The sequence below is a fragment of the Fundulus heteroclitus genome, unplaced genomic scaffold (assembly GCF_011125445.2).
Source record: "Fundulus heteroclitus isolate FHET01 unplaced genomic scaffold, MU-UCD_Fhet_4.1 scaffold_53, whole genome shotgun sequence".
NCBI classification, from domain to species: domain Eukaryota; kingdom Metazoa; phylum Chordata; class Actinopteri; order Cyprinodontiformes; family Fundulidae; genus Fundulus; species Fundulus heteroclitus.
In genome coordinates, this window is record NW_023396956.1 from 1468952 (window position 1) to 1595513 (window position 126562).

The 126562-nt window shown below is 42.8% G+C and overlaps 5 protein-coding genes across 8 annotated transcripts; 1 reads left to right on the top strand and 4 right to left on the bottom strand.

The window, feature by feature from the left end:
- Positions 1 to 814: 814 nt before the first annotated feature.
- hibch (3-hydroxyisobutyryl-CoA hydrolase) lies at positions 815 to 23013 on the bottom strand. 4 transcript variants are annotated; one of them, XM_036132610.1, is made up of 15 exons: positions 22878 to 23013; positions 22423 to 22465; positions 20475 to 20606; positions 19678 to 19762; positions 19512 to 19592; positions 19345 to 19397; positions 15690 to 15768; positions 7056 to 7201; positions 6042 to 6128; positions 5470 to 5528; positions 5235 to 5316; positions 3936 to 4055; positions 2809 to 2842; positions 1289 to 1389; positions 815 to 1234 (listed from the first exon to the last, which is right to left on the bottom strand). In XM_036132610.1, exons 1-15 carry the CDS (start codon positions 22907 to 22909, stop codon positions 1220 to 1222), a joined length of 1149 nt encoding a protein of 382 aa, XP_035988503.1. In that variant the 5' UTR covers positions 22910 to 23013; the 3' UTR covers positions 815 to 1219. The 4 variants fall into 4 exon arrangements, with proteins under 4 accessions (XP_035988503.1, XP_035988502.1, XP_035988500.1 ...); XM_036132609.1 differs by having other exon boundaries at positions 815 to 1252; XM_036132607.1 differs by having other exon boundaries at positions 815 to 1229; positions 1283 to 1389.
- Positions 23014 to 25288: 2275 nt separating this feature from the next.
- On the bottom strand, positions 25289 to 26560 carry LOC105916508 (proline-rich protein 13). The gene is made up of 4 exons (XM_012851045.3): positions 26316 to 26560; positions 26193 to 26239; positions 25799 to 26109; positions 25289 to 25623 (listed from the first exon to the last, which is right to left on the bottom strand). Exons 2-4 carry the CDS (start codon positions 26209 to 26211, stop codon positions 25573 to 25575), a joined length of 381 nt encoding a protein of 126 aa, XP_012706499.2. The 5' UTR covers positions 26212 to 26239; positions 26316 to 26560; the 3' UTR covers positions 25289 to 25572.
- A 10053-nt stretch (positions 26561 to 36613) lies between these two features.
- Positions 36614 to 57403, top strand: LOC105916509 (lanosterol synthase). The gene is made up of 22 exons (XM_036132716.1): positions 36614 to 36865; positions 38161 to 38329; positions 40873 to 41011; positions 41108 to 41216; positions 42450 to 42571; positions 42651 to 42747; positions 42960 to 43095; positions 44700 to 44808; positions 44930 to 45048; positions 45135 to 45232; positions 45353 to 45380; positions 46733 to 46789; positions 46864 to 46935; positions 47037 to 47087; positions 47167 to 47316; positions 48792 to 48888; positions 49010 to 49115; positions 55969 to 56034; positions 56111 to 56191; positions 56268 to 56438; positions 56525 to 56603; positions 56678 to 57403. Exons 1-22 carry the CDS (start codon positions 36852 to 36854, stop codon positions 56813 to 56815), a joined length of 2208 nt encoding a protein of 735 aa, XP_035988609.1. The 5' UTR covers positions 36614 to 36851; the 3' UTR covers positions 56816 to 57403.
- A 1328-nt stretch (positions 57404 to 58731) lies between these two features.
- Positions 58732 to 87036, bottom strand: LOC105916498 (lanosterol synthase). The gene is made up of 22 exons (XM_036132715.1): positions 86786 to 87036; positions 85755 to 85923; positions 84725 to 84863; positions 84461 to 84569; positions 83480 to 83601; positions 81983 to 82079; positions 80527 to 80662; positions 80084 to 80192; positions 74354 to 74472; positions 74097 to 74194; positions 73051 to 73078; positions 72831 to 72887; positions 72684 to 72755; positions 72553 to 72603; positions 70344 to 70493; positions 69211 to 69307; positions 67479 to 67584; positions 67151 to 67216; positions 63646 to 63726; positions 63399 to 63569; positions 63235 to 63313; positions 58732 to 59117 (listed from the first exon to the last, which is right to left on the bottom strand). The coding sequence occupies exons 1-22, from the start codon at positions 86797 to 86799 to the stop codon at positions 58968 to 58970; spliced, it is 2220 nt and encodes a 739-aa protein (XP_035988608.1). The 5' UTR covers positions 86800 to 87036; the 3' UTR covers positions 58732 to 58967.
- A 22968-nt stretch (positions 87037 to 110004) lies between these two features.
- Positions 110005 to 113881, bottom strand: LOC105921768 (sterile alpha motif domain-containing protein 9). The gene is given in 3 exon segments (XM_021313576.2): positions 110005 to 110293; positions 110296 to 113589; positions 113799 to 113881. Coding segments are annotated over 3 exon segments (3507 nt in total). The 5' UTR covers positions 113823 to 113881; the 3' UTR covers positions 110005 to 110104.
- Positions 113882 to 126562: the final 12681 nt, after the last annotated feature.

Below are 126562 nucleotides of genomic sequence, written 5' to 3' on the forward strand. Positions count from 1 at the left end.
ACTCTGCTGCCAATAAACATGAATTATGCCTTCAGCGTGTGAAGCGTGTTTGTTTTACGGCAGCCTGAGTGGGTCAAAGGTTTGGGCTGCAGGCGGGATAAACAGGACCCGCTAATGGCTGCAGGCGAGCTGTTAGAGGAGCGAGGAGACGACGCCTGGGTCTGACTTTATGGCAAACCAGGCCGTTAAACGTCAGCTTAAAGTTTAACCTGAAATAAAACGCAGATAAGCTTCACCTGCGCTCATAAACTCTGAGGCTATCAGCGTTTTCCAAGAACACCAAGAACGGCTCAGATGAAACCGCCGGCGGTACAAAGTAAGAACGTCTTCCCTGAAAACGCGGCTTCATGCCAGGAAGACCAGCATGGCGGCAGCGCTCAGTAAAAAGGTCCTGGGTTAAAATCCCAGCCTTCTGTGCATGGGGTGTGGATGTTCTCCCTGTGGATGAAGGGGTTCTCTCTGGGTACTCCAGCTTCCTCGTTGGGTTAATTGGTCTCTGTTGCCCCCCCACAGATAAGCAGCTACAGACGATGGATGGTTGATAAGTTTTTTGGCCAATCAGGTAATTTTTTGACCAGGTTTTAGGATCTGGAGACGATGATTATTATTATGAGAGGTGCGTCTTCTTTTAATGGCAGCCTGCTCACAGAAATCCTGTTTTTCCGGCGATGAAATGCTGCTTATGTAATAATCTCGGGTTTTATTGCCGTCTGCTCCTGACTCATAAATAATGCAGACCTCACGTTTTCACTCCACCAGAACAAATTAGTTCATTACTGGAAAAAGTAAACAAGAAAACACAGATTTCAATTTAATGACACTATATTTAACTTTTTTTTTTTTTTTTTACAATCACTAATAACTGGTGTTGCTGTGTTGTTAATACGTGTTTTTATTCACGTCACATTTAGGAAGAGCAGCAGAGGAGGCTGATGCGCTCAGACGGAAACAGAAAAACAGACGAAACTGATCACATCAACAAACACCCACAGGGAATATGATGAAGCACTCAGCGCTGACATCACCCCCCCCCCCCCCCCCCCCTCCTCCTGGTAATGCGGGTACTTGAGTTTGCTGCAAAACACTCGACTCACAGCAAACATTTAGAAAAGCTCGTCTGTTAGTCTTCACTCCTGATTTCTGGCTTTAAACCACGACTTTGATTCTGTTGCTTTTTATCGGCTGTTAAACATTTCCAGAGGAGCAGCAGACGGTCAGATCACAGAGACAGGTCAGATCACAGAGACAGGTCAGATCACAGAGACAGGTCAGATCACAGAGACAGGTCCTTCTCTCCCAGCGAGCTGAAGCACTCGTCCACCATCTCCTGGGAGACTTCCTCCAGGGTGGACGGACTCCAGCGGGGACTCTGGTCCTTGTCGATCAGCACTGCGGACGCACAGAATGGCCACGTTTAAACTTAGCAGAGACGAGCGGAGATTAAACAGCAGGAGGTCATTCTGAGATAATAATATATATAATATAATAATAATAATATATATAAACATATTAGACACGTCCGCTGCTGATGCAGGAGGAGGAACATGAGGATCTGCAGCCGATGATGAAACTCCTCTCATCCTGTCACAGACGCTGTTTCTACACAAACTGCAAATTTTTATTCCTCAAACTGGTCTAAAATCTGCTAAAATTTAACAATACAGACGCAGAAACATAATCTGGGTGATAACGACTAAATTAGATTTGATTTGGACGAGACGGGTTCAGATTTAATATCTGGAAACTGAATCGTTATTTAATAGTAGAAACCGATCAGAACTGGATCAAACCGGCTTTAACTGACGGCATTTTAGCTGCACTGAACAGAAATAAGGCAGAAATTTAAAATGATTCTCAAAGCGATCGGGAACTTTTAATTAGAATCTGATGAGCGTATTGAATCAGGCCACAGAACTGAGTCGTTTTGGATTTTATTAATCAGGGATGTGCGATATATCGGAATTAAAATCGGTATCAGACGTTTGCATTTTTTAACTGAATTGAAAGGGAAAGTGAGTATGTCTAATTAAATATCGGTTATCGGCTTAAACTAATCATATCAGTGCATCCCTAATCATCTTAGTTTAATTGTTTTTAAGAGTTAAATGTACAAGCGTATCCTTCTTTGCTGCTGCTAACTGTTCTCAGATGAATTTGTACAAATAAACACTAATTTACTGTGGTTCCTTTAAAAAAAAAAACAAACTAATTAACCCCCCCCCCCCCAGTGTTTTAAAGGCCACAGATTTATTAATTTATGTGAAATTACTGATCCCATTGTCAAAGACAACATTCTGCTGTAGAGTCAATTTAAACAATTAGCAGTTGCTCTCTAGTTAACTATAAAATCATTATCGGCTATAACGGCGATATTAATCATGCATATTGATCTGGTCTGAATTTTCCGATATGTGGATGCCTAATCTCAGCCCTACCCGTCCTCAACTCAGTTATATAACTAGATTAAAATGAGATCCACTGAATTGTGTTCAGATTTGAATCTGGTTTTAAACGGGAATTTAATTTGGAAACACGTTACGGTGTTAAATCGCCCTGAACCGGACTGTGTGAATCAGTCGGTACTAAAATCAGACGCTGAATGGATATGAACTGGAAATGAATTAAATATAAAAGAGGATCTGAATCTTATTTTACTGAATTAAAATAGAATAAACTTAAATCTGAGCCCCTTTTTGAATTAGATAGAATTATCCTGTAGTGAATTTTGCTGAGGAAGCAGTAAAAGCAGTAAAGGTCAGCGTAGCATGACTTGCTCTGTTATAGTAAACAGCAGCAGCGTAAACTCACCGGCCCGCACGCCCTCGTAGAAGTCATGGCCTCGCTGGAAGAAGAGAAACCAACCAATCAGACGACCGTTTCAACGTTTTAACGACCGACACTAACAACCAAAGGTCACCTCCAGAGAAGACATGCTGTCCTCATTTATCTAAAGATGTTTAAAGCAGAATTAAAATGAAATGTTTTTATGCTTAAAGCAGAATTAAAATGAAATGTTTTTTGGTCAGACATTAAAATTCTCAAATAATTCGTCTCAAACATGTTTTGGTTATGAAACTATAATTCCTAAACACACAGATATGCCAATGAGTCACAGAAACAGACTTTAACAAATCATTATTATTATTATTTAAACATTTTTACATCATATTATGTGTTGTTGAGGTTTTTATCAGCTCAAAGCGTTACGGCTGGACGATATAGGAAAAAAAACACATAAATAAAATAGTAATCATAATGATGGATATCAATAATTAACAAATTCAAAATAAAATATGTTTATACACCATTTTATGCTGTTGCTTAGCAACCTATTTTTTTTTTTTAGATAAAGTCACAAACACTGAATTCAAAGTCAACCCTTTATTCAACCAACTCTTTACCAAAACTGCAAGTTTTAAAAAACATAAAATAACGTGTGCTCTTTGAACTCTTTGAAGGGGCGGAGCTTGGTTCCTGTGTCTGTGTTGTGATTGGCTGGGAGGATGTAATGATGTAATATTAACCTACATGATAGAATGCAAAAGGAAGGAAAACTGTAATTCTATTGAACTTTTTATTTTACCCTTTTTTCTAACATCGATATATGCCGTCACTGAATTATCGTCCAGCCCCACAAAGGCTGTTGTTTTGTAGAACAGCTGTATTGTGCATGGAATTACTCTTAATATTATTATATTATATTGTATTGTGCATGGAATTACTATTATTAATATTATATTATATTGTATTGTGCATGGAATTACTATTATTATTATTATATGGTATTGTGCATGGAATTACTAATATTCTTATTATTATATGGTATTGTGCATGGAATTACTAATATTAATATTATTATATTATATTGTGCATGGAATTACTAATATTATTATATTATTATTGTGCGTGCACGGCTCGGGCCGTTGGCTCCTCACCATGCAGGCCTGGCTCAGCCGGTACTCCATCACCAACACGTCCTGCAGGCTCAGGGCGGCGCCCGCCTGCAGCTGCCTGAAGGTGATCTTCAGGGACGTGGGAGACATCCTGGACAACGTCTAAAAGAAGCACAACCAGGAAATCACCAACATGGTTATGATTCAGGCTCGGTTCTGAAAAGACACTTTGATCCAGTAAAGACAGCATGCAGATAACGAGTAAATAAAACGTCTGTGCAGCAACAACTCTTAATTATCTTAAATAACAGCTTTAACTTTTAATATTGACATGATAATATAATAATAATTCTATAGTTATTCATGAGAGATTCTGATTAGGTTAAAGATCCAATATTTATCTCCTGGGTTCACATCAGGAAATGAAGTCAACATGATTTATATGTCGGTGCATTAATTTAAGGTTGCTGTTGGGAAATCACACTTTTCCATCCCTATGAACGAATGGATGGATGGATGGATGGACATACACTGTCTATAACGACCTTCACTGACCCTTAATGGCCTTAACGACCTTCACTGACCCTTAATGGCCTTTAACGACCTTCACTGACCAAGCCTGGACCGACCTTAATGGTGTTAAAGTCTCTGGCAGCAGGTTTCTGGTGATATTTTTGCACGGTTCCTTTCCTTAGAGCAGGGGTGTCCAAACTTTTTGTCATGTAGGCCACAATTGTTAAGTCAAAAGTTTTCACGGGCCAAAAAAAAAATTATTCACCCTAAATATATATTGTTTTGTTTTACCTGCTCCACAACATATTTAAAAAAGTGTTTCTTCTGCCTAATTTTGTTGTATTTTTATCTTTAGATTACCAGAATTTGCACATTATCTTTCCGTCTGTCTGATTGCATCATTGTTAAATTAATATTTAAAAATCATCAGCTGTTATGATTAGTTACTCAGTACTTGAGTAGCCTTCTTACTGAATACTTTTTCACTCGTACTTGAGTAATTTCTTGGTTAGGTACTTTTTACTTTTACTTGAGTAAAAAAATATGCTGAAGTAGTGCTACTCTTACTTTAGTACCACTGTGGCTGCTCTACCACTTCTAGTTGTGCCTAAAATGTTCAACTGCAAGAAGATTGTAATTTGTCAGATATTTTTGCTCTCATTTAAAATAAAAATGATCCTTCTGTATCACTGCCCCTGCTGGTGGGCCAAATATTTCTTGAATTGCAGTTCTGGGCCACAAACGGCCCCTGGCCCCTGTGGACAGCCCTGCCTTGGAGCAGCACACCAGTGACAGTGATGGTGGGTCTGCAGCAGATTAAGTTCAGACCTCAGCTTGTTTCTTTGCAAACTCTGAGCCGTCAGCCTTCAGGTTCTGCACGATTCCCTCCACACTGCTGGAGCTGAAGAGCCTGGAGGGAGAAATCAACGGGTTTGTGCTCAGAGTCCAGTTGGGCCGACCGACACCAGCGTAGAAACCAATTCTAGGAGTTTCTACTCCAACGAAGCTTCTTTAATGTCAGTTTATTATAATGCTTTTATTAAACGGGACTAAAACGGCTCACCTGTCAATATCAGAGACATGTTTGTCCAGGACGAACGGTTTGTCAGAGTCCAGATCGCTCTGCAGACAGAATACAGGAAACATGTGTGATAAACAGGCAGCGACTCCCTGCCAGTAAAATAAATGTTACAGAAGGATTATGAGCTGTATGGTTGACTTTATTGAGCTGATCTGGGTTCAGTTCCCAGCCTGGGCCTTTCTGCAGGGAGTCTGCATGTTCTCCCTGTGGCTGCGTGGTTCTCTCTGGGTACTCCACAAACATGATGATGGGTTAGTTGGTCTCTCTAAACTGCCATTAGGTGTTAGTGTGCCTGGTTGCTGGTTCTGTGTTGCCCTGTGATGGACTGGTGACCCGTCCAGGGTCGACATGCAGACTCCACGCAGAAAGAGCCCAGGCCGGGATTCAAACCCAGGACCTTCTGGCTGCAATGAGGACGTCTATCTGTCTCATGTGACCATTGAACGTTTCTCCAGAGGACATCTGGTGACGCTGTTAGTTGCCTTTTCTGTGCTGTTGTCTGCTGAAGGTTTAGATTTTACTGGACAGATTTTGGTCCAGCGTTGCTTTCTGACCTGCTTCTGGAAGGACTCCAGCAATCTGGAGACATCCGTATCAGATGGAGACTTCAGGTCCACAAGCTCCTTCTCCAGGTCTGGGATCTACACAAGGAAACATTCTTCAGAACCAAACAGCGTTTTTATCAGATTTTAATGTGAGCTGGTGTTTCACTCATGGTGCAACAACTGAAACCAGATATTTAAAGCAGACCTTAAGCTTTAGCTTTCTTAGAATTGTTAGTGATGAATCTCGCTCCAGTGAAACTTTATCCTGAATAGAAACAATTGGTTTAGAAATGTCTGATCAGAGACCTTAAGTTGTAGCTTTATGAATATAAACAAGTAAGCTATGAATTTTTAGTGATGAAGCTTGTTCCAGTGAAACAATTAAACAAAAGTTATTGTAGTTGTAGCTTTAGATAAGTTGGACAAAATTACTTTAAATCAGAAATCCCCAAGGACTTATTTCTTATTAATAGAAACAATTAAGTATTTCTGTATGTTTGTTTATGTATGAAATTTAATCAGCTTATTCCTTTGTTAGTGTTTGTTTTTTCTTGTGTAATATTTAATATTTGTTCATGTTCAGCCCTCTGAATTGTCTTGTTACTGAAAAGCGCTTCATAAATAAACTCTAAATAGAATAACTTCTTTCATTCTTGGGGTAAATTTGTGAAAGTGATCAATGAAGGACTGGAGAGTCCAGCAGTCGGTAGTTTTATCACGCTGCTGCTGTTTTTATGACTGTTTTGGTTCTGATGCACTGCTCCTGCAGAAATCCTCCAGCGGACAGCACGTCGGTAGAAATTCAAGGTTACAGTCGGGAACAAACTCTGCTGCCCGCTGCTCTGACTGTGGGCCAACAGGCCGGGCCTCTGGGCCCGTCACAAAGTGTTGGCAGGACTAAAATGAAAAGCCTGATTCACCCACTGACTCAACATCTGGCCCAGGCTGCGCCCTCCATTCGTCCCTGCAGCAGCGATCTGACTTTTCCATCGTCAGCCTCTCCACCAGCTGAAGCTGCTTCACCTTCTTAGACTCTACGAAGTGAGTGGCGACGCCGGCTCTCTGAACGTCACGTCCCTTCAGCCGGAAGCCCGTCAAGGCGAGGAACAGACCCAACTTCCCCCGGAGCCTGGGCAGGAAGTGGCCACCTCCCACGTCGGGGAAAAGCCCTGCCAGAATAAAACAACCTTTAAAGGAGCTATAAGTAACATATTTACTGTAGAATCAACCTAAATCATTCTCTTTTCTCCGCGAGGATGTTAGAAACATTCCCTATAAACAAAACTCTCCATCAACAACGTCTTAGTCACGTTTCTCTCCTTTCAAACCCAGACGTACGGTCCAGAACTGCTTTGGTTCAGAGTGTAGCCTGTGTTTACTTCCTGGTTCCTCAGCCAATCAGATGTGAGATCAGAACCTTTATCAATATCAACCCAGGGCTGGACGATAATTCATAACGATAAATATCGATCGATAGACGTATATCAATGTCAATAAAAAGTTTAATAGAATAACAAATTTCCTTCCTTATGCATTCTATCATGTAGGTTAATATTTCATCATTACATCCTCCCAACCAATCACAACGCAGACCCAGGAACCAAGCTCCGCCCCCTTGAAAGAGTTTAGACTTCACGTGTTCTTTTAAATTTTTTAAGAACTGCTTTGGTTCAGAGTGTAGCCCGTGTTTACTTCCTGGTTCCTCAGCCAATCAGATGAGAGATCCCAGAGTTCCCAAACCATAGCGCAGCATTTGGTATTTTATCTCAGCCGGTAAGAGGAGCGGACCAGAACCAGAGCAGAACCCAGCATAGACCCGTTCTGTGGAGGTTCAGTGAGGTTTCACAGCAGCAACGGACCGCTGAGGAGGAAGCAGGCCGTTGTGTCTGTTGTTCCGATTTGATCCACTAGAGGTCATCATTACTAACTGTTCCTTTAAGGGGATTTTACTTTGAAGTTCCTGGGATTAGTTCATCAAATTCTTCATGGGTTCCATCAGAATACGTCTATTGGGTCAGAACTCTTCAGCCAGAGCAGAAGTCCATCAGTGGTCGCTGGATGCCAGCATTCAGGAAGCTGAATGCTTCCTCTCATGGCTAGTTTAACCTAGGAACCTCACAACGTCCCTTACTGGCGCTAAGGAGCCTTTAGATATCCCACAATCCTTTGCATGACATGATGTATCAGCAGAGCTCACAGAGATCAACTAAAACGTGCGTAGAGTAGAGAGCGTCTCTTTGTAGCTCATGTGCTGAAGACTGTAGGATCTGACTCCATCCTCCATGTTTCCGTCACTAATGACGTCAGAGTTAAAGGCATACTATGCAACATTTTTCAGTTAATTAATGTGTTCCATACCGTTTTGGTTGATTAAATGAGTCATTTCAGGTCGAACAAAGGTTTCTCGGCCGCCCTGGTGGTCTGTGGGGGAAATACCGTACTTGCAATGCGGTACCGCCCACGTGACGTCACCGTCTCAAGAGCAACGCCCCTTTTGCCGCTTAGGTAGGGCACACAGGAGAGAACGCACGGATAACCCAGCTATTACAAGCGGAACAGAACCAGCGATATGACCAACTTTGCAGCCGTTAAACTTTCCCAAGACGATGTCCCAGGCACACGGTTTACTGGTCGCACTGTCGAAGAACACACCAACCTTCAGCTCAAACGATGGCTTGAGGTTCGAGGGCTTAAAAAGACTGGAAAACTGGCCGAGTTGATGAACGGTAAGCTTTGGTTTTTTTTCCTGCGCGGCGATCATGGCAGCGTCGGCCGTTTTTTTGTTGTTGTTTGCAATCACCGTCCAGGAATGGGTATATGTTTAATGTTTGTCTCATTTGAAATGTTTTTGAGTAAGCTATCCTGGTAGCAGGCTATCATGTTAGCGCCTGCTACCATGATAGCCTATATGCTGTCATGGTAGCAGGCGCTTCATTATTAACATGTCGGCCACCAAAATACTCTTCCCTTGACTTGATGTCGCTGGAATTGGGTCAGGATGTTCTTCGGTTGGGCCCTTTCCTCCGACAAAATGCTTGCTACATATGTACTTGAATTTGGTAACTTTTTCCGGGTTGAACTGTTGTGTAGGCCGACAGCACCGGTGTACCCAGCGCACACATTTCTCCTTGGCAGTCTTGAAGAAAACATCCTTCATATGCGGCCGATCAGCGTAACTCGAGTCGCTGTTGCACGTTCCATAGCAACAATGTTTATAAACCATGGTCTTAGATTTGGAAAAAGCAGTCGTTTACCGAGTAAAACCTAGGCTAACGCACGTCTCTTTTACAGCAAAACAGCGACGGGTTTCCGGAGTTTGCCCCACTGCGTACCACGTGATGTGGCGTCATCGTGACGTTGTGTTTCTAAAAATAGCTCGCGCGCGGTACCGCATTGCAGGAGCCCTCGGCCCGCACACACAGGCTCAGAAGTCTGGTGCAAGACCGCGAGAGTCGGTCTTGCTTTACGGAGAGAACTCCATGTGTTTTTGCCCTGCCATTCACTATATGCACGCGCGAAAGCAACAACAAAGAACCGCGTGTTAACATCAAATAAACATGCAAGCATGTTGAGTTTTTTTTTAATGTTGTTGAGGTGGTAGCGTGAGTTTGGAGAGGCGGCCGCCTCGCCAAGATAGCGCTGCGGGAAACTTGATGTTCGTACTTTCACTGTTTGCCGTTTTTTTTACTTTTCGTTGCGTTCGCCTGTCTGCTAAGCTCAAAACAATCGCGCCTGGCTTGATGGAGAAACCAGAACAGCTGAGCATCTTTACGACAGTGCACTTTTACTTTCACCCTCTGGGGGGAGCCTCGCTGGAAAATCAACCCCGGTTGCATAGTATACCTTTAAATTCTGGAATCAGCTCAGCAGCTGAAGCTCCTTTCCTCCCTGATGGAGTTCTGCTGACCCAGGAAAGGTCAGGGAGCTAGGAGGTAGGAGATAGGAGGTAGGAGATAGGAAGTAGTAGGTAGGAGGTGTAACTAAGGGTATTCAGATGGAGCCCTGGTCTTTATCAGGGAGTCCAGAACCTAACGGGTTCTTTTTTCACGCTCAGCTGTGTTCTTCAGTGTCGGCCATTTAGGTGTGTTGGTGTGTAATAATGTGGAGTCCTGGACTTTGAACTGAGGCGGAGACCAGAAGCAGATCAGGGCGCCTGAATGAGTCTCCTCTGTTGGTGTGGCTGATTGTGTTGTTTGGTGGTTGAAAGTGTCGGTTCTTTGTTTTAATGGCTGGTTGTGTTTTTGTTGATTGTTTTAGGTTGGAGTGAATATATAAATCACTATATAAACGTCAGCTGCTGCTGTGATGGTCGACGCAGCAGCTTAAAAAGAGCTGAACATACAGCGTGTCGTCGTTTATGATCCATATTCACCGACTTCCTCCATCTGAACACTAAAAATATAATATTTAAATAATCTTTTTCACTGGCGGTCATTTCTCCTGACAGGGGCTGAGATTCCTGCGGTCACACTTGGTTCTTCCTGCCTTCAGCATTCAGACGGATGTGAAGGGAAGTGACGGGGATTAGATGGGTTGACCCGATTTATGGCTGGAAACGTAATATTATAAATGTGTCAGATTATAGCTTTTGTTCAGGAGGCTGAAGGGGGTCAGGATAAATCTGTTAATCCGGTTATAGGAGGAGTTCATGTTTACACCAGAGGCCAACTGTTGGCAGCATAAACGCGTGTAAATAAAGAGGTGAACAGAGACGTTTGGTCTGAAAAGGTTCGATTCATTTAACTCTGAGGAGAGAAAAGTTAGCAACGGTCTTTTCATCAATTACTGAGGCTATCATGATGACTTTTAGACTAATTAGGGAACACCTGCCTGCATGAACTGATTAACAGCCTCCGCCATATGGACCAATGGAGCAAAACACCAACAACTTTAACTGAGATCATATTTAAGATCATTTTAAAATCCAAACCTGCTCTTTAAAGCAACAGATAATCACATTTCAGGGGTAAAAACACATTATTTCACAGTGGAAATAATTTTAAAATCTCTGTTAAAAAACACCTTTTCTCTCTGGGTTCTTGGTTCTACCGGTGCTGTCTAGATTTAGCTTTTATCTGTTGGTGCTTTATAAATAAAGTTAGACTGGAATGTCATAAAGTTTCCACATTATCAGAAAAAAGGGGGTTCTGGATGGTATTGGTACCAGAACATGTGCACTGATCATTTCACCCAAACCAGCTCTAACGTAACCAAACAGCTTCTGATCCAGAACCCAATCCAGGTCTAGCTCAGCTTCTAGTGCCTCCAGATCAGATCCTTTATCAATATCAACCCAGGGCTGGACGATAATTCAATAACAATAAATATCGATCGATAGACGTATATCAATGTCAATAAAAAGTTCAATAAAATAACAATTTTCCTTCCTTTAGCATTCTATCATGTAGGTTAATATTTCATCATTACATCCTCCCAACCAATCACAACGCAGACCCAGGAACCAAGCTCCGCCCCCTTGAAAGAGTTTAGACTTCATGTGTTCTTTTAAATTTTTTAAAAACTTGCAGTTTTGGTAAAAAGTTGGTTGAATAAAGGGTTTAGTTTGAATTCAGTGTTTCTTTGTGTTCTGTATCTAAAAATAAGTCGACAACATCATAAAATGTCTGCACTCAAAATATATATCTTGAATTTGTTGATAATTATCGACATCGATCGATATGATTTCTATTATAGGGATGTTTTGACTATATGGTCCAGCCCTAATCATCCCCATCATTCTGCTACCTGAACAGGAAGTAGGGGTAATGGACCCGGTACCAGCTCCACCCGGTACCAGCTCCACCCGGTACCAGCTCCACCCGCTCCACTGGCAGGCGGCACAGATCCATCACCGCCTCATTTCCTCCCACTCCTCCTCGTGGCCTTTGAGAAAATCCCTCACAGGATGAGGTCTCCCCCCTCCATCGCCGCCGCGCTCATTTCCTGTCCGCTGACAGCTTAATCTTCCCTCTTATCTCGCCTCTGACATTCACGACTCAATCCGTGGCCCCCGGGGGATTGCTTCGTGTTCAGGGCTCAACGAGCCTTCAGCCCGACTCAGCAGAGAGTCGCTTTGGCAGCTGGAACGACCACAAAGCAGAGCAGCTCTGAATGTTCACCTCGTCCCCAGCAGCAGAGCCGGCCTGTCGGCGGCGTTCCCTCTGGACACCTCGTCTTCATCGCCAGGCGAGGCCTCGTCTTCATCGCCAGGCTCTCTGAAGAGGCTTTTATTTTGACTTTGGCTCCTTTTGGGTCCAGTTTCAGAGCATCTTCTGGGGAAAGCCGCCTCCCTTTGAGCCATGAAGGCATGAAAAGGCAGCTGAGCTCAATGGATGAACCGCAGGGCTGGACCATAATACAATAACAATATATGTCGATCTATAGATCTATAGAAAAAAGGGTGAATAAAAAGTTCAATAGAATAACAGTTTTCCTTTTTTTTTTTTGCATTCTAGCCATGTAGGTTAATATTACATCATTACATCCTCCCAACCAATCACAACGCAGACAAAGGAACCAAGCTCCGCCCACTTCAAAGAGTTCAGAGAGCACGCGTTATTTTTTCTTTTTTAAAAACTTGTAGTTTTGGTAAAAAGTTGGTTGAATAAAGGGTTGAGTTTGAATTCAGTGTTTGATTTATGATTCTCTCCCTTTTCTCCTTTTTTTTCTCTTCTACCTTCTTGTTTTAGTGTCCATATAACATGAAATTGTCCCTGCGTAAATTATAATAAAGCTTCTTGCATATATAAATTAAGCGGAGCTCTTTGGCGAAAGTGGTAAGGCTCTGCTTGTGAAAGTAAAATCTGTTGGGCTCTTGTTGGCATTAAGACAACAATTATTAACAGGACACTATAAAAAATAAATAAATAAATTCAGTGTTTGTGTGTTCTGTATCTAAAAATAAGCAGCAGCAGCATAAAATAGCCAGGGCTGCACTTAAAATCTATGTTTTGAATTTGTTGATAATCATCGATACTGATCGATATGATTTCTATTTAATTGAGATGCTAATCTTCTACATCATCCAGGCCTAGATGCACCAGGAATGCAGAGGAAGACTGAGGAGGAAACGTCTGCAGGAACGCGGTGATCATCAGAGCGTCTGCAGACGGCACAAAGTTCTCCACGATGGGTCAGAACCTGGATCAGAACCTGAGGGGATTGAAGCAATCTAAAAAAAAAGCTGGTGACTCCTCGGATTAAAAGGCCACTTTATTAGGTACAGCTGGCCAATAACAGGCTGGACCTCCTCCGCTGTCAGAACCGCCTTAGCGTCACACGGCGCCGGACTTCCTGGTCCGCCGCACCCCAAAGATGTTCTGTTGGACTCAGATTGTGAGGAGACCAGCTGGTCCGAGCTTTGTGACGTGGAGGACGGTCCTGCTGGGTCCACTGTGGTCATACGGGGACGGAGACGGTCAGCGGCGGTACTCAGGGAGGCCGCTGGGTTTAAATCATGGTCACCTGGTACGGTGGAGCGACACAGCATGAGCCCGTTGGTTCCAACAGGTTCTGACCCGACCATCTTCTTTTCTCCAGGTCGGGGTTTAGTGGCCTAACAAACAGAACCTGAAGGAAACTGCTGGAATAAAACCTGGACAGCGTCTTCAGAAGATCAATATGACGTCTGGTTTGGTAATTAACCGTCTGGGAGGTCCAGAGAAGATTAGCCGTCTGGCTGCATCTTAACTCCTGACAGGAAGTGACGATAAATCTGGATAATTAGGTTTCTGCAGAAAGACGGAGAGAACGACACGCTGCAGTCGCTCAGATCTGTTACTGATCTTCTCAGCACCTCAGCACAAAGCCGTCTGCTGCTGCCTGCTGCCCAGGAAGACCAGAACCAGAACCAGAACCAGAACCAGGCTCCTGCTGCCACACTTTGACGTCCGGACCCAGAATTTCATCAAGACAATAAAGACGAAGCCGACTGAAGGAGCAAAGTTCAGGTGTTTGCTGCATCAGCGCTTCATCTACAGCCATTGCCGCTCCGGTCAGAGGAGGACGAGCAGAACCGACCGGACTTCATGCCGGGCCTCAGAGATCCGATGAGGAGGAGCATCATCTGGAGGGAGCTTTGGAGGGAGCCACTGCTCCTCAGCACCTAGAGGAGCGAGCTGAGGTGGTTCTGGCATTTCATTATTTCACCGCCTGGTTCTGTTGGAGCGAGCCGCTGGGAGGACATTCTGGGTCAGAACCAAAACTTAATGAATGGACCATGCATCCTGAGAAGGAGCCAGAGAAGAAAGACGCCTGGTTCCTCCCCTGAGATAGGTACCTCCTCAAGGAAGGAAGGAAGGAAGGAAAGAAGGGATGAAGAGAAGGAAGGAGAGGGGATAGAAAAATGGAAGTGAGAGAGGGAGGAAAGGAAGGAAGGAGGAAAGGAAAGAAGGGATGGAGGGAGGAAGGAAGGAAGGTAGGAAGGATAGAAAAAAGGAAGTGAGAGAGGGAGGAAAGGAAGGAACGAAGCAGGAAAGGAAGGGAGGGAGGGAGGAAGGAATGAAGTGAGAGAGGGAGGAAAGGAAGGAAGGAAGGAGGAAAGGAAGGAAGGATAGAAAGAAAGAAAGAAAGAAAGAAAGGAAGGAAGGGAGGATTAGTGGATGACATGTTGCCGCGGTGTTGATGTGTTTTTTTTGCGTTTTTACTTCCCATCTTTGCAGCTTATGAGAACCAAACCAGAAAATCTGCTTAGACGTCAGTTTCCTGACCAGGACGACTGAAATATAATTACATTTATTCTTAGTTTTTGTCACCGATCTCGTTAAATCGTCACGGTTTCAAAGTGTAGACGTGTCCGCGGACATAAAAGTGTATTCAGCAGCAGGAACTTTGCTTTAGATCTGCTTCAGTCATCAACTCCAGCAGTAGAACCAGGGATGGACCAGGTTCTGCTGGTCCATCCCTGGTTCTGCTCTAATCGTCAGCTTTAGTATGGCTGCACCAGAACCTGCATTAAATCCCACCGGACTGTTGACAGCAGCTTAGCTAGCTCGGCTAAGCCTTCCGTCAAACACAACAACGTCAACGTGACCTTTGACCTCAACATCCTCTCCAGGTGATCCAGGTCTGGGACTCTTTCACTCCAAACACCCGGCTTCACTTTTTATAAAGCAGTTTAAAACAACCAAGACTGCAGCAAAGTGCTGCACAAATAAAAGACGAAACTTTTAGAACATAAAACTGTAAGAACAGAAAGTTAAAAACAACAATAGAATAAATAAAACAAAGCATCGAGCAGAAGCGTAAGAGTGGAGCAGCTCAGAGGTCTAAACTCAAACACCCTGTTGGATTTGTAAAGTGTCCTTGTGGACTCTGAAAGGCCCTTTCAAGATAAAATGCATTATTATTATTATAATTATTAGCCACGTTAGCCTCCAATAGCTTTACAGTTAGAGTAAAGGAGGGGAGAGAACCCCAGAATATCCTCAACACCAGACTGTGACCATGATGATGATGATGATGATGAAGTCTTCATGAGCTGAACCATGAAATGCTGTGAATTCTGTCTTTAAATGAGGAAAAAGTAGAAAATAAGCTAAAAAAAACTCAGGTTTGGATCCAGGAATGTACCGTTTCATTACCTCAGGGAGTCCAGGCTGGACTTTTAGGTTTTTTAAGATGATGGATTCAGCCAATCGTGCAGCGCGGCGGTCTTACCGATGGCGGTTTCCGGCATGGCGAACAACGTCTTCTCAGTGGCGACTCGAAAGCGTCCATGAACCGACAGGCCGACGCCCTGCAGGAGCGCAAACACAGACAGAAACCCGACAAGTATCAGAACCAGAAGCTCTGGCTGGCCAGACACAACAGCCTCACAGTTAAAACACGAACTTTGAAAGAAATGACAGAAACGGGTTTGTAATCGAGGTCGACCGATATTTTTGTGACCGATATTTGCGTCTTTTCCTGTATCGGTATCGGCTGATCCGCGCATGCGTTGCCGATCCGTTGTTTGCACATTTACAAGCCGTGCCATGAGATCACATGAAGCGCATGCATTGCTGCGAGAGTGATGCTGTAAGACGGTCCTGACAAGGTACCGTATTTTTTGGACTAAAAGTCGCTCCGGAATATAAATCGCATCAATCAAAAAATTTAAAGAGGAAAAAAAACATAAAAGTCACACCGGACTATAAGTAGCATTTATTTAGACATTTCTTTTTTACAATCCAAGAATAAAAATTGACATTTAATCTGGTAAACTGACTAGCTGCATCCACAACCAGCTGAATAATATAGAACAGACCTGGGAGGTTGAATGGAGTAAATTAGCTTAACAAGCTACCAACTCTAACCCGGAAAGTTGTCGTTAGCGCTTTTCACCGTAACGGCCCGTTACGCAGAAAGTTGTTTACGTTGAAGTTAGCCCGTGAGCGTAACGTGCTATATGCTAAGCTAACAGTACGACACAGATGATTCAGAGCAACATAAAGCTAACGTTCATCAGCGAAGTTGTAAACCGCCTGGATAACAGAGCTGTAAGCTAGCGCTAGCTGCTATTAGCTTCGCAGACAGCCCAATAACAGGGTTCAGTCAAGTAGTTTTAACGGTCTAATTCAGCTGTATCTGTACCGTCTGTCTGTCTCACTAACAGCAGGAGGGAACAGCGGTTTGTTCCCATGAAGAATAAAAACAATTACCAATCACTACACGTTCAGCAGCTAACTTTACATAAAAATGTCCGCACTGCAGTGGTGGTCAATGATTTTTCTCCTTTTTCTCCCCACTGAACTAAAGAAGCTCTTTTTCTCGCTGTGACGCGTTCATCAAGTCCTGCGTACCTTTTAAACTGATGGTTAACATTAGCTGGTTTAAACGCAAACACATTTGTTATAGCTGTGTCATTTTTATCATGTAAATGGAGGAAGAAAAAAAAAAGTATCGGCCTCAAGAAACAAATAATAATCGGCGGCGCATATTGGGTATCGGTCGATCTCTAGTTTTAGGCTCATCTATGAGAACCCATTAAGCTCCAGTACATAATGTTTGTTCCCTCAGATTTCCTTCATCTGCTGGTTAGATCATTTTAGGTCTTCTTCTTTTTGGTCGTTGAATTAATTTGTCATCAATACGTCAACATGAACAAGAACTGAACAGAGAATAAATGAAAAAACACCCAAAAACTCTCAGAAACCTGGAGAAGCGGTAATGAAGAGCAACTATGAGTCTGGAGATCCAAAATGAGAAGCTGTTGGTTAGCGGCCAACAAGACCAGCAGCGAGCGAAGGCCCGGTTCTGTTAGACAAACCAGCAGAGAGTTAAAAATAACCGCAGCGTAAACATCTTTTAACCGGTCGTTGACCTCCAGGAGACTCTGGACCATCAACTCTGAGCCGGTCCAGAGGACAGAACCAGAGTCAGAACCAGAGTCAGAACCAGAGTCAGAACCAGAGTCAGAACCGCCGCCACCAGCAGAGAAAGCAGAAGGAGGCGGTTCTGACCCGGTCAGGTAGAAAAACCCAGATTATTACCCTGGGTTCACAGCCGGCCCTAGGCATAATCAAACCCTTACATTTTCACACATAATACTGTAGATATTAAAAAACTTCTTTGCAAAGATTCAATGTTTTATTTATTTTAGACTATTTCTGGGAATTTAATTAAAAACATTTAGACTTGTTTTAAATTATAAATTGAAACTTAAGACTTAAAATATCCAACAAATGTACTAATTGTGAGCATATAGAGAATAATCATCTTTAAAGATGCACAATATGTCGCCGTTCGGTATCGATCCGGTAAGTATGACTGGGCCCATATTAACAACCAATGTTGGGTTTTTATTGAATGATGTGAAGTTTATGATCAGATCCAAAAGGAAAACACAAGTTTACCATAAAAGCAGCTTTCTGGGTCCCTGAGCCGCCCAATGACGGACCCCCGAGGGACGGGTTAGATGCAGGGGACACATTTCATCGGAACCGCAAATAAGGATTATTATTATTATCAAGTGGATGAAAACTTCTGACAACATTTGTGCCAAATAAACAAATATTGCCAGAGAAACGGGTTCAACTGATACCAAAATACACGGAATCCATGTTGACAAGCTGCAGTTCAGCATCATTTATCCATCTTCATCTAAATGGTTGGATTTATGAGTTAGATCTCCTCCTGACCAAACTGGTTTAAGTTTTATGAGATAAAAATGGAAACAAATAAAAACTAATTCTGGATTTTGGCCAGAAGTTGTCGGGTTTCTGGAAGGAATGAATCTGTGGGATAAATACCAGAGCAGCGTTTATTTAAAGGGGCCCAGAGAGCAGGGAGATGTTCAGGCACCATATAAGGACACGTCTGGTCCTCCTCACGTCTCCGCTTTAATTTACAACCTGCTGAGGGAAGAACTGGAGCCAGACCAGAACCAGAGTTCTGGAGGGTTCTGTGTGATGTGGACACGGACTCCAGGAATGAGTGACTTCTGTTTGAAAACGGAGCGTTTCCTTTCAGCACCAGCGCTGCTCAGACTCTGGAGGACGAACGCAGCGTCAGACGTCGGACCTCAGGCTCAGTTTTGGCTCGTCGTCGTTCGTCGTGTCATCAGGATGTGTTGAAATCCGAAGGTTACCCAGAGGTCAGAGTTTACAGCCGCACAGTTCTGCACAAACACCCATCAAACATGCAGCTGCAGCTTTGTGACCTCATCAGAGGGAGGAGGTCCGGCTGGAGCTGGGCCGTGTCCGCGTGTCTCTGACCCGCTGACGTCTCACAGAGGCCTTCGCTCTCTGGCAGCTTGTCTGAGGCGTCGCTCTCTGTGAGCCAGGAACAGATCTGGGAACAGGGACTCTGGTGCCTGGTGGGCCTTTCCATTTTAAGAACCTGTTTCTGTCAAACAGCAGCAGAGGTGACCCTGACAGCTCCGTTTACCGGCTCAGAACCGCACAATAAGAACTGATGATCAGGCTCTGGGTGTTTCCTGATGGGAGGAGGCTCAGCGCACGCCTCACATTCACAAACGTCCTCCCAGCTGCTTTGTTCCTCCACTGTTCCTGAGCAACAGACACCTCCTGCAGGTTCTGACAGACGGCCGACTCTCACAGCCAGAAACCTGCCTGCTTCGGGTCAGTGGTTCCGGTTTAATGTTCAAACCAAACCTCTCTGCCGGAGGAAAAATCCAGCAGCAGCAACAACTGTTTAGTCACCTCTGGTTTCCTCCAATCAGAGGCCACCTTCCCCCAGGCTGCAGGTGAGCCTGTACTGACCCCTGCTGGCCTGTTTAATCATTGCAGCTCCTTCTGTAGGACATCTACTTATGAAGCTTGATATTAGACCGATCGGGATGAATAAAAATGAAATAGAGAGTTAAACTCACCCCTCCCATTGTTATCCCATCTATAATGGCGACATACGGCTTCCTGTACGACCCTAATAAGAGGAAATAAGACAGAAAACATCTATTATAACAACAGTTATAATACCATCAGATTTAATCACACAGTCTGTGATATACGCAGCTGAATGTGAAATGCTGGAGCAGACCTATAGCGTTGTTCAGGATGTATTCCTCACGGAAGAAGTCCTGCGCCAGAGAATCCCCGACCTTCCCTGCTTCTGTGACCGCTGGGAATGAGAACAACCAGAGAAAGGCGGCAGAATAAAGTAGAAATCCTGTGAAACCGACGCGGCCCTGAAGGCGACTTCTCACCTCTGATGTCTCCTCCGGCACAGAAAGCTTTTCCTCCTGCGGCTCTGATGATCACTAGGTCCGTCTCAGGGTCAGTTTCCCACTTCTGGAAGCAAAGTAAGCAATAAAAACACAAAAGTTCAGCTTCAAATGATGATAATATAGCATGGTGCTATATTATCGTTATAGAAGGACTGAAGGAGATTTGTGTGGTACAGCAGGTTTGCAGCTGACTAACAAATCCCTGCAGGACAGATGATGGAGGCAGGTTAGGGAGAGGCAAGTCTCTCCGCTCAGAAAATCTCCTTTTCAAGCAGCTGAACCTCCCTGGAATCCATTTGGTCTTGATTAACATCTACTCACATGTTCCTGGGACTTTGGCTGCTTTTACAATCAGTCCCTCACCAACCTGTGAATCCTAAACTCAAATTATGAAACAGTGGAGCGACTCATAATCAACAGTTACCTGCAGTCTGCTCCTTTTCTTTAACTGAATCAATAAAAAAATCCCAAACACGACGCGGTTCAACAGACAGAGAACTTAAGTGATCCCCAAATAACTTTTAGTTCACAATATTAGACTGAAACTGTGTGAAATGCAGCCAAAGTCCAGAGAAACAGTTTAACAAATCCTCAGAAAGCCTGGAGAGCAGTGACAGAAAATCTAACCAGATGATCTGTGTGCAGAACTGTAACAACATGGATGGAAAACGGTCCGGAGGGAATTTCTGTTTGCTTTTAAATGAAACCGCCAGGATCTTTAACCATGACAGGGACTGGTGTCTGTGTGCGGCTGGAGTCAGAACCGAGGGTTCTACCTTCAGCTGAGGGTAGATCTGGCGGATCATGCTCAGGTTGAGGGCGTTGAGGACTTTGGGTCGGTTCATGGTGATCACGGCGGCTCTGCCCGCTTTTTCCAGGAGAACCTCCGGCTCCACGTGACTCGACATCTGGTGGGAAACAGAAATCTCTGACGTTGACGCCCCACCAGGAAACTTCTCTTTAATACTCTGAGCTCAGCCTGAACTGACAGACTGGAAATGATGCATTTATTACAGCTAATTACAGCTTATTACTAAGATCCAGCAGCTGCATAACTTCAGGCTGAAAACAAGACTTTTCTGTTGTCTTATAGATGCAAAAAGAGTTTTTCTACTTTTATTTTAAGTAACAAATAGTTAAACCTACCACAGAGATGCCAGTAGACTTATTAATATCTAAATATAGATATTAATTATTAGTAGATAATTAATATTTTATTAGTTAGAAGCTGATTTATAGGACATGTTTCTCATGTAAAATGGCTGGAGATTACGTTTGTTGCTGCATAAACAAATGGAACTGAATTTAAATTTGAAATCAATGTGGAAATACTGAACCCTTAGATAGAAATTAAAATTTCAGCAATATTTTGCCTGTTTATACTAGAGATGCACTGATCAATCAGCCAATTTTTCCTATATTGGCCCTGAATGTTGATCAGCAGGTCAGATACTGAAAAAGTGTAAACTCCTGTTCATTAAATTCTTCAAAAATTAACCCTCACGCTTTAAACACATTAACAAACATGCTGGTGAAGATTCTCAGTCATCCAGGTCATGGTCATTCCAAAAAAAGGTAAAAAACAAAGCAACTGGACTTGTTTTCCGTAGTTGAAGACGTTTCGCTTCCTCTCCCGGAAGCTTTCTCAATTCAAAAAGTCTGGAGTAATGATGAGTAACAAGCTTTATACCATTCCAAACAAAGGCCTGTAATGGCTTAGATAACATGCAAATTCAACCGAAACAGGACCACCCCTTAGTAATGGGCGGTCGTTAAAACCATTAAGCCAGCGGAATGGACCGAAACTGGTCCACTCCTCTGTAACGAGGAGTCGTTAGAGTCGTTATTGGCTTGGCTTAAAGGAACAATGTTTTAATCACCTGAATGAGGGTGAGAGTTAAGTTGACGATTGGCTGGAATTAATCCTATAGCTGTGTTGTAAGTTTTTGAGAGTTGGAACCTAAGCCCTCCTCCTCTGTTTAAGGTTGGTCTTTCTCTCTTGACGTAGATGGCTTCCTTCACACCCCTTTCAAACCATCTGTCTTCTTTGTCCAAAATGTGAACATTTTGGTCCTCAAAAGAGTGTCCTTTGTCCTTTTACACCTAAAGGACAAAGGACACTCTTTTGAGGACCAAGTTGCTTTGTTTTTTACCTTTTTTTGGAATTAACAAACATGTTATCGGAGGCACTTTTAATACAAATACAAAAAAATAAAATAAAATAAATTAATACAAATCTGACACATCGGAGCGTTGGAAACAGATGCAATGTTAAATAATATTGTAATTCCTTTTTTGTATTAGATTCAAAACCTATCAAAGACCTTGGAGCACATTTGTGTGGTTATTTTACACCTAAATATGGAAATAAAGCAAAGTTGAACACAAATTAAACTGTTATTGACTCTTAACTATTGGATCACTCCATCAGATAATTTAACAGTAATAGTTTGTGTTTCCTGATGACGCAGAATGAAAGAGATGAAGATGCATCAAGAGAAAGGGCTTTTCAAACATGCTCCATCGGATAGATTAGTGAGGTGCTGATCTGCTGGGTTTGGTTTTCTCCAAATAGAATGCTGTGCTTATATAATGATTTTCCACCTAAATGTTGAAATAAAGCAAAGTTTGCACAAACAGGCTTGTATGCAGTAAAGTCTAAGTTCTCTGGGTATCGGTACCGGTCAGTGAAGCCGGGTCGGTGCATCTTCAGCTGATACTCACCATGTGAGCCTGGATTCTCTGCAGTCTGCAAAGAGGCTTCAGTCTGAAGAAAACAGCGAAGACAACAATAACTGAACACATAATAATAAAACATATTTACATAATCTATTTATCTTATCGCACCAGAAAAGATGCATTACCAGCCAAACTCTTCCACTTTATTAAACTGATCAGGCAGAACATTATGACCTCCAGTAATCTTCCTGGTGGCGTCATTAGGGGGAAATGATCAAGGAGTTAAATAAAGGTAATAAAAGCAGAGAGCTTCAGGAGCTGATGAAGGAACCTGCTGGTCATAATGTTTTGCTGCTTAGTGCAGCAGCTCCACTTTGACTCTAACATGATCCACAAACACCAAAACTACTACTTCTGGCCTTCAAAGTAAACATTGATTCGGGTTAAAGGGTTGTTGCACTTCCTGTGCACCAACCACAGCTTCCGCTGACGTCACGTACCTGCAGGCAGAAGTCAGAACCATCAGAGGCATTTTGATGAAGATGATCTGTGTGAGCGGCCAGAAGCTGCGCTTTCACAGACCTTCCTGCTTCAATGTTTACTACTTCTTCTTCTTCTTCTTCTTCTTCTTCTTCTTCTTCTCGGGTTTATTGGCGGTCGGCAAACATCTGTTCGGTGCGCATTACCGCCACCATCTGGTGAGGAGTGTGGATCTGACTGGCAATGTGTATTTCAAAATATGCTTATATATACATATCATTATATATGTAAAATATCAATTAAAAATACTGAATCTTCCTAATTAGTTCTGCTATTATTAGATATTTTAATAAATGTTGATAAGACTCTTTTTTTTTTTATTATTCTGCAGAATGTTAGCCAGGTCAAATTGAACTTCCCTTTAAGGTTTCTAGCCTTCTTTGTTGTGCAGCAGGAGATCAGAATATTTGCTGTGAAATTCATCTAGTAATGCACAGAACTGACGGTGGTTTAATGCAATTATCTTGTTCACCATCTCGATGACAGGGTTCATCGCCTCCATACACTCCGGTGGGAATGTTTGTGCACACAGTGCTTCTTGGTGCAAAATGCAATGAAATGCTAGATTTCACTCCAACGCTTTCTGTAGTAAAGTCACAAACCCCTTTTCTAATCCTCTCATACTGGGTGTGCCGTCTGTAGCCACTGAAATCAGGTGGTTCGTCTTTATTCCTTTGTCATTTAAACACGTCAGAACAGCCTCACATATGTCCTTCCCTCGTGTTTGGCCTTTCAGTCGTATTAAATCAATCAATTCTTCTTCTTCTAATTTCTCCAGCAGTAATGTAATTGCACTTTTTCTCTCACTCCCAGCTGGGTACTCGGCTGCTAATGCAGCATACCTTCCCTGGAAATGTCTTTCCACATTACTCTTTTTGTTGTTTGACAACTTCTCATTACAAAGCAAACATGTAGGCAACCCTTCCGCATTGGCAATGAAAGCAAATAATTTGGTCCAAGAACTGTTGAATCGTCTGTTCTCCTCAGCTATCTTTCTCTTTTTCCCTTATGATCCATGGCTCATCTCACACCCACCGGTTTGTTTACAACAGCGACCCGATTGGCGCTACGCCGAACTGCAAGAAACATTTGTCGCAGCTTATGACGCAAATCTCTCCTGACAGATATGATGAAATTTAATATATATTCTACACATTTTATAGCATTGGAAAACGTTGAGGATGTTTGTCTCGGGTTTTTTCACTGCTACAGAAACCACACTAAAATAGAAAATATATTTTCCCTCATCGTTTTCCTTTTTCATAAATCTTTCTGGCTGCATCTTATTAATGCCTATATGGAAACAATAATGGTGCACGGTTAAACTTTATGTTTCAGAGGATTGAGCCTTGACTTCCATTACTTAAAGGAAATGTTTTTGAAATGTATCCACAGAAATATGTAAGATATAACCCTTTACAGTGTGAACTGACTCAGTAATTTTCTCTTTAAAGACCTGATTAAAGCGTTGAAACTTTACTCTCTGAAGTCTTGACTTGGTTTGTGAGTCAGAAGTAAAGCCTCCACAGCCTTAAATATTCATATGAATCCTTCGAAAGATTTGAACTTTGCCCCTTAAAGCATGACTGCAAGCACATTTCATCAGATAATGAGGCAATACCAGCTTGTTTCCTGATAACGCTGAATTAACAAGGGAAAGGGCTTGTCAGACGTGCTCAATCAAGTAGAACGTGTGAGAATGATGACATGCTGGGTTTGGTTTTCTCCAGATAGGCTGCTGTCGCCTCTACATCTCATCTCTGCAAGCCTGGCAGCAAGAAGGTCCTGGGTTTGAATCCGGGTCTTTCTGCATGGAGTTTGCATGTTCTGCCTGTGCATGCAAGGGTTCTCGCTGGGTACTCCAGTAAAACACAAGCCTGTCATTTAATTGGCCTTTCTGAATCGCCTTTAGATTCATGTTTGTGTCTCTGTGTTGCCCTGTGCACGCGTACCCCGCCTCTGATATATCTCTGACCAAACTGGTCCAAAAAGAAGTTGTACTTAGTTTTTACAATGACTTCAGAGCAGTGAACCACTAATACTTCAGTTTTCTGAACTCCTACAAATGCAGGAGCTTGGGAGAATAATCACAATGCAGCTCGATGAGTTTAAACCAGTTTTTCTGACGCAACATTGACCTCTAACGTGAACTTGTGTAAACGGGCGTTCCTCGTTGTTAACAACTGACTGATTACTGATTACTGAGGTTAACAAAACAAGATAAAAGTACAGTAGAAACAGGGTGTGATGCTCTACTTTAACCTAGTTGGGTTCTGCAAGTCTCACCTGTACAAACTAGGAAGATGAGGTGGAGAAGCAATATATAACAAATACTTTTATTGCCCCACAATGAGGAAATTCAGGCGTGACAGTGGGTGGCAGTAAAATAAATTTATTGACATTCATCATGCACTGAAATTACTTTTTTCCAGCTCAGAAAGCCACAGCAAACACATCCAGGATCAGGTTTTTCTTAGAGAAAAGTGCCTTTCTCACAACGGTTCAGTAGTTTTTTTCAGACAGGAATCAGATCAGGTGCCTCTAATAGGTTTAACTGACAACATCTCTATGCTAGAAAACAACAAAACCAGAAGATGTAGAAGGAAGCAGGACCCCGAGAACTGATGGTTCTTTCAGATCCAAGAATGTTTCCATTTAATCCGAGTCGCTGCTGCTGCTGCTGCTGCTGCAGGAGCTGCTGGAGGACTGAGAGAGACACAGAAAACATTGTTAGATCTGTTTCACGTAGAGCTAGACCTAACAGTCTGTCGCTGATCATCTCTTGGCGTTTAGGTTGCAACTTTGTGCGAAAACTTTAAATTAACAGTGAAATGATTTATTTTGGAGCAAATAAGCGGCATTGAAAGGAAAACCTTCTTACCCCGTGGCTGTCCTTTCCCTTCTTGTGGCAGTGGCTGTGTTTGTGGCCATGCTTGTCCTTGTGCTTGTGCTTCCCCTTGTCCTTGTGCTTGTGTTTTTTCTTATCTTTGTGTCCATCTCCGTGACACTGACCCTTGCACTGGCTCTGGCACTTTAGGGGGCATTGCCCGGGACCGGGACCGTGTCCAGGTCCGTGTGCGTGTCCCGGATGTCCAGCTACAGGAGGGCAGTTCGACATCGGCGGAGGGAACGCAGGGTTACCTCCTGGCATCTGCTGAGGATGGTTGGGGTACCCACCTGGGTACTGGTTCCCTAGACCCCCAGAAAGGACCAGAGTGGGTCGTTGCACATAACAAAAATGAATGATAAATAGTTTTTATCCGAACTGGGCTTACCCTGATTCTGGCCGTACATTCTGAGAAATCCACTGAGTCTACAGGTTCTGAAAGAGAGAAAACAGGTGTTTAAATCAGGTGTGCCACATTAAAGGAACGAGCCAAACAGAGAAAGTTTCAGACCTGGTTCAGAACCAGCGGTTCCAGAGGATCTCCTGATTCAGCTGAAACCTGCAGCCTCTTTTATGCCCGGCTGCACCTCATCAGGGCAGGTCTTTACTGCCTACATGACCTACATGAGACGCTGTATAATAATTAACTTTAACCGTCTCCTTGGTGGAAACCCTCCTTCATTTTTATTTAATGTCAGTTTTAATCTTTTTAATGCGTTTAAAAACGTTATTTTCAGGGTAAACAAGAACCGTGGAGGAGAGAGTTTGGATTTACACTCTCCTCCACGCTGAAATACGAACAAAGCCTTCAATATTTGCTTAAACGTTCCTCTGGAAGTTTCTCTGCGACCACAGAAACTCCAGGCGTCGGTCTGGTAGACATGTGACCACACTTTTCCTTCTTATTATTCTACCAGTGATAACAGAACAGCCCACAGCATGATTCCCCCCCTCCCCCCACCATGTTTGACAGTTGGTGGTCTAAGGTCTGAACAGCTTTGGGGACATAGAGGACAAACAGCTCTGGACTGTAGGAGGAAACGGGAGTACCTGGGGGGAACCCATCCATGTACGAGGAGAACATGCAACTCCATGCAGACAGATTCCGGTTTGGGATTTGAACCCAGAACATTCTTTCTGCAAGGCAACGGTGCAACCAGCAATACAACCATGCAGCCTCTCTTCCACACAAAGTCCTCATGGTTGTGTCCAAACATCTCCATCTTTGACTCCTGAAACTCTACCTTCGCCTTTAAATTTAAACCAAGCAGCTTGAATGAACTCTACAAATTCTGCCAAGCAGAGCAGTCCATTATCTGCCAGAAAGCTGCTGATGGATTAGACATTGAACCAGAACTTCTGGGTGTATTAATGTATTTGAACCTGTATGTATAATTCTGACCTCTTGTGATTTAGAGAAAATCTACAATTAATTCAAACTTAAAAACCCAAACCTTGTTATGGTTCTGACAATAAATCAATAAAAGGTCCAAATTAACATGAACTCAACCCAACTGGAGCTGCACTTTTACAACAAAGATTTCTGCTTAGCTGTTTAATTTGTCTGGTCCATTAAAAGTAGATGCTACATGCTTCATGCATACTTTCATTGTTGGGGAGGGAGACAGATGTGTGCACCCTGCATTAATGCTTAGTTCAACAGTTTCATGTTTCCAGCCTAAAACGGGACAAACGGCGGACCGACCAGAACCGATTCTGCTGCAGAGAAAAGCTCTGAGAAAACAACCAAAGTGCAAGATTTCTAAATGCGTCTCTGCAACAGCTGCTCGTTATTATTCGCTGAAGAAAGACGTAACTAATAGAAGATATGAAGGCGATAAAAGCTGGGGCTGTACAGGTGAACTGGGTGTGGTAGTGTTGGTGAATAAAGGTCTCTGATTTAACCGTCCACAGAAACCAAAACGCGATAAAAACCTTCAGATAAAGCAGAGAAACGGGAAGAAGGAGTAAAGAGGGAATATTTCAGGGGTTACTTCTCAGATACCGAGGCCTGCAAAGAGTAAACTGTATGCTGTGCAGAGCGCTGCAGAAGTCTTCACACCCCTGGAAACTTTTCTCATTGGTCAACTTCTAGCAACAAACGTCCAGGTGCTTTACTGAGATCTTAGAAGATGGACCAAAATTTTAATGCTGTTTATTTGCAAATAAAACTTCGATCTTCAAATTCACAATTCTGCAGTCACATTAGAACCAGACAAAATCCTCTGAGGTTTATGGTTGTATAACGCAACAAGATATGGGAAACTTTATGGGTGTGAGAACTTTTATGAGACACAATAATTCATTCTGATGACAGGAAAAGTTCTGGACCCAGGCTGGATGATGAGTTTTAGGTTTATATGGTCCAGAACAAACACCAGAGCGGACCGTAACAAGTGAAGGTCTGCAGGTCTCCAGGATGCCGTGCAGACACGTGACCAGAACCAGAACCAGATGATGAGGTTACATGAGAACCGTCTGGCTCAGTTATGCAGCTTTGGACCAGCATGGGTTGCAAAGAGGCCCGGTGTCAGAACCAGAACCTTTTTAATGCAAAACGAGAAAAATGCGACTCCACTGGTTCAAGTTGAACTTTTTCATGCCGTTTAGTCCTACAGATGGAAACGGGTCTCATGGCTCACCATAAATACCCTGAGTCATCAGAATTCCCATTTAAACCCTGATCCAGTAAAGAACGGACCGCTGAGCGTATCGTCTCACAACCCGTCGTATCAAACCACCCGGTCGTGTTACTTGGATGTCAGTCATGGCTCTATAGTCTCTGATGTTGGTCCTGATCATCCTGGGGGGTGAAGAATTAGCAGGAGGGCTCGGCAGATTTGGACCGTCATTTATTTCCCTCTGGTGCCTGGTTGTGTTTACTCGCTGCTTTTCATTGAGTCAAGTCTTACATGACCTGCACATTAAATCTGAATTATCCCTTAAAAAGGTTTGATTTACACCCAAAGATCAGTACAGCAGCTACAAGCTGCAGGAAAAGGCAGCCCAATCCCACATGAAACCCTCAGAAGAACCTTCAGAATTATGGATCAGAATCAGTTAGAAAAAATGGAATGAAAGTTTGACTGCTTGGAGGAAAAAGCTGGAAAAAACAACAACATCTGGATCTGAGAATTTAGGCTAAAGTAGAACTGATGTCAGCAAAGCTTCTCACACTCTGGGCATTCAAGTATCAGAAAAAAAAACAATGCATAGAAATAGAAAGCATTAAAACTGACAGCGATAATTTGTTTGAATTTTATAGATTTTATTAGAAATCACTGCAATGCAAGATATCCAACAATCTCTCATTCTGCCTTTGGATAAAATGATAATAATTTGCATTCCCAGAACCTCGGAGGCCTTTGTGTAAAAAGCTTTATTTTCATTGTGATTCATTGAATAAACTGATTACTGCAGATGTTGGTGACGTCTCCATCTAATCCGAGTCGCTGCTGCAGGAGCTGCTGGAGGACTGCAGAGGAGGTGGAAACAGAAGCAGTCGTTATGTCTCTTTCTGACACCTTAATTTGACGTCACTGCAATGTTTACTCAGAAAACATCGTGCAGATGGGAAAACATCTACTTTTTAGCACATCAAGCAAAGAACTCAATCTCACCCTGTCACATTCCTTCCCCTTCTTGTGGCATTTGGTGTGTTTGTGACCACGCTTGCGTCTGCACCTCCGCTTTTCTCCATGTCCATGTCCATGTCCATGGTCCTTCCCTCCACAACCACCATGTCCATGTCCATGTCCATGGTCTTTGCCACCACAACCACCATGTCCATGTCCATGGTCCTTCCCACCACAACCACCATGTCCATGTCCATGTCCATGGTCCTTCCCACCACAACCACCATGTCCATGTCCATGGTCTTTGCCACCACAGCCGCCATGTCCGTGGCCATGTCCCCCTGAGGAAATTGTTTAAAGATGGTTTTAGGTTCAAGCAAATAACATGAAAAATAATCTAATCTGTTGCACATTTTCTTATATTTTCTGCCCAAACAGGCAGACAAATGGTCCTAATCAACATTTTTCAGGTTTTCTGAAGGTCTTTTAAGGTTTCTCTTCGGACTTTGGCTAATTTTCAGTAGCTGACTATTATCAAAGGAATTTGAGTCTAACCTTTGAATCACTTTATCCTAAAAAGTTTCCATTTCTTGTGTTTAGTTTGTTGTTTTTAATTGACAAACATACCTCCACATTCGTACATTTTTAAAATAATTCTAATCAGCTTCAGTGTAAGTTATGCTATTAACTGTAAAGTATTTTTTTCCTGGTGTCATGGGTTTTGATTATATTTTGCTTTGTGTGAATTTGCATGATTCCATCTTACACCTGGATTTCCTTACTGATTTTACTGGTGCAATAAAGGGTGTTTCGATTCCTCTAATCTAAAGATAAGCCATTTTGTTTAAAATATCGAAATAAAATCCAGCTCTTTAGGAAGTAAAAATCAGAGGGAGAGCAACGATTTAGCTCAGAGATAGGTTTCTTACCGTGTCCGTGTCGATCCATCTCACAGCTTCAGCCTCTGGCAGTTACAACGTGCAGAAAATTCTGTCTCTAAAAGCAGAGATGGTGATGATTGTCAAACTTTAGAGGAAACAAAACAGAAACACTAAACTACCCTCCCGCTCTGATAGGCCTCTGTCTTACCTCAGAAAACCGCAGATGAAGGACCCTCAGTAGAGTTCTGTCCAGGTGAGCCGACCCACTGGCTTCTCTGGTACCTGGTGCTGTTTTTATGGGATCGATGCCACACCTCTGAGCCCAACCTCTCTGCTTCTCCTGAACTCCGTGATCTCATCCTGTTTGCCGTAAAGAATGTGGTCATCAGCGTTTCTTGACATCTATCAATGTCAAGTTAAATTTGATCAACTGTTGCTTCATGTTGTTTTCTTTTCAAGTCACAAGATGAATGTTGGACTCGGCCTACGTATTAAACACACCTAAGCTTGAGAACTGCCTCTTTGTTTTCCCCTTTCTGCAGAGCATGATGCATGGGTCCAGTGTGCTGATGTGTGCACAGTTGGGACGATCTTATCGAACAAAGAAACCAGTATTTCAACATTTTCTGCTGTTAAAGAGTTGCAGTGATGCTTCAAGCACCAACGGTTATGAAACTGCAAGGTGTTATTTTACAACGCCAAAAACAACAAAGCTTTCACTGACAAATCAAGTTCAATGCCAAGAGCTTTGAGGAAAGTTTCCAGTGTTTGGGCAACTATTCCAACTACAGAGGCAACTACTGAGAAGCCTCCAAACACCAAACCTTTCAAATATCACGTCTCACTTTTCACAAGATTTTTTTCCAAGGTGTCCCTCGCTGTTGGGTAATGTTACTGTAAAAAAAAAACTGTTCACAAAGGTAATTTCATTATTGTCATTAGGAGTCCATCACTCTGCAGATAAAATTATTATTCCCAAGGGGGAACAATTATGGAATCAGCTGCTTGGAGTTTGGGACAATGTTCTCTGGACAATCAAAACCAAAGTAGAGATGCTTGACCATAAAGCAGAGCTCCATGTTTGGAGAAAACCAAAGACCATGAGGAAAAATCTAACTAATTTGTAAGCCACAAAGAAATTTGCGACTCTTAGAGGCAACAAGGAACTGCCACCAAACCCCTTTAAAATTAGCGCCAAATGTCTGCTAGCATAGCGCTATTCCCGGGTAACATCAGTGCTACCACCGAGTCAACGCAACTACGGTTCGTTTTAAACATAATCAAGTGAGAATGCTATACAGCATTCTCACTTATTAAGTTCCTTCAGGTCTTGATTATTATTCCGTAGGTTTTTCGGCATCTAACTACTCCTGCATACTTCAACCGATTTAAACAATTTTCGTATCAAAACGTTCAGCTCGTTCAAGACATTGCTGCTATGTCTTTTGGTAACTATAACTTTTATAATATTTAAAATATTTAACTTTTTGTGAGTTTTTTGCTCTCATTGAAATTAAATGGAGAATCCTTCAAATTCTTCAAAATGTTCAGCTTTTTGACAACTTACTGCTTCAGCCTACTTTCAGCTAGAAACGCCATTCAACTTTTAAAATGTTCAAATAACCTTCAGCTATCTTCAGCTACTTCAGCTTTTTCATATCTTTCACCATTTTCATATAGTACCTCCTTAAAATAATTTTGCATTTTCATGAAATTCAGAAAAATGAATGCGTCGCTATGGTTGCTAGGGAGTTAATTTAGAGTGGCCACTCTACCGTTCCTATAGATTTTCCTTCTCTGAACAACTTTTTCTCACTCGCTCAATTTTTACTATATTCACATAAATTATACATCAAAACGTAGGAATTTTTTTCTGGATTCTGGAAATGTAACCTTCATTGGTGTGGGATTTATAGATTTTTCGCAAATCACCCCAGAGCACCACAAAACCTAAAAGCTCTCCATTGATTTTCTATGGAGGTGTGGTGAGAAATCACACCTGACATTCCCAAGTGACACATGTTTCACATCGTCGCTACTCCTAAACCGTTTTATGTACAGACATGAGACTTTCACACATTCATGTCCAGACCCTTCTGGCACTCACAAAAAAGGAATTTTGTTGATAACTGTTACGGTTTTGCCGCAGGAACAATTTGTTCGGGAGTAGCGAATGTGCAAAATTCTGAAAACGCTTTGGATCTGCTTCTTTCTAAATTATGCACTTTTTTACATCGTTGCCATGCCTACACCGATTTTTGTACAAACATAAAAATGAGCACCACAGTCCTCAAAAGCCTGCTGATACTCACGCTGAAAGAATTATTTTGATATCTCTCATACTTTTTCAGCTAGAGCGATTTGTTCGGGACCGATTTTAGAGGATTTTTGAATTTTTGTCAATATTCCCCTTTATTTCATGATTTTTTGCGCCTACATTAAAATATTCCAATAAAAAAACAATAGTTTGTCTTGTTCCCTAATCCGTTCCGAAATAAACGCAGAAAAAATTACGTCTCTAGCCCAAACAGCTGACGAAAAATCCAGAGTTGTTCGAGCCAAAGTGATGCCATTTTTTTCCAGTTAGAGCTCGCCTGACCATAAGTCACTGCCTGCAGTAGACGGACACCTGCAGGCGTGAGTGAGTTTCCATGACAACAGAACTCAGCTGGCCAGAGGTTACTGCAGGTCAGGGACAGGCTGCCTTTGCTTAGAATTATTCCGTCGGCGTCTAACTACTCCCGCATACTTCAACCGATTTCAACAATTTTGGTGTCAAAACGTTCGGCTCGTTCCCGGCATGCCTGCTATGACTCATGGTTATGCCAACTTTTACACTTTTTAAAATATTTCACTTTTTGTGCGATTTTTTTTGGCTGTTCCCATTGAAATCAATGCAAATTGCTTCAAATTCCTTCACATTCCTTCAAATTCTTCACATTCCTTCAAATTCTTCACATTCTTCCTATACTTCCAATTCTTCTAATTGTTCTTAATCTTCAAATTCTTCAAATTTTTGAAATTTTTGAAATTTTTCAAATTCCTTCAATTTTTTTCAAATTCTCCAAATTTCTTCAAAATTCTCAAATTGTTAATTTTTTTTAAATTCATTCAAATTTTTCAAATTAATTCAAATCTTTTGAAAAATGTTCAAATTTTCAAATTTTTCAAATTTTTTCAAATTCTCAAAATTTCTTCAAATTTTTTAAATTCTTCAAATTTCTTCAAATATTTCAAATTCTTCAAATTTCTTCAAATTCTTCTATTTCTTCCAATTCTTCCAATTTTTCAAATTCTTCAAATCCCTTCAAATTCTTCTAATCCCTTCAAATTCTTTTTTTTTTTTCAAATTCTTCAAATCTGATTTCAATGTTTTCTGCATCTTCTGCTCAATCATTCAGCAGATTAGCATTCTCACTCGCTGTTACGCAGGAACAGCTTTTTCTAGTTCTAGTTTATATTTCGCTCTACCATCGTTCGATAATGCTATGAGCGTTATTACCGCATTAATATGGAACATTAATGTCGATTTAATGGTGTTTTGTATAACTTTAGGATTAACCCATATAGCGAGAGATTGACACAGCGCCCCTAGCGTCCCGGTTGAATAATTGCAGTAATAAAACGGCACGAATTTTACTGAGCAAATTATTCTTTAAAATGTTATTTTATCAAATAATGATTTGTTTAACTCATGATTTCCATTGTGAATAGGTTGAAACACATACAAAATGTTGTTCTAAGTTAAGCTAATTTACCCTCATTCCACATTCTTTAAGATGAACTTTAGTTCTCTAACTTAAATCTGCAGTGAACCAGGATTCATTCAATCATTCTGATGATGGTTTTCAACCATTTTATTTGTCTTTTTGTTTCTTTAGTGTGTAAATAGTTCGTTAGCTTCCTTCTTATCTTCATTTTGCTTAGTAGTTTTAGTTCAGCTTCACTAGCCTAGTAGAGAGGATTTGTTGATTGAAATAAGGGTCAGATAAACAGCATATAGTGTATATGTATATAGTGGTGTTCTGTGGATGTTCATTTTATTTCTGTTAATAAATTCTTGAACTTCAAGAGAAGTTGTCACTCATTTATTCTATGTGTGTGCAGAGTTTGCTGTTAAAAGATCGCTAGTGCTCGAATGATTCCTTTCAACTATTGCTCTGATATCAGCTCTAGACAATATGGACTATACCTAACAGACAGACTGTTATTTATTAAACATTAAATTACTTAAAACAGTGTGTTAATAGCACAACACGGCAGATGTTCTAGACAATATGGACAATATGTCCATATTGTTCTAGACAATATGGACAGCTCTAGACAATATGGACTATACCTAACAGACAGACTGTTATTTATTAAACATTAAATTACTTAAAACAGTGTGTTAATAGCACAACACGGCAGATCAGCTCAAACAGCTCCTAACAACAAGCAAAGTGGTGGAGGGATGGTGATGTGGGCTTGTTTTAGGACCATGGTACCTTGTAGTCACTAGTTGGACCATGAAGTCCTCTGTAGTATTTGAGAGTCACAGGTGAGTCCATCTGTCCAACAACTGGAGCTTGGTCCAAACCGGGTCATTGTCCCAAACTCAGCCACACATCTACAACAGACAACACAGAGACAGAAAAGGATCAAGATGCTATAATGGCCTAGTCAAAGTCCAGAGCTCACCCTGATTGAAAAGCTTTGTGACATTCAGAAAGGTGAGCAGAAGCAAAGGTCGTTCACAACGATGTAAGAAACAAGCAGAGAGACGGCTTCAAGTTGTCTCTACTGGTGTTTCTCCAAGCTGCTGGATCATCTATGGTTGTGGGATTGACTGATTCTGCATTTCTCTACATTTTTAACAGCAAATCCACTGATTAGTTATGTTATGGCTATTTCTTTAATTATGTTTGGTAGAAAGAGGTTTTTAGTCTTACAATGACCGCATCTTACACCGTTGTTTAGTTTTATTGACGTTTTATTCTACTTTTTGGTAATATTCTATTGCCTGTAATATTCAATATAGAAAGTACCCCATCCTTCACCTTCACCTGGCGATAAAATAGGCCTGTCATAGTGTTGGCCGTTTTTTTTTCATTGTTTCCCTCCTAAAGCTGAATGTCTTCTGTCTAACGGCCAGTAGATGGCCATGTGACAGAATGCTGTGAACTTTATAAAATACTTGTAAAAGTTAAGAGTCAACATTAAGTTGACTGTTTTTTCCATGACTGATGAAGGTCTGATGTGAGTTCATTATCTACCCATCAGTACCCATGGTTCGCCTCGATGCAGTTCTTATTTATTGCTTTAAGCAAAGAATCAAACCAGGATTGGTAGTATTGGCATCAAATTCATAATGATATCATTATTTTTATACATGCATCTCAATGAAATGTGTTTTCTTCATTTAATTTTCTCCTTAGGGAGCAGTGGGCTGCCACTGGGCTGCCCCCGGGGTGTATACGTCACCACTAATATATGTATTTACAACATAGAAATACCTGACATAAATATTAATTAATACAATAATAAATATAAATAAATTATCATTAAATAATAAAAAGACCAACAGCCATGCACACTCATACCTAAACACAATTCAGAGACCAATTACCCATATTTTTGGACCATGGGAGGAACCCGCAGTACCTGGATAGAGAACGCAGGTGGGAGGAAAATGCAAACTCCATACAGGACCAGGACTTTCTTGCTCAAAGGCAACAGGGACTAACTGCGACACTACATGGCCATTTATTATTATTATTATTATTATTATTATTATTATTATTATTATTATGACATTTTATTTTCCAATTTTAATTGATTGAAATTGTATTTTTAAATTTCATCATGGATTCCTATGAAGCTCATTAGTTAAAATAACATTCCTCTTGAAAATAAAATCTAAGCAGGTATTAAACATATTTTCATCAGCTCACTTTTCTGTTTTAAAAATGTTTTTATTTGATCTGATGTAATATTCTAATCTTAAATGTTGTGTTTTATTAGCTGTGGAAAATCATCATAATCAATAGAAATAAAAGCTTAAAAGCATCAGTTTGTGTGTAATTAATTTATATCATATTTCATTTTAGTGAAATGAGTTAAATAAACTTTTCAATAATACTTTAACTGTACTTTGTTACTTCGTTGGGTCCACTATGAGCACATGTGTTGTGTTTACCTCCAGAGGATTCTGATTGGACCAACCCGACATAGACCCGCCCTTTGCTCCGCCCACTCCACTTGTGATTGGCCAGCTGAGTCTCTGCTCATGTCTCTCCACATCCAGCAAGTGATGCCGCTTCTCGCAAGTGTTCATGGGAAATGTTGTTTTATTTGTGTCCAGCGAGCCCATGAACCGCTCTGTGAGAACTACAGCTCCCATGAGCCACAGGGAAGGCGGAGTCTGACCCACAGGTGAAGAAGAGCTTCATTCACCAGCTGAGCTGCTCCTGGAGCTTCAGAGGGAGAGATTGAAGAAAATAGAGATAAAAAAGTTCATTTTAGATGATATGTTGGGTTGTAGTAGCAGAGCACAGGTAAAGGTGTTAGTGTCCTAAGAAGTGAGAAGAACAACTCAATTTATCAGCAGTGATGTCAGGAGGAACGTGAGTATTTATTAGTTTTTTTTAATAAAGTTAGTACATCAAATGAAATCAAACTTGTATCAGTTATACTGTATAAAACGTTTTTAATGTTGCAACAAAACATTATTTATTTCAGCTGTGTTTACTTCAGAAGGTGTTAAAGAGTTAAACATGTGAGCTGGTAGACTGGGGGGCATCAGCGTGGCGTGGAGCAGCTTTCTGGTCCAGAACCAAGAAGAACCTGTGAAATGTGGGTCTGACGTGGTTTCCACGTGTCTTCAGTAAAATGCTGATGCCTAAATGAAACGTGGGTTATGTGAGAGATTTAGTAGTTTTTTACTGTTTGGGTGAAACAGAACGCCTGCTGGTCCAAGAAAATAAAAGCTTGTATTGACCTCAGGGACAAATGGATTCAGATATGCATGTTTCATTAATTCCTTATTCAGATTCTATTTGTGGAGCCCACAGAGTCCTAATCTGGGCCTTAAATTTGAGCCACGATTGTTTCTGTTTCTCCGTCTCCTTCCATGGACAACATGAAATCCTCCCAGAGTAACTGTCTGCCTGTGTGGAGCTGATCTGCTGTTTTTTCCCAGCTCTTATCAGTATCCAAGGCTGGACCTCAATTAGACACAATATTTAAAAAAACGCACTGGAGAAAATTACCACTTGTGCAAATTCTGGCTCTCTGTGATGACTTTAAGTTTGAAATTTAAAGTTTAAAGTTTGCATGAAACCTTTGTTCAGGAACATTGAATTGATGTAACTCTGATCATATCCTGTCCAGATGCAGCTGCTCATCCTTTCTGTGTGAAGGAAGCTCTCATGCTTCTCGTGAATTATTGCATTTTCTTTAACCAAGGACTCAGAGAGGAGTTGTGTTAGATAAGAACCAGTGCCTGCGCTCCTGTTTTCACTTCCTACATTAACCCAGAATTAAATAAGTGTGTTGTGCCCTTTTCCTCTCGCTCTCTAAGACATTTAAACGCTCCATGCCTTTTGAATTAAATTTGCAAAGACAAAGATGATGAAGGAATCTGATTGATGCTGAAATTATTGGGGAGAATTGCAGTGACCGTATCGTAAATTTAGCCGCATCGACTGCGCCAGTCTGGGTCCGACGAGTCCATCTTTCCAATGATCTGAACGTCGTTTAGGAATGCAAAGGGTGAACCGATGACACTAAGGAGATTACACACGTTGATGTTGACGGTGCATAAGCAAAATGTGGTGCAGAACTATGGCTATTTTCTGCAGAGCCTCCAGTTTTTGAACAAAAAGCCGATCTGCAGCTGGTTTCTCCCTCCCTGTTGCAGGCAGCTGAGGAGGAGAGGTGGACCTTATAAAACGGACCCGGCCACAGACCTGAGCCGCTGGAGGCTGACTAACGTGGAGGGCAGGCAGACCTGGAGCTACCTGGAAGAGGACGAGCGAGCCGACAGAGAGCAGACCATGCTGGAGGCTCATTCTCTGGGCCTGGACACCGTAGGTCTTCAGTCTTTATCTCTTTGTCCACATTTAACTCCCACAGACCAAAACAGTAAAACTCTGGATCTATGCTATAATTCAATTCAATTTTATTTATATAGCGCCAAATCATGAAACATGTCATCTCAAGGCACTTTACAAAGTCAAGTTCAATCATATTATACAGATTGGGTCAGATTATACAGATTGGTCAAAAATGTCCTATATAAGGAAACCAGTTGATTGCATCAAAGTCCCGACAAGCAGCATTCACTCCTGGGGAACCGTAGAGCCACAGGGAGAGTCGTCTGCATTGTACATGGCTTTGCTGCAATCCCTCATACTGAGCAAGCATGAAGCGACAGTGGGAAGAAAAACCACCCATTAACGGGAAAAAAAACCTCCGGCAGAACCGGGCTCAGTATGAACGGCCATCTGCCTCGACCGACTGGGGTTACAGAAGACAGAGCAGAGACACAACAAGAGAAACAAAAAAGCACAGAAGCACACATTGATCTAGTAATCTGTTCTACATTAGATGGTAGTAGCGGGTGAGCCGTCTTCTCTGGATGATGTCAAAGTTAACAGAACGCCAGACCAGGTGTACCTACTATGAAGAGAAAAGAGAGAGAACAGAAAGTTAAAGCAGAAATGACAACACATAATGCATAATTGAAGAACAGTAGAACTCAATATAGTGAGAAAATTAGATCCTGATATACTCCAGTAGCCTAAGCCTATAGCAGTAAAACTATAAAGATAGCTGAAAGTAACATGAGCCACTAGTTATAATTTTTGTCAAAAAGAAAAGTTTTAAGCCTAGTCTTAAAAGTAGACAGGGTGTCTGCCTCACGGACCAAAACTGGGAGTTGGTTCCACAGGAGAGGAGCCTGATAGCTAAAGGATCTGCCTCCCATTCTACTTTTAGAGACTCTAGGAACCACCAGCAGACCTGCAGTCTGAGAGCGAAGTGCTCTGTTAGGACATACGGGGTAATCAGAGCTCTGATATATGATGGAGTTTGATTATTAAGGGCTTTATACGTTAGAAGGAGAATTTTAAATTCTATTCTTGATTTAACAGGAAGCCAATGAAGGGAAGCTAAAATTGGAGAAATATGATCCCTCTTGTTGATTTTCATCAGAACTCTTGCTGCAGCATTTTGAATCAGCTGAAGTATTTGAGCTGCATTTTGTGGACTTCCTGATAGTAAAGAATTACAATAGTCCAGCCTTGAAGTAACAAATGCATGGACCAGTTTTTCAGCATCACCCCTGGACAGAATGTTTCTAATTTTGGCGATATTCCTGAGGTGAAAAAAGGAAACTCTGGAAACCTGTTTAATATGGGATTTAAATGACATGTCTTGGTCAAAAATAACACCAAGATTTTTTACTTTATTACCAGAGGCCAAGTTAATGCCATCCAGATTAAGTGATTGGTTAAGAAGTTTATTTTTTGAGGACTCTGGCCCAAAGATTACAACTTCTGTCTTGTCAGAATTTAGATGCAGGAAATTTAAAGTCATCCAGCTTTTGATGTCATCAAGACATGACTGCAGTCGAAGTAACTGATTGGATTCATCAGGATTTATGGATAAATATAGCTGAGTGTCATCAGCATAACAGTGGAAATTAATCCCATGCTGTCTGATAATTTTGCCAATCGGAAGCATATATATAGTAAAGAGAATTGGTCCAAGGACTGAACCCTGTGGTACTCCACAGGTGACCCTAGAGTTTGAGGAAGATTTATTATTAACATGAACAAATTGGAATCTGTCTGACAGATAAGATTTAAACCAGCCTAATGCTTTCCCCTTAATCCCTACAGTATGCTCAAGTCTTTGTAGGAGAATATTGTGATCAACTGTATCAAATGCAGCACTGAGATCTAACAGGACAAGTATAGACACAAGTCCATTATCTGAGGCCATGAGAATATCATTAGTGACCTTCACCAGAGCTGTTTCAGTGCTATGATGAGCTCTGAAGCCTGATTGGAACTCCTCAAGTAGGTCATTACTTTGTAAATGTTCACTAAGTTGATTAGCAACTACTTTCTCAAGAATTTTAGATAAGAAAAGAAGATTAGATATAGGTCTGTAATTTACTAACTCATCTTGATCAAGAGAAGGTTTCTTAAGTAAAGGTTTAATAACAGCTACTTTAAAAACCTGTGGTACATATCCATTTACTAAGGACAGATTAATCATGTCTAAAATAGGACCACTGATCAAAGGGAATATGTCCTTAAACAACTTGGTTGGGATTGGGTCTAACATGCAGGTAGAAGGTTCAACTGTTACCATCATAGTTTAAGGAACCAATCTTGTTTTGTTTTTTTGAAAGTGGTTTCTATGTTTAGTTCTCTGGCTCCCTGAGAGTCCTGCTCAGTTTTATGTGGACACTGGCTGCTTTTTAACTGAGCGAAGGTAAACTGGACAGTAAAGGAACATAAAAGCAACCAGAATCCTAATAAAACCCCTGGAAAGTGGTAAAAGTCTGCCGGCTGTGAGGTGTGGTGTAACTGAACGCTCCGCTCCTGGTTCCTGTCCACAGAGCAGGTTTCTGCCCGACTTGCCGGCCTCTCAAACGGCTTCAGATGCTGCCGCTAAAGGTATGAGCTTCTACCGCCGGCTGCAGGCGGAGGACGGCCACTGGGCGGGGGACTACGGCGGACCGCTCTTCCTGCTCCCAGGTCAGTCCTGAAGCTGCAGGTTATACCTCTCCTGTTCTGACAGAAGCATCAAAAGAAGGCAGAGAGTAGCAGAAAGATTCCTTCTTCGTCTCCCAGGCCTCCTCATCACGTGTCATGTTGCTAAGATCCCTCTTCCTGCAGCCTGGAAGGAGGAGATGGTGAGGTACCTGCGCTCCGTCCAGCTGCCGGACGGAGGCTGGGGTCTGTAAGTCAGCATCACATCAGTTAACAGTAGGACCGCCAACCAGCCACGGCTAACATTCAGGAAGGTTTATCTCCACTCTGCTCCCTTCCCAGAGTTACACTGCAAAAACGGATCTAAAAATAAGTAAAAATGTTCTTAAAATTTGTGTATCTGTCCTTGATTTGAGCAGGTAAATAAGATGATTTGCCAATGGAATCAGAATTTTGCACTTAAAACAGGAACAATTCATCTCCATCATCTTATTTCCAGTGCAGGATGTCTAATTATCTTATTTTAGGGGTCAAAATACTAATTTTATTGGCAGATAATCTTATTTACCTGCTCAAATCAAGGATAAATACACTAACTTTAAGAACATTTTACTTATTTTTAGATCCGTTTTTGCAGCCGTTATTGTTCCTCCATCATGTCTTCTCTCATCATGTCAGGCCACTCTTTATTAATGATCTTGTGTTCAGGACGAGGTTTTATGTTTAAACAGAACTAAATTACAATAAGAAATCAAATGAACAGTGCAAAGAAAATGTGTTCTATTTAGACACACAGATACATATTCCAGGTAAACATAAATTTAAATGAAACCAAGATAGAGAAATAATTATTGAGAATGACAGCCTATAAACTTAGGATGCAATGAGAGGAAAATTCTGCTGTTAGTTGGAATTTTTACATCTTTGGTGAGACTTGCCAGAGTCTTTGAACGCCCCGTAGAGTGTAAACAAGGGAAATGAAGGGAAATTCTGGATATTAAATGCATCATCAGTGCAGTACAGCAACCGTCAGACGACCAATTTACAAGCAATTAAGACGAATTTCCACATCTTCAGGGATATTGTGATAAGAATGATTGTGTCGAAAACACGCAAAATTAGACAGTTTAGTCAAGTAATGGTAATAATAAAGAAAGCCCAATATTTTAGTATTAACCAGACAATAAAAAAAGGAAAACTTCCAGTGTCACGGAAGGAAGTTACCTGCCGATTGCACAGGTGTGATGGCTGAACTGAGCGGTGAACTCTGATTGGTTGAGCACGGCAGAGTCACATCCAATAGACTGTTACGGGATGCTGATGCATTCAAATTTTCCAGAAAGAGGGAGATTCAGAAACCCTGAAAACAGCTGACTGGAGCGTCAGTCGGTGAAGCAGGCGTATTTAACGCAGAGGTCCCGGGTTCGAATCCCGGGCAAAGAACCCTGTAGCTGAAATCATGGCTGTGTTTCTGCACCCTCAGACACATTGAAGACAAGTCCACCGTGTTTGGAACGGCGCTGAGCTACACGTCTCTGAGGATCCTGGGAGTGGATCCCGACGATCCGGATCTGGTCCGTGCGCGGAGCAACCTGCACAGTAAAGGTTCGGGTCAGATCTCACGCCGCCTCCTCTGAGCACGCTCAGAGTGACGAACCGTGGCTGTTCTCTGCGGTCCCTGCAGGCGGCGCCGTCGGGATCCCATCGTGGGGTAAATTCTGGTTGGCTGTTTTAAACGTCTACAGCTGGGAGGGACTGAACACGCTGCTGCCGGAGATGTGGTAGGTCTTTGAAAAGAGACAAATCCCCCTGAAAACACGCGGTTCTGGTGCCGTGCAGAACTCCTGATCCTCCTCTTTAGAGTTTGGTCCCAAACAGCCTGGCTGTTGGAGACATTTAAGGTCTTTGGGAGTTCTCCTTTGCCTTTTAGGCTGCTTCGTTGTCATTTTTACTCCCTTACCTGGCCGTTTTCAGGTGATTCTTGTCGTTTCAGGCTGCTCCCCACCTGGATGCCAGCCCACCCGTCCACCCTGTGGTGCCACTGTCGCCAGGTCTACCTGCCCATGAGCTACTGCTACGCCGTCAGGCTGTCAGCGCAGGAAGACCCGCTGATCCTCAGCCTGCGACAGGTGAGGCAGCATGAAGCAGCCGGCCGCGGAGCTAATCAGACCCAGCCGGGATTCATAGATAGATAGATAGATAGATTTTATTACAGACCCAAGGTCCAAATTACACGGAAGAGAAAACAAGAACGAATAAAATAATAAAAAGTACAATAAAAACACTCCTAGCCGTTCAGAAGGCAATCATACCAATGTCTCCAGAGTACAGAAGAGTATTTTACTGCACTCTTTTTAACATTAGTCAACAGTAGGATAATTCTATTATTGGACTCGTTTAAACAACAAATAAATTTATACATAAGCTTTCGTAAAACAGACGTTAAAGTGCTGACGCGAGCGGATACAAACAGTTCAGTAGCCCTGGTCCGTCTGGGTCTGTTTAACAAAAGTCTTAATGTATCATTATAGGCCACCTTCAGTCTTTGAATACTGGCTTTTTTTAAAGTTTTAAATGTGAAATTGTCACCTTGTCCTGAATTGTCTATCTTTGGATTAACAGACCATCAAACAATTAAGAAAAAGTTTAAGGATAGTATTGCCGTTGCTTCTTTATTAGCGCAGAGAAGAATTTTGTTGGAATGGAAGGAACCAGGTGCCCCAAAAGCTTCACTTTGGCTTAAGGATCTCATGCTGTACTTAGATTTGGAGAAAATTAAATATGATCTGAGGGGAACACCTGGAAAATTTGCTTCAGTTTGGGGATGCATGATTAGTTACATAGCCAGTTTAAAGGACAAATGAAATGTCCACTTTTGACAACTGACTTTTGATTACATTTTCTTTTCCTCCTTGCTTCATCTCAACCCATTGAAAATTTTTACCTCTCAGTTTTATTTTGTGGTGTTTTCTATTTGTTTATTCATGTTATTCTCATTACTCTCTCTTTTTTAATTGTCTATAAACTTTTTTATTCACATGTTTGTCTATGGTAAGAAGGAAGGATGTGGGTTATTACTGATCTGTATCATAATTTTGTAGGATTGGGGAGGGCTGGGAAAGCGAGGGAATGAGTGGTTGTTGTTTTTGTAAATAGGAAAAAAAAATCCTTAGTTTTCATTGTTTGTACTTGACCTTGTTACGTGAATAAAAACATGAATTAAAAAAAAAACAGTTGCCCCACAAATGTGCAGTATACAGAGATGTACAATATGAACTAAACAAGTTCAGTTTCACTTCATCAGAACAGAATCCAAGGATATTTGCCTGAGCGTATAACATTTGAACCTCCCGGTAAATGTCCTCATCATCAGACAGACGGTCTGTCAGCACATGGCCAAGATATTTTACTTCATTTGAGTAAAGTCTTCATTTTAATAAAGTCCCAGACAGTTTGAAATTTGGAAATACTCCATTTTTGTCCTCCTTAGTGCGACAAATCAACATGATACTTTCTGATGGGTTGAATTTGACATCAAGTAGTTCACCATGTGCTGAAGAGACATTAAGCAGCTTCTGCAGACCAGAAACCACTAGATCATCAGCGTACATTAAATGATTAATAATAGCATCACCAACCATGCAGCCGGTTCTACACAGGTTTAGCTGCTTAGAGAGGTCATTAATGAGTGAGTTCTTAATGGAACGGGGCGGTTCTGATGTCTGTGGTGCAGGAGCTGTACGTCCAGGACTACGACACCATTAAGTGGAGCGCTCAGAGGAACAACGTGGCGGCCTGTGACCTGTACACTCCTCACAGCGCCCTGCTGTCCGTCGCCTACAGTAAGGCTCACCTGCACACAAGCCGACCTCTGGTCCTCCTCGTTAGCTTTGATAACAGCCGGTGAGCTTCATCCTGTCTGGATGAGAGCATGCATGAAGAGATCTCTGTGTGGCTCTGCAGCCGTGCTGAACGTGTATGAAGCCCACCACAGCAGCACGCTGAGACGGATGGCCGTCACAGAGCTGTACGACCACATCCAGGCCGACGACCGCTTCACCAAGTGCATCAGCATCGGGCCGGTGAGGAAAACTCCTTTAAAACCCTGAAATAAACCGAAAGAGCCAGAGTTTCATTAACGCTTTGCTACAATGATGTTTGGTTGCAGATCTCCAAGACGATCAACATGCTGGTGCGCTGGTACGTGGACGGGCCCACCTCTGCAGCTTTCCAGGAGCACGTGTCCCGCATCCCAGACTACCTGTGGTCAGTGGCAGCTCTGATAAAGTCCAGTTTTAACAGAACAACCCGAGTCATGTCCAGGTTCTGATCTGGAATGTAAAAAGTTGGAGCGGTTAAACCAGCGGGATGTTTTCTGTCTTACAGGCTGGGACTGGATGGGATGAAAATGCAGGTGAGAATTTAGCACCTTATTCTACGACCATCAAAACCATTTAGTTTTAGTTTCAAGATTTTATTTCACGCTCCAGATTTGTTCTTTTCTGGTCGTGTTTTTCTGATGTTTGGAAAATTAAGATATATATATATATATATATATATATATTTTTTTTTTATTATTTAAGTACCTTATCCAAAGTGCTCGACACCATAGATCACGAGATACTCTTATTAAAATTCAAATCGATTGTCGTTTCAAACATCCCACTTCTATGGTTTCCAATTATTTGAAGAATAGAAAAAAATGTGTGTTTTTTTTATTTCAGGGGACCAACTCTCCTCATTTGGACATTAAATGTAGAGTTCCTCAAGGATCTATCCCTGGACCATTTTTATTTTTAATTTATGTTAATGGTTTATAAACTGGACCGGAACCTTCTAGTTCCTTGGTCTCCATGATGCTGGATGTTCTCTGAAGAACCTCTGAGGCCAGAAGCAGAGCAGCTGCAGATTAAACTACAGAGCTGGACTCTGGTTACTGGCTGGGTTTTATTTTGGGGTAATCAGACTAAAGGGGGGGGGGGGGGGGGGGGGCATAAATGCACGCCACACTTTCACATTTCCACTTGATAAAAACGTTACAAACATGTCATGATCTTCCTTCTACATCACAGTTTGTGTTGCTCTTCATTCAAACATGGAACAATCAGCTCCAGGTTTTTCCCTCCCGTTAATGGGTGGTTTTTCTTCCCACTGTCGCTTCATGCATGCTCAGTATGAGGGATTGCTGCAAAGCCATCAACAATGCAGACGACTGTCCACTGTGGCTCTACGCTCTTTCAGGAGGAGTGAATGCTGCTTGGAGAGACTTGATGCAACCTGCTGGGTTTCTTTATATAGGAAATGTTTGACCAATCTCACTGCAAAAACGGAACTAGAAATAAGTAAAATATTCTTTAAAATTAATGTATTTGTCCTTGATTTGAGCAGGTAAATAAGATGATATGCCAATGGAATAAGATTTTTGCACTTAAAATAGGAACAATTCATCTCCATCATCTTATTTTAAGTGCAGGATGTCTAATTATCTTATTTTAGGGCTCAAAATACTCATTCCATTGGCAGATACTCTTATTTACCTGCTCAAATCAAGGATTAAAATGATAACTTTAAGAACATTTTACTTATTTTTAGATCCGTTTTTGCAGTGCTGTATAATCTGACTGATTTTGACTTTGTAAAGTGCCTCGAGATGACATGCTTCATGAATTGGCGCTATATAAATAAAATTGAATTGAAATCCTCTTCCTGCTGTAGAGGACTTTGTGTTCTCCGTGTTTAATAAAAAAATTCCCTCTTCCTCCTCAGGGAACCAACGGGTCTCAGCTCTGGGACACGTGTTTCGCCGTTCAGGCTTTTCTGGAGGTATCATGAAATCAGTGTCTGCACTCACCGCCTCAGCGTTTGTGCTCCCTGGCTGATGAAATGCTTTCCGTCAGGCCGGAGCGCAGGACCACCCTGACCTGGCCGCGTGTCTCCAGGACGCCCACCACTTCCTCAGGATCACTCAGGTCAGCGCCTCCTCCGGGCGGACGCGTCTGCCACCGAGCGTAAAGAGGAGATCCAGACACGGCGGTGGTCTCTGATCGTTCTGCTCCTCCCACCCCCACAGATCCCAGAGAACCCACCGGAGTACCAGAAGTTCTACAGACAGATGAACAAGGTGCAGTAAAGTCTCTATTATCAATAAAACTTATTATTTATGTGCATTTCAGCCTCATGTGTCCTTCTGTGCTCGTCAGGGCGGCTTCCCCTTCAGCACCCGGGACTGCGGCTGGATCGTGGCCGACTGCACGGCCGAAGGCCTGAAGGCGGTGATGCTGCTGCAGGAGCTCTGTCCCTCCATCAGGCAGCCAATCAGCTCGCAGCGTTTGTGTGACGCCGTCAATGTGGTGAGTGAGCACAGCCGCCTCCTCCTCCATTGTCCTCCTCCTCCTCCTCCCTCCTCCTCCTCCTCCTCCATGATGGATCCGTTCCTGGTTTTATCCTCCTGACTGTGGCTTAAACTGGCTGTGATGAACTCCATGCTGTCCTCCTATCTCCAGTTCAATGGTGTCTTCTCCTCTAATCCTCTAACATTGTTGGAGCACACAGAGATAAATCTTTGACCTTTCCTCTTCAGATGGTCCAGAGTTCCTCTCTGGTTCCTCTCTGGTTCCTCTCTGGTTCCTCTCTGGTTCCTCTCTGGTTCCTCTCTGGTTCCTCTCTGGTTCCCCTCTGGTTCCCCTCTGGTTCCTCTCTACTTCCCCTCTGGTTCCCCTCTGGTTCCCCTCTAGTTCCTCTCTGGTTCCTCTCTAGTTCCTCTCTGGTTCCTCTCTGGTTCCTCTCTAGTTCCTCTCTAGTTCCTCTCTAGTTCCTCTCTGGTTCCTCTCTGGTTCCTCTCTGGTTCCCCTCTGGTTCCCCTCTGGTTCCTCTCTGGTTCCCCTCTACTTCCCCTCTAGTTCCTCTCTGGTTCCCCTCTAGTTCCTCTCTGGTTCCTCTCTGGTTCCCCTCTAGTTCCTCTCTGGTTCCTCTCTGGTTCCCCCTGGTTCCCCTCTAGTTCCTCTCTGGTTCCTCTCTGGTTCCCCTCTGGTTCCTCTCTGGTTCCTCTCTGGTTCCTCTCTGGTTCCCCTCTAGTTCCTCTCTGGTTCCTCTCTGGTTCCCCTCTGGTTCCTCTTTGGTTCCCCTCTAGTTCCTCTCTAGTTCCTCTCTGGTTCCTCTCTGGTTCCTCTCTAGTTCCTCTCTAGTTCCTCTCTGGTTCCTCTCTGGTTCCTCTCTGGTTCCTCTCTGGTTCCCCTCTGGTTCCTCTCTGGTTCCCCTCTAGTTCCTCTCTGGTTCCTCTCTGGTTCCCCCTGGTTCCTCTCTGGTTCCTCTCTGGTTCCTCTCTGGTTCCCCCTGGTTCCTCTCTGGTTCCCCCTGGTTCCTCTCTGGTTCCCCTCTAGTTCCTCTCTGGTTCCCCTCTGGTTCCTCTTATCTCCAGGATTCAGGTCTGAGGACTGACACGCTGATGGAAGAAGGTTGATTTAGTGTCTGATGAGCCGTTTCTGTTTTGGATCATCATCCAGTGACGGACCCGTTTCCAGTTCTCCACCAGATCTTTATTTTGAAGGTCCTGGTTTTACCAAAGGTCCGTGATGCTGACAACTTTAAGTAGGTTCTCTGTGGAGGAGGAACCAGCCGGCAGCATCACAGATCCTCCACAGAGCAGAAGCTCCTGGACCAGAGTGAGTCTGGTTAAAGTCCAGCAGAGCTGAACGAGCTCCACATGTTGGTGATGGTAGGACAGCTGAAGGTTTTCATCCTGGCTGCCTGCTGGCTGGTAAAGAGCGCCACCTGGAGGCCTCACAGCTCTGTCTCTTAGTTCCTTTGGTCTGTTGCTGTCTCACAGCTGCTCAGCATGAGGAACAGAGACGGAGGATTCGCCACGTATGAAACCAAAAGAGGAGGAAGACTCCTGGAGCTGCTCAACCCTTCAGAAGTGTTCGGTAAGCTTCTGGCTGAGTCAGTGGGTTTGTTCCCAAACTGCTGCTACCAAGCTTTAGGACTTCTATCCAAGCGTTCCTCAGCTGGAGCACAACTGTTAATACGGCCGTTTGTCTGCAACAGGAGACATCATGATAGATTACACGTATGTGGAGTGCACCTCTGCAGCGATGCAGGCTTTGAGGCACTTCCAGGACGTTTATCCTGATCACCGCACTGAAGAGATAAGGTACACAGTCAACACATAACAGCCTTTCTTCACTTTGTTTCTTTATTACTCAAAACCTTCTAGTTGTCCCTTCCCAGAGTCGCTGGGTAGGTCTTTAAAACGGGGGACCAGGGTTTGATTCCCGGATGTGTGAGGAGGGCATCCAGTGTAAGACGCTGCCAACAAACTCCTCCATTACAGACTTTCCTAGGATGCTTTAAAGGGCAGATACGTTTTTTACACCTCAGCCAGTCCATTCTCCATAAGATTCAACTGGTACAGAAAGCATTGAGCTAAATTTGGGTCATAAAGTTTGTTCAAAACAAAGAAATTTGACCCGAAAAATTATTTGAACTTCCTCACAAAATGTTTGACAACCTGAAAAAAGTTCAAAACTATCATGAGTGACAGCTGAACATATTCCCAGCTGGTGCATTCAGGGACAGTAGGAATTATCTGCAACACATCATCAATATTCACAGTATGTGATTGGGTTTGAAAGATAACACGATTCACCGATAGAACGCCACTCTCAGAGGAGAAAATCTGACCTTGAATGATTTACACCAGGGGTGTCAAACTCATTTTGGTTTAGGGGCCGCATACAGCTTAATCTGATCTCAAGAGGGCCACACGAGTAAACTCCTTCATCAATTAAATAGAACTAATAAATGTGGACTTCTTGATTTTTTTAATATTAAGTTAATTTCACTTTTACACAATATATTATGAATAACCGCAGCGTTTTTAAGAAAAGTATGTGCAATTTCAACAATACTTTTACTCAGTTAAACATTTACTTGTGCATTATGCATAAGAACTGATCACAGTGATTATATAATGTTGAAAAACATTTATTCACATTTTTTGGAACTTAAAAACACTGTCCTGCATGACAAAATACATCAAACAGATAAAAATTAAGAAATGATTTGAATTTTTCCACACCTGAAGCTTAATCTGCTGATTAAAACACAGCGCCCCTCGTGGACAATATAGGAACTGCAGATTTTCAATTAAACAAAGTACATGTTTTTTTCAGTAATTGTTTTATCATTCTCTTCCTTTTGTCTTGTCCACTTGTGAAAGTCAAATCTGATGAGCTCTTTGTGGCATTTTATTGCCACATTGCCATAGTTTTTATTTTATTTTTAACAATGATAATGCATTTAGCCACAGGGCCGGACTAAATTGTTCGGCGGGCCGGATCCGGCCCGCGGGCCGTATGTTTGACACCCCTGATTTACACAATTATAAGTCCATGGTGGAGATTTCTCCTGCTTTCAACTTATCAAAGCAAACATCCTCTAATTTCCAGTAGTTTGACCGGTAAAAACAGGACGCATATTCTGCCAGGCTGGACCCTGGTATTTTAGTATCCACCTGTAATTTTGACATTTTTATAGCTGTCTGCTTCAAAGTTTCTGCAGTTGTTCTTCATTATAAGAAGCGTTTAGGATATTTGCTGGTTAAGGCAGTCTGGAGGTTTTTGCTTCAGCTAGAAACGTCTGCTGTGAGTTTAGTTTAGAGAAACATTTGATAAACGATGTGAAATCCCTGGTAAATGTATAAAATGTGAGACTTGATGTTTGGTCATAGGTTTAGCTAAAGAAGAGGGAATAAATAGTCTCTGGCCGGCTGCTGGTCAGAAGATGCTGTTTAAAATCGTAAAATATAGAAACAACACAGATTCCTGGATCCAGGAGCGTTTTCATGCCTGACTCAGAGAAAAGCAACCAAAGTCCAAAGAACCACAACCTCGAACTTTAGAAAACCGAGAGAAGTTCTGTTTCAGGCCAGTCAAAAGTAGCCGGTCAACGGCGGCAAATCGCCGTCTATAGCAGCTCCCGCCGCCGCCTACTTTTCCCCGATTATACATCCCAAAAACCAGCTTAGCATCTGTCTCCACTGAGCAACATCAACGAGTGATTGGGTTCCTTGTTCCAACCGAGATGCTACTTTTCCCATCAAAACTCAGACCGGTGTTATGCCGAAAAGTGCAATAAAACCGTGAGAGCCGACGTGAGTTTTGAAACTGCAAAGCTTTTTAAGCGGAAGATCAATCGTGCAGAGAAGGGTATAACTGCAGAGCGTAGAACGCCCCCACTGTCGGAACGGCCACAGGCCAACGCAAACACTGATTGGTTCGTTGATTTGCCCACTTCAATACATATATTTTTCCCTCCATCTCCTTCATTCAGCGGGACGGACGAAAAATGTCCGTCCCGAAAAAATCCGTCCCGACGAAAAAAATCCCTATCGCAGGGTATTAGTTTTACCTAGGGACCACATGTGATTTGTAATAATAACGGCGTTGTATGCAGACAGATATTAACCGGCTCGCGGTGTCAGGAGAAAGCAACAGCGCGAGGACTATTATGACTATTATATGTAGTAGCCTACGATAGAATTCTGTCCTGTCAGGATAAGGGCTTCTACTGGAGAAACACCCCAAATATGCGACTGCACGTTCAAAAATAAAGCTAAAAAAAACAAAAAAAAAACAACTCACGAAATTTACCAGCGACTGTAGAAAAACAAAGAAAGCATACAGAGGCAGAGTTGACAGCGCTGCTTCTGTCACACAGCTGCAGCGCAGCGTATTAATTACATGTAATCCCAGGTAAAAAAACAGATCCGTGCGAGTAGGCGATTGGACATTTTGCTGCATGGAGCCAGGCAAAGTTGGAAAAAAAATCCGCTTCCTAGCATAAAGCCTGAAAAAGAAGGACAAATATGCGTGTGGGGCATTCAAAATCCGGACTGTCACCTGCCTTTCAACGGACGAAAGGTTCGGATGCTTATGTGTAACTCTGCAATATTTTTCAATGTATGGTTTGTTTAATAAAAAACAAGTGTCCTAGTGTCCTTTTATTTGCGCACCCATAAGCGGAGCAAAAATCGGGCATCCTCGGACGGAGCTCTGGAAGTTTGCTTACTTTCGATACAAATTCGAAATAATTTATTAAGTTAGACAATAATTGAATTCAATCAATTGGTCCTATGTAGCCCCTAAAGGGGTGACATTTTCAGTCAGTTGATTTATCTGGAAAACGGGTGAGAATTCACCGGATTCAGTGTCTGAAAACATAAAGTACATTTTCCTGAATTGACATGTATTGTGTCTGACTGCACCTTGGTCTGACCTAAGATGGCCGCTCTGTCGGCACGCCTCCCACCCGACAACGCGGCGTCTACGTATACATGTCTGTGCGCAGAAGGACCGCCCAGTCGGAACGCCCACACAGTCGGAACGCCCACACAGCTCTATGGCAAGCCGTTTTAACATAAATTCGGTTTCGTCTGACTATCCGTAATTACATTCCAGATATCTTAAAATGCATTTTGACTAGACAAAACTACATTTTGACTATCCGGAATGGTAATTTAAGATATCTTTATTTACATTCTGACTAGGAAGAATAATAATTCAAGATATCTTCAATTACATTTTGACTAGTCAAAATCCCTTTCAAGATATCTCAAATTACGTCACCGGATTCGTCATTGAAAGCGTCACACATCCGTAGACGTAATTTAAGATATCTCGAACGTAATTATGACTAGTCAGAATTACAATTTAAGATATCTGAAATAAGACATTGCGTGTAAGCCCCTTATTGGCTGTAAGCTGCCCAAAGCTGCCTGAACATTCAATGGCGCTGGCTGTTTTCGACAAAATTGTAAGAAAATGCCACAATATAGAAAGAGCTTTTTAAGTATGGGATATGCAGAGAGGGCGAAAATAGTATACTTGAAGAATGCTTAAGAAATTTGCAAAGAATTTCGGATTTACTTGCTGCCGACGCACACAATGCACTGAAAAACGGCTAGCTGAAAGCGCTACTGTCGACTCATGTCCAAGCTGGAAATAAGGAATATTCCTCAGCCCGGACCAGTTCTGTTAATAACCAGCTGCAGTTTTTATACTGTGGTAAAGCATCTGCCTCTTGGGAATTATGGTAAAGCCAGCTAGCTCTTGATTTTCACATGCGAGACGGCACAAAGCATTACAGCACCCTCCTTTAGCTTCTCTGAAAACAAAAGCGCACGCCTCCGGTTCCTGTGTGATGACATATGGCAAGCCGTTTCGTAATTCAAGATATCAGTAACGTCATTTTGACTAGTCAGAATGTCAATTTAAGATATCTTAAATGGAAAAGCTGAATAATTCAAGATATCTCTAATTCATTTAGAGATATCTTAAAAGGAATTTTGACTAGTCAAAATTACAATTCAAGATATCTTAAAAGAAATTTTGACTAGTCAAAATTACAATTCAAGATATCTTAAATTTATTTTTTACTAGTCAAAACTGCATTTCGCCTATCCAAAAATACATTTAAGATATCTTGAATTATGGTGGCATTTGAGATATCTTTAATTAGAATTATGACTAGTCAAAACTCAATTTAAGATATCTTGAATTGTAATTTTGACTAGTCGTAATTTAATTGTAGATATCTGAAATGGGTATTTCAGATAGTCAGTAATTCATTCGAGATATCTTGAATTGACGTCTCCATACAACTCAATGGAAAATCTGATGTCATTTCGACTAGTCAGAATGTAATTAGAGATATCTCGAATAGGTATTTTGACTAGTCAAAATACAATTAGAGATATCTTAAATGCTAAAACGTCTAGTCATAAAACAATTTGAGATATCTCGAACGTAAGGGCGGTAAAACCGAATTTATGTTAAAACGGCTTGCAGTTACTCCTTACTGATCGTGCACCACAGACATGTATACGTAGACACCGCGTCGTCGGGTGAGAGGCGTGCCGACAGAGCGGCCATCTTAGGTCAGACCAAGCTGCGCTCAGACAGAATACATGTCAATTCAGGAAAATGTACTTTATGTTTTCAGACACTCTGGATCCGGTGAATTCTCACCCGATTACCAGATAAATCAACTGACTGAAAACGTCACCCCTTTAGGGGCTACATGGGACCAATTGATTGAATGAAATGATTGTCTAACTTAATAAATTATTTCGATTTTGTATTGAAAGTAAGCAAACTTCCAGAGCTACGTCCCAGGAAGCCCGACTTTTACTCCGCTTATGGGTGCGCAAATAAAAGGACACTAGGAACCAGATCCTGGGCAATTACCTTCCATAAGGAAGATTTTATGATAGATAATCCTCATGCTTTACAGTTACAGTTTTACAGTTTTTTAAACACAGTATGTGCTAATGGGTAGCAGGGATGGAAGTAGAGAAAAGTACATTAAACACGAAAAACAAACAAAATGGTCCTAAATTACTGGATAGACATGATTTATTTCGGGGGGGGGGGGGGGATATTATACAGTATTTTCGGTTTTGCTATGATTTTGTAATGTATTTGATTCTAAGATGCGTTATTAGGTTTTTTGTTGATTTTTTTCCCCCCAGATCGCAGTTTGTATTATATAATTTTTAAATGCTGTTATGAGCACCTTTGCTTTCACTTGTCTGTATATAGTTTTGCTCCTATGTAGATAAGTGCTGTTGTCTGTAGATCGGTGTCTGTATATATATATATATATATATATATATATATATATATATATATATATATATATATATATATATATATATATATATATTGGAAGAAAGAGAGAGAGATTTATGTGTGTATAATTTGTGTGTATATTAGATTAATATGTAACTGCAAAATATGTAAGTGCTTGTACATTTTTCACCCAGTTTGAATTCAGTTTAAATACTTTTGGTTCTGAATAAATATGTGTAATCTGTCTGAAAGGTCAAGGGCATTGTGAACATCTGATTAAAATGAGATCTGAGCTGCCTCCTATTCATTTTGACAGCAGATGTCTGATCTGTGGTCTGACCCAAGATGGCCGCCCTGTAGGCACGTCAGCCTAGCGGCCGGCAGCGGCCGGCAGCGTCCAATGGGGCGTCTACGTATATGATGTCTATGTCGTGCACAGCACCGCGTTCACAGACCAGTGTGATGCATTCACGAGCGTCAGAAAGCTATGGTGCATTCAGGAGCATGGGACATTTCAAACTTACAAGGAAAGAGGCATAAAACGGAATAGAACTTAACTCATACAGTAATGTATTTATCCAGAAACAGCGTAGGCTTTCTTACAATACTGAATGCTCTATAATTGTATTTCTGATATTTTTTGATTATGCACATCTGTTACCTTTTTATTCTGAAAAATCTATAATATTACATATAATAAAATATAATATTACAGCAGAAATTATCAAAGTTTTTCAGGGGATGCATTTTGTGTTCGTCTCTAGAATCCTCGCCGATGATATGATATCATGTGTGTGATGAGTGCAAGTGAAATTAAACTGAGATAAGAGATTTCCAAAGAGCGATTTGACTGAAATAAATTCAACTTGTGAATTCAATTTCAAATTCCAACCCTGTATTTTTATCATAAAAATTCGACTTTGTTCGTGAAGAAATGTTACGATCGTTTTTAGAACAGAACTGTGAATAATAATAATAAGATGAATAGACCTCACCTAATCTGATCTGTTTTATGTGGTGCTAATTCAAATTAAACAACTTTTATGCAAATGGAGATTACCTTACCTTGTTATCACATGATGATAACATCATGTGGAAAAAATAATGTTTTAAGAATAATGATAAAAAATAAATGTTTTTGAAGAATTGATCATTCACATTTTTTGCCTTTTATTGAATTTGAAACATGCACTCTGACTCTATTGTTTAAATAATCACCTGTCTTGAAAGCTTCCAAAATACATCAGGGAGACTCTATTTTTCAAAATTCTCCCCTCCGGGGCTCGGGCACCGGCATCAGTGCACCCTCCTACCTGATAGTGTGCGGCCTGCTACTGTAAAAAAGTTTGACTGCCCTGTCTGTTTGTTCTTCAGATCCACTCTGAGGGACGGTCTGAGTTACTGCAGGAGGGTCCAGAGGGCCGATGGATCCTGGGAAGGGTGAGCAGAGCTGGAGCTTCATCTCCTGATACGTGACCAACAGTCCCGCCTCAGCGTTGCTCTGCTCCCTCCTCAGATCCTGGGGAGTCTGCTTCACGTACGGAACGTGGTTCGGCCTGGAAGCCTTCGCCTGCATGGGCCACACCTATGAGAGCGGGTAAGATGGTCTTCATGCAGACGTCTGCTGCTTCCTACAGGCTGCACTGAAAGGAGAAATGACTGTGTGTGAGCAGAGACGTGCCGGCTGAGGTGCAGAAGGCGTGCCGCTTCCTGCTGGACCACCAGATGTCTGACGGAGGCTGGGGGGAGGACTTTGAGTCGTGTGTGCAGCGGCGCTACGTCCAGAGCAGCTCTGCTCAGATCCACAACACCTGCTGGGCTTTGCTGGGACTCATGGCGGTCAGGTGAAGCACCCAGGTCTTACCAACATGTCCCCCCCCCCCAGCGACTCTGAAGGTTCCTGAAGGTTTCCTGACCTTTGTTCCTGCAGACATCCTGACCGGCGGGCCGTTGAGAGAGGAGTTCAGCTGCTGGTTGATAAGCAGCTGCTCAACGGAGACTGGCCTCAGGTGACTCTCATCTCTTTAGTTCACATCACATTTACAACTAAAGCCAGTGACATAAATGTGATCTTTTGTTGTAGGAGAACATCTCTGGTGTGTTCAACAAGAGCTGCGCTATCAGTTACACCTCCTACAGAAACGTCTTCCCCATCTGGACCCTGGGACGCTTCTCCAGGCTTCATCCCAGCAGTCCTCTGGCTGGGAAGCTGAAGCTGTGACTTCCTGCAGGAGAACATCTGACCGCACTCAGATGTTTCCTCTCGTCGTCCATGAGAACATCGTTATGGTTCAGGGTGCTACCGGACATCCCAACGATCAGTCAGACTCGCTGATATCAGCGGAAAGGAGCCTCTGGAGTTCCTCATTTACTGTAAATTACAGCTTTTATTTGCAATAGTTCTCCTTTTAGCTTTAATAGTTGTTTTCCATTCATCCTGGAGAGGACCACGTTTGACCATGCTAACAGCATTAGCAGTGAAAGCTAATAACACCTTTCTCTGCATTTCATGCATTTAGATGCTGTATGGTACAAAGTAGGCGTGGCCCGGCACGCCTCTGTTTACGCTTCAATCAAGAAAAAAATAATAATTTCAATATGAAATAATAAATATTTTCATATTTGATTCACTTTGAAACTGTGGAAAGTCCAGAACTGACTGAGATGTGGTTGGATTTATTTCAGTACGTAAAGAGCAAAGATCTGGATAATTGTGTCGTCCAACAGTATAAATTCACTTTATATGATCAGTGTTGATGTTTAGTAATTTTTTTAAATGAGACCTGCTCCACATTTTATGAATAAAACATGTTTTAATCACTTTGGAGTTGTTTTGTTGTTTAGACAGCCTCGTGTCCCAGCTGTACCTGAACGCACCGTGAGCAGCTGTCCCCATCAACGTGGATCCCTTTAATAGATCATAAAACTTTAGTTTTATTTCATCCCTACTGACCAGCAGAGGCGTTGCTTCCAGCACTGAAGGATCGTTCTTGTGCAGGCCAAGAATTAATGACCAGGGTTAACCCTAACCCGGGTCAGGATGACTGAGGTCCACAACCCGGTGAAGGCACAGGCACAGAACCAGGAAGCCTGTGGACCCCCTGCTGGATCCAGGGGGCTTTTATTCCACATATTTTCTTGTTCTGAAGAAGACCGGCCAGTCTAGGACCTCAGAAGTCTTTCGGGGGGGTCGTACCTTTTTGCATGCTGACCACCAGGGAGGTTCTGCAGGTAATTTTCCCATTGGTTCACCTCCATAGACCTCATGGATGATTACTTTCATGTCTCAGTCATGTGACACACCTGGGCCTGCGGTGACCATGGAGAGGAGCCGGCCGTCTCCCTCACAGGAGATCATCGCCCCGGCGGGTCGACAGAGTATTGAGCATGCTTACGGGATTGAGTGGAAATTATTGCGAATATAAAAAGAAATAAAATAAATCTTTTTTTTTCTTTTTAGATTTTGCACTCAGATCAAAGCCTGAGGCCTTGTGGTCATCAGTTCACATTTTAAATATTAATAAATGGTCAGATCCTGAAACACATTTATTCTAATTATGATTTCTGAACATTTGATTTTAAATAATTTTCTGAGTATTTACCTTCTTTCTTGGCTGTTTAATAATACTTTTTACATTAGTGTGCTGCTCTCTGGTCTTCACTATTAAACACGTTCTGTAGAGAAAAAGGTTCTAACTTGGGGTTTAAAATACAACATGGAGCCTCATCCTGGTGTTTTCCTGTTATTAGTAATATAAAGTTACTAATAAATATACATAAAACTGTATGTATTACCTTGGCTAAAACTATTTCTATATTTAATAAGTTCAGTTCATCTAATATTACATATTTCACGTATTATTCAGACATTTTTAACTAGCTGTGATTTATGTCTCGTTAATTTAGCACCTTTAACAAAGCAGAGCTGAATGTTTAGAATCAGAAACCATGAAAGAGAAGATGGAGGCTTACTCTGTTTTTCTGGTGCCAGCAGATCCGGGTTTATTTCAGAATCAGAAATAATTTAATAATCCTAGAGGGAAATTATTTAAATTTAATTCTACCGGTTTATTGAGCAACACTATTTTCTGTCTACATGTAGAATCGGACCTGCAGCAGGAATGAGAAGCAATGAGGTGATCTGAAGGACCTTTATTGTGTTTAGCTACTTTAGAGCCAAACGCTTCGGTTTTCATATCATGACATAAATCACAGTTTTGATCACTTAATCAGTTATGATTATTTTTTTCCATATCTTGATTTTTCGTTATTTATTTTTAAGGTATGAAGATGCTCTTCACCAGAAGTTTGGAAACAAATTTAAAAACATCCAGATGAAGGGATGGTCTCAGGTTCTGGTCGGATGGACATCCTCAACCTTCAGAGGTCCGGTTCTGCTCTCCAGCCAGCGCGCTGTCGGGGTAGAGCTTGAAGAACCGGCCCAGGGTCCAGATGGGGAAGCTGTTCTTGTAGGAGGGACAATTTAAGGCACAGCTTCTCATAACCGCACCCGGGATGTTTCCCTGAGAGAAGAAGGAAGATGAGGTTAGTCTGTCAGCGCTGCTGGATGCTGAGGTGAATCTGTCCGACTTTATCGCTTTTTCACATCTCCGTGAAGGAGAACGTTCCTTAAACGTTAGAATGATGCAGTTTGGACCGAGCTCCAGCTGCTGGACAGATGGGCTGACTGACTCTAGACTTAGATTTAGACAAACTTTATTGTCGTCTTGTATGCAGAGTGCATACAGAGGACTTGGTATTTCTTCTGGAAGGACAAAGAGACTTGGTGGAACCAGGAAGATCCTCTCAGAAGAAGTGGGACACGATCAGGACTGAAGGCAGAAGTACAGAGCGATCAGTGACGTGCAGTCAGGGGGAGGCAAGTGAGGCCAGGCCTCGTCATCATGGGAAGAAAAGAATATATAATGACGATAACGTAATATAAATTGTGATTCACTCAGTCATTTGTAATGAAAGTTCTTTTTTTAATCTAATTTCCTAATTTTTTAAAATCATATTCTCTTTAAAATTGCAGACTTTTCGCTATTTTTCATGTAAATCCTTGGTGGCCGCAGCGAGTTTGGCCTCCCCTGGGATTACGCAATCCCATGTTAACTGCGCTGGCTTCCATTCTGTGATGCATCTTCCTGTCTCTAGATCATAAATTCCATTGTTCAAACAGTTATTAACTGATTTTCCACTATTTAATGTATGTGGATTATGAATTGTGTTTTGGTCATCAAACTGTGTGCAGGTAACATGTTTTCGTGCTGCTGGGCGATCATAACCAGCAGAGAGCTGGTTGTTGGTGAGGCCTGCAGTTCCTTGGCCTCTAGGCAGGGGGCGCTCAAGGAGCACCGCTCCTGATCCTAAAACTGTAGAGTGACAGCAAGTTATGGATGTTTTATTAGCGAGTTTTGCTAAACAAGTAAAGCACTAAAAAGACTCTAAACATCCAGCTGGACCAGGACTGATTGAAGGAAGGCTTTCCTCCCTGGCAGTGAGCTCCACTGAGACTGAGAGACTTTTAAAACTGAAGAAGATAAAGAGAACTTTTACCGGAAAGTGATATTTTTTTTCAGAAAGAGCGCTGCATGGACTTCATTTCTAAGTAGAGGTAAGACAGCGATAATTATTCATGTTTTTGTGGTAATGCGCCATGTAGGCTTGGCCACTTAAGGGACGGGGTTCTTATTGGCTGCCTGCACTCGCGGTCGGGCCATAAAAGCACTGTCTTGGTTGCTGTTTCCCCTGTTGGTGTGTGTTTTAGCCAAGTGTTTTATATTGAGAAGCAATCATTTTGTAATCACATCTGCTGAAATAAAAGATGAATTATTTTTATTATTGGATTGTAAGTTTCAATAAACAAGTGAACTGGATCAGTGTCTGTGGCCCTTCTTATGTTTCTCGCACCAGGTTTAGTGCTTTCCACTTTATATCCCCCAGGTGCAATTCATTGGTTGATCCCTGTATGGTGCTAGTGTTAGGGTACTAAGTGTACTGCTCCTGCCACAATTTGCGTGGTTGACAGGATTTACTATAGTTTTCAGCCCAGACCTGTCCCTTTTCACTGTTTATTGTTAAAGGTGTGTATTAACTGTAATTTTTTTTTTTTTTTGGTGCATGTTTACGGACAAAACGGCAGCAGTCATTTTCTGAGCAGCCCACCGTTAAAGGTATTTGTAGTCATGGAGGATGAGCTACAAGAATTAAGGCATCAGCTAAAGGCAGACAATGAGCGGCTGCGTCAGGAGCGTACATCCGCGGTACCAAGCTCCAGTGCTGGACCCTCAGCAGTTCCTGCGCCCTCCACAGTTCGAACTGACAGGTTAGTGTATATACCGAGGGACCGTAAATGCCCTGTATTTAGGGGCAGGTCCGGTATTAGGGTAGATGAGTGGGTGGAGGAGGCGCAGTCCTGTATGAGCACCAGCCGACCAGGCATATTTTTTGTATGACCATTTGGAGGGAGAAGCTAGGGAAGAGATCAAATATTGGCCAAGCGCAGAGCGGGAAGACCCAGCCCAAATAATCTCCATTCTCAAAAGTCTTTATGGCTGCCCTGAATCGTATGTGGCTTTACAGGAGGCCTTCTTCTCTAGGAAACAGGAAGAGGGGGAGACACTCCAGGAGTTCTCCCTGGCGTTAATGAGCTTAATGGACAAAGTTAAGCAGCAAGCTCCAGGACATATGTCTAATGCGGAGGAACTGTTGTGGGACCAATTTATCGAACATGTGTTGGACGGCTCCTTGCGGCGCGATTTAAAACAATATGTGCGAAGAAATCCGGGGGCTAAGTTGCTGGAAGTTAGGGGGGAGGCAATCAGGTGGGAGCTGGAGGGCTTGGCTGCTAGTGTGCGAGGCCGTAGTAACTCTGTGCCCTCAGCAGTCAGTCTGCAGTGTGCTATTCGCGGTCAATCGAGGGAAATAAACCCCATGCACACAGAGCTCGGTGAAATGAAGGAGTTGTTGAAGAAACAACAAGAACAACTTAACCTTCTCACTCAGAGTATCGCTCTCTTGCAGAGTGCACAACCCATTCCGCAGCGTAGCCGCTCTCCACGTCGTGGCCCTTTTGTTTGTAATCGCTGCCAGCAGCCCGGTCATATTGCCAGGGACTGTGATGGGCCTCGGGTCCCCCTATTCCTCCGTTTTTGCGGCACATGATCAGGACGTAGGCTGTACTGACTTAATTAGCCATGAAATTCCACTTTTGGATGAGGTCCCAGTCCGCCAACGTTACCGACGTATCCCCCCGTCTGAATATGAGCTTGTTCGAGAGCACATCAACAAGCTATTAGAAGCTCAGGTGATTAGGGAAAGCACCAGTCCCTATGCTTCACCAATCGTTCTTGTGAGGAAGAAAGATGGCAGCATTCGACTGTGTGTTGACTACCGTCAACTCAATCTAAGGACCCGAAAGGATGCTTTCCCACTGCCGAGGATTGACGAGTCGCTCGACGCTTTGACAGGGGCCTGCTGGTTTTCCACTATGGATTTGGCTAGCGGGTACAACCAGGTCCCTGTCACGGAGAGTGACCGTCCTAAGACGGCGTTCTGCACTCCATTTGGATTGTTTGAATGGAATCGCATGCCTTTCGGCCTCTGCAACGCCCCTAGCACATTCCAACGCTTAATGCAACGCATCTTTGGGGACCAGCAGTGCCAGGCCCTCCTTCTCTACTTGGACGATATTGTTATATATTCGTCCACAGTGCAACAACACCTGGAGAGGCTAGGCATTGTGCTGGGGAGGTTGCAGAAGGAGGGGCTTAAAGCAAAACTCAGTAAGTGTCGCTTCTTCCAGAGGGAGGTGCATTATCTGGGCCACGTTATTTCCGCTCATGGGGTTGCCACAGACCCTGGCAAGGTGGAGGCCGTAGCTAACTGGCCCACACCATCCACAGTAACAGAGTTGCGCTCCTTTTTGGGATTTGCGAGCCATTATCGACGGTTCGTTGAGGGGTTTGCCAAGTTGGCCGCTCCCCTACATCGTAGAGTCGCCAAGCTGTCTGGGCAACGGTCCAGGAGGAGGTCTGGCCCAAATGACCCTGGTTCTTGGACTCTAGAGTGTCAGCAGAGCTTTGAGGCTCTAAAAGCCAAGCTGTCAGCGGCACCGGTACTGGCCTACACAGACTTCTCCCTCCCTTTTATTTTGGAGGTTGATGCGAGCCATTCCGGGTTAGGGGCAGTGCTCTCCCAAGACTGCCACATTTTGTTTTTGTAATGAAATGTGCGTAATGTGTGTTATAGTTTTAGAATGTTTTACAAATTCAGAAATCCATCATAACTCTTAAACTGTTTTTTCATTTTTTTTCATCAAAGAATCAATATTTTTCCATGTCTCTTGGTGAATTTATTTGGCTCAATCAGTCTCCTTCAGCACTTTGCAACGAGTCTACTCTGTAGAGTTTATATATTGGTAAATCTGACTCTGATGACGTCATGAACCCTACCGCACGTCACTGAGAGCGATGCAGCATAGCCTAAATGTAACGGTAGCTACGCCCAAACGAGCCGATAGAAGGTAAGAGGTCTGGAGGACTAAAAAGGACTAAAAAGTGTTAGCACCTGGGGAAGAGGAAGGGATTTCTTTTTGCAATGAGTTTAAGGTTGGATCACAAGATGCATGAGAGTCACCTGAGGCCAGTCTCCGTTGAGCAGCTGCTTACCAACCAGCAGCTGAACTCCTCTCTCAACGGCCCGCCGGTCAGGATGTCTGCAGGAACAAAGGTCAGGAAACCTTCAGGAACCTTTAGAGTCGCTGGGGGGGGGGACATGTTGGTAAGACCTGGGTGCTTCACCTGACCGCCATGAGTCCCAGCAAAGCCCAGCAGGTGTTGTGGATCTGAGCAGAGCTGCTCTGGACGTAGCGCCGCTGCACACACGACTCAAAGTCCTCCCCCCAGCCTCCGTCAGACATCTGGTGGTCCAGCAGGAAGCGGCACGCCTTCTGCACCTCAGCCGGCACGTCTCTGCTCACACACAGTCATTTCTCCCTTCAGTGCAGCCTGTAGGAAGCAGCAGACGTCTGCATGAAGACCATCTTACCCGCTCTCATAGGTGTGGCCCATGCAGGCGAAGGCTTCCAGGCCGAACCACGTTCCGTACGTGAAGCAGACTCCCCAGATCCTGGGGAACAAGCAGAAAAGAACCGGCTGGATTAACTGCTCTACGTTCACACCTCTTCAACCTTTCCACATTTTATTGCTTTTCACACATAGACCAACACAAAGAAGTGCATCAGTGTGAGATGGTGCCTGCTTTATACTCTTTTCATTCTGTATTTGGAAATAGTGTTGCAGAAGCACTGATTTTGTTGAAAATTAACCACCCAATGACAGGAAAGATCTCGCCAGAATCCGGTTCTCTCTAATTTAGTCTCAGTGTAACTGCAGCTAATTCTGGCCTCAGAGGTTCTTCAGAGAACAACCAGCATCATGGAGGAGAACCTGCAGGAGACCTGAGACTGAGGTGGAGGTTCTCCTTCCAGCAGGAGAACCACCCTGAACCTGCAGCCTGAGATATTATCGGATGGTCTAGAATGGCATCTGGTGGGGAAGGAGCCTGAGCTCGTGCGCGAGGTTGAGAGGTTCCGACTAGAGATAGTCGGACTCACCTCGACGCACCGCTCTGGCTCCGGAACCAGTCTTCTTGAGAGGGGCTGGACATTCTTCCACTCTGGAGTTGCCCCTGGTGAGAGGCGCCGAGCTGGGGTTGGCATACTGGTTGCCCCCCATCTCGGTGCGTGCACGTTGGGGTTTTCCCCGGTGAACGAGAGGGTGGCCTCCCTCCGCAATCGTGTGGGGGGACGGGTTCTGACTGTTGTTTGCGCTTATGCGCCAAACAGCAGTTCAGATTATCCACCCTTTTTGGAGTCCTTGGAGGGGGTACTGGAGAGTGCCCCTCCTGGGGACTCCCTCGTTTTGCTGGGGGACTTCAACGCTCACGTGGGCAATGACAGTGGGACCTGGAGGGGCGTGGTTGGGAGGAATGGCCCACCTGATCTGAACTCGAGTGGTGTTTTGTTGTTGGACTTCTGTGCTCGTCATGGATTGTCCATCACAAACACCATGTTCAAGCATAAGGGTGTCCATATGTGCTCTTGGCACCAGGACACCCTAGGTCGCAGTTCAATGATCGACTTTGTTGTCGTTTCATCTGATCTGCGGCCGTATGTCTTGGACACTCGGGTGAAGAGAGGGGCGGAGCTCTCCACCGACCACTACCTGGTGGTGAGTTGGCTCTGATGGTGGGGGAGGAAGCCGGTCAGGCCTGGCAGGCCCAAACGTACTGTGAGGGTTTGCTGGGAACGTCTGGCGGAGTCCCCTGTGAGGCGGAGCTTTATATCCCACCTCCGGGAGAACTTTAAACACGTCCCGAGGGAGGCGGGGGACATTGAGTCTGAATGGACCATGTTCCACGCCTCTATTGTTGAGGCGGCTAGTCAGAGCTGTGGCCGCAAGGTTGTCGGTGCATGTCGCGGCGGCAACCCTCGAACCCGCTGGTGGACACCAGCGGTGAGGGAAGCCGTCAAGCTGATTCCCACATTGGCCTGTGGGACTCCGGAAGCAGCTGATGTGTACCGGCAGTCGAAGTGGCAGGCGGCTCAGCTGGTCGCCGAGGCAAAAACTCGGGCGTGGGAAGAGTTCCGTACGGCTTCGAAGCGATTCTGGTCCACTAACCGGCGTCTCAGGAGTGGGAAGCAGTGCAGTACCAACACTGTTTATAGTGGGGGTGGTGTGCTGCTGACCTCGACTCGGGACGTCGTGTTTCGGTGGGCGGAATACTTTGAAGACCTCCTTAATCCCATCAACACGTCTTCTGTTGCGGAAGCAGAGCCTGGAGACTCTGGGTCGGGTTCTCCAATCTCTGGTGCTGATGTTGCCGAGGTTGTTAAAAAGCTCCTCGGTGGCAAGGCTCCGGGGGTGGATGAGATTCGCCCTGAGTACCTTAAGGCTCTGGATGCTGTGGGGCTGTGTTGGTTAACGCGGCTCTGCAACACTGCGTGGACATCGGGGGCAGTTCCCCTGGATTGGCAGACTGGGGTGGTGGTCCCCCTATTTAAAAAGGGGGACCGGAGAGTGTGTTCCAACTACAGGGGAATCACACTCTTAAGCCTCCCTGGTAAGGTCTATTCAGGGGTTCTGGAAAGGAGGGTCCGTCGGATAGTCGAATCTGGGATTCAGGAAGAGCAGTGTGGTTTTCATCCTGGCCGTGGAACACTGGACCAGCTCTATACCCTCAGCAGGATTCTGGAGGGGGCATGGGAGTTTGCCCAACCAGTCTACATGTGCTTTGTGGATCTGGAGAAGACATTCGACCGTGTCCCCCGGGGGATCCTGTGGGGGGTACTCCGGGAGTATGTAGTACCAGACCCTTTAATAAGGGCTGTCAGGTCTCTGTACGACCGGTGTCAGAGTCTGGTCCGCATTGCCGGCAGGAAGTCAGACTCGTTTCTGGTGAGAGTTGGACTCCGCCAAGGTTGCCCTTTGTCACCGATTCTGTTCATAACTTTTATGGACAGAATTTCTAGGCGCAGCCAAGGTGTTGAGGGGATCCGTTTTGGTGGCCTTAGGATTGCGTCTCTGCTATTCGCGGATGACGTGGTCCTATTGGCTTCATCAGAGCATGATCTACAGCTCTCACTGGAGCGGTTCGCAGCCGAGTGCGAAGCGGCCGGGATGAAAATCAGTGCCTCCAAATCCGAGACCCTGGTCTTGAACCGGAAAAGGGTAGAGTGCCTTCTCCGGGTTGGGGAGGATGTGCTGCCCCTAGTGGAGGAGTTCAAGTATCTTGGGGTCTTGTTCACGAATGAGGGGAAGATGGAGCGGGAGATCGACAGGCGGATTGGTGCAGCGTCTGCTGTGAAGCGGGCGCTGTACCGATCCGTTGTGGTGAAGAGAGAGCTGAGCCAAAAGGCGAAGCTCTCGATTTACCGGTCGATCTACGTTCCTACCCTCATCTATGGTCACGAGCTTTGGGTCGTGACCGAAAGAACGAGATCCCGGATACAAGCGGCTGAAATGAGTTTTCTCCGTAGTGTGTCTGGGCTCTCCCTTAGAGATAGGGTGAGGAGCTCAGTCATCCGGGGAGGACTCAGAGTAGAGCCGCTGCTCCTCCACGTCGAGAGGAGCCAGTTGAGGTGGCTCGGGCATCTGGTCAGGATGCCTCCTGGACGCCTCCCTGGTGAGGTGTTCCGGGCACGTCCCACCGGGAGGAGGCCCAGGGGAAGACCCAGGACACGCTGGAGGGACTATGTCTCTCTGCTGGGAACGCCTTGGGATTCCTCCTGAGGAGCTGGCCCAAGTGGCTGAGGAGAGGGACGTCTGGGCCTCCCTACTGAAGCTGCTACCCCCGCGACCCGACCCCGGATAAGCGGAAGAAGACGGACGGACGGACAGTCGGTCTAGAATGGCCTAGTCAAAGCCCAGAGCTGAATCCAACTGAGACTCTGTGGCTTGAAAACAACAGATCCCAGATGTTCTCCATCCATTCTGACCGGAGATGTTTTATGAAGAAGAATGAGCAAATATGAACATATTTTAAAGCTCACCCTTCCCAGGATCCATCGGGCCTCTGCACCTTCCTGCAGAACTCCAGTGCTTCCCTGATAGTTGATCTAAAGAAGAAACAGAAGCAGAACCACTGGTTTCTGTCCTCGCATTGGAAAAAGTTTGTGCAGCTTTCCTTTACACCCATTGGCATGAACAGCTAATTAAAACAAATGATTTAATCAGCCAATAACCGTTTACTGAAAATTACCAGGTGCTGGACTGGATGTGAGTAAGAAAGCGGCCAAAGTCCAATGAAACTGCAGAAGACCTTAAGAAAAAAATGTAACACATTGACAGCAAAAGTGAATCAATGAAGGTTCCAGGCACCTTATCTCCTCGGCACGGTGATGGGGGAAGGTCTTCTGAAAGAGCCTCAAAGCCTTCAGTACAGATGACGTACACTCCACCCAGGAATAATCCCTCATAACCTCCGCTGAGAACAGGGCACAGACATAAATAGTCACACATTATTCACTGTGTGTGTGTTCCTGTTTAGGCATCTTCGTACGTTGCTTAAAACATCCAAGATCAAATGAGACATCCAAGATGATTTCATCCGGCTAATCATGATCCGGCTAATTGGGTTCTTCCAACACACCTGTTGTTTATGATTAGTATGGCTGGATTGAGTTATCTGAGATAACGGCGCGTTCATGCGTTTGTTTAAAAGGGGAAATGTATCGATAGTAGAAACAATGATCAGCAGCGCTGCTATTGGCTGTTCAGCATGGCCAAAGAACGCCCACAGTTTTTCTCCCAAGCAGAACACGAGCTTTTAATGGAAGGTTATGCTGAATTTGAGTCATTAATTAAAACGACAGGGAACACCTCAAAGTCTGTTAAAGCCAGGAGAGAGGGCTGGCAAAAAGACAAATTAATGCGTAAATACTGTCCATGGTAGATGTTTCTATCACTTTCTACAGTATGAATTTTGGCATTTTAATAATCTCATATTTACTTTGTTCTTTTATGTCAGAGCCTCCACGGGACCCACTAGAACATGAGAACAAGTAAAAGTGAAATACAAGAATATTCTACAAAATGGTAGCCTTTAATTATTATACTTTATTTTAAAAAGGCACTTGTTATGTCAAGAGATCCAAATTTCAGTGTCATTCCTTAGAGACGGGAAGTAAAGGACATGTGCAAACTGGGAATTTTAACAAAAAAATTCTTTATCCATAAAAAATGAAGTTCTTCCTTTTCCAAGTCATCCACAGTTTACACGGTAAACTGTATTGCTCCGTGTCTAGTTAATCCATCCATAGTTTTTTCTAATACAATATACGGCTCGACAGGAAGCAAGCCTTTCAAAGTAAAACTAAACTTCACAATAAAATGGCCTGAACAAACCATCATTCTAATAACTTAAATATTTTCTATTTATGGCTCTAACACCACTTTTTCCTCTTTAAAAGCCACTGTTAAATGATGTGTTTGTCTGTTTATAACAGCCACCAAGAGAAATCTCTCTACAATTACACTGTCGCGCTGCACTGAAGGATCCTGTCTATTGCGCAATACGTGATTAAGCCTGCTCTCGAGCAGGTTTAAGCTGGCGCACATGTTGCTATGACAGCAAGTCCAGGGTGAGTTTCGAAGAACCAAACGATCCAAGATCATGCTAAATCCTCAACAATCAAATCCAGCTAACTGAGTTAGCGACGTATGAAGAACGGACCCCTGGTCCAGCTCACCACCACCAGGCTGAGCCCAGTTACAGTAGAGGTCATCCACCACCAGCTGAACATTTGATTTAATCGTCCTAGTTTTGTTGCTGGATCGCTAGTTTCCTGTCAGTCAACCAATCTGTAAAGGTCTTGTGAAGGTCTGCAAGCTCTCTCTGTTTTCTGAAGCCTCCTTTGCAGAATTAGATTGTACATACAGGAAAGCTCCCAGGTGATTCTCTTTTTCCCTCAACAATGATCGATTTTCATTGGTTTTTCTGTACATGTTTATATTCAACCATGTAATGTAGTTTTTCAGGTATTACCCTCATGCATATGTCATGGTGAAGTGTGAAAAATTAGGTGTTTATTGGTGGCAGCAGGAAAATTACCAAACATCTCAGAAGGGTTGAAAAGCTCCAGGAAACGACCGCCTCTCGCAGGTTCATAAATCCCAAATCCTCCGTCTCGGTTCTTCAGGCTCAGCAGCTACACATGTTCAGACAAATGGAACAAGACAGCATGAAAGAAGAACTTTGTCTGCTTTGTTTTCATCTCTAACATATAAAGTTATTTTAGAAGAAGTTTAGGTAACTATTACTCCAATCACTGATGTGCCTCGATGCTGATCTGATCACAGCTATAGCAGTTAAAGAAGAAGAAATCTTCTCAATTGTACATTCCAATGAAATTTATCTTCTGCTTTTAACCCATCCCTTAAGGAGCAGAGGGCAGTATTGATATTGCCTCTGGAGCAATCAGTGGCTCAGGGTCTTGCTCAGGGACCCATAGTGGCAGTCTGCAGGAATCCAATGAGTACTTGTTAGCTTCTTAAGCCGGGCATAAACTGCACGATGTTTTCAATCGTTGTCCTCAGAGCTCAAACCTCAGGGTTTAAACTTACAACAGCCTAAATTATTACATGAAAATTTCTTAATTATCTATATGGATGGATGGATGGACGACTAAGGAATGCACCTTAATAATCGAGTTTGTCCTCTCACAGTAAAGCCTCTGCAGTCTGTAGCACACAGAGTGGCTTCCTTTCATTCTTAATCCCACCAGATTAAAACCTGGACTAGGACCCGAGGCTCAGACCATGAGTCCAAGTCAACTCTCAAGTTTTTAGGGGACATGGATGTCTTTTACATGTGTCTGCTCTTTGAATCGTCTTGTTACTGACAAGTGCTTTATAAATAAACTTGCCTTGTCTGTGTGTTCTCTATGCATTCTGATCTAGTGTCTCTCCAAAATGTAATTTGGGTTTTATAATGACAATAAAGACTCTTGATTAACAAGTCTAAGTCAAGTACAATGACTTGTTTTATCAACATTATTTCGACTAGTGCTGGAATGTCAAAGTCAAGTCGCCGTCTTTGTGATCTTCTCATCCACATTCATTAATAAATACATTAAATCTAAATGCTCCTGCAGATTCCTGACGGCTATGCCTCCAGCATCACCACTTTTAAACATCTCTAGATCAAATTCATACAATTAAATCAGTTTTCTTCAGTAAACTCACCACATTGACGGCATCGAACAGTCTTTCAGGGGGCAGGGGTTGCCTGACGGAGGGACAGAGCTGCTGCAGCAGCATCACTGATATCAGAGCTTCGGCTGTGCAGTCAGAACAGATCCAATTCAAGTCCCGACTGCTGAAGGGGAAGCCGCCCTAACGTGTGCAGAAATACAATAAAAGACATAAAAAGAACAACTAATATAAAAAAAACTGCTCTCCATTCATCCCTTGTCCTCCTGAGCAGGATGTGTGTGTGTGTGGGGGTGTGGCCAGATGTTCACTGAGCACTTGATCCCTTGAGGCCATGTTCTTGATATATTCTTGGAGCTTGGTTGTTTCATCTTCAATGATGGCTCTGATGCTCACTAGGCCTCTGCCTCCTTCTTTGCTTTTAGTGTATACCCTGTGGAGACTAGATTTATGGTGGAATCCACCATATATGGTGAGTAGATTTTGTGTTTTAACATCAGTGGCCTGAATTTCCTCCTTTGGCTTTGGCCAACTTGCTACCCCAGCGGGAGGTACATAACGACTTACAAATCCTATTCAACTTGTATTCAATTGAACACACTACAAAGACAAGACATTTAATGTTCAGCTAGGATAGGACAATGTTTACATTGGTGTTACATCAACTTTCCTTTTAACATCATTCAGCTGGGAACTGAAGACAACAATGGTTGAAGCTTTGTAGGTGGAAGTGTTGCCTAACAGTTCTTGCTAACAGTACAAGTTAAGTTGCTCAGCAGTCTGGGGTTTCTGGTGTTGTATTATTCGCCTAATGCGCCACACATCCTCAACGGGAGACAGGTTTGGAATGCCGGCAGGCCAGTCTAGTACCGTCACTCTTTTACCATGAAGCTACGCTGTTGTGATGTACATAAGGTGGCTTAATATGACATTAAATATTAACATATTGTCTCCAATTAGTGCAGAATGTTGTGGCATGTCTCCCTCGTAAGCGAAAGCATGACCAAATATATCCACGCTACAGGCCTTGCTTCACTGGCAGGGATGCACCTGAAAAGGGCATTTCTTGGATAGCAGCAAACTGTATTTTTTGCTCTAGGCCTGTGAAAACTATATGCTGCTCTGGCACCACTTAAAAATAAATAAACATGAACTTGTGAACAAAGACTGAACACAAGTTTGTATGTTGTTTCACTGTTCCAGTCTGCATTCACGCAGCAGAGCGTTGCGTGGTGCAGTTTGAAGGAAACAGACTGTGACAGAACCCTGTTATTGGGCTGTCTGTGAAGCTAATAACAGCTAGCACTAGCTTGCAGGTCTGTCATCCAGCCGATTTACAACTTCGTTTATGTATGTGAACTTTATCTTGCTCTGAAACATCCATGTTTCAGAGCAAGATAACATCCATTCTGGGTGCTCGGCGAGCCGTTGTGGCTAAGCTGGTTTGCAGCCAACTAGCCTAGCTGCTAACTTGTTTAGCCTGCTAGTTGCCGCTCAGCTCAGACACAGAATCTCTGTAATTCCTTGCATTTGCACATTGAGAAACGTTAAACTGTTGGACTTATTTGCACACGTTGTCATTCATAAAGTGGGGAACATCGCCCTATCCCTGCTTGTGGACCAATCATGAAACTCAACTTTCTCCAATTAACCTGTCCACCTGTGGGATCTTCCAGTCAGGTGTTTTTGGAATTTTCCTAAACTTTTCTTATGTTTTGTTGACCCTGACTAGAACGTATTGCAGCAAATTCAGAACTAGTGAATATTTGCCAAATACAATTAAGTTTGTCAGGTTGACTTTGTAGTGTATTTAACTGAACATAGGTTGTAAAGGTTGTGTCAGTCACTGTATTCTGTTTTGATTAAAATTTTACACTATGTCTCATCTTCAGTGAAATTGGAGTTGAACAACTTCTGCCAAGTCAGTCAAACACAAACTTTCTATTTCGCCAATAGATGATGTTTGAAAGTTTAAAAAGAAATGAAATGGGATGAAAGTTTATGCTTGTTTTAAGATGTATTTATAGATTGAATAAAAGCAAATAAATCTTAAAACCCTTTATGGGTTGTCATCCTCAAGCGTTAAACCCAAAAAAGTCATAAAAATGTAACTGCAGGAACCAATTAGATTCAAAAAGGAAATCAAGTTAAGTAGAGAAAGCATGAAACACTAATGATCCATTTACACCAGAGTTGTATTTAACATCAATGTTTTGTAGGTATGATGGGTAGCTGCCGGTACCTTGTTGAAGTGCCTGTAGTACTTCTGATAGTCAGGAGGATTCTCAGGTATCTGTGCGTGAGCAGAAGAAACGTTGAGCCAGAACTCCTGTTCTGGGTGTTCAGGTCTCGGCTTAGATGTTTCTGGTGTACCTGTGTGATCCTGAAAAAGTCGTGGGCCTTGCAGAGACACTCGGCCAGTTTGGGATCCTCGTGAGCTCCAGCCTGAGAAACACCAGTTTGTTTAGCCACTAAAACCACAAAGGCAGCAGGAAAACATCCAGCTGGTTCTCACGTTACCTCAAGAAAAGCCTGGACTGCAAAAGAAGCATCCCAGAGCTGACTTCCATTGGTTGCCTATGTGGAGGAAACATGGAGGAGAATTAATTAAATGACAGATAATATCAAATGAATTGGCTGCACTGGAGGTCATTTTGGGAACGTAAAGAATAAATTAGTTATTAGATTTTTTTTCTGCTCCAACTGCATCAAATATTCACGAAGATTGTCAGATCCTCACCTGCATGTTCATTCCTTCAGGGCCCATCCTGGAAAACATAAAAATACTTTTAGTTTGCTGTATGCAAGAATCCTTTATCTGCTGCTCAGTAATCAAACTGGTAGAAACACAGTGGACCTCACTGGGGAACAAAGGCTCTTTTTCCCCTAAGACAATAATTTTGATCCCCAGGTAAGAACTTGGGAGAACTTTTAAAGATAGAAGCTCCTTCCTTCAAATAAAACCTTTAATTCTGGCTTGTTTGGCAATGTGATCAGGGGCCTCACGTATGAAACAGTGTGCAGCTTTCATACTAAAGGTTGACGTTAGGAAGAGATCCGGAAACTTGTAGGCATAATAATAATAATAATAATAATAATAATAATAATAATAATAATAATAATTTCTAGTGTTGTCCCCACATTTAACCTTCATAAACCCTAACTTGCTTGGAATTAGATGGAGCAACGCGTGCATCTTAAGCCATCCCGTCCATGCCGTTACTTATTCTAATTAGTTTAATTAATAGGTATATAATAGAAGCCCCGTACAAAGACTTTAAATCTTTAAGACGAGTCAGGATGTTACATAACAAAATCATACAAGTCAGCCATTGAGCCTCCTCTTAAATTGATAAAAAATATTGATGTCATAATCATAATTATTACAGTATTATAGCTCACACAGGACTTTTTAGTATTTTATTGCTGAGGATTACAGCAGGGTTCATTTTTCTACATGCCACTAATACTTGGGTTGGGTTAGCCGTATTCTTAAGTGGCTGCACCAAAAAAAAACCTTTCTCAGCCAGATGTAGGCTGCTGTCAGACTCCTGCTAAAAAAGCTGGAATCAAATCCAATGGAGCTTCAGTTTAAGCTGCAAACACAGATCTGTTTTGACTTTCCAGGATAAATTATGAACTAAAGGAGCAAAGAGTCTGAAAATGTCATATATTTTAGGGCACCAAAAGCTGGCGTTTCAACAGGAAGTCTGAAAACAATGAACTGTTGGGTGATTCTTGTTTGCTGTGGTTTGAGCGGATCTTCTCAGAGAGCTGCGGTCTGACCAGAGGTAGTCGGGGATCCTGGACACGTGTTGCTGAAAAGCTGCAGACGTTGGACCTTCTGCATACCAGCACACCAGCATGTTCATCGTCTTGTGGATCTACGAAGTATTGCAGGACTTTAAAACTGTTGCTTGTGTTCAATTCTTTTCAGCATCCATTTAATACATAAAATATTTTATAAGATTATTTTATATTTTTGCATTTCTGTTACTTTTAAATTCATTTGAGTATTTTGTAGATACAGCAGTTTTTATTACCGATCCAATGTTGACATAGTCGGTGAAGCGGTCGTCAGCTTTGAGGTGTTCATGCACTTCCTGGACCGCCTTGGCTCTGAGTGTGGTACTGTGGTGGGCTTCATAGAGGTTCAAGATCCCTGCAGGGAACAAGAAGAGAGGCATTAAGCTGGAGAAAGGCTCATAAAGAACTAAAACCATCGTTTTTCAACCTTCACAAACCAAGGAAGGAAGGAAAAAAAATACTGACATAATTAAAAATAAGATGCAAAAAGGTAAAAAAAAAAAAAAAAAGGTGATAGTTGGAAGGAATCAATCCTATTGCTGTGTTGTAAGTTTTTGAAAGGAGGACAAAAAAATTTCACATTTTGGACAAGGAAGACAGATGTTTGAAAGGGGGGTGAAGGAATAGCCTCGTGAGACCATCCTGATCTCGCGAGCTTTCAAGGTTTCACTCGCAGATCAGTCTGGCTACCCTCCGTTAAAGAAAATTTGGAGCCGTTCACCAATCAGCGTTGGCTTTGAGGCGGGTTGAGGCGTGACGCAACGAGAAGCGCGACAGTTCAGTCTAAAGAACATGGCGGCTTCAGCCGATGAAACTAGCGTTAGCATGGCTATCGAGCAAGTTTTATCGGAATTACAGAGTATTTCTTTGCTGAGCTAACGAGCCTTTACCTGCAGCAGAAAGAGTAGCTTGGCTTGTGGTTGTGTTTTCGTCCTCGCTCGTAACAGAGCGACGATAAATCTGATTGGTTTATTTGGCCCGTCTATCACCAACATAGGCCAATCAGCTAACCAGTATTTTCGCCCCTTCCCAAAATTACTTCAACGGAAGGTTTCCAGATGGATATGCGGAGCAAATCCATCTGGCGGAGTCAGGTAAGTGAAGGAAGCCATCTACGCTAAGAGAGAAAAACAACCCTAAACAGAGGAGGAGGACTCCGGTTCCAACTCTCAAAACTTACAACACAGCTATAGGATTGATTCCTTCCTATTTTCACCTCAATCCTCACCTCCATGCAGGTGATCACAACATCGCTCCTGTAAGCCAGGCCAACAATGACCTTAACAACTCACCATTGCTAAGTGGTAGACCAGTTTCTGGTAAATTTGCATGTTCTCTAAGCCATAACAAGGCCTTTTTGGGCAGTAATATAAAGCTTGGAGCTCCACATTACTCCAGACATTTGAATTGAGAAAGCTTTCTGGATGGGAAGCGAAACGTCTTCAAACTAAGGAAAAGAAGTCCAGTTGTTTTGTCTTTTAACTTTTTTGGAATTTAAATTTGTGATCAACATCTATTGGGAGTCAGTTTTAAAAAAAACACCTTTTTAGTTTTATTTTTTGGGTCAAAGCAAAGAAAAACAAAACTTTCGCACAGAAGAAGAAGGATATATGTTTTCTTAATGGGATGTTTAATTTTTTTGTGGAAAATATTATAAAAATACAAGCACATAGTTTACGACTTGGGACAAGGAAAACATTTCAATGAACATTTGATTTTTTTTTTCACGAAAAAAAAAGAAAAGAATATAAGCTAAAATCTGCATTTGTTATTACATAAGTATTCAAAAGAGTAGTTGGTTCTTTATCATGTTTAGCCAAAAGGTATTAAGAGTCATTTTGAAAGTTTCAAAGAGCCACAGGTTGGAGACCTTTGGTCTAAAGCAGGGGTGTCAAAAATACGGCCCGCGGGCTGGTTCTGGCCCGCCGAACAATTTAGTCCGGCCTGGTGGCTAAATGCATTATCATTATTCAACAATGATTTTATTTTTTACCAGTGTCCTTTCTGGCAATGTGGCAATAAGAATTGTTGTCTTAATGCCAAAAAGAGCTAATCGGATTTGACTTTCACAAGTGGAGCAGTACGGCTTTTGCCATAGTGCACCGCTTGATTTATGAATGTGTCCGTCTGTCTGTTTTCTTCCGCTTATCCGGGGTCGGGTCGTGGGGGTAGCAGCTTCAGTAGGGAGGCCCAGACGTCCCTCTCCCCAGCCACTTGGGCCAGCTCCTCAGGAGGAACCCCAAGGCGTTCCCAGCAGGGAGACATAGTCCCTCCAGCGTGTCCTGGGTCTTCCCCTGGGCCTCCTCCCGGTGGGACGTGCCCGGAACACCTCACCAGGGAGGCGTCCAGGAGGCATCCTGACCAGATGCCCGAGCCACCTCAACTGGCTCCTCTCGACGTGGAGGAGCAGCGGCTCTACTCTGAGTCCTCCCTGGATGACTGAGCTCCTCACCCTATCTCTAAGGGAGAGCCCAGACACACTACGGAGAAAACTCATTTCAGCTGCTTGGATCCGGGATCTCGTTCTTTCGGTCACGACCCAAAGGTCGTGACCATAGATGAGGGTAGGAACGTAGATCGACCGGTAAATCGAGAGCTTCGCCTTTTGGCTCAGCTCTCTCTTCACCACAACGGATCGGTACAGCGCCCGCTTCACAGCAGACGCTGCACCAATCCGCCTGTCGATCTCCCGCTCCATCCTCCCCTCATTCCTGAACAAGACCCCAAGATACTTGAACTCCTCCACTAGGGGCATCACATCCTTCCCAACCCGGAAAAGGCACTCTACCCTTTTCCGGGCTCAAGACCATGGTCTCGGATTTGGAGGCACTGATTTTCATCCCGGCCGCTTCGCACTCGGCTGCGAACCGCTCCAGTGAGAGCTGTAGATCACGCCCTGATGAAGCCAATAGGACCACGTCATCTGCGAATAGCAGAGACGCAATCCTAAGGCCACCAAAACAGATCCCCTCAACACCTTGGCTGCGCCTAGAAATTCTGTTCATAAAAGTTATGAACAGAATCGGTGACAAAGGGCAACCTTGGCGGAGTCCAACTCTCACCGGAAACGAGTCCGACTTACTGCCGGCAATGCGGACCAGACTCTGACACCGGTCGTACAGAGACCTGACAGCCCTTATTAAAGGGTCCGGTACTGCATACTCCCGGAGTACCCCCCACAGGATCCCCCGGGGGACACGGTCGAATGCCTTCTCCAGATCCACAAAGCACATGTAGACTGGTTGGGCAAACTCCCATGCCCCCTCCAGAATCCTGCTGAGGGTATAGAGCTGGTCCAGTGTTCCACGGCCAGGATGAAAACCACACTGCTCTTCCTGAATCCCAGATTCGACTATCCGACGGACCCTCCTTTCCAGAACCCCTGAATAGACCTTACCAGGGAGGCTTAAGAGTGTGATTCCCCTGTAGTTGGAACACACTCTCCGGTCCCCCTTTTTAAATAGGGGGACCACCACCCCAGTCTGCCAATCCAGGGGAACTGCCCCCCGATGTCCACGCAGTGTTGCAGAGCCGCGTTAACCAACACAGCCCCACAACATCCAGAGCCTTAAGGTACTCAGGGCGAATCTCATCCACCCCCGGAGCCTTGCCACCGAGGAGCTTTTTAAAAACCTCGGCAACCTCAGGACCAGAGATGGGAGAACCCGACCCAGAGTCCTCAGGCTCTGCTTCCGCAATGGAAGACGTGTTGGTGGGATTAAGGAGGTCTTTGAAGTATTCTGCCCACTGACGCACGACGTCCCGAGTCGAGGTCAGCAGCACACCACCCCCACTATAAACAGTGTTGGTACTGCACTGCTTCCCACTCCTGAGACGCCGGTTAGTGGACCAGAATGTCTTCGAAGCTGTACGGAAGTCTTTCTCCATGGCCTCTCCGAACTCTTCCCACGCCCGAGTTTTTGCCTCGGCGACCAGCTGAGCCGCCTGCCACTTCGACTACCGGTAAACATAAGCTGCTTCCGGAGTCCCACAGGCCAAAAAAGCCCGATAGGACTCCTTCTTCAGCTTGACGGCTTCCCTCACCGCTGGTGTCCACCAGCGGGTTCGAGGGTTGCCGCCGCGACATGCACCGACAACCTTGCAGCCACAGCTCCGACTAGCCGCCTCAACAATAGAGGCGCGGAAACATGGTCCATTCAGACTTAGTGTCCCCCGCCGTGTTCAAAGTTCTCCCGGAGGTGGGAGTTAAAGCTCCATGTAGTGGGGGACTCTGCCAGGCGTTCCCAGCAAACCCTCACAGTATGTTTGGCCCTGCCCGGTCGGACCGGCTTCCTCCCCCGCCATCGGAGACAACTCACCACCAGGTAGTGGTCGGTGGAGAGCTCCGCCCCTCTCTTCACCCGAGTGTCCAAGACATACGGCCGCAGATCAGATGAAACGACAACAAAGTCGATCATTGAACTGCGGCCTAGGGTGTCCTGGTGCCAAGAGCACATATGGACACCCTTATGCTTGAACATGGTGTTTGTGATGGACAATCCATGACGAGCACAGAAGTCCAACAACAGAACACCACTCGAGTTCAGATCAGGTGGGCCATTCCTCCCAACCACGCCCCTCCAGGTCCCACTGTCATTGCCCACATGAGCGTTGAAGTCCCCCAGCAAAACGAGGGAGTCCCCAGGAGGGGCACTCTCCAGTACCCCTTCCAAGGACTCCAAAAAGGGTGGATAATCTGAACTGCTGTTTGGTGAATAAGCACAAACAACAGTCAGAACCCGTCCCACATGAATGCGGAGGGAGGCCACCCTCTCGTTCACCGGGGAGAACCCCAACGTACAGGCACCGAGATGAGGGGCAACAAGTATGCCAACCCCAGCTCGGCGCCTCTCACCATGGGCAACTCCAGAGTGGAAGAATGTCCAGCCCCTCTCAAGGAGACTGGTTCCGGAGCCAGAGCGGTGCGTCGAGGTGAGTCCGACTATCTCTAGTCGGAACGTCTCAACCTCGCGCACAAGCTCAGGCTCCTTCCCCACCAGAAATGTGAATAGTTTTATTATGATTCATGCGGGGAATATCTCAAATGATATGGACACTACAATGGGAAAGTAGGAGAGGAAAGGAAGAACAAGAAGAAAAAAGAAAAAGGTGAAAGAAAGAGGAGATAAAAGAGAATGATAAAACAATTATTGAAAAAAAACACGTACTTCGTTTAATTGAAAATCTGCAGTTCCTATAATGTCCACGAGGGGCGCTGTGTTTTAATCAGCAGATGGTAGCACTGAGCTTCAGATGTGGAAAATTGATTTTAAATTATTTCTTAATTTTTATCTGTTTGATGTATTTTGTCATGCAGGACAGTGTTTTTAAGTTCCAAAAAATGTGAATAAATGTTTTTTTTAACATTGTACACTGTGATCAGTTCTTATGCATGATGCACAAGTAAATGTTTAACTGAGTAAAAGTATTGTTGAAATTGCACATACTTTTCTTAAAAACGCTGAGGTTATTCATAATATATTGTGTAAAAGTGAAATTAATTTAATATAAAAATCAACAACAATTCCCCTTTTATTAGTTCTATTTAATCTTGCAATGAGTTTACTCGTGTGGCCCTCTTGAGATCAGATTAAGCTGAATGCGGCCCCTCAACCAAAATGAGTTTGACACCCCTGGTCTAAAGCATCAAAAAGGGACATACTGATAACCAAATACGGTTCGTTAATCAGTGTTAGCTGCAGGTTTGTCAGTTTGCTGCCTTGGAGCCGACAGGTGTGTGCTAACACAACGCCTGGGCGGGAAGAGATTAGCGATGACCTCAGAGAAGCATCTGAAACTCAAAGAAATGAGTCGCCTCTTGAATCACAGTGATGTAACTTAACAGGTTTTTAAAGAACCGCCATAGTCTGAGTCAACAGGAGCTTACACATGTTCCCCTGGTCTGACATTACTGATGAGATTCCCGTTCGTAGCTGAATGCTCAGCGCGGCGTTGGCCATACTTACGGTTGACGACGGACAGCAGAGCGCTGTGAGGAGTGTGCAGGTCACAGTCAGCCACGCTGTTCCTATGAGCGCTCCAGTTAATGGTGGCGTAGTCCTGGACGTACAGCTCCTGGAAGACAAACACCAGGACATCCGTCCAGAAGGTTCTGATGTTTTATCTGGGCTACAGAAACAGTCAAAGATATTCTGCCTGTCATGAACATCCATAATTTTGTCTTCAAAATGACTAATTGTGGACAATGATGAGAAGTCTGGGTTAAATATTACTGTAAATGAGTCAGAACCTGGCTGCTACATTCCCACTCCAATCAGAGCAGTAAGGGTGCACTTAGTCCCCCCCACAGCAAACCAGGATGTGAATGGTCCAGACGGGTAAAATGCTGCGGTGGCCTAAAGCCCAGAGACAGGATGGCCGTGTTGTGGGTTCATGGAGGCATCTGCACCTGTCTGAGGCTGAGAATCAGGGGGTCCTCCTCTGCAGTCAGTCTGACACCGTAACAGTAGGACCCAGCCAGGTAGAACTGCCGACAGTAACTCCACCAGGTGGAGGGGTGGAACGGCAACCAGGTGGGGAGCAACCTGAAACATACAAGAACGCCCCCATTAGCTCCTAACCTCCCACATTCACCAGTCACGCTGCATACACACCGATCTGTGTCTCAGTGTATGGGGAGTGGTGGTCTAGTGGTTAGAGCAGCCCGCTTGCACTCAGAGAAGGATGCAAGTACCCGGTTCAATCCCCAGCACCTGCACTCTGGGTCCCTGAGCAAGACCCTTAACTCCAGATTGCTCCCCGGGCGCCACACATGGCAGCCCACTGCTCCCCGAGGGTGATGGGTTAAAAGCAGAGAACACATTTAGTTGTAATGTATGTTTCAATGACAATAAAGATGATATTACTACTATTACTGATATTACTATTACTATTGTTACGTGAAATAACATGGACACTACTCGGCCACCACACTAACAGGCTCTGAAGTTAACAGCTTTATTGATTTAAATTCAGTGACTCCATCTTCCTAACATTTTTGGGACCAAAAGGAAATGTAAATGGTAAATGGCTTGTACTAACTAGTCTGACAACCCCAAATGGTTCACACTACAATCAGTCATTCACCCATTCCCACCCTGACGGTGGTGAGCTCTGCTAGCAGCCACAGCTGCCCTGGGGCGGACTGACAGAGGCTGCCAGACATCGGCACCACCGGGCCCTCTGACCACAGCAGGCAATTCAGGTGAAGTGTCTTTTTTGCCCAAGGACACAACGACAGAGTCGGTCAGAGCAGGGGATCGAACCGATTGCAGGACAAGCTCCCTAACTCCTGCGCCACTGTCTGTAATGATCACAGTTTTTGGCTGTTTTATTCTTTCCTGTTGGCCGTCTCAGCCTTCCATACAGTGGCCCTGTTCCCTGATTGCTGGCACCAGTGATTGGCACTATTTAAGCTCACCATCCTCAGCAAGCTGGTGCCAGATTCTCGAAAGCCTAGAAAGCTAAAAAAAAAAAAAATGGCCGGACCCGTTAGAGGCTGATGCTGAAATTCGTTCTTAGCATTCTGAGTTCTGAGGAACTGCACCAGAGTGGCCTAAAAAAACAAAACAAAACAAAAAAACATCTAAACATCAAACAAGGAGACTTTCCGTAGATTTTACACGACCAGGAAACATGCTGTCTGACCTTCTACCACCTGGATGAGAATAACGGTCCTGGACATTTAGATCCGTGTGATGAGAAACAACTCCTGAGAGATCTAAAGAAGAACTCTGGAGACCTTTCAGATTACAAGCCCGGCTGCTCAGAGGAACCTATCAGAACCCAGGAGCAGCTGCTGGGAACTTGTCTTCCTAAACATCAGCTAAGACTGCAAAGATGTTTCTACGTCTGACATAACTGACCAGATCTCGGGCAACCATGCGTTCATTCCCTCCCAGCTGTAGACGTTCAGAACGGCCAGCCAGAATTTACCCCAAGAAGGAATCTGGAGCGCACCTCCTGCAACAAGAAATAACAACCCATCAAAAAAAGAGAAACCTCTTCACTCACTGCTGAAACTTGACAACAATCAGGCATAAAATTATGACCATCTACATGGCCCCACCAGATGTCGCTGTGGAGCTCCATGTTCTCAATAATAAGCAGAGTATTCTTTATAGAGTAATATTATATAAAAAAAAGGCTGATTCCCTTACCAATAAAGTTCTTTAATAACCATTTGTGTTGATTTATCTAAGTCTGCCAGAAAACTAACAAGCTCAGCAGCTAAATCCACTTGAGGAGCCATGATATTGGGGTCGGCCCACCAACGTTTGTTTAAATAACAAACGTCTGAAATCACACTGAGCATGCTCAGTACGCTCTCAGGAGACTGTGGGCACAACACCTGTGGCCCCAAGCTCTGATCGTCCAATCAGAATGCTGGAAATGCAGACGTTATGTTACGTTCTGCTGGATAGTGAGAGACCATCTGGGCAGATTTATTTGTAGAACACATTTTAGTACAAGGACAATGCAAAATGCTTTATATGATTAAAACATTGGAAAATAAAAACAAGCAAAGAACCAAATAAACAGTTGGACTAAAATGTAGGAAGATTTAAACAAAATAAAACATAGGAGAATGTAAACTAAAAGCAAATATTAATCTACTGATGGTTGTCCTTGGTAGCTCATTAAAAGATTGATGTGAATCTTTTCTGTTCAATTAATGAACAAAATGAGTGAGTCTTTATTTATGATTTTACGCATAAAAATTAAATTACATTTAGCTTATATAAAATTAACTTTCTAGTTGGTTTATGCTAATTTATCAATTTAATTTAACATTGATCAAAGTCAGGTTGCATGCATTAAAAAGGATTAGTTGTTGCTAATAGATGTTGTGTTTTTGTGCCCCACTGAACTCATCATGCTGCTGATCTCTTCATCATGGTACCTGTTAGCAGGTGGGAGATATTAGGCAGCATGTCTTCCTGAATTGTAGTTCTTGCAGGAAAACCCTGGTAGAAGCCAGTGTGTGTAAAGTCTAAATAAGACGGGAAATGATGCGTGTGATAAGACACGCCATTTTGTCTTATCTTTCATTTATAAGAAAGCTAAAGTAAGAATAAACTGGTTATGTACCATCTCACCCGAGCAAATGCGTGTCAACCATAAGATTCCAGACCCCAGTCTGCAGAGGTCGGTACTTTTCAGAAGTCCAAGGAAGGGACCGTGGTAAACCAGCGACAACATGAGGGTCAATCCAACAGAAATAACTAATCATGTTGCAGCGGGTTCTAAGAACCCTTTGCAGGGCTGCTGTGATGGTCATAATGTTATGCCTTGTTGATCTACCCTCTCTTGTGGTTTAATCATCTCTGTCTCTGTGTGACGACATTTTAAGTGGGTCAAACCTTTGCTGTGGAGGTGGTTCCGGGCACGAACCAAATCCGGGTCATCAGGATCCACTCCCAGGATCCTCATGGTGACGTACATCAGCGCCGTTCCCAACACGGAGCATTGATCTTCGAGATGTCTGCAAACAGCCGACAGAAACACAAACACCAAGGAGTTGATGGCGCTCCTAACGGCGTAGACTTCATTTACATGATGCATCTGGACCCAGTAACGCCTCAAACACATTCAGGAGAGGAGAGGTCCACTGTTATGCTGATGACACTCAGCTATATTTATACATAAATCCTGATGAATCCAATCAGTTACTTCTACTACAGTCATGTCTTGATGACATCAAAAGCTGGATGACTTTAAATTTCCTGCATTTAAATTCTGACAAGACAGAAGTTGTAATCTTTGGGCCAGAGTCCTCAAAAAATAAACTTCTTAATCAATCACTTAATCTGGATGGCATTAACTTGGCCTCTGGTAATGAAGTAAAAAATCTTGGTGCTGTTTTTTACCAAGACATGTCATTTAAATCCCATATTAAACAGGTTTCCAGAGTTTCCTTTTTTCACCTCAGGAATATCGCCTAAATCAGAAATATTTGTGTCTCTGCTCTGTCTTTATCGTAGAAAGTACTCCTGGGTCAATGTGAGCTTCTGTGCTTTCTGAAGCGGTTGAAGCGGACCCCCCCCCCCCCCCCCCCCCGGCAGATGTTCGCAGAGCGGAGACGTTGCTTCATCTATCTGTCCGATCTAAGAAACATTCTGAAGGGCAGAATCTGAAGCACAAGATAAAGACGCTGAAGATGGAGCTGTTTTGTTTTTTTAAAATAGCACCTGAAGCTTCTCAGGGTTCTGTACCGTCGAGCCAAAATGTCTCTGAAAGGCTTTGAGAAAGAATGACAGCAACAGATTTCCTTCTACGTTTTAAGGCTCTTTGGTTAGAGGATCTTCTAACGGGGAGACAGCAGGAAGGAGATTTTTACTCACAGACCCCAGCCTCCATCTGGCAGCTGAAATGAGCGCAGATATCTCACCATCTCCTTCCTCCAGGCCTCAGGCAGAGAAATCTTACCGATGTGACACATGATAGGCAGACCTGGGAGGAAACAAACATGCAAAACCATTTCAGAGACGTTACACTATTCAAAAGGTTCAAAGAAGCCTGCTTGACCTTCAGTCACTCTGCCAAAGTGTAATTTAGTCCGATTCAGGGAGCTAAGGGCTAAAACTGTGAGTGTCAGACGAGGGTACCTGGCATTATGAGGAGCAGTCCTCTATAATCCATGGGCCAGTGGCCGTCCTCGGCCTGGAGGAGGCTGAAGAAGTTCATGCCTTTGACCGCAGCGTCCGCAGCCGTCTGGGCGGCTGGGGAGTCGGGCAGGAACCGGCTCTGAGGAGATGGTCGGACATCATTATCGGTCAAAGCCGTCTAAGCTCAGTTACAGCAAAGACAAAAACAGTTTCACTCCAACAGAACCAGAGCTCTTTCAGGACCTCCGAGCTCTGGTTCTGGTTAGGGCTGTGAGGAAAACATGGGATATGTGATAAAAACCAGTAAACGTTGCTGCAACAACATTACAAATATTAAAAAGCGTTAATTTCCCTCAGGTTTGGGTTCATAGTAACATTGACAGCAGATGCAGCTGCAGGATAAATCCATCCATCAACGACTTCACCACCTCATCACCTATTGTCCCTAAAATCTCTTAATGCTGTATTAAACAAACATTTTTACTAATTAGCAACAGAGGAACAGAGAGCAGACATGCAAGATACCTAAATAATTAGGATTTCTCCAAAAAGAAGCAGGGGAGATTATTTAATGTGTTGCAGGAGCTTCTCTGTCACATGGGGAGAAAATGAGAAGCAGGATTGGGTTGGGGGGGGGGGGGGTGAACTGATGCTGGTCTGCAGCGGGACTCAGCAGACCTCCACAACTTCAGGACAACTGGTTGAGTTTAGGTGGAGGAACATTACTCATTTCTTTATTGGCCCACTAATTAAAACAAATGTTAATCCTCAACACCACAGGAGAAAATATTTGACACCTGTGGTCATGAAATGCTTTGAGCGCCTGGCGTTGTGGCGTCTGATAGACATCACGGGTCTCCTGCTGGACCGCATGATAAACTTTGCTTGTTTTGGGAGAGAGGATTAGAAAATTCAGACTTATGTCTTGAAAAATTAGACTTAAAAAAGACACTTTGTTAATATTTTCCTGTGTTTTTGGAGCCCTTTTTAAAAATAAATAAAAAATCTAACAGGACGATAGAAGACCTACGGTGTCCAGGCCCAGAGAATGAGCTTCCAGCATGGTCTGCTCTCTGTCGGCTCGCTCGTCCTCTTCCAGGTAGCTCCAGGTCTGCCTGCCCTCCACGTTAGTCAGCCTCCAGCGGCTCAGGTCTGTGGCCGGATCCGTTCTCCGAGGTCCGCGTCTCCTCCTCAGCTGCCTGGAAGAGAGACGGAGAAACCAGACGATTTAGGTTTAACTGCAGGTCATCAAAGTTCTGATTTCATTTTAAAAAAGGTTCTACATTATAAGCAGATAATGAGCTGGAGCCAGGGCCGTATCTACAGGGGGGCAACAAAGTCCCCCTAACCTTTACGTCCTGAAAATCATCATAAAAACAATTCCTGGTTTGCTCAAAAAGCTTCTTATAGCTGTCAAATTAAATATTAATTCGCTAAGATTATACAATTGTTAATATCATCCTAGATCAACGGGGCCTAAATAAACCCAGAGGTTTTCTGAACAACTTTATTTATTCAGCACTTTAAAACCAAAAGTGCTGAATAAAATACAGAAATATCCTTGCCAGCTCTACCAAGCAAAAACACAATAACATATCTCCAATTAATAAAACAGAGTAATAAATCAAAGAAAAATAGATAAAAATAATAGAATCAAAATATATAATAAAAAATATAAACCAACTTCTCAAAGTGAGTTAAAAACTAAGGAGAAATAATGTAGTTTAAGAGAAGATTAAAAAACATTTATTAAACAATGTTAAGTTATGTTTTCCTCTCTTTTATGCAGTAAATGTAACTTAATGGTCAGGGTAAGGGAATATTTTTATATCTTTATGTCAAAGCCAGACATCCGTCCATTGTGGTGAACGCCCTAATGGAGAAACATTCACTGCACGAGTTCCTTCAGTTTTCTCTAATCAAGAGAAGAATCCTCTGTCTTAAGTCCATTATGGGGGTTTCTAACAATTTACAATGAAACCTAATTAAATGAGTGCTTTAATTTGTGTTTTATGAAAATATAATCAGGGAGAAAGGCCCCAAAGAAAGTAAAATACTCACGTTGCTTCAGTCATTGCTGCTCTGTACCTCCAGAACGGGAACCAAACGGTGATCTCTGGCTCTGTAACTGTGGCAGCAGCTTAACTGTGTTTTTCAAGGAATACTCTGACCTCCTTCTGCCTCAGATAAGATCCAAACTCCTTAAACCCAAACAGAATCTCCCTGGAAGGTCACCCATTCAGATAATCTCCTTTTTCCCCTCTTATGATTTGTTTGAAGACAGAAAACTGTGAAAAGCTCGACTTCCAGCCGTCAGGAGAACTCAGAACGTCTTCAGACCCGGTTCAGACCCACAGGTCATCTTCTTCTGGAGCCGTTTCTACAGACTATGACCGTAAACCAAGGTCTTTCTGAGAAATCCTAGATCTTTCGTCTCTGGAAGCTCTTCTCCTCATTTAAGGATAAGATAAGATAAGACAAGCTTTATTGATCTCACATTGGAGAAATTCACTTGACACATCGGCTCAGCAGTCAATAATCAGAAGAAGGTGCCAAAAGTAGGAAAAGGTGCATCAGTGTGTCTTCATATATATAGTGGATCAAAAATAAATAAATAAGAAAAATAAGAATAAAAATACAAAAATAGAAATAAGGCAGAGGATGTCTTATGTACATTCACAGTGACTTATATACATGTGTGCTGACATATTCAGGTGGTAATAGCATCAGAAATCACTTCTTTCAGGATTATTGCACAGTGTATTAAATAGAATTGCACATTGGTTATTACAGTTATAATTACAGTTATAATTACAGTTATAATTACAGTTACAGTGCAGCATTGTATAATCTTATAGCAGCAGGGATGAATGACCTGCGGTAGCGCTCCTTTTTACAGACTGGATGTCTAAGTCTGACACTGAAGGAGCTGCTCAGCTCCTCTACAGTCTGGTGCAGGGGGTGGAAGGTGTTGTCTATGATGGATGTGAACTTGGACAACACCCTCCTCTCAGCTACTTCCTCCACAGAGTCTAGAGAGCAGCCCAGGACAGAGGTGGCCTTCCTCACCAGCTTATTCAGTCTCTTTCTGTCCCTCTCTGCGCTGCCAGGAGCCCAGCAGACGACAGCGTAGAGGAGGGCTGAGGCCACCACAGAGTCATAGAAGGTCTTAAGCAGAGGCCGGCTCGCTCCAAAGGACCTCAACCTCCTCAGGAGGTGGAGGCGGCTCTGGCCCTTCTTATACAGAGGGTCGGTGTTATAAGTAACACGAAGGTCCATAAAAACACAAAAAACATCAGAAGTAAAACCTGCAGAAACACCTGAGGTCCGTTTGCAGAGGAACCGACACGTCCAGCACACGTTTACTGATCTCTACCTATTGTTCTCAGCCTGTTCTTCCTCCATCTCTGCAGGACCTTGTGGGCCAGCAGCTCCTCTGCTGAGGGGCTGTGAGCGACGTCCAGACGGGGCCCTGAGGCCCCGGGGGCCTCCACGAGCTCTGGAGGAGCCTCTGTCTGAGAGACGGAGCAGGAGGAGCCGCTCTGAGGAGAAACAGGCAAATAAAGAGTCTGGGTTCTTTAATCAAGAGAATATTTACTCTTTAAACGCAGAAGAAGAGAAGAATTCAAGTAACTGCTCTGGTCCAAATTTTATGAAGTACTCCAGATCCCAAAACATATTTATCTTTATTGTTCCTATATGCCCAACTACAAACTAAACTTGTAATATTTTCATAAAGGAATGAAAGCAGACAGATTTTTTTTAGCAGGGAAGAAATGCAGAAATCATACAAACCTGGAACAGGTTCTTGTTAATGTTTTTGTGCTCGATAGAAAACTGACAGAAATAAATATGTTTATCTATTCTGAGCAGGGAGAACCAGATGTGGGTCACGCTTTCTGTAAAAATTGTAGCAGTTTATTTAACAAAGTTTAACAATTGAATTAAAAGCACTAAAGTTTGCTTTCTGATCAAATTAAGGAGAAAGCAAAAAGGAGGATTAGAAGATAAATGCTCTGAGTTGCACCCAACATGTGCATTTTTAAGAAGGCTTTAATTTGTCTGGGATACTTTTGCCTTAATTAAAACTGAAAAGGCCCCGGGGCCGGACTCTGGACCCCTGATCACCAGCAGCAGAGACTCTTTTATCTCCAGGCTGCAGCTTTGTGAAGGTTGTGGAGAACCAGCAGCTGTGGAGCTTTGTTCCAGGAAAGAGGTCAGGACGGCTGACGGACGGATCCTAACGCTCCTATCTTCTTTATCTCCTCTCCTAAAGTCAACAGGGTGTAAAACCAACGCCTGTTAGGCTGTTTGGGAGAAAAGAATGAGACCTTCAGCCTTGCTTTTATCTCCTTTACATACGTGATGCTGCTGGAAACATTTCTGAGCTGATATTAAAGTCTTATCCACCCGTCCACCTCTCCTGCTGCTTCTCTCTGTGGGTTTTTTTCCACGGCCTGTGTCCACTCTTCAGGAGGTGTGAGACCCTCAGAGAAGCTGGTAAACCAGGATCTCGCCACACTGCGTCTTAAAAGAGGAGGAAAAAAGTTTGTTTTAGAAGACCTGAAGGAGCGTTCACTGAATACACGACTGATTAAAGCTCCTGATTTCTTTATATTCAGTCCAGCAGCCGTGAAGGAGAGCTGCAGAGAAGAGAGGCCTGGATGGTCAGATGGATGCAGACAAATGTTCTCTGCAAAGAGGACATTTGTCTGCATCTTACACTACCATACACTTTATTTTAACTGAACGGTTTACACTGATTTCCGTATTATTCTTTTAATTGTGATATTTAGTGAATTTAGGACGTACTCCTAAGAAGTGCAGTAGACGTAGGAAGTGATGGATGGAAATGTTGCACTACCACACAGGACTGATCTCAGCCATCACCTTTAGGAGAGCTGAAGGCCACGATTGTTGAGAATGTCTCACAAACAGATCTGTTGCTTTTTCACGCTGCCTTCTCTGCTAAGGATCCCGTCCTGTCCAAGTGTGGATGTTACAGAGTCTGCTGCTGTTTGGTCTTTTTGGTTTGACAATGAGAAATATTGCTGGATGTTTCAATCAACGCAGCTCCACGGCGCATCAAAGCTCTCCTCTTTGCAGAAGTCTTCCACCGTCTGTCTGAGAGCTTCAGTGAGACCAGCTGCTCTGGGAAGGTCTGCATCAGTTGACTGGAGCATCTCAGACAGATCCTCTGTTACATTTACAGACCACCTCTGTAGACGCACTGCCTCGTTAACAGTGTTGCAAGATCTTGTGATTGAAGCCCAAAACGAAAGCAATTGGCTATGGAGGTCCAACTTTGGCATAATTAAAAATAAATACATAAAAAATACATGCTCAGTAAATAAAATAAGTATAAAAGAAATGCACAAACATATAGCAAATAAATAAATGTAAGCAGCAAAAATGTTAATATCTCTTTTAATTAGCTTATTTATTTATTCCTCTTTTTAATATTGCAGGCAAATCAGCTTACTGCTGTGCCTGCTTTACTGCTTTATTTATTTATTTTTCATTAGTATTGGCAACTTTATTTATTAATTTCTTAGTTTTTAAATGTATTTATTTCGGTCTATGTTTGAATATTTTTGTCTGTTTTATTCTTCCTTTTTATATTTTTACCCCTATTTATTTCCTTCTGTTCTTTTCTTATTTCTGTATGGATTTCTGCATACAGTGTGCAATAATGTTCACCAGACAGCGGCTGCATTACGCCCCCGTTCACGCGCGCTAGTACTTCTGTGTTTACGCTGCAATGTCGCCGACACCCCCCCCCCCCCCCCCCCCCATTTTAACAAGACAACAACACCAAAATAATAAGTTTTTTTAACCTACCGGGCGGGTCTTCCTCTCTTTGTGCTGTTACACAAACATGTCTGAACATCCATCCATCCATTTTCTGACCGCGTAATTCCTCATGGCGTCGCGGGCGTTGCTGGAGCCTTTTCCTGATATAAAATAATTGTAGCCGTCCAGTGGTTTCATGGCTTCCATGGTCTCTCGTCCGTACTGGCCTGCTGTGTTTATAAGGCAGCTGTATGTCGCGGTACAGAACCCTTGGCCAGCATTTCACAGACTCGCTCCGTCCCTTCAGGCTTTTGCTGTATAAATCTGGCAATCTGATACCATCAACCATCAACTTACTCTTAAAACGATCTTGTGATACGTTATCTAAAGAAGAAAAATACGTGGAGAACTCGTCAGTTTCTCTGTTTGCGTCCGCCATTGTGTTCGCCTTTTGCCAAACAGTCCGGCGCGCATGCGCGAAAAACCCGGATCAAAACAATAACAATGAAGTAGTCTATTATACACTGTCAGGGTGCGGTATGTGTGTTCCTGCTTTGAGTTTTTTCCACAGGTGGTGGTGGTGTCTGAAGGGGCGTGCCCCACACCTGCGGCTCGTCAGTGGCAGATTCCTCTGGCTTCTTAAGCAGCGCACAGACAGACGGAAGATGCCAGAGCCTTAAGCCAGTCGTGGTACGACGTGGCTTCAGACCAAGCCTTGGATTCTGTCTACTGTGAGTTTTTTGCCTTCTACGACTTTGGACTAATTTGATCTCCTGTTTTTTGTCACAGTTTTGTGAGCATGGATGCACTCACCTGTCTTGGAGTTCTGAAGAGGATTGTGTACCAGTGGAGTTCTCTGCTCAGATTTTGCTCTGGCGTTCCCCCTCTTACTCCCTTGGCATTACCAAGTCGGGCTCGAGGTTCCCCCTCCCGGATTCCACTGGCATCCACAAGCCTTCCGTACTCTGGTTAATCCGTTTGTTCACTCCTGCCTGCTGTGGTTGTCTCGGATCTCTCGCCAGCTCCATCTGCCGCCCTCCAGCCACCACCCACTTACTAGAGTAGGTACACTCGTTCCCTCGGCACTTACTCTTCCCCGGTTAGGTCTCTTCGACTAATGGTAAGCAGCGCACGTTCTGGCAAATTCCTGATTCTACCTCTTGACTTATCATTCCACTTCTTTTGCAGTCATCCCGGCCCTGACGTTCAGGCCTCGTTCCAGGCTACTTATAGCTTCGTTCTCCGTTCTGCAAATTCCTTTAAAATAAACATCTTAAAACTGTGTGCTGGTCTCCCATTCGTGTCTGCATGTGGGCTGAGCATTTGAAAAACATGACACTCTGGAGTGCTGATTTTGCCGAAAAACTGAAGTCACTGCCCGCCATCTTGCTCCTCCCTACTCTCACAGAATCCCACAGGATTTGGTTGCAACAACAAGCAGTTTTCTGGCTGTGTGAAAACGTTTCACAGGTAATTCTACAGTCAGTGGATGTACTAACACTATCAGCTACTAGGAAATTAGGTGCTGAAATATTTTACATGGTATTCATATTAAATATATATGTATGTGTATATATGTAAATGTTTTTGTATATTTATAAATGTGATATATATATGTAACCATTTTCTAACCCGCTTAGTCCCATATATATAAAGTCAGGGGAGGCAAGTAAGGCCAGGCCTAACTTGTCATCATGGAGAGAAAGAAAATATATAATGATGACATAATATAAATTGTGATTCACTCAGTCATTTGTAATAAAAGTTATTTATCTAATTTTCAAATTTTTTATCATATTCTATTTAAAATCATAGACTTTTCGCTATTTTCCATGTAAATCCTTGGTGGCGCTTGATAGTGAAGCCGGTGAGGCCGCAGCGAGCTTGGCCTCCCCTGGGATTGCGTAATCCCATGTTAACTGCGCTGGCTTCCATTCTGTGAATGCATCTTCCTGTCTCTAGATCATAAATTCAATTGTTCAAACAGTTATTAACTGATTTTCCACAATTTAATGTATGTGGATTATGAATTGTGTTTTGGTCATCAAACTGTGTGCAGGTAACATGTTTTCGTGCTGCTGGGCGATCATAACCAGCAGAGAACTGGTTGTAGGTGAGGCCTGCAGTTCCTCGGCCTCTAGGCAGGGGGCGCTCAAGGAGCACCGCTCCTGATCCTAAAACTGTAGAGTAACAGCAAGTTATGGATATTTAGCGAGTTATGCTAAACAAGTAAAGCACTAAAAAGACTCTAAACATCCAGCAGGAACAGGACTGATGAAGGAAGGCTTTCCTCCCTGGCAGTGAGCTCCACTGAGACTGAGAGACTTTTAAAACTGAAGAAGATAAAGAGAACTTTTACCGGAAAATGATATTTTTGTTCAGAAAGAGCGCCGCATGGACTTCATTTCTAAGTAGAGGTAAGACAGCGATAATTATTCATGTTTTGTTTTTGTAATGAAATGTGCGTAATGTGGGTTATAGTTTTTCAATGTATTACAAATGCAGAAACTCATCATAACTCATAAACTGTTACCAATCAAATGACAAATAATTTAGTATTATTTTTCATCAAAGAATCAATATTTTTTCCATGTCTCTTGGTGAATTGATTTGGCTCAATCAGTCTCCTTCAGCACTTTGAAATGATACTACTCTAGTGGGTCATGTGGAGGCTCTGACAATAAAGAACAAAGTAAATATTAAATTATTAAAATGCAAAAATACATACCGTAGAAAGTGATAGAAACATCTACCATGGACAGTATTTACACATTAATTTGTCTGCTACTTTTTGCCAGCCCTCTCTCCTGGCTTTAGCAGACTTTGAGGTGTTCCCTGTCGTTTTTTTTTCATACTTTATTTTTGTCATTTTAGTAATTTTAGAAATACACATTTATTCATTGAACAATTGGACCCCCCTACAACAAAAAATACAGAGCAACTAGTTTGACAGGAGCAGTTGAATAATAGTCAAAAAAAGGAAAAAAGTAATTACATTATTTATACAGTTGGTGTCAAGTTTTGATGAATCTTTTATCACTCCTGACCAGTAGGATGCAATCTTAGTACATTCCCAGAAGACATGAAAATGTCCTGCACACACATTCCTACAGTTCCTCCAACATTTTGCCCTCTCAGGGTCATTACAATGTTTACTTTTTAATGTTATGTGTAACCAAAAAACGCACCATGCATGTTCAGGAAAATTCCCTCCACAGGTCAGAACTTGAGGTGTGGATCACAGAATTACAAATATTTAACCAAACATCATCAATTATTGTTATTTTAGCTTCTTTTTTCCCATTTAACCTTAAAATATGTTGTATAACATTTTCTCTCTGTTTGTAGACATGAGTATAGTTTAGATATTGTTTTTTTTTTTTTTGTGAGGTCTTCCGTTGCTGGAATCTAATAATAAGATTTTAAGTATACCCGTCTCATCCTGCTCCAAAAAAATTATATTTTTATTGTAATGGTGTCTTAGCTGAAGGTATCTAAAGAAATCAAATTTTTCCAGGTTATAGTTATCTTGAAGTTGTTTAAAACTCTTTAATTCACTGTTGCTTGTAATATTCCAGTAACTTTTTTGTGACAACTGTGTAAGTCCCCTGTCGTTTTAATTAATGACTCAAATTCAGCATAACCTTCCATTAAAAGCTCTTGTTCTGCTTGGGAGAAAAACTGTGGGCCTTCTTTTGCCATGCTGAACAGCCAATAGCAGCGCTGCTGATCATTGTTTCTACTATCGATACATTTCCCCTTTTAAAGCGACACATGAACGCACAGTTATCTCAGATAACTCAATCCAGCCATACTAATCATAAACAACAGGTGTGTTCGAAGAACCCAATGGGGTACCGTCTCAAGAGCAACGCCCCTTTTGCCGCTTAGGTAGGGCACACAGGAGAGAACGCACGGATAACCCAGCTATTACAAGCGCAACAGAACCAGCGATATGACCGACTTCACAGCCGTTAAACTTTCCCAAGACGATGTCCCAGGCACACGGATTACTGGTCGAACTGTCGAAGAACACACCAACCTTCAGCTCAAACGATGGCTTGAGGTTCGAGGGCTTAAAAAGACCGGAAAACTGGCCGAGTTGATGAACGGTAAGCTTTGTTTTTTTTTCCTGCGCGGCGATCATGGCAGCGTCGGCCGTTTTTTTTTTTGTTGTTGTTTGCAATCACCGTCCAGGAATGGGTATATGTTTAATGTTTGTCTCATTTGAAATGTTTTTGAGTAAGCTATCCTGGTAGCAGGCTATCATGTTAGCGCCTGCTACCATGATAGCCTATATGCTATCATGGTAGCAGGCGCTACTTTATTAACATGTCGGCCACCAAAATACTCTTACCTTGACTTGATGTCGCTGGAATTGGGTCAGGATGTTCTTCGGTTGTGCCCTTTCCTCCGACAAAATGCTTGCTACATATGTAGGTGAATTTGGTAACTTTTTCCGGGTTGAACTGTTGTGTAGGCCGACCGCCCCGGTCCCAGCGCACACATTTCTCCTTGGCAGTCTTGAAGAAAACATCCTTCATATGCGGTCGATCAGCGTAACTCGAGTCGCTGTTGCCCGTTCCATAGCAACAATGTTTAAAAACCATGGTCTTAGATTTGGAAAAAGCAGTCGTTTACCGAGTAAAACCTAGGTTAACGCACGTCTCTTTTACAGCAAAACAGCGGCGGGTTTCCGGAGTTTGCCCCACTGCGTACCACGTGATGTGACGTCATCGTGACGTTGTGTTTCTAAAAATAGCTCGCGCGCGGTACCCCATTAGCCGGATCATGATTAGCCGGATGAAATCATCTTGGATGGGTCATTTGATCTCGGATGTTTTAAGCAACGTACGAAGAACGGGTCCCAGGTGCCCCTTTTTGGGTTAAAGAATAGCGAGCTTCTGACAACTGGCTGGGCCAGGAGAACCTGAATTTCCCTCCATGCTGGTCTGGTAGGAGTTTGATGGTCTGCAGAATCCCCCCCCCTCCCCTCCATCTCATCATACAGACACACAATCCATTATTCATCTGCTCTCCATTGGAAACAATTTGCGCTTGGACATTTTCACCTTAAACCGGTAATGAAGCATTAATTGTTGAAGCGGCAGATCAGCGAGATTTTTCTCACAGATGATGTCCACATAGCTATTTATTACTTCTGATAAAAAAAATTTCGGTCTCCTACCCGCATCTCTCATTTTTTCGTTCGCAAAATCCATGGAATCAAAACGATCTCGCTAGGCGTACTTTCACAGTGACGTCATAACGTGAGTCGGCAACTCGGAAGTCGGCACCCGCGCCGTCTAAATCGGAAAAGTTGTTTTGCTAAAACGGCTTTTTTACAAGATGCCTCGTTGTTGTGTCGCTATGCACTGTTCCCATGAAGACGGAAGATTGTATGAATGGCCAAAGGACACACATAGAGCCCGTTGATGGACGAAATTCGTTCAGACAAAACGTTTTGCCTTCAAAGTCAATCGGAAAGTTAGCACACTTCCACTTCTCTGCTATCGTCATTTTAAAGTGACTATTTTCTAAATTTAAAACAATATCAGTCAGGATACGCCAAAAGGCAAGTTGTAACATGATGACTATAGGCATACTCAACATTTGAATTGGATTTTTATTTATCTCCCTTTTCCAAATATTCCCAGACTGCTTCTTACTTCCACGGCAGTACCAACTATTCACCTGTCATGCCCAACAGGTGGTGCGTCGTCAGAAGCTGCTTCATCACCGCTGACCAGTACCCCTCACTCCTCTCAATCTGCCTATGAAAAAAGGGAACACCAGCGCCTAATTGATGGTGCTATGAATGAGTCTGCCATGTGGGGTAATATTGAACCCACAAATCTTGACTTTTCAGGCATTGAGCTTATTCAATCAGATCCCTGTTTCATTGATAAAGGTCAGTACGTGGAATTTTGGAAGCTCGATAATAAAGTAAAATAGGCCTACCTACATTTATATATTTTGAAACTGAGCCCAATTCATATTTTTTTTTTTATTTGCAGCTCTTCAGACCACAAAGATGAAACCACCTAAATGTGCCTCATGTAGTCAAAAGACACATGTAAGATCAAAGGCAATCCAGTGTTCAATGACAGGTAGGGATCCGAAGTGGAAGAAACTGCCATCAGGTTTATATGAGGATGATTGGGAGAGTTTGTCTGATGAGTCCAGTAGTGAGGAGGAAGATGAATTAATGGATTCAGATTATTGTTTAGACCAGGGCTGAACGATTTTGGAAAATAATCTAATTGCGATTTTTTTTTTCTTAATATTGCGATTTAATGCAACTTTTTTCCCCCAGTTTAATTTATCATGTCTTTTTAAACATATACAAACAACAAATCAATTTGTTTCCTTGCTGTGCAGATTAGTTGCTAAAACACCCGCAGCATCTAAACTCAGAGCAGAAATAATTGCGTTCTGACTACAATATATTTCAACCAAAATTACAATTTTGACTTTTCTCTGCATTAACCACAAGCAACAAAAATGGACTCTAAATAAAGATGATTGTAAACAAGGACTATTTAAAACAAGAACTTTTAATGTTTCTATTAATCAGAATATTATTCAAGAGAACAGCTTTTAGTTGATTTGGACATCAATCCTTGTTGAACATAAAGTGCAACCAACAAGCAAGTCTATGTATTAAACTGATTGACCAGTACTTAATGCTATGTATGATTATATAAACTCTAAAACAAGTAAAAAAATTCGATTATCTCACTGCTGCAACTGTCTTCCCTTCCATGTGGAGGCAAACCCACTTTAAACATTTTACCAACACCTAAAGGACGCGTCTAATTCCCTAATTGTTACATAGCCAAAAATTGCAGACTCTGCGATTTGGAAATTGTGTTTTTTTAAATCGCGATTATATTGAAAATGCGATTAATTGTTCAGCCCTAGGTGAGACGATGATATGAGGATGAAAATCTAAATCCTAAATTTCAAAAAGTGTCGTGAGTGGACCTTTTTGAAATATATACTGAATAAAATGCTATTGAAAATTATAGAGAGATTGTGACTTTCTTTTTTAAACTGCAGAGATGGTGATGGGCAGCCCTGCAAAAAACAAAGTATATTGTTTTCAAGTCTGCACTCCTATCATTATTAGCAGTGTGTATATATTGCTGTGGACCAAATACATGCTATAAACAGGTAAATACTTTCTGACCTTTCAAATGTAAATTTAAAATTAAACAGTCAACAGGATAACACAAGTATGTCTTTATTTTTAGGTTCAGGGAACTTTGTTGACAGTTCAAACAGCGTGTACTCGGTGTGGTAAAACCAACCAGTGGTCTAACCAGCCGTGTATCCGGAGAGTGCCAATTTTAAACATACTTCTTAGTGGGTGTGTACTGTTTACAGGAGCATTGCCATCCAAGTTTTTTTTCAAGCTCTCAGGTAAGTGAATCAAGTGAACAACTACAGCAGGAAAGGTGATGTGTGGTAATGTCTGTTCTGAGTAATGATAATATTTTACCATTCCAGCCTCTTGAATATTCATTGCCAAACTCTAAGGGCCTTTTTTAACCATCAGTCACAGTATCTGCATAATACTGTGATACAGACTTGGAAGACTTCCCAACAGAAGTTGATGTCAACTTTGGCTTCCAAGGAGCTTGTTTTGGGAGGTGATGCCAGGTGTGACTCAATGGGTCACAGTGCTAAGTTTGGAAGCTACAGTCTCTTAGAATTGGAAAAAAACAAGATTATTTCTGTTCAACTAGTCCAGGTATGATAGCCGTTTTCATCATTAAACCCTAATCAAGTATAACCCATTTTATTTATCATTGGGTTAAATTACCACTTTTTCAGAGTAATGAAGTGCAGGGTAGTTACCACATGGAACTGGAAGGATTGAAAAGGTGTCGTGAGGATGTCGATGGCTTTGAGATCAAAGATGTGGTTACTGACAGGCATCGCCAGGTTGGAAAGTGGATACGTGAGAATTGGCATTTTCCCCATTATTTTGATTGGTGGCATATTGTAAAAGGTAATAATGATATAGTAAAAATAGTCAAATGTGAGTGTTATAATATACTTTACAGCCAAACTGTTCCATTCTCTTGCAGGATTGAGTAAGAAATTGGAACAGCTATCTAAGCGAAAATCTTATGAGCTAGTGAAAGATTGGATCAAAAGCCTTACATATCATCTGTATTGGTGTGGGATGTCATCAGAGCCGGGTAATGGTGAGGCTATCAAGGAAAAGTGGCTGACAGCTGTAGCTCACATGCAGAACGATCATGAAAAATGTACTCATGGTCCTATGATAAAGAAGTGGTTCACACCAGGTAAATACCAGTGTTTTTTTTTTTTTCTAAATAATTCACAAATTATGTGGGGCCCATCTGGGGCCCATGGCTGGGTTGGCTCTTCACAACCACTACATTTCTTTTTGCAGGTGATGAAGATGACCGATGAAGTTTTGTCATTCTCTTCCTTTTATCTCCTCTTTCTTTCACCTTTTCTCCCTTTTTTTTCTTTTCTCTCTCCTCCTCTACTTTATCATTGTAGTGTCCAGATAACATGAAATATTTCCTGCATAAATAATAAAACTATTTACATATTTAAATCAAGCAGAGCACTATGGCGAAAGCGATAATGCTCCACTTGTGAGAGTAAAATCTGTTGTGCTTTTTCTGGTTTAATTGCCAGACAGGACATTATAAAAAAATAATAATCACAAATTATGATAATTGTTTTGTCTTACGTGGTGCTTGCTATTTCAGGCACTGAAGTTTGTGAGGAGGTCATCAAGTTGATCACAAAGCAGTGTTTCCTTGTTGACATTACAAAGATGTCCTCTGTTGGACAAACAAGTGCGGTCGAGACATTTCACAGCGTAGTCAACCACTTTGCCCCTAAGATGTACACATTTTCTTATGCTAGCATGAGGAGCAGGTTGGTTTGTCTCCACGTTTTTCAGATTTTGCTTATTATCTACAAACATATAGAAATGATCTAACCACTATATAACTTCAGGATTTACCTAGCAGCCATGCGTTACAATGAAAATGCTAGGCGACCTCAAGCAGTGACAAGCAGGTTGATGCAGCATAAGAGCCCCCATCACTGACAAGTTAATTTGTGAAACCAACAAAGGAAGATGCCATCAATCTCTCATTCAGTCGATTTTCAAAAAGACAGTGAAAGAATTTTATTAGTAATTGTTAATATTACAAAATAAACAACAATTTTGTTTACATGAATGCTTTATATTTAATTCTTTTAGCTTGGGTACTTTTTTAACTGCCAACATGTGACCTTTAAAAGGTAAAATCATCTTCATGTCCTGGGGGTGGGAAGTGGGCCCTTATACAGCTGACTGCACAGGAGGGTATCACAGCCCTGGTATCTTTGCCTAAATAGTCCCAACACCATCTCACAAATTGTCTATAGGCTATATGTCTATGCTGTTGCTTGTATTGGGACCAAGCAACCTGCAATGTCCAAACACATCACTTCCATGCCAGGATGGTCTGTGTCAGGGATTTCTCCATCCATATCCTCTCTGGCTTCTTCCCACTGAGCTATATAATACACTGGAGTGCTGATTTTGCTGAAAAACTTTAGTCACTGGCCGCCATCTTGCTCCTCCCTACTCTCACAGAATCCCACAGGATTTGGTTGCAACAACAAGCAGTTTTCTGGCTGAGTGAAAACGTTTCACAGGTAATTCTACAGTCAGTGGATGTTCTAACACTATCAACTACTAGGAAATTAGGTGCTGAAATATTTTACATGTTATTCATATTAAATATATTAATATGTATATATAAGTATGTATATATGTGTATATATATGTATACACATATGTAAATATATGTTTATGTATATTGTTATTTATATATTTATAAATGTTATATACATATATTTAAATGAATAAAATGCAAAATATTTCAGCACATGACTTTCTCGGTACTTGATATTTTCAGAACATAACATAAAACTATATGGCATTTGACATTTTAAAAGTCTTAAGCCCCCCCTGAACATGAGAAAATCCTCGTTATTCGATGCTGTAGCACATATTCCCTAGTTACTGGGGGGAAATAGGGAGTACCAATATGGCGGCTGGTGGCTTCAAAGCGACTCGTTCAAACAGGGGCTATTAGCACTCCAGTGTATAATAGAGATCAGTGCTTCTTCCATCTTAGCAACAACCAAGCTGATTTCCTGGCAACAGATGCACTCTCTCACAGAATCCATTATTGGCAGTGAGAACAGGAAGACCTAAAAAATAAGATTGATTAATTGTATATTTGTATATGAATTACACACCATAACTGATTTGCTAAAGTCACTATTAATGCATTTATGGTAAGTTGGAAATGGATTTACATTTCAGGAAATATTTAGTCCTTACTATTACTCTGTGTATATTTTTTTATTTTATGTAAGTATGTAGGCTAAATATTAATTAACCTATACTGTTTATAAATTGTTGTCAAGTGATTCTTTATGATAACTAGCACCCCATCATTGGGCCTAACTAGCCAAGGGAATAGATTCATTTTGAGTTGTGAATAACTGCTCATTCATTTTAGTGACTTTATTGATCTTAAAGTGGAGAAATTAATTTCTCACTTCGGCTCAATAATCAAAAGAAGGTGCCAAAAGGAGTAAAAGGTGCATGGGGTATATACAGTGCTTCCACATATATACAGTGGATCGAGGTAAACAATATATACTTTGAATTGTTTCTTATATCATGCCAATTACATTTGATGATCAAATATCAGATGCTGGATTCCAGACAGAACGCGGTTGCCCGATTTTTAACAAGCACGTCTAGACGTGAACACATTACCCCTGTTCTGTCGTCACTCCACTGGCTTCCAGTCTGTTTTAGAATTGATTTTAAACTCCTGCTGTTTGTTTTTAACGCCATTTATGGCTTGGCCCCCTCTTACTTGTCTGAGATTTAAACTTTTCGCAATTGTGGCAGAGCCTTGCGCTCCTCCTCCTAATCATTGCTAAACCGGCATTTTAGCAATTAAATGTCTATGGTGCCTAAAAGAAAATGATGTCAACATATGAAAAAATATTTAAACTGCATAGTTAAAAAAAACGTGTCCTACCATTCATCTAATCCCGACGTCCAATCTCCACTCCTTGTCCGACTCGCTGTTGTTCGTCCGCTGCCTTGTCTTCATCTGAAACGTCTGGGTTGAACGTGTGAGGCTTGAGACACAAATATTCTTCCTCCGACACATCAGAATCGTCACCTGGTAGGAATCGCTCGGTTGAAGTCAAAATTTCACTTTCAGACTTCTCGTCATCGCCCTCGCATGTAATGCAGTAATCCGCCATGTTGAGATGAACGTTCACGTTCTGACGTCACAACTTCCGGGTTGGAAGGCGCTTGAAATGTTATCAGAATCTTTTCCGATTTTCTCTTACATGTGAAAAAATATATATAAAATTCGGTGGTATATGTATTTGTTCATATTTTGCTACATATATACATAAAGTTAAGTCAAACTGACGGACGCTTCATAACCGGTATAACTGGACAATCAAACCATGGACTTTTTAAATGTGTCAGTCAGACGTTGTGCTGACCGGTGGGGAAATTTAGGGTTTTTGTGAACGTGTCATATGGAATATCTACAGCAGTACTGTGGTACTGTGTGTGTGTGTGTATATATATATATATATATATATTAGTCATGGCCAAAAGTATTGAGAATGACACAAATATTATATTTTCACATGATCTGCTGCCCTCTGGTTTTCATGTGTGTATCAGATGTCATCACATACATACAGAAATACAATTGCAATCATATTATGAGTAATAAAAGCTTTTAATGACAGAATGAGTTAATGCAGCAAGTCAATATTTGCAGTGTTGACTCCTCTTATTCAGGACCTGTGCTATTCTCCCTGGCATGCTCTCAACTTCTGGACCAAATCCTGACTGATAGCACTCCATTCTTGCACAATCAATGCTTGCATTTTGTCAGAATTCATAGGTTTTTGTTTTTCCACCCATCTCATGATGATTGACCACAAGTTCTTAATGGGATTAAGATCAGGGGAGTTTCCAGGCCATGGACCCAAAATCTCTATGTTTTGTTCCCTGAGCCAGTTGGATATCACCTTTGCTTTATGGCAAGGTGCTCCATCATGCTGGAAAAGGCATTGTTCATCACCAAACTGCTCTTGGACGGTTGGGAGAAGTTGCTCTTAGAATCAGAATGAAGTTTATTGCCAAGTAGGTTTGCACTTACAAGGAATTTGACTTGGTGTTGATGGTGCAGACAAAAAATAATAATACAATAAAATAAAATGGATATATATATATATATATATATATATATATATATATACAGAAGCTATATACACAGGACACTGTGCATTAATGTAACGCAGAAGCTTGTAAGTCCTGAACGAGGGAGAGAGACAGTGTCCAGTTTCACAGGTGGCTCTTGGCCTTGTTCATCAGGCTGGTAGCAGATGGAAAAACTGTTCTTGTGGCGTGAGGTTTTGGTTCTGATGGACCGCAGCCTCCTGCCAGAGGGAAGTGACTGAAATAGTCTGTGACTGAGGTGAAGGGATCAGCCACAATCTTTCTGCACGCCTCAGAGTCCTGGAGGCGTACAGGTCCTGGAGAGATGGAAGATTGCAGCCAATCACCTTCTCTGCAGACCTGATGACACGCTGCAGTCTGCTCTGGTCCTTAGCGGTGGCACCAGCGTACCAGACGGTGATGGAGGAGGTGAGGATGGACTCAATGATGGAGGAGTAGAACTGCACCATCATTGTCCTTGGCAGGTTGAATTTCTTCAGCTGCCTTCTACAGGAAGTCCATCCTCTGCTGGGCTTTCTTGGTGAGGGAGTTGATGTTCAGCTCCCACTTTAGGTCCTGGGAGATGACAGTTCCCAGGAACCGGAAAGACTCCACAGTGTCCATGGTGGAGTCACAGAGGGTGATGGGGGTAGCTGGGACTGAGTTCTTCCTGAAGTCCACAACCATCTCCACTGTTTTTACAGCGTTGAGCTCCAGGTTATTCTCCCTGCACCAGGTCACCAGATGGTCAGCCTCCCACCTGTAGGCGGACTCGTCACCATCAGAGATAAGTCCGATGAGGGTGGTGTCGTCCGCGAACTTCAGGAGCTTGACAGACTGATGACTGGAGGTGCAGCTGTTGGTGTACAGGGAGGGCATTCTGCTACCATTCTTTATTCATGGCTGTGTTTTTAGGTAAGACTGTGAGAGAGCCGACTCCCTTGGCTGAGAAGCAACCCCACACATGAATGGTTTCAGGATGCTTTACAGTTGGCATGAGACCAGACTGGTGGTAGCACTCACCTCGTCTTCCCCGAACAAGCTGTTTTCCAGATGTCCCAAACAACCGTAAAGGGGATTCATCAGAGAAAATGACTTTAGCCCAGTCCTCAGCAGTCCGCTCCCTGTACCTTTTGCAGAATATCAGTCTGTCCCTGATGTTTTTCCTGGAGAGAAGTGACTTCTTAGCTGCCCTCCTTGAGACCAGGCCTTGTTCCAAGAGTCTCCGCCTCACAGTGCGTGCAGATGCACTCACACCTGCCTGCTGCCATTCCTGAGCAAGCTCTGCACTGGTGGTAGCCCGATCCCGCAGCTGAAACACTTTTAAGAGACGGTCCTGCCGCTTGCTGGTCTTTCTTGGGTGCCACAAGAAACAACAATGGAACCTCTCTCCTTGAAGTTCTTAATGATGCGATAAATTGACTGAGGTGCAATCTTTCTAGCTGTGATTCTCTTTGCTGTTAGGCCATTTTTGTGCAGTGCAATGATGACTGCACGTGTTTCTTTAGAGATAACCATGGTTCACAGAAGAGAAACAATGATGCCAAGCACCAGCCTCTTTTTAAAGTGTCCAGTGGTGTCATTCTGACTTAATCATGACAGATTGATCTCCAGCCCTGTCCTCATCACCACTCACACCTGTGTTAATGGAGCAATCACTGGAACCATGTTAGCTGCTCCTTTAAGGCAGGGATGCAATGACGTTGAATGTGTTTTGGGGGATAAAGTTCATTTTCTAGGCAAATATTGACTTTGCAATTAATTGCTGTTACGCTGATCACTCTTTATAACATTCTGGAGTATATGCAAATTGCCGTTATAAAAACTGAAGCAGTAGACTTTGTAAACATTAACATTTGAATCATTCTCAATACTTTTGGCCATGACTTTTTTCCTTCTATAAAATACACATCATTGAAAGCAGTCATTCCTTTGAATTGTTTTTTGATTACTAACAACAGCTCCAGTAGATGAATTTAGTCTTCTAATATTCTCTGCCTTCTTGTCCCTAATACATTAACTAGTGTTACACTAGCCCGGTAGAGAAAATTTGTTGATTCAAATGTAGTGTTAATTCAGATAAACAGCATTCTATAATGATGTTAATTTTACTTGTTGATAAATTCTTGAACTTGAAGAGAAGTTGTCACTCCTTTATTCTATGTTTGTGCAGAGTTTGCTGTTTAAAGGAACACCTAACCCAGTGCTCGAATAATTCCTTTCAACTATTGTCCTGATATCAGCTGTTTGGGCTGATATTCACTGGACAATACCTAACAGACAGAGAGTTATTTATTAGACATTAAATAACTTTAAACAGTGTGTAATAGCACAACATGTTCGAGGTGGTAATTTGTGCAACTAAACAGAGCTGGAACATCCCGTCTGATGAACACTGAAAGTCAGCGCCTGTACGACTGTCTACATGTTAAATAATATAGAACTGCTGCAAACTGTTAAAGTATGAGGTATCAGACAAAGTTGCTGCGAGTAGCAGCCATCATGAATCCGGATGTCAGGTACCGTCCTGTTGCACAGACTTTCCGACTACTGAGGACAAATGGAACGCACTATTATCTGCTACTTTCTCTCAGGTGACTTCGGCTTAACCACGGTCCTTCAGGGAGGGATCTTAGTCAGCAAACTCCTACTTATTCCAGCCAGTTCCAAGTTGGTAAAATCCTAATTTATCTTTTTGTCCCCAACAGAGAATTTAACTATACGTGTAACGTTCTGTGGCAGCACCTGTGGGCATGTAAATATTGTAACATCCCCCCCTTCTTGAGGCACACAGCTCTGTATACTTATTTTAATCTGGAGAGACTCAGACGGAGAAAGAGAAAACGATTAACAAATTTATTTGACAAAATGAATAACAGTTCTTTGGCGCTCGGGCCCCGGCTGAAGATTTGAGCAGTGAATTCTGACGAATTCAGATGAGCCCATCAACGCTGAATAGGGATGCTCCCCCGGGGCCCGACACTGGTGGTGGAGGTTGGAAAAGATGACGTCTTGGAATGCTGGTGGAGAAGGGGAGGAGGTGGGTCTTGCACGGCTGGAAAGCGTCAGGCGGCGAGGGTGTGGAGCCTTTTAAACGGAAGCTTGATTGAAGATTGGAGAAAGTGGGTCGAGGTCCGGAAATGAAGATGACGCTATAACAGGTAGGCGGAAGTCTTCCAGCTTGAATTTGCGCCTAGGCTTCATGACACTTGAGACGTGGTTCCAAGTTAAAAACAACTTTATTAAAGAATGATTAAAACTACCATAATAAAATAAGCATTCTTGATGGAAGGAAGAGAGGGGATAAAAATATAATGCAAATTGCATAATCAACTTAATGATTTCAGGAAACAGGCTTCATATTTGGTCCAGGCTAACCAGAGACATATTTGTTAGCACCATTCATACACAATTCAAACATTCTCTTGGTCTCTCCCTAAAGTAAATACAGACAGGGGTCTACATCGAGGCAGTTATTTACATCTTCAGAAAATATTATAGGCACCATAAAACATTCTTGACAAACACTCAGGATGCCACGTCTGGAATTGGACACGATTTTGTCCAACAGCTTTTTAAAGATTTGTTGGCCAGAAATCATAACAGTTGCCATCATGGTTGTAGTTATTTCATAGCTAGAATTATTTTCTCCTTTACACCACCAAACACAAAAAAGAAAAAGGAAATTACCTTTAAAAATCCCAGACATGGTGAAGCAACCCAAATTACAGGAGAGCACAGCACATTGCCACAAAACCACCAGAACCACCACCAGTGGCTGGTGGTGGAAAGAAATCTTGGTGGGGCTGGCCAATAGATTTCCCTGCCTAACGCATTACATGCATTCAAATTAAAAGTCGGAAAATTACGATTCCACAATAAGCATTTAATTCCCTTCTCAGAATCAGCAGTTTACAGATACATTCAACTATTTACAGCTAGATATTTAGGTCTTAATTTGGAAAGGAACAGTATGAAATACAACACTCAAATTCCCTACTTGTCACCAAACACACAAAGTAGGCATACACCATACTGTTATCCATGTGTTTCTTCTTTCTCCGTCCTTCGGTAAATGAAAGAAACGTACATCAAACCATCTGGAATGCCTCTGTGTGCAACCGGGAGCACAACAAGTCGTAGGCATTGTTTAGATTCCAAAAATAAACTAACTAAAAGTACGCTCTAAGTCAGCCGTTTTGTCATGTAGTAGACGAGAACAGTACTGTTTTTGCCTACCAGCGGGACCCAGATGTAGCGCGGATGTAGCTCGTGACGTCACGCGTGAACTGGTCTATACACCTATCACTGTGTAGCAGGGGCAAAGACTTCAGGAGCCCCAAAGCCATTCATTTTGGCGATGCTGATTGGCCAAATATTTATAAAATTTCCCTAGCAACAGTACACGATTGGTTATTTTGCTACACTTCTAGGGCACTTTGGATCAGTGCCCTAGAACTGTAGAAGAAGAGAAATGATACGTTCTGTCGGTGGAAATGAACTGTTAAATGAGAGTCAATGGGTAGAAGTGTTTTAATAATTTAATAATAATAATAATAATTCATATTACATGTAGCCACATACTATTAAGTAAAAACTGACATTGATAATACTTTTAAAATCTATATATATTATCACTTTTCCCCTCCACATCTAGAGAGGGCAGCGCCCGAGCGCCCCCTATGGGCCAGCCGCCACTGACCACCACTGATCCTCAGCAACTTATCAAAAATAAAAAAAAAAACAAAAAAACAGAAGGGTTACAAACAACAAAAAATAGGAGTGATTGATAGGTTCCAAGGCAAGGCAAGGCAAGGGAAATTTATTTATATAGCACAATTCAGTACAAAGACAATGCAAAGTGCTTTACATGATTAAAATATAGCAAAATAAAACAGAATAAAAGCAAGTAGGAATAAAATGTAGATAGAAAAAAAGAACAAAAAAGTGGTGATTCAGTTAACTAGAACAGTTGAAGGCAATCTTAAACAAATGTGTTTTTAATCTTGATTTAAAGGAACTCAGGCTTTCCGCACCTTTACAATTTTCTGGAAGTTTGTTCCATATCAGTGGAGCATAGGAACTAAATGCTGCTTCTCCATGTCTGGTTCTGGTTCTGGTTCTGCAGAGCAGGCTGGAGCCAGAAGACCTGAGTGGTCTGGAGGGTTGATGCCCTGATAACAAGTCTGTGATGTATTTAGGTGCCAAGCCATTTAGGGATTTATAGACTAACAGAAGTATTTTAAAGTCTATTCTCTGAGATACAGGGAGCCATGGAAGGACTTCAGAACCGGGTCCATGTTCTCTACGTTCTTAGTCTTAGCCAGTGTACAACGCAAATAAATAACTGGCCAAAATAAATAAAAAAGAAAATATCTGCCCAAATATTTAAATTACCTACAAAATCATCAACATAATTAGATGCGCTGCAAAGCAGAGAATATAGAAAGTAAATAAACGTAAAAGAATTTGTTCCACAGGAATTTGTCTTTGAACAAGCTCTAAAAAAACAATGAAAAATATAAATGTCATTTTATTTTCATTACGTTCCAGGTATTTGGTCTGTTTCAAGAGTTGGCTTGCAGGAATGTTCTGCTATTTTGAACTTCAAACAGGGTGGGTTGTTCTGCTAGATAAGGAAATGTCTTGCCTTATCCAGCTGTGCGGTTGCAGGTGACTGATCACCACAGATAGATAACCCTGTATCCCCCATCTTTGTGTGCCGGCCCACATGTTGTAAATTCCTGACCCCTCCTCGTACTGACTCCTGACCCTTCTTTGAAAGACCAATAATAAAAGCAGAAGACTAAGATGTCCTGGCAGAGTTGAGATCAGGCTTTCAGGGAGTGCAATTCTCCATTTGGCTCCTCTCTCCTTCTCTGTAGAAAAGTAACTTGCGTTGGTTTCTTTCTAGGACAATAAGGGATTATTGTCATAACTCTATCAAAAAGACACCCAAAAGATATTTAAAAACATATAAAACACATTTAAAGAGAGTACAAAAGGTTAAGATCAGTCCATGTTGTGATATTTCACAGTTTTTAGGGCATAGGTGTTAAATGTCGTCGGGATGTTCTGGTCCTTTTACTGTCGTGAATGTGGGAAAGTTTCTTAGTTTAACGAGAAGTGCCAGAGCCATGGTTTTGGTATTTTTCAGGAGGATTTTTCCTCAAACAAACTCTTCTGTTTTTTTATTTTTAGAATCAATCTATTTTTTTTGGTGTTATGATACAGTTTATGATTAGCAGTATAGAGAGTTCAGGAAGGCTTTTTAAAGCTTCTCAATGTCAAGTGCAAGAGGGCCTTTCATGGAGAAGCCAATGAAAAATGACACCTTTGAACCCTGTAGTCCAATAATCTGACTTTGGAACATTGGAATCACATTCAGCTTCAGATCCCAGACAGACGTTTCTGCCTGAATCCCTTTGGAGGTCACCTGACCGGTGACCCTTTGTAGAAGATCTCTTACTTTATGGTTTTTCCATATTTGGCCGTTTCCCCACAGAGAAGCAAACTGTTCCTCTGCACCTGTGATGCAACTTTGGATTGCTTTTATGTGCACAAGTCTCTTACAGTTGCTCTTACTGCCCAACAGGAAATGGACAATTGGACGTTTGCCATTGTACACTTCCTTCATTTGGTCGTGGTAGGAAGTCTTCAGAAGTGAGATGTATCTTCCAAGCTGGACATCCACTCTCACTTTTGGCCATGGCCACAACAGCACAACCGCAATAAAGTGCAGTGATAAATTCTCATCTTCTTTGTGTGTCTTGTCGAGAACTTCAGAAAGGACTCTAATCAGTTCTTGGGATGGCATAACATCTGATCCTGCTTTGATGCAGCCCAACACAACGTTGGCATAAATCATATTGATTTTTTCTGTTGCTGTTGGTCTGTGCTTAGGTTGGCAAATAAAATTATACTTCCCAGTAATTTCTTCTATCATTTCAACTGAGATTTCTCTAGTGAGACAATCCAGAATCCTAGAGTATGTATCAGCCTTTTCCTTCTCGAGGAATTGTCTCGCCTGGTGGAGTTCCAGGTTGAAATCCGTCTTTTTCAAAAGATCTGCAGATTCTGTTTTGCAGAAAACCTTTGTGTACTTCTCGAAACACCCAGAAATTTCCTTTTGGGCTACTTGCTCACGAATGTTCTTTACTCCAATTATGGTACCAAGATTCACATGCATTTTGTCAAGGTAGTCAAAGTTCAACTTCATCCTTTCTTTGAGGTCATAAAGCAGCTTTTCAAACTGTTGAAGAATGTCATAATATTCTCTGTTTCTCATGTGAAGGGGATCCTTTTTCTTTATGCTCTCTATTGCAACCTTTCCTGACAGAACCTCGCTCATTATGTCGTGTCGAACAGCCTTCAGGGAAAACACAGGAGTTTTTTCTAATAAGATTATGACAGAAACTCCGACCTGGATTTCTCCAAGACATCCTGAAGTGTTGAAATGGCTGTTGTTGTTTTTTAAATGAGAACGCTTAAGGCACTCCTTCTTAGCAAGGTTTTGTGTAAACTGAAATGCTTCCATCGCTGACTGGGCCATTTTGAGACAAATGCCCAATTTCTCTGGGCTGATCAGCTCTCCATCCTTGCAATTTGACATTTCATTCTTTAGCTGATGCTTAATAACTTGTGCTGACGTGTCTGCAATATACGAGCTGTCTTTGGAAACCTCCATGGCTTTCTTTGCCCATTCCTTTGCAACAGCAAATTCCTTCTTCTTCAGGTAGTAATATCTGGCTAACAACTGAAAGATAACAGCATTGTCTTTAAATCTTTTTGACGCATTTGCTAGCACATTCTCTTCCTGTCCAGGTGTTTCTTTTGCAACTTGTTGAATGAGAGGAGAGAACTTTGAATCCTCCTCGAACGAATGAAATCTTTTCACTAAAACATTGTGAACATGTTGAAGGAGATTATCTCTGCCCTGTGTATGCTCAAAAAGCTCATCTGTGGTCAGCAGAAAGTTTGTAATTCTTGCTTTTGTCACATCGTGGGTATTTCTGAGTTCCTCTAAACATTGCCTTGCAATGACTGAGTATGTAATTTTCACTGCTATGTACTTAACTTTATCTTCATCCTGGCAGAAGGAAACAAAACTGGAAAATTCCCCAAAGGCATCATCAATGTTGATCCCTCCACAAACAGGGATTTGGTAACTCAGAACATCCAGACACAGAGACAGGGACAGAGATGAGCCGTGGCGGTAAACCCTCAACAGAACCAAAACAGCAAAGAGTTGTGCATTCTTTTGCTCCATATTGAAGTTTTTCAGGGTCTTCTGTACCACCCCTTTAATATAGTCTTCTAAGAAGTTCTTCTTCATGATCATGAAACCATAAAAGGTTTCAAAGTTCGGGTGTTTTTCTTCTATTTCTTTATGTTTCATCTCAAACAGTCGCTTTTCCTTCTCAGAAAGCTCATTTCTAATGAACACAGTGTTTGGAGTTGGTTCTGTCACCTGAGATGACTCTGGCCTCATACAATTCAGGAGGATGACCTTTGCAGACTGGATGCCTTTTTCAGTGCACTCCTTTTCAATCACCTGCTGCAAGTCATACACCTTCTCCATGTCATCAAAGTCATCTATCATCAGCAGGACAGGGATCCGTGGAGCTTGTTCATCATAGGAATATGTCAAAAGTTTGATCACTTGATCAGCCACATCAGCAAAGTCTGACTTATTCCTGAGGACAGCACAGCGATATTTCTCCCGTAGAGCCCACAACACATGCATGGCCAGGGTGGTCCCACCACATCCTGGTACATGGAGGAGATTGAACAGCACACAAGCCTTTGTAAGGGAGCAAAGTTCTGGTATACCAGTGTTCACAATGTAGTCAAACATGTCTCGTTTGATGAACGGTGTTGATCCAGGCTGCTCAGAGAAATAGAAATTCCACCAAGAGACATTTCCACCTTTGTAGAAGTGCTCCTCTATGGCAACTCTGTCTTCATTCCCTCCCTCACACTGGTTCACACACAGGACCTCTAAGGTATTGAGGCTGCGCTCCAGTTTTTTCTCAAGAGGCACCTTGGTTCCTCCTCCACAAGGTAGGAACCGGATGGCTCTGCGGTTTTTGGACCAAAGACTAAGGATGGTTCCATTGACTTCAGCAAAGCTGAGCTCATATATACATCTGGCAGAGATGTTGAGTCCACATCGAGCCTCAATGAGATCCCTCCATGAAGTAAATGCATTTTCATTGTCACATATGCAGAGGATTTGTCCTATGTCTTTGAGCTCTTGCAAGAACATACTGAAAGTCTCAACAAGGGGGTCCATTCTCTCCCTCACTGTTGACAAAAGCAAGAAAATGACAAGGAACCTTTTGTTTGGAAGCACATCCTTCCGGCACAAGAAAGAAATCACGTCCCGTACAGAGGCACCTTTGTCTATGAACCACTGGTTAATGTCTGAGGGTGTCTCATGCTCAATGCCTCCGTTGCAGAACACCCAGCTGGTGTTTTTGGGTAATTCTAATCTGACTGCAGTTTCACTGACACTTTCCATTATTTTATATTTTGCAGGTAAATGAGGGCTAACTGTGGTTTGTTGGTCAAAGTATCTCAGTAATCCATGTTCAGCCGATTCAGGATCAAAGTCCAGAACAGCTGTTGGTTCGAGCTCAGTGAGGAATCTCAGGTTTTCAAGATGGCTTGGATGAGATTTGTTTGTCACAATCACATAACGCTCAAAGTGGGACTTATCCAACAACAAGGTTCCACCAGTTATTATGTGCATTAACTGTGTGCCTTGGGTCGTCTGTTTTATACTGTCAGAGTGCTTCTCCTCTGCATCTTTGCGGAGCTTTGACAGTTCAGGCATTCCGGCAACAAACTTATTGTACTCTACCATGGGTTTGGAAGACGTGGTTGGGGCAAGGAGGTCTCTGGTGCTACCACCATCTCTGATGTAGAAAAACTTTGACGGTTGTGATTCAGTCTCTTTATTTTTCTTTTTGTCCTTCTTTGCGATGTAGGTGTGGTAGAGGTTTTCCCCACAGATATCAGACTGAGGCTTAATGTCCACTTCAATCACAAATTTTGCCGATGATGTTGCATTTCTGTTTATGACCTCAACAAATCGAGGAGGTTTAATGCACTTTTCTGCAGCATCCTTGTACTTGTGTTCAAAATTTTTATCAATGCCTTGCTTCAGCTTTCTTGTATACGCCTCTTTGTCATCAACAGCCACTCCCAGCACCTGACCATGCTCAAATTTTGGCGTGTCTCCTATGCCAAAATGTATGGTACCATTAGTGCGGCTATTCATGCAGGCAACTGCAAACATGATGACCTCAGTGATGAACTTATCCAGTTTCACTTCATCAGGTGTGTCGTAAAAACCTTTAAATTCATGACAAGGTTCAATAAAGTTTAAGGGGCCTGATTCTGGTACATCAAGAATGCTGTTCTCTACATATCTAAAAGCATCATGGTATCTACCGAATGGGTACGGTTTGGTTGATTTTCCAGCTGGTTGTTTTGTGGAACATGTTGGTCCATCTCTGTTTAGGTTGATGAACTCATCTCTGGCATGAATAATAAGTTTAGCTGGTCCAAGCTTAACACCCATTTCAGTTAGTTCTGACTTTTCTAAAAGCAGGAGACTGGACCCTCTAATGTCTTGTTCAAACAGCAAATCCGCAGTAGAGGTGTCCACGTCCTTCAGTGTGAGAGCCCATTGCTTTACTTGATCTTTACTCCAGTCCTTAATATCAGGGGGCAGATCCTCCTCCTGAAGCACAAATAAAAGGTCAACTTGGTCTTCCTGATCTTACATTCAAATTTCTGGATTCAAAAAAGAACTGCATATGAACCATGTATTTATTTTAAAAACAGCAACTTTAATATTTCATTCTTCTGTCTACATACTTTAAAATAATATTGAATATTTGCTTAGAGATATTGTCCTTCAACAAGCTGATGACTTTTGGTTCTACTTACTTTAATTTCTATATTTTCTGCCATGTTCTTTCTTCTTACCCTTGAAATATTGTAGCTGAGAAGAAAATTCAAAGTGAGCTCTTGATTACAGAGAACAAGAATGTCCACTAAATCATGAAATGACTTACCTTCAATTTTATTATCTGTGGCAGCCAGCTCTCTCTTTCTCAAATACCCAGGTCTTATGCTGTAAAAGAATATATAAGCATTATTTTTCTATACAGAACACATCTGTGCCTGTAAAAAACAACATACTTTCACAAAGTCAAGAAGAAAAGTCACCCTTTTTTCTATTATTTTAGTTTTTAAATTGTTCATAATTGCACAACAGCCCCACTCAAATCTGATAATGGAGATCTGATTCTCCTTTTTCAAATTTACCAAAGGTTTATCAGCCATGATCTGGAACAATAAAAAGTCACTGGGCTCCTGTGGGTGAGAATACAGTTCATTCAAGGTTCAATTCCATCTGAAGTTTGCCTTTTACTATGCACCTAATAAGGGTTTTCACTGTTAATACAGCCCGAACCGTAGGGTCTACCCCCACAAAGTATATATCAAAACGTGCGTCTCCATGCCGTGAAGTGTGCTATTTGTACTTCACACCATTTCGAGTTGCCATGGTGACATAAATAGCGAAAAACCATGCCAAAAAGTCGCATACAATATTTCCAGCAGAACCCATAGCTTGTCCTGTTCCCCTATCCGTTACGAAATAAACGCAGAAAAAAATTACGTCTATAGCATTTACGGTTCCGGAGAAACGAAGTGCTAAATTACATTTTGACTCCCATAGTATACATGTCAAAAAGTGCCTCTTCATCCAGTCAGGTGCTCTTTTTGTATAAGCTGCCATTTTGAGTTACCATGGCGATGTAATAAACAACAACCATGCAAAATCGTATTATCTGCCTTTTTGAGGCACTTCCCAGTACAGAATTTGGACCAAACTAACAGAGTACCATCACCTGGTAATACTGAACACAACTATGTTAGCGACTAACGGTTAGCATGTTGCTAACCGGAAGTAGCTCTAGGAAGGTCCTACCAATTTCTGCTTGACAGAGTCCGTACTACCTTTAGAGAGAAAGCTCCACAACTAATCTGGGCCATGTAGGATAAAGCATGTCTATTTTATGAGGTGTCAAACATTAATTTTTAACCCCTTTTTGCCTCTGCTACACGTTGCAGAAATGCTTCAGACACTAAAATCCCACATTCTACTCAGTCCCCCACATGATAAAGATAACTAGAAACGTTCAATTTCTGAAGAAATTGTGCACCTGGTGGTGCGCATAACCGTCAGAGCCAAAGCTTCCGAGTTCCTTGGTTGTAGACTTTTATTGCTTGGGGATTTTAAATCAAATCTTCTGAGTCAAAAGGATTTGTCTTTATCAAAACCAGCCGACAGGAGAAGGTCCGCATTGAAGCAGCATGGAAAATTGATGGTATTAAAACATGATTAAATACTTCAATGTAACATGACAAAATGAAATATGTGAATAAAAATGTTAAAGGCATGAATAAATGGTGAACTGTATTGATTTAAATAGAAACATAGTTTTTTAAAGCCAAATGGAAATTAAATATTGGGTGAAAATGTAATACTCTGAAATTGCCACACCGGGTTACGATCCTGTGACCTCTTGCCTGGCAGCCAAACACCTAACCCACTGTGCAGTAGACCAGTGCCATGCATGGCTCTGAATTATGGAGAGGTCAACTGTGTTGAAGAAGTGTTGACACCTCATAGCTTGGAGATGCTTTATGTGATGTAGGCCAAATTTCTTTCTCCCTAAAGGAAGTACAAACTCTGTTAAGCAGAAGTTGGTGAGACCTTCCTAGAGTTACTTCTGGTTAGCAACATGCTAACCATTAGCCGCTAACATGGTTGTGTCCAGTATCACCTTGTGATGGTACCCTGTCAGTTTGGTCCAAATCCTGTACTGGGAAGTTCGTCAAAAAGGGTGCCAATACTGAATGTCACCAAAGCTCACCAACTGCCATGTGTCAGATTGGCCTCCTTTAGCAACTAAGCCTCACCAAATCTGGGCCCAGAACTCAACATTTGACCAAAATTGTGTGTAGCGCCGTTTCCCACAGGTGGGTGGTGCTGTATTGGCCGGGGGGGTCGTGTCTGGGCATCCTGCCAGGTCCTGTTGGAGTCCAAGGGCCAATAGGAAAGCATGTGAAATCCAAAATGGGACAGAAAAGGGACTCATGGTTGATAATCAGTGGAAAATTTAAAAATGTTAAAAGGAAGTGACTGGGCGAATTTCAGATTACTACATTCATCATAGCCAATGCAGTGGGTGTGATGAATGTCAAATCCTGCTTGTGGCAGGATTTGACAGGAAAAGGAGGAGGGTATGTATTAATATAAAATAAATTAATAAACAATACATAAAATACTTTAATCTTTTCTTAAAACTTCTAAATACAAACTGTCACAAAACATGTTAAATAAATTCCTTTATCATCATTCATTTATATCAGCTGTTCAAGTTATTTAATTGTTACTTGTAAAAAAAAAAAAAAAAAAAAAAAAGAAAGGAAATTTGGGGGCCCCCCCCTCCTTTGCACCAGTGGGCCCAAACGGCACCTTAGTTCGCCTATGGCTGGGACCGGCCCTGGCTGTCTGTCTGCAGCACGCAGAGAGATAAGTCAGAGTGTATGTAATGGGATTAGAATGAAATACTTTGCCTCGAACAGCGCTCGATCTTTCGGGAACCGTTAATGGTAGAGACGTAATTTTTTCTGTGTTTATTTCGTAACCGATCGAGGAACAAGACAATCTATGGGTTTTTGCCGGAAATATTTTAATGTAGGCACAAAAAAATCATGAAAAAAGGTCATTTTGATTAAAACTAAAAAATCTCAGAAATATTGTCCCGAACAAATGGCTGTACCTGAAAAAGTGTAAGAGATATCAAAATAATTCTTTCACCGTGAGTATCAGCAGGCTTTTGAGGACTATGGTGCCTATTTTTATGTTTGTACAAAAATCGGTGTAGGCACAGCGAAGATGTAAAAAAGTGCATAATTGGGGGGCATGGAGTTCTGATCCTGTTTGAGCTGCGATTTACCCAGTGAGAAGCACTTTGTTTCTCTGGAACGATAAAGGTTAGAGACGTAATTTTTTCAGCGTTTATTTGGTAACGGATAGGGGAACCGGACAAGCTATGGGTTTTTGCTGGAAATATTTAATTTAGGCACAAAAAATCATGCAAAAAAGGTAATTTTGAGGAAATTTGAAAAATCTCAGAAACATTGTCCCGAACAAATGGCTGTAGCTGAAAAAGTATAAGAGATATCAAAATAATTATTTCACTGTGAATATCAGCAGGCTTTTGAGGACTATGGTGCTCATTTTTATGTTTGTACAAAAATCGGTGTACGCAAAGCGACGATGTAAAAAAGTGCATAATTTGGGGGGAAGCAAGTCTGATGCTCTGAGGATTTGACACATTTGCTACTCCCGAACAAATTGTTCCTGCGGCAAGACTGTAACAGTTATCCACAAAAGTCCTTTTTTGTGAGTGCCAGAAGGGTCTGGACATGCATGTGTGAAAGTCTCATGTCTGTACATCAAACGGTTTAGGAGGCGATGCGAAAACATGTGTTTTGTTTGGGATGTTCAGGTGTGATTTTTCAAAACGGCTCCATAGGAAATGAATGAGGAGGGTTTTGACTTGGTGTCGCTCTGAGGTGATTTGTGAAAAATCTCTAAATGCTACGCCAATGAGGATTACATTTCCTGAATCCAGACAAATATACCTACGTTTTGATGTATGATTTGTGTATGTAGAGTGAAACTTGAGCAAGTAAGCTGAAGTTGTTTGGAGTTTGAAATCTTTGAAAACGTCAGAGTGGCCCACTCTGAGAGGGAGAATTCCCTCCATAGACTTCCATTAGAAACAATAATTCTGCTGGTTTTTGGTCATGAGCTTTGAGGAGTAACTGTAAGAAAACCATAAAAGATATCCACATCCCGTTTTCACTTCTGAGTAGTTCAAAGACATATCTACAAACTGGAAGTTAAATGGTGTTCGTAGGTGAAAGCATGACGATACAGTACAGCTTTGAAAATGGTCATTTGGAGGTTTTTGAGGCTTTCTTTCTATCTGACTCCATTCATTCCTATGGGGTTTTTTGGGGTGGTTTTTTGCTAATTCCGTTGCCATGATAACTGGAAATGGCGTGAAGTACAAATAGCACACTTCACGGCATCGAGACGCACATTTTGATATATAGTTTGTGGGGGTAGACCCTACGGTTCGGGCTCTGTTTGGTTTTATGTGTCTTTCCTTGTAAATTAGAAACGTCCCATTTCTTCTGAATGCACCATAGCTTTCTGACACTCGCGAACGCATCACACTGGTCTGAGAACGCAGCGCTGAGTAGAGGCACGTTTCTGCTTAAGACAAAGCTTTGCCTTTTTTAAAACTCATGTCGGCTGGCACGGTTTATTGTTCTGTGTGAATGACAAGAGACCACAACAAATGAGCCTGCTAATGAGCCAACAGTGCTATTAAAACATGATTAAATACTTCAATGTAGCATGAAAAAATAAAATATGTGAATAAAAAAGTTAAAGGCATGAGGTGAACTGTATTGATTTAAATAGAAAAATCGTTTTTTAAAGTCAAAGGCAACTGAAATATTGGGTAAAAATGTAATTCTCTGAAATTGGAACAGCTTGGATTCGAACCTGAGATCTTCTGCATGGCAGCCCGAGACCTAACCCACTTGACCCAAACACCAGTGCCGTGCTCAGCCGTGCATTTTTGAGAGGTCAACTGTGTTGAAGAAGTGGTTTTTGGTGAATTTTGTTCCAACCGTAAGCCGAAATGGCGTCAAGTACAAAAAGCCCTCATCGCGGCGTCGAGACGAACGTTTCGATATATAATATGTGGGGGTAGACCCTACGGTTCGGGCTGTATCAACGGTGACCGAAGAAAGATATGAAATAATTTTAAAGAAACCCTTATTAGGTGCATAGTATAAGGCCTCCGCCATGCATTTTCAATGCCTAGGCGGGCGCCTAATGATGAGTAACACAGGGCTGCAGCTGTCAGTGAGTCTTCATGAAAACACTGCTAGCAAGAGGCTCCTAGAGGGTCAGGGACATGCTCCATTGACTTAACATGGCACCTTTCGAAAGCCGCTGCGGGGGCTGTGAAGACCGTAGGAAGCTGAAATTTGCAGTGTTACTTCCTGTTAGTATTTTTGACGGTACAGTACACACCACGAGGCAGTCGCCTTGCTAAATTTCTTCAGAAATTTTTTAGTTTTCAATATGATTGACAGGATTGATGAGAAAGGCCAGCTGTCATATCTGCTTCACTCTACCCCTGGTACAGCAAGGTCAACTGGACAGATGGATTATCCTTTAGACTTAAACAACTTTATTTGTCATTTTGTATGCACAGAGTGCGTACAGAAGAAATTTCGTTGCATACAGCTTGTAAATGGCAGTAAAAATTAAATTACAGTATAAGGGGCAGCAGTGATTTGAAAGTAAACAATTTAAATATAGACAATGCAGGAGAAGTCACAGTGTACAGGTGAGTATTTAAAAAAAAAAAAACATTTGTATGTACAGAATTTGATTGTGCAAAGAGCATATGTGCACGAATGCATTTAAAAAATAAGAGTTCGGCAGCCTTTGTAATGCTAGATGGAGATGCAATGATGAAAAATATGCAAATATGCAAATGTTGTGCAGAGTTAATGGGTTGGAGATCAGCCGTTAAGCAGCAGTTCAACAGTCTGATGGCAACAGGGAAAAAGCTTTTGCAGAACTTGGTGGACCTGCAGTGGATGCTGTGGAACATCTTCCCAGAGGGCAGCAGGGAGAACGATCCATGGTGGGGGTGTGAGGGGTCACTGATGATGTTATGGGCTCGGGACACATAGCACTGTGATGAAATGTCTTTAATGGAGTAAAGAGGAACCCCGATGATCCCTTCTGCTGTCCTCACCACTCTCCTCACGTTCTTCCAGTCGGAGGCACTGCAGCCTCCACACCACACAGAGAGACAGCTGGTCAGAATGCTCTCTATGGTGCTTCTGTAGAAGGTCGTGAGGATGGGCGGGGGCAGTTGGGCTCTCCTCATCCTCCTCAGGAAGTACAAGCGCTTCTGTGCCCTCTTCACCAGTGACGTGGTGTTCACAGACCAGCTGAGGTTGTGTGTGATGTGCACCCCCAGGAACTTGGTGCTGATGACCACCTCCACAGCTGAGCTGTTGATGAGCAGTGGAGCGTGGCGAGGCCGGTTCTTCCTGAAGTCCACGATGATCTCCTTCGTCTTCTCTACTTTCAGGATCAGGCTGTTGTCTCTGCACTTGTCCACCAGCTGCTCCACTTCCTCTCTGTAGTCCTGGTCGTTGTCGTCTCTGATCAGGCCCACCACCGTTGTTTCGTCAGTAAACTTCACGATGTGATTGGTGGTGAACCTGGGGACGCAGTCGTGTGTCATCAGGGTGAACAGCAGGGGGATCAGGACGCAGCCCTGAGGGGAGCCCGTGCTGAGGATGATGACATCAGAGGTGTTCTGTCCGACCCGGACTGACTGAGGTCTGTTGGTGAGGAAGTCTAGCAGCCAGTTGAAGGGGTGTGCTGAAGCCCAGATGTTCCAGTTTTCCCACCAGATGCTGTGGGATGATGGTGTTAAACGCTGAACTGAAGTCCAGGAACAGCATCCGCACGTGCGTGTTCTTCTCCTCCAGGTGTGCCAGGCTCAGGTGGAGAGCGGAGGAGATGGCGTCCTCAGTGGAGCGGTTCCTCCGGTATGCAAACTGGAACGGGTCGAGTGTTGGGGGGAGACTGGAGACGATGTGTTCCTTTACCAGCCTTTCAAAGCACTTCATCATGATGGGAGTCAGTGCAACAGGCCGGTAGTTGTTGAAACAGGTGACTTGAGGTTTCGGAATGATGGAGGCAGACTTGAAGCATGCTGGCACTGTGGCTTGGTCCAGCGAGGTGCTAAAAATGCCTGTGAGGACACCTTGCCCAGTCCTTGAGCACCCGCCCAGGTATGTTGTCGGGACCTGGGGCTTTCCGCGGGTTGACTCTCCTCAAAGCCTTTCACATGTCGGCAGTGTCAAGGCGGAGGACCTCCTCTTCCTGATGGGGACCAGCTTTCACTGCTGGAGTGCTGTTTAGTGCCTCAAACCTCCCAAAGAAGTTATTTAGTCCATTGAGGAAGTCAGCATCAACTTCACCCACCGGGGGGGGGGGGGGGGGGGGGGGGGGCGTGTTGTATTCAGTGATCATCCGTATGCCTTTCCACATGCTCCTGGTGTTGCTGGCATCATGGAAAAGCTCCTGGATTTTCTGACTGTGGTTCCGCTTCGCTAACCTGATTGCACGGTTCAGGTTGGCTCTCGCTGTCCTCAGTGCCTCCTTGTCATCAGACTTAAAGGCTGAGTTCTGCTTTTAGCGCTTGACGGACCTCCTCAGTGATCCAGGGTCGTTGGTTTGCTTGGGTGATGATGGTCTTTGTGGTGCTGACGTCCTCAATGCATTTATTGATGTAGGCTGACACAGTCATGGCGTACTCATCAATGTCAATCTTGTCCTCATACGTTGCTGCAGCTTTGAACATGTTCCAGTCAGAGCACTCAAAACAGTCCTGGAGCACCTCCATTGCTCCCTCAGTCCACACCCTCACCTGCCTCACTACAGGTTTAGCTCTGATCAGCAGGGGCTTGTATGCAGGAAATAGCATGACAGAGAGATGGTCTGAAGGGCCCAGGTGGGGGTGGGGGGCTGCCTTGAATGCGCCTGTAACGAAGACCGGTTCGTTACTGTGAAGTAAAAAGATAGCTCTTACCTGAAACGCTTGAACATGCACATAGCACTTTGGATGGCACACTGGACTTTAAAGTTTTTACTAATTTGCACATCCCCAGGCTCCAGCCTGTAGAAATAAGAATGATGAAAGTAATTTTGGTGATATCTTTTAAGTGTCAGTGTGTAGTGTATGTGGTATGTTTTAAAGGGTTTTAGAGTGGTGTAATGTATTTTTTTCTAACCTTCTTCTTGTGTCCAGGTGTCTGGCAAAAAGATTCCCCAGAAACCAGACATCTATTTGAAACCTTCCGGGCCAGACCAAGAACAAAGAAAGCAGGGGGGAGTGGTTTACTGGTTTTAAAATTGCTGGAGAATTATTTATTGTAATTGTGTTTAATTTAGGATTTTGTCTATTTAATTAGTGGGTTTATTTCTACATAATTATTGGTGGGTTTTTTGGAGGAATTTTACATTAGTTTTAAAGGAACTGATGTTTGTACACCCCTAGTTGTCTTAAGTGGTTTTTACCTTGTTGGGCGTGGCTCCTTTAAAAAGCTTTGTTCATTCATTCATGAGTTGGATTGTTGGAGTTTCCTGAATGCCACCTGCTGTGACTAGTGGCGACAGCGCCTTTAATATTTGTATAAAGTCTAGAGTGTTCTCTCCCCGAGTTGCAAAATCCACATGCTGGTAGAAATGAGGGAGAACAGTTTTCATGTTTTCCTGGTTAAAATCCCCAAAAATTATGAAAACACCCTCCGTATGTGCAGATTGCAGCTCAGAGATAGTCCGATAGAGGACACTCATGGCCTCTTTTGTATTAGCGCTCGGAGGAACATACACCGCTGTGATAATAACCACAGTGAACTCTCTAGGCAGATAAAAAGTCTGCAGCTAATAATCAGGGTCTCGATGTCCGGAGAGCAAAAACCTGTGATTATTCTAGCATTTTTACACCAGGTGTTATTGATGTAAATGCAGAGTCCGCCTTCTCAGGTCTTACCGCTGAGTTCTTTGTTTCTGTCGGCTTGGAAAGTAGCTAGCCCCTCCAGGCTAACGGCTTGGTCTGGGATTGATGAGGTAAGCCATGGCATTCTCTAAAACTCCCTCTTTGCAGAGAGCTCGAGTTGTAAATGGTCTATTTTGTTGTCCAGTGAGCGGATGTTGGAAAGCCAGATGGACGGGAGCGGCGGTCTGAATGGGTTAGCCTTTAGCTTAGCTGCTGCTCCTCCGCGGCAACCGTGCTTCTTCAGCCGGCTACACCGCCTTCGCTTTGCTCTCCACCGGTATTGGGCTTGTAGTAGTTTTGCTTGAATAAGCTGCTCCTTCTAAACACACTGAGCAGAGCTTGTGACTACTTCAAGATGGCGGCCCCAGCTCTTGTCTGCAACAATAGCGGTCGATGCGGGGTCTACTCCTTTATAATGTCTATGTTGTTCCCTTCCAGCTGATGACGGCTGACTTTCTTCTTCTGACTACTTCCTCGCAATAGCGAGGCACTATTGGTCAGCTGATAGTCGACTATCAGCTGACTCCTCCCTACTTGCCGTGTTGTCATTTATGCTCCAGAGTTCCCCTTTTATGTTACAAAAGAACACAGGAAGAAGCTTAAAAAAGAGCCCTGTTTAGTGAGATTTATGACCATATATTGCAGCAACTGTTTATTTAATTGGCATAATAAAAAACGGTTTTGTCAATGTTATCTTTCCATTCAGTTTTTTTAAACCATACATGTCACAGGCACTTTGAGGACCACACTTCACCAGTGCTTTCAGTAAGGTAAATGGCTTACTGGTTGAAATAGAAAACGCTGGTGATCAGGGGGCCAGGTTACTCCGTGCCGTCTGGATTACCAGTGTATTCTACAGCTACATTTTTTTTGTGTCAGTAGGTAATTTTACACCAGAGATGACAAAAATCACATGTGGGGTACCCCAAGGGTCCGTCCTGGGTCCCTCATGTTCTAGATCTACATGTTCCTCTAGCTCAGATCATAAACATCATCAGCTACCATCACTATGCAGACGACACACAGCTCTACATCACCATGTCACCAGGTGACTATGAACCAGTTCAGGCTTTGAGTAAATGTCTAGAAGAATGTACAATGCATGGATGTGACAACACTTTCTTCAATTAAATAAAAATAAAAATAAAACTGAAGTAATAATTTCTGGACCAATAGAGGAGAGATCAAAAGTTAGCTCACAGCTTCAGCTGCTTCAGCTAGGAACCACTGATCAGGCCTGAAACCTGGGAGTAGTGATGGACTCAGACCTGAACCTCCATCTAAAGACAATCACAAAGTGGACCTTGTAGAATCTGGAGAACATTTCCAGGATTAAAGGACTGATGTCTCAGCAGGATCTGGAGAAACTAATCCATGTTTACCTTTAGTAGAACTGATCACTGCAACGGTGTTTTCACAGGTCTGCCTAAAAAGTGGATCAGAACGCTGCAGCTGATCCAGAACCTGCTGCCCGCGTCCTCACAAAGACTAAGAATAGAATTTAAAATTCTCCTTCTAACGTATAAAGCCCTTAATAATCAAGCTCCATCATATATCAGAGCTCTGATTACCCCGTATGTTCCTAACAGAGCACTTCGCTCTCAGACTGCAGGTCTGCTGGTAGTTCCTAGAGTCTCTAAAAGTAGAATGGGAGGCAGATCCTTTAGCTATCAGGCTCCTCTCCTGTGGAACCAACTCCCAGTTTTGGTCCGTGACGCAGACACCCCGTCTACTTTTAAGACTAGGCTTAAAACTTTCCTTTTTGACAAAGCTTCTAGTCAGAGTGGCTCATGTTACCCTGAGCTACCTCTATAGTTATGCTGCTATAGGCTTAGGCTGCTGGAGTATATCAGGGTCTAATTTTCTCACTTTATAGAGTTGTACTGTTCTTTAATTATGCATTGCGTGTCGTCATTTCTGCTTTAACTTTCTGTTCTCTCTCTTTTATCTTCATAGTAGGTACACCTGGTCTGGCGTTCTGTTAACTGTGACATCATCCAGAGAAGACGGCTCACCCACTACTACCATCTAATGTAGAACAGATTACTGGATCAATGTGTGCTTCTGTGCTTTTTTGTCTCTCTTGTTGTGTCTCTGTTCTGTCTTCTGTAACCCCAGTCGGTCGAGGCAGATGAGCGTTCACACTGAGCCTGGTTCTGCTGGAGGTTTTCCTTCCCGTTAATGGGGAGTTTTTCTTCCCACTGTCGCTTCATGCTTGCTCAGTATGAGGGATTGCTGCAAAGCCATGTACAATGCAGACGACTCTCCCTGTGGCTCTACGCTTCTCCAGGAGTGAATGCTGCTTGTCGGGACTTTGAAGCAATCAACTGGTTTCCTTATATAGGACATTTTTGAAAAATCTGTATAATATGATTGATTTTGACTTTGTAAAGTGCCTCGAGATGACATGTTTCATGATTTGGCGCTATATAAATAAAATTAAATTGAATTGAACGTAGAGAACATGGACCCGGTTCTGAAGTCCTCACTAAGACTAAGAACGTATCGAACATGGACCCGGTTCTGAAGTCCTCACTAAGACTAAGAACGTAGAGAACATGGACCCGGTTCTGAAGTCCTTCCACTAAGACTAAGAACGTAGAGAACATGGACCCGGTTCTGAAGTCCTCACTAAGACTAAGAACGTAGAGAACATGGACCCGGTTCTGAAGTCCTCACTAAGACTAAGAACGTAGAGAACATGGACCCGGTTCTGAAGTCCTTCCACTAAGACTAGGAACGTAGGGAACATGGACCCGGTTCTGAAGTCCTCACTAAGACTAAGAACGTAGGGAACATGGACCCGGTTCTGAAGTCCTCACTAAGACTAAGAACGTAGAGAACATGGACCCGGTTCTGAAGTCCTTCCACTAAGACTAGGAACGTAGGGAACATGGACCCGGTTCTGAAGTCCTCACTAAGACTAAGAACGTAGGGAACATGGACCCGGTTCTGAAGTCCTTCCACTAAAACTAAGAACGTAGAGAACATGGACCCGGTTCTGAAGTTCTTCCACTAAGACTAAGAACGTAGAGAACATGTACCCGGTTCTGAAGTCCTCACTAAGACTAAGAACGTAGAGAACATGGACCCGGTTCTGAAGTCCTCACTAAGACTAAGAACGTAGAGAACATGGACCCGGTTCTGAAGTCCTCACTAAGACTAAGAACGTAGAAAACATGGACCCGGTTCTGAAGTCCTTCCACTAAAACTAAGAACGTAGAGAACATGGACCCGGTTCTGAAGTTCTTCCACTAAGACTAAGAACGTAGAGAACATGTACCCGGTTCTGAAGTCCTCACTAAGACTAAGAACGTAGAGAACATGGACCCGGTTCTGAAGTCCTCACTAAGACTAAGAACGTAGAGAACATGGACCCGGTTCTGAAGTCCTCACTAAGACTAAGAACGTAGAGAACATGGACCCGGTTCTGAAGTCCTCACTAAGACTAAGAACGTAGAGAACATGGACCCGGTTCTGAAGTCCTCACTAAGACTAAGAACGTAGAGAACATGGACCCGGTTCTGAAGTCCTCACTAAGACTAAGATCGTAGAGAACATGGACCCGGTTCTGAAGTCCTCACTAAGACTAAGAACGTAGAGAACATGGACCCGGTTCTGAAGTCCTTCCATGGCTCCCTGGATCTCAGAGAATAGACTTTAAAATCCTTCTGTTAGTCTATAAATCCCTGAATTAGCACCTAAATCCATCACAGACTTGTTATAAGGGCATCAACCCTCCAGACCACTCAGGTCTTCTGGCTCCAGCCTACTCTGCAGAACCAGAACCAGACATGGAGAAGCAGCATTTAGTTCCTATGCTCCACTGATCTGGAACAAACTCCCAGAAAACTGTAAAATTGCTAAAAGCCTGAGTTCCTTTAAATCAAGATTAAAAACACATTTGTTCAGGATTGCCTTTCACTGTTCTAGTTAAACTGATTCACTGAAACATCG

Bases quoted from the DNA above. Each gene is read 5' to 3' on its own strand.
- hibch (XM_036132607.1), bottom strand. From the start codon at position 22,909: ATGCCTCTGATGGTTCTGACTTCTGCCTGCAG. The intron at 19,398-19,511 runs GTCTGCTCCAGC...TCCTCTTATTAG, and splicing joins CATCCTGAACAACGCTATAG to GGTCGTACAGGAAGCCGTAT. The intron at 6,129-7,055 runs GTGAAGCAGCTT...TTCCTTGTGTAG, and splicing joins ACTTCGTAGAGTCTAAGAAG to ATCCCAGACCTGGAGAAGGA.
- LOC105916508 (XM_012851045.3), bottom strand. The intron at 25,624-25,798 runs GTAAGAAGGTTT...TGTCTCTCTCAG, and splicing joins AGGGAAAGGACAGCCACGGG to TCCTCCAGCAGCTCCTGCAG.
- LOC105916509 (XM_036132716.1), top strand. The intron at 43,096-44,699 runs GTGAGGCAGCAT...TCTGTGGTGCAG, and splicing joins TGATCCTCAGCCTGCGACAG to GAGCTGTACGTCCAGGACTA. The intron at 56,035-56,110 runs GTGAGCAGAGCT...CTCCCTCCTCAG, and splicing joins GCCGATGGATCCTGGGAAGG to ATCCTGGGGAGTCTGCTTCA.
- LOC105916498 (XM_036132715.1), bottom strand. The intron at 67,585-69,210 runs GTAATTTTCCTG...CCCTGTTCTCAG, and splicing joins CAACCCTTCTGAGATGTTTG to CGGAGGTTATGAGGGATTAT. The intron at 59,118-63,234 runs GTGACTCTCATG...TTCTTCTCTCAG, and splicing joins TCAACGGAGACTGGCCTCAG to GGAAACATCCCGGGTGCGGT.